Source organism: Echeneis naucrates, chromosome 13 (genome assembly GCF_900963305.1).
Source record: "Echeneis naucrates chromosome 13, fEcheNa1.1, whole genome shotgun sequence".
Taxonomy (NCBI): domain Eukaryota; kingdom Metazoa; phylum Chordata; class Actinopteri; order Carangiformes; family Echeneidae; genus Echeneis; species Echeneis naucrates.
Genome location: NC_042523.1, coordinates 23,827,286 through 23,967,625, shown reverse-complemented (window position 1 = coordinate 23,967,625; position 140,340 = coordinate 23,827,286). Strand labels below are relative to the sequence as shown.

The 140,340-nt window shown below is 44.5% G+C and overlaps 8 protein-coding genes across 16 annotated transcripts; 4 read left to right on the top strand and 4 right to left on the bottom strand.

The window, feature by feature from the left end:
- Positions 1-28,287: 28,287 nt before the first annotated feature.
- On the bottom strand, positions 28,288-78,371 carry sorl1 (sortilin-related receptor, L(DLR class) A repeats containing). 3 transcript variants are annotated; one of them, XM_029516994.1, is made up of 48 exons: positions 78,027-78,371; positions 65,739-65,855; positions 64,464-64,598; positions 63,598-63,759; positions 63,201-63,268; positions 59,250-59,430; positions 49,149-49,250; positions 48,819-48,988; positions 46,674-46,866; positions 46,398-46,515; positions 44,791-44,864; positions 43,385-43,473; positions 42,772-42,950; positions 42,448-42,634; positions 41,597-41,725; positions 41,337-41,422; positions 40,815-40,987; positions 40,595-40,726; positions 40,204-40,295; positions 39,487-39,733; positions 38,974-39,112; positions 38,720-38,893; positions 38,493-38,606; positions 38,263-38,385; positions 37,902-38,021; positions 37,673-37,798; positions 37,481-37,591; positions 37,209-37,340; positions 36,773-36,904; positions 36,533-36,667; positions 36,194-36,346; positions 35,816-35,992; positions 35,092-35,220; positions 34,856-34,982; positions 34,603-34,772; positions 34,377-34,489; positions 34,187-34,291; positions 33,811-33,877; positions 33,054-33,136; positions 32,883-32,973; positions 32,313-32,500; positions 32,120-32,239; positions 31,156-31,320; positions 30,315-30,489; positions 29,990-30,096; positions 29,594-29,786; positions 29,299-29,511; positions 28,288-28,917 (listed from the first exon to the last, which is right to left on the bottom strand). In XM_029516994.1, exons 1-48 carry the CDS (start codon positions 78,345-78,347, stop codon positions 28,850-28,852), a joined length of 6,705 nt encoding a protein of 2,234 aa, XP_029372854.1. In that variant the 5' UTR covers positions 78,348-78,371; the 3' UTR covers positions 28,288-28,849. The 3 variants fall into 3 exon arrangements, with proteins under 3 accessions (XP_029372854.1, XP_029372855.1, XP_029372856.1); XM_029516995.1 differs by having other exon boundaries at positions 36,533-36,664; XM_029516996.1 differs by having other exon boundaries at positions 37,481-37,588.
- A 2,219-nt stretch (positions 78,372-80,590) lies between these two features.
- tex12 (testis expressed 12) lies at positions 80,591-82,255 on the top strand. Its single transcript, XM_029516685.1, has 4 exons — positions 80,591-80,695; positions 80,920-81,028; positions 81,444-81,495; positions 81,996-82,255. The coding sequence occupies exons 1-4, from the start codon at positions 80,591-80,593 to the stop codon at positions 82,138-82,140; spliced, it is 411 nt and encodes a 136-aa protein (XP_029372545.1). The 3' UTR covers positions 82,141-82,255.
- On the bottom strand, positions 81,662-86,074 carry bco2b (beta-carotene oxygenase 2b). Its single transcript, XM_029517574.1, has 12 exons — positions 85,969-86,074; positions 85,619-85,847; positions 85,427-85,540; positions 85,219-85,321; positions 84,949-85,077; positions 84,599-84,759; positions 84,345-84,512; positions 84,110-84,244; positions 83,266-83,448; positions 83,065-83,175; positions 82,762-82,895; positions 81,662-82,074 (listed from the first exon to the last, which is right to left on the bottom strand). The coding sequence occupies exons 2-11, from the start codon at positions 85,823-85,825 to the stop codon at positions 82,779-82,781; spliced, it is 1,428 nt and encodes a 475-aa protein (XP_029373434.1). The 5' UTR covers positions 85,826-85,847; positions 85,969-86,074; the 3' UTR covers positions 81,662-82,074; positions 82,762-82,778.
- Positions 86,075-91,933: 5,859 nt separating this feature from the next.
- Positions 91,934-94,389, top strand: LOC115053439 (uncharacterized). Of its 3 annotated transcripts, none has more exons than XM_029518151.1 (6): positions 91,934-92,076; positions 93,064-93,139; positions 93,228-93,239; positions 93,356-93,496; positions 93,703-93,845; positions 94,089-94,389. In XM_029518151.1, the coding sequence occupies exons 2-6, from the start codon at positions 93,073-93,075 to the stop codon at positions 94,305-94,307; spliced, it is 582 nt and encodes a 193-aa protein (XP_029374011.1). In that variant the 5' UTR covers positions 91,934-92,076; positions 93,064-93,072; the 3' UTR covers positions 94,308-94,389. The 3 variants fall into 3 exon arrangements, with proteins under 3 accessions (XP_029374011.1, XP_029374013.1, XP_029374010.1); XM_029518153.1 differs by having other exon boundaries at positions 93,061-93,139; XM_029518150.1 differs by lacking the exon at positions 91,934-92,076 and having other exon boundaries at positions 92,178-93,139.
- Positions 94,390-94,695: 306 nt separating this feature from the next.
- Positions 94,696-99,976, bottom strand: sdhdb (succinate dehydrogenase complex, subunit D, integral membrane protein b). 2 transcript variants are annotated; one of them, XM_029518476.1, is made up of 4 exons: positions 99,879-99,976; positions 97,879-97,989; positions 96,759-96,909; positions 94,696-95,814 (listed from the first exon to the last, which is right to left on the bottom strand). In XM_029518476.1, the coding sequence occupies exons 1-4, from the start codon at positions 99,925-99,927 to the stop codon at positions 95,649-95,651; spliced, it is 477 nt and encodes a 158-aa protein (XP_029374336.1). In that variant the 5' UTR covers positions 99,928-99,976; the 3' UTR covers positions 94,696-95,648. The 2 variants fall into 2 exon arrangements, with proteins under 2 accessions (XP_029374336.1, XP_029374337.1); XM_029518477.1 differs by having other exon boundaries at positions 96,759-96,906.
- A 670-nt stretch (positions 99,977-100,646) lies between these two features.
- timm8b (translocase of inner mitochondrial membrane 8 homolog B (yeast)) lies at positions 100,647-102,122 on the top strand. The gene is made up of 2 exons (XM_029517329.1): positions 100,647-100,875; positions 101,680-102,122. Exons 1-2 carry the CDS (start codon positions 100,774-100,776, stop codon positions 101,845-101,847), a joined length of 270 nt encoding a protein of 89 aa, XP_029373189.1. The 5' UTR covers positions 100,647-100,773; the 3' UTR covers positions 101,848-102,122.
- Positions 102,005-106,492, bottom strand: il4i1 (interleukin 4 induced 1). 2 transcript variants are annotated; one of them, XM_029517328.1, is made up of 8 exons: positions 106,439-106,492; positions 105,674-105,776; positions 104,724-104,938; positions 104,439-104,551; positions 103,927-104,128; positions 103,776-103,844; positions 103,550-103,686; positions 102,005-103,351 (listed from the first exon to the last, which is right to left on the bottom strand). In XM_029517328.1, the coding sequence occupies exons 2-8, from the start codon at positions 105,702-105,704 to the stop codon at positions 102,583-102,585; spliced, it is 1,536 nt and encodes a 511-aa protein (XP_029373188.1). In that variant the 5' UTR covers positions 105,705-105,776; positions 106,439-106,492; the 3' UTR covers positions 102,005-102,582. The 2 variants fall into 2 exon arrangements, with proteins under 2 accessions (XP_029373188.1, XP_029373187.1); XM_029517327.1 differs by lacking the exon at positions 106,439-106,492 and adding an exon at positions 105,967-106,128.
- A 2,670-nt stretch (positions 106,493-109,162) lies between these two features.
- Positions 109,163-137,364, top strand: snx19b (sorting nexin 19b). 3 transcript variants are annotated; one of them, XM_029518227.1, is made up of 14 exons: positions 109,163-109,231; positions 110,299-110,572; positions 111,114-111,308; positions 111,773-112,999; positions 113,424-113,622; positions 113,767-113,867; positions 113,963-114,082; positions 114,167-114,291; positions 114,585-114,678; positions 115,095-115,254; positions 116,894-117,053; positions 133,413-133,597; positions 133,718-133,805; positions 135,169-137,364. In XM_029518227.1, exons 2-14 carry the CDS (start codon positions 110,369-110,371, stop codon positions 135,290-135,292), a joined length of 2,982 nt encoding a protein of 993 aa, XP_029374087.1. In that variant the 5' UTR covers positions 109,163-109,231; positions 110,299-110,368; the 3' UTR covers positions 135,293-137,364. The 3 variants fall into 3 exon arrangements, 2 of the variants coding, with proteins under 2 accessions (XP_029374087.1, XP_029374088.1); XM_029518228.1 differs by lacking the exon at positions 109,163-109,231 and adding an exon at positions 109,906-110,002; XR_003841447.1 differs by lacking the exon at positions 109,163-109,231 and having other exon boundaries at positions 110,369-110,572; positions 135,169-135,424; positions 137,050-137,364.
- The last annotated feature ends 2,976 nt before the right edge of the window (positions 137,365-140,340 follow it).

The window sequence follows — 140,340 nt, the reverse complement described above, 5'->3', positions numbered from 1 at the left end:
TCCTTATCGGACAGCTGAGCCGGCTCGTCTTCGGGCTCCCTCTGGACGGCAGAGCTCCCCGCCGTATCTCTACGGCCGAGCCCGGTCACCCCGTGGAGGAAACATCCGCAATATCGTTCTTTCATCCGGTAAAAAGAAGACCTTCGCCTGATCTCCTTCTCTTGGGGCAACAGCTCACCCCCCAAACCCAGAAGGAGCCAAACGGAGTCAAAACGCGCTGTTGAAACTATAAATGAGCTCTTTATCTGAATCACAGCAGTAATTTCATGTTTCGGCGTCGATGGTCCATTAGATCCTTCGCCATCCCTTCACACAGCCCTGCGAAGAAAAACGAAGACCTTTTAAACACAGTATGTGTGAAATATATCGCATCACTCCCTTATGAGCCTGGGCAGCATGGCGACATCGTGGTGCTGGTTCGATTCCCGGCCTGGGGCCTCCAAAGACATCCTGTTTGGGTTCATCGGTGACTCTAAACTGTCCGTAGGTCTGTCTGTCTCTGTGATGGGCTGGAGACCTGTCCATGAAACAGATCAGAGGAAGAAGACGGATAAATGGAGGAATGAATTTGTGAGCGTTGGTGATGCTCCTAAAAAAAACCCCTCAGCTAAAGTAGAAGCAGAATTTTGTGCCGTTGGTAACGACAGCCGTCATGTTGACCTCCAGCTGATGAATGCTTCAACGGCAGCAGAGTTTCCTGACTTAACTTGATTCCTTCGCTATCAAACCCAGAAATCTCATTAGCCTCGAGATCCAGTGGCACGGCGATTCAGTATCTGCAGTCCCGGAGAAGGAGCGGCGAGGACTTTAACAAGCAGACGTTCCACAGGTACGCAGGACGGAACATATGGTGTCTCCGAAGGTGTGAGGCCACTGTTAGCTCGTCTCCACATCTGATGGCTGCCGGTGCAGGTGGGGAAGAGTGCGAGGCATTACTCCACATTAAAACCCCCGTTTACACTTATCCAAAGCCTTTTATTTAAAGTGTTGATTTCCATGAGAGGGTACATTTATGGCTTTAAGAATAAAACTATTTTTTCTGATAAAATGATGTCGCAGATTTCAGGTGAAGGCTGAGAAACCAAATCTGGCGAGGTTGGAGGTTTCAGTGAAGACTTGAAACTACGAAAACGTTTACTGAGCTAATAAATCAACAGGAACTTTGGTTGAATGGACCGAAGCAGTCGGAGAAAAGGTGGCGCTGATTATTAAGGTGGATCTGAGAAGATCAAAAAGAAAAGTCCTCCCAGAAGAAAGAAGTGCTGCAGACTTCGTTTGGAAGATGTTTTATCTGATTTTATTGAGAACTTTTGTCCCCCAAAATGAATTGCGTTATGAAATGGGAGTGTGTGTGTGTGTGTGTGTGTGTGTGTGTGTGTGTGTGTGTGTGTGTGTGTGCTCACCCATTGAATAAAGTACAGTATTTGTACAGTAAAGTACAAAAGAAATAACTTCCCTACAGCAGCACAGTCGAGGGAAACTGTAATTATGCTACAATATCTTCAGCATTATGAAGGTTATCTGACTTATGGAGGCTGGAAATGAAGGAAAGGTGTGTGTGTGTGTGTGTGTGTGTGTGTGTGTGTGTGTGTGTCTGTGTGTGATAATCGGCCTCCTTTGATCTTGCGCTCTCTCTCTCTCTCTCTCTCTCTCTCTCTCTCTCTCTCTCGTCCCATTTCAAAAGAATCCATTAAGAAAAATGTGTGTGCTGGAGGGGAAGGAAAAAAGGAAGGTAGGAAGAAGAAGAGGAGGATGAGGAGGGAGGGAAGGAGGGAAGGAGGGACGGGGGGGCACTGAAGTGTGAAGAGTGTGGAACTTCCTCCTTCTGTCTTTCATTGCGCTCTCAGTCTAAGACTATTATGTCTGTGGAAAGTGGCAGACTGAGCAGGCGTTTGGGCTCGCTCTCTCTCTCTCTCTCTGTTTCTCTGTGTCTCTCTCTCCCTCCTCAGTTTCCTCATAAAGGAAGCTGGTTCCCACAGGCTGAACAATGCGTTAGCCAAGTGGAGCAGCATTGTTTGAGGGGCGGATTTGGTGGAACTGAAACTATATGAGCATACAGCAGCTCTGTATGGCTGCAGGGGCTGATGGGAGCTCTGTAGAACAGAGAAAGGCATTCTCAGACGAGCTTACGTTAAAGCTAACAACCATTATTTATTGAAAAATGATGAACCTCTTTCCAGGACGTTAACCTTGAAGCTGACACTGAACTACAAGTTCTAAACTTATTAGATAAAAATGTTCGGCTGTATATGAGTCAGATTCGGAGCATTTCACTTTTTATTAAAGTGGATGTGAACTCTGGATCCGTAGCCTTAAACCTGCGTTATATCTAATGACGGTCAGAGATGTTAAAGGACGGGAACTCAGAAAGTAGCTGAGCTAGCACAAAGATGCATTTTTCCAAACTGTAAAAATGAAACGACCAGATCTCGTCGCCGTGGTCGGGATGCACGACAGAAAGGGGCTTTTCGTTCAGGGTGCTCCAGAGATCATCGTTACCGCCGTGTTTTACGGCACCTCGTGTTGCTGGCGGAATCGGGATTGTCAGCAAAAGTGCTCTCCGAGGGACCGACACGGTAGCACACATGATAAAATGCCCTCAGAGGCGACGGCACGAAGGAGAAAACATACTAAAGTTGTCTAATGTCGGTCTGTGCCGTGGGTAAATCAGAACGGAGCGCCCTTAAGAGCTCCTCTACGTGTAACAATCTGGAATGAAGTGCCCTCGTGGGCGTCCTTTCATTGGAGCACATGTGACGGCGGCCTGTGAATTACAGCCATATGCAAGGAGACATGATAAAGTCTCATTAAAGCGAAGACGCTGAAACACCAGGCCAGATGTGTGGACAGACAGGAAGTTCAGCGGGATCCATGTTATTCTATTAAATCTGGTCCTAAAGGTCCTCCGTGTCCTCTTTGAGTAGAAGTCAGCTCTACTGTAGGTTTTGTGTTAATTCAGTTAAAGTATGCGACGATGCAGCTTTTCTGCAGACGCAGCGTTTTTGCCATTTTTTGTTCCAGTTGGAAATTGTGTTGCGTCGTCCTGTCTGCTCGTCGTTGGCAGTAAATTACGGAGGAGATAAAAGAGAACTCAGATGGCCGACGGAGTCGATGGTGATGATGGTGAAGCTGCTGGTGTGCTTGTGATTCTCAAAGTGGGAGGTCTTACAGGGAAAGGTGAAAGTTGCATTTCTCTTTCTGCAGCTGGACGACGGCCGATACACGCAGAGGAACAGAGAAGGAGGAAATTACAGATGCTATCAACCAAGTTCAAGAACGTGCCCCCCCTCGTTCCTGCGATTCTTTTTCCCACCTCTTTCTTCTTCTTCAGGCTGCTGCACAAACAGCAGTCAGCAAGGTATGCCACTGTCCATTCACAGCAGCCGGCGGGGGGCCCCTCACCTCAAATCTGCCCCGCCGTCCCTCCGATTTAAACCCCACCCCCGCCTTCCTTTTTAGCTCGCCGCCTCAGACTCAGACCCGCCCACTCGCTGCACACTGCCATGACTTAAAAGTTTTCAGGCCTCACACCTTCGGCCCCCAAGCCAATCACATTTTGGGGGGTTATTCTGTTGATTAGAATTTAGATGGATAAAAGGTTAAAGGTCCAGACGTTCAGAATAAACCAAGAGGATTATTTACCATCAACGTCTTCTCCGACATCTCCACATCCTCTCGCTCTCAGGGGGCCGCCATTGTTGTTTGATTCAGTATGCAAATGATGGCATCAAGCATTCTGGGAAATTTTCACTGGCCCTTCCTTAGGAAGTCGGCATCTGAAAACCCTCAATCTGAAGGGCTAGATCCATAGCCCCTACCCGTACAGGAAAAAACGAATTGGGACACCACTACTCTCACGGGAACGCTCAAAATGTAGGAGTAGGGGGCTCCGTCCTCAGAGAAACGCTCACAGTCCGGCTTCAGAAACTGAACCTCAAAACCAGCCGCCGGGACTTCTGGGACTTTGTGATGTCACAACGAAGCAGTCCCAGCTCCTGAATCAGTATGAACTAAGATGGCTCATCTTGTCAGTCCATCACCTTCTGAGGGAAAGTGACAGTGAGCGAAGTTCCATCCTTCTGTTGTGTGAATCCATTATTAGGTAACGGCCCCCGGCAGGGCGAAGCTGGCACGCCTTCTTATTTCCTTAAACTTCTGGATTTATTGTTTTCTTCTCTAAAACAGGATTTAGAGAAAGATAACTAACAAGCTAATTCTCCAAAATCCTTTTTTGATTTTGAAATAAGTCCTTAAAAAGTGAGAAAAACGGCCTTCCTGGGTTTTTGTTCATCCTTTTATCTCTGCAGGTACATTGAGTCCTTGTAGGTGTAGAAACACAATTGCACACACACAGACACACACACACCGTTCTCTCTTTCATCCAGTTTTTGTTGCCTCCTCTTTTTTCTTCTTGCGGAGGAGGGGGGTTGGCTCTCCTGTGGTCCTGCAGCTGCATTTTGGGCTTCCTCGCTGGTTCTCAAGGGGCAAATAAAACCCCATTATATCTTTGAGGGAGGGCTGCATTCAGGCTGTCATGCAGACGCTCAGATGAAACGCGGTGCAGCCGCACAATCGCAGTCTGCTGAGGTATGAATGAACAGTAAATCCCAGCCTCTCCAAAAGGGTTTTTTTTTTTTGGGAGGGGGGGTCTACGTATCTGCAAATGAACAGAAGTAGTCACGTTTTTAGAGGAAAGCTCAGGGTCATCCGTGTCGAGGCATCAGGCTAATTATCCTCCTGGCATCGCTGCTTCATCATCGTGCTTTAAGAATTAGCTTGGATTTTTTTTTTTATTATTCATGACTAACGACCATATTACTCTCTGTGACATCATAATTATTCATCAGGAAATATGCTGAATGTCTGTAATGCAGACTCAATCTGCTGCTAGCGAACACGCCAGGTTTCTTCAAAAAGCAATTACCCAGCGCTGCAGTGTTTTTCCAAATTAAATCTCTTAGATAATTATTTATTAAGGTTGCATTAAAAACATCAAATTTTCTTTTCCGCCACACGTGAAGGACGTCGTACTAACAAGGTGATGATGAGGGTTTTCTGTAAAAAAATATTTTTAAATGTGATGTTTGTTGGGCAACCATATGACTTTACTTTGAAAGTACAGCAGTCTGACTTCCTCTCAGAACATCATCCACCTGATGATTCAACTGCTGGTCGCAATCTTTGTTATATTTTATAGCGAGAAGTACATTTTCCCATAGACTTCAATGGTCAGCAGGTAGAGCGGTTTAAGGCTCCTGATGGCTGTAAACAAACAGCAAACCCCAACGAAAGTCTTTGAAATGAGAAAGTTTCCGTCCTCGTGCTGCTCCTCCTCCGTCTGTGTGGACTGCAGCCGGCTGCGTTCTGTTTTTCTTCCAGAGAGGTGACGGGGTCGTTTAATGCTCGGATGAACCGCGCCGCCTGATGCAATCACTGCTGTGTGTGTGTGTCATGCTACAACACACCACCACAACCAAACCATAGGAGGCCTTATATTACAAACTATTTATATCCAATTGCGTGGAACTACATAAACAGCCGTTGCCCCAAGTGTTTTGTTGCCCTTTTTTGTTTTTGTTTTTTTTTTTTATCTCGCCCGCACAACTAAATGTGCCCGTCTGACCTGCCCACACCGAGATAAGCTCCATCACAGCGTTCTTATCAGTCAGTACAGACACGGAGGAAACCCGCAGAGATTTTATCCAAACAGCCACTTGTCTACCACGCTCCTGCTGCATCTGCTGCTGCGGGCAATTTCTGATGTTTTCATCCCCACAAATTAAGACAACTCGTACATAAAGTCGTTTGTGTTTCTTTCATTAGATTTATTCCTCATTAGGAGAATAAATAGCAGCCCTGTGACTTTTACTGAGACTTCAAAAAGGCTCTGTTCAACTCACAAATATATCGGCCTAAAGCAAAACACAGCTCATATGATCATCAGTAAATAGACTAAAGCATTTTAAAAGCAGTGAAAGTGTGCCGTAATAACAGTTTACCTACAGCTTCATTAATGCAGGGAGAAAAAGGCAGCAAAGAAGAATTGATTTCCTATAAAGAGTAAGATGGATGAATAAAAATATTAACGGTTGGGCAGCACGGCAGCGGATTGGTCAGCTCTGTTGGCCCACAACAAGAAGGTGGTGGGTTCGATTCCCTTCCTGTGTGGAGTCTCCATGTTTCCTCCGTCCAAAGACATCATGTTTGGGTCCTGCCATTAAAAAGGAAACATTTACAGTAGGCAAGGTTTTAATTTGAAGGAGTGAGGGCAACTAGAACAGGAAGTGTTGCCAGGCAACAACAGCAACCATTTCCCATAAATGGTTTATAGTTGGCAGGAAGAAGCTGAAAAAAAAAGAAACAGAAAAGAAAACGCAGCATGTCCTGATATTGAGATGCAGATATGCAGGAAGTGGAGTGTCATCGCGGTCGCCGTCCTCTCCAGAGATATTTCAGACAAGGTTAAACTCCACGTCCCGCCGCCCCTCCACGCCTCTTCAAACGAGCCATTTAAAGACGCGCCGCTGCTCGTCCTAACCTTGGCTGAGAGACGGAGCGGTCCGGTCAACGTGATGATTACAGAGAATTTCCAACGACACCGTAAGTAAGACAATAAAAGGAAATCATGTGTGAAGGTCAAGGGTGTGTGGTCGCGTCTTTAAACGGACTCCTTTCTTCGTCATGGTTTTTGATTTATTCTCAAAGTCTTCACGAACAGAGCGAGTGAGCAGTAAACTGATTCGTACGATGAAGTTCAAATTCTCCACTTTGTCTTCTACAGTGCAAAAGCATTCTCAGTTCATATCCGGCCTTTCAGCTCACAACAGCTCAGTTATTGGCTGAGCCTCCAACTGTAGCGCTTCACTCTTCCCATTCACAGACTTCCTCCTCCTCCTCATTTCTTTATTTGCACTCATCTCATCTCTTTCTCCGAATGCGTCGGCTGCCACGCTGAGCCGAGCCGAGCCGCCGTTACCTCCCTTTTCTGATATGAAGGGGCCCAACGCTGTGCAGATTAGTCAGCCTGGGCCAGATTCAGGACTTACCGGGGAAAGTTAAATCCCTGACAAGTCCCAGAGGAGCATCGAGTCGAGCGTCACTGTGTCTCAAACATGATCCTCCATCTGCGGTGAATGTAAAAAAAAAAAAACGAAACTAAAACTGAACGTCATTATCAAACATGGAGGATGAAAATCCAGTCGAGGAAATCTGAACTTCATTCATGAGCATACAAGCTGAAGTTTCACGTGTGGACATGAACCAAAGAGGAGAAAGACGGCTCAAAGCACGACCTGATTTCTGGAGGAAACCACGTTCAGCAGCGTGTTTTAAAGAAGCAAGCACACCAGATGATTTCAGTGAGCAGCTCATCCAGCCAAAGTCGACTTCTTCTACCAACAACAGTGTTCAAATCAAATCAGATTCATTTATAAAGCGCCAAGTCAGAGCAAAGTCACATCAAGGCACTTCGCACACAGAGCAGGTCCAGACCAAGTTTTAATTTTTTTTAGTTTAGTTTTAAGTTTTACCCCAGAACTCAATCTGAATGTTCTCCGTCTTTTTTTTTTTTTTTTTTTGGTTTTGACAAATAAATAACATAAAAAAACATTGATAACGTTGGTGTGAACACGTCACTTCACGAGAAGACAATAAAAAAAAAAATCTGTTGCGTTTGCATGATCCCAGCTCATCAAATGATAACAGTGACACACACACAAGAACACACAGCTTGACAAACACACACACAAACGGGGGGAGCTTAGTGGAGTGAATGTGGCCAGTTGTGCCAGCCAGCAATACTTTAGGAATGATTATGTTATCTATTCAGACAGATCTCCTGGGGGAAATATTTGAGGCCATAAAACTGCAAGTCCACCCCCCAATGTGTGTGTGTGTGTGTGTGTTGGGTGACATTGCTGAGTGCATTGAGCCGATGGTATCTGAAGGCTATTAGCATGGGGAGAATACATTCCGGAACTGGCTGGCCAATACAAACATTTGGCTCGCCATAATGAGGTGTGACCAGACCGCTCCGTTACCATGGAGACCCTCAACAAGCCAGTGCGTCTCTTCCTCGCTCTCCCTCCCTCCCTCCCCCTCCATCTTATTACTTCCTAACACCCATTTGGCTGAATCTCATTTGCAGGCTTAAATAATGACGGCGCTTCAGTAGTGAAATGAAGGAAGTGGCCTTTATTTTCTCAGATCTCCTCCGTCATCTTGTGTTTTTATCGTTGTCGACGCAGGACAAATTGGGAAAGAGAACATTTTCCTGACAGTGTTAAACAGAGAGAGATGTGCAGTATTGATCGACTGTCCCACCCAATCAGGTTAGAGTCGCATCAGGCCTTCAGTCCTCCTCAGCTCCTCCTTCTCGTTCTCGTTTCAGAAACCAAGATGGCTGACAGACAACTTACAAACTGGATGCTACTCAGGGTTGTAACGAATCTGGCGGCTTGTGTCTGGTTCATAAGTTTAAGTTTAAAGGGGTGACCTTCGTGAAGCTAAGGTCAGCAGACGTTAGAATATGTGATAAAATAACGGTCTGTATTTACGGATCCAACACAATAAGAGCTGGTTTAGATGGAAAAAAAAAAACAAACTCAATTGGTCATTATGATTTATGATGCGCTCAGACGTACCTCGGTGACCTTTCGGAGACACATCAGACCAACCGCGGCCAGATCAGGCCGGGCCAGCGGAGGTTTAACACAGTCAGGTACATTCCAGCCTCTTGGCCGGTCTTGTGTTTATTTCCAAGGAGGGCTCTCTTTCCCAGGTCTCTCTTGGCCTCGGAGCGAAGGCTCTTGGCTGAGGTCCACGCTGCACAAAGAGCCCGGGCATTCCAGCTGTCTGCCTTTAATCCAGTGTGTCAGCTCATGTTAATGTTGCAGCGTGAAATCTGAGGGTGCAAAGCGGCGTGGAATATCTACAAGAAAAAAAAACACCCTAAGAATTCCTCTGGAAAAGGCCACCGAGCGTCGAGCCGGCCGGACTGTCACCAGTGCTGACGTTAATGAATGTTGCATGTAGAGGATGATTTTTATTGGGTTTTCTTGTGTGTCTGTGTTTGTCCTGAGCACGCCAAGCTGGCCAGGCAGGTGGTAGGAAAGAAACATTGGGGAGGTATTTTTAACATCCGAGGAGGATGCTGGAGTAATCAAAAGGAAAAGCGAGGAGAAAGAGGACCCCGTGGACTTAATGTGAGACTAAATCAGCATTTCCGCTGCCCCTCAGGACCCCCACAGTCCGCCCGAAACACAATGGAGGAATGACACGCTTCTGTGGACGGTTAATTATCTCAGACACACACACTCAGCACACGTGCATGAATGTCACAACGCGCATGCACGAAGTCTGTGCATCTGCGCACACATGAAATAAAAAATCCTTTCTGAGCACCCGTCTCGCCGCTCTGTTTTACCAAATCTGGCTTCATTGTCCCACATTCGCTCTCAACTCCACCTCACACTGACACTCTGCAGACGGCTGTGTATTTATATAGAGTACAGCTCTTTTTAAGCTTACTCTATTCCAGAAGGGACAGAAGTTTCCCTCGTGTCATCCAACCCCCCCACCCACAACAGGAAGGTGCCACCCAAGACGTCCTGACGCTCTGCCAACCTGTGCTCATCCCTGCCATCGGGGCTTTACACAGATTTGGATTTCATCACTTCATAAAGCAGCTTTCCAGAGTGCTGCCATCAGTCGAACACAGACTCTGCTCTGCATTGTTTGTGCGTTCGGGGATTTGTTGTTGCTTTTGTTTGTTTTTGTTTTTTTCCTGTTACACATGAAGCGTGCCAAAATGTAAAAAGGGGGCAATATTACTCAAGTCGAGTCTTATCCAATTACTCTTCCACAAATACTCTTCCTGTCTAAATTGATTTTCATTGTCACTCTCTCTTCAGTGCTTTTCCATCTGCGGCTCAAAAGAGCTCCGAACAGATCCAGTTTTTTTCTCTGCATATTAAAATAATCTCATAATAGCTATTAAACATGCCAAGGGTCAAGATCTAACAATGCTACAGGAGAAAAATGAGCAAGGGTGCAATTAGTCACACTAATAAATAGGTATTGTGTTGCCAGAATATTATCTTCATATACCCTTTTAAGGCCTTTGGGTTTTTTCCAGCCCTTTGTGTTCTTCCTTGGAGTCATTTTTTTTTTAATGTCTCCCAGTCTCCACATATTCAGAATCATCTGAACCACAGCTAATTATGTACGAGACTCTATTCACTGTAACGAGGCAGAAAGCTCACGCTGAATTTTTCCTTATTTCCTAACGGGAGTTGCTGAAATAAAGAAATGGAGGAGCTGCGCTTTTTCTGAAAACAGACCAATGACCACGAACGACACAGAAAACACAGGCAGCCGGCAGCTCAAACAACCTCCATATAAAAGCTCCCATCAGGATGATTAGCCCCAGCTGGGGGCAAATCTCCTGATTCCCAGAGATCTGCCCTGATCCCTCTGATAAGAAACAGGTAACGGCTCAGCTACCTCCACTTCTGCTCACAGACGCTGATGGTGATCAAATTTTCCAGCAAAGGAAATCTTCAGATTGATGATCGGTCGTGACGAACATGACTAAATTTCCTTTTCAGTGAGAGTTCCTGCAGGGCTGGACTCCGAAGACGTAAACGGCGGTGAGTGAAAACAACAACAGAGTGGGACTGGAGGTGTGCTGTGCACTTTAAAGTCATCATCATCATCATCATCCGACCAGCATCGTCCCAAATCCCAAAAGCTTTGGCCTCTCTTCAAACCAGTCAGGTCAGCCGGGGGTTTTGTTATTTCTCCTGAGAAACTTCAGTTATCCCCAAATTAGATTGGTCGAACTAATCACCAGTTTAGGCCTCAATATTATCCAGAATCTGCGTGAGCCTCTGAAAGGTAACTGCTGCTCAGACAGAACACAGCTATTTAATCATTAACCGTCTTCCTAACCAAACCTACACTGCTTTGATTAAAAGGCAGCTCAGGTGACCATCTGCTGATAGACATCCTGCAAGGAAGCCTGCGGTGAGACGGATCCTTCAAGGTGAATATCAGTAGAAAAGAAAGTAAAAATAAAAGTAAAATCTGAGCAGGAGCTCAGCAGCTCTCAGGTTTCAAAGGTCGTCCGTTTTAGACACTACAGCAAGAATCGGAGCGAGACAGACGCAGCGCGGTTTAGACCGAGAAGAGGAGGAAGTTAAGCCAATTGTGACAACGTGGAGCTGAGCTGACAAATCTGAAATGTGCTAAAACGGTCCCAGCACAGATTACAAACAGACCCCTTTAATTTGGGTCAGCGTCAGACTGCTGCTGATGTTATTGTACCGCCGCAGAGGTGAAGGTGAAGATCTGCTATGAACCAGCTGGGCGTCGAATCATTCATTCAGATTTTATTTTACTTTTTATTTCATCCTTCTTCTTTGTCTCCTTAGTCTTCAGTCTGTGTTTTACTGTTAGATCTGGATGAATTATCGTGATCGTTACCTGGCGAACGAAAAACCAGCATGTATGAAATTTTTTTGTTACTTTAATTCAGATTTGTATCGATGAAATTGATGCATTTGGAGGAGGAGGGACATTTTCCCATAGAATTCAACACTATCTCAGCATCACCTTACAGACCAATTTTCCAGACCAGTTAGGGTTTAGCTGGTTCTGTCCTGTTTCACGTTCGGAGCACAGATGATGGAGAGGAAAAATGCTGCTGCTGAGAGCCGGGACAGTTTTTCCCACTTTGGTCGTCTTCTGCAGGAACCACAGGGCGAGGTTCTCATTATCACATCAGCGTCACCCCCCCAGGGACAGACTGAGGACTCCGGCTCACAGCCCGAGCTCAGACGGGCCCTTTGTTTGTTTGTGTGTGCGGTTCAGGTGTTGTCGGAGCAGGTGTCGTGCTCTGTGTAATGAACACTTCCTGTCGTTTTTTTTAAACCGGTTCAGCAGGTTGAGTGGCCGCCGCAGCAGAAGGGTTGCATTTCACCACACAATTGTTTTATTTGAAATGTAACCGTGACCTCATTCCAGACCCCTGAATCACCCGCCCACTTTTTAAACCCGGTCCAGTGATTCAGAGGTTTGCTGCCGTCGCCCTCGTCAGCCACTCGTCTGCGGGCTGGACAAACGGCTGAGCCAATGAGAGCGGCCGGAGGAGGGACCGACGTCTGATGTTATCAGGTGTTGTCAAGCAGAACCAGAGAACCGAGTCCGCCTCAGACACACAGTGTTTTATTCCTCTCATCTAAATTCAGTTTGGATTCTGATCGGCTCTTTGCAGTTATTCCTTTTGTTGTTGATTTTACTTTATTGGGATTTGCTGATGGCAGCATTTGATCCTCACGTTTCATTTGAAAAGCGTCGGCCTCTGTAATCCAGATGCACTCTTTCCATCTTTCCCCATTTCTTGTCTCTGTACATCAAACAACAAAGATAAATTAGTCAAAAAGTATCTGAGAAGAAGAGCTGTAGGGGTTGAAGGATTGTTGTTGGCTCACTGATGCTGATGAGATTCATTCATTTGGGTGTCAAAACTCGTGACTGAATGATGAGGCACCTTTTCATTTGTGTAATATTCAAACTTTAGCAGCTGCTTCCTTTTTTTTTTTTTTTTTTTAAATAAAGGTAAAATGCATCCCAATCATACTTGGACAACAAAGATCTATATTTTTATTTATTCATTTGGACATATTTGATCCTCAGCTCAAAGTGAGCTGTTATCCCCAAACATTTACCCCGATGAAGGTTTACAGGATTATAATCCTGGACACAATCTCTGCTATCAATCCCAGATTATGCTAAATAGCAGCATTTGTCAGTGAGGTAAAGATCTGCACGGCTATCTGCCGTCACCGAGCTGAATCAGAAACTTTTTCTTATCACACCTTTCCCCCAAAGGCGGTGCAGAAGTTCAGCTTGATGCTTCTGTCTGTTTTCTGCTGTGACGGACGGTGACGTGGGAGAGTCTGGATATTTTATTAAGGAAGAAAGAAGAGACGGAGCAAACTGCAGACAAAAAGCTGTTGTCAGCCTGAATGATGGAGTGGTAACTGAATGGCCATTTCGCCCGATTATCAGGCTAATGCAACCAATTAAGTTTGTCATGGCGAAGTGCCAGAGCTTCCGAGGTCTCCGTAACCATGACAGCGAAAGGCTTCCTCGTGCCCAAATGTGCTTTTTACAATTGTATTCAGATTTCCTTCAGCGCTCAGCTGTCTCCCCAAGTCGGACACTTTCACCTGCAGCGCAGTTTGTAACAAGAACTAACCTTTTCAGGGACGGCGAAAGGATGAAAATATTCTAGTCTAATATTCGAGTCTAAAGAGAGCGAGAAAGTCATCATCGTGACACAAAAACGTCGTGCTTTCATTTCTTTTCATGCCACCCTCCACCTCTCTCTGCAAAGCTCCAACCCAGCCTCAGACCCACTGCTATCTGGGCCTCGCATCTACACCAGAAATCCCGAACCCGATGCAAGCCGACCTGCTCCAAACAAAAAAAATAAAAAGGAGGAGGGAATGGGAGGGAGAGAAAAAGAGCCAGATAGGACAAAGCTGGGAGTGGGGAGAAACTGAACACAGTGTCTGTTGTGTGTATGAAGGAAAGGACTTGGCACAAACACTGGCCGGTCTGTAAGAGTATCCTGTGCTGCTCCCTGCTCCATGCCTGTCTCCTCAATACGGTCTTTGTCCTCCCGCCGTGCACAGTGACACTGAGAATCCACACACAGCAACACCTGCAACACGGGACACAGCGGGACAATGTCCCACAACGCAGCACCGCACAGGACGGGACAGATACAGTAAAAAGTGGAACATTGTGCAGAAGAAGCCTTTTATTAAGGTCCGCTGACACGGGAACCGCCAGCCGCTCAAATTTATTGTATTAATAAAATGTAAAGTTGAGTTATGGATCAGCCTCCCGTCGTTAAAAATTCTCAAGGCATTAAAGATCGAATAAAACCTCCATTTCTTCCCCAAATCACTCAAACGAAATGTGATATTACTGTCACTATAACTCTGAAGAGAAAATTAAAAATGGACATGACCACGAATGCACAGAAGAGTTAGAAGCTGGACCAGAGTCACGTCTCCACATCGGGCGTTCCTATTGGCTCCGGTGGGTGATGTCACAGCCAATCAGAGTCTCTGGATCAGTCCTGTATGTTTCTGAGTTTATTGTGCTGACAGAATAAAGACAATCAGATATTTGGAGCTGATTTTTCATCTTTAATGAGCAGAACTGCTGATCAGATAAAGATAAAAACGACCCAAACACATGAGAGGAACTTTTCTGTGGAGAAGGAAACATTCAGAGTGTTTTTAGTTTTTACAGTGAACAGTCTGTACTGAGTCACATATATATTTAGCTGAGGTTTAGTTGATTCTGAATATGTGGAGCTTTTGTGGTGACGGCATTAAAACTGACAACTTCATGAGGAAAAACACAAAGGAATAAAAAAAAAGAAAGAAGAAACATAATGAGACTCAGTGTGGCTCTGGAAGGTTTGGCAGCCATGTTGTGTGAATTTCCAGAGTGGAAGAACAGAAGGACTTTAACTGAACGGGACAGAAACAGGTTTGTGCCACCACGACAGAGACGGAGAGGGTGGCGGTCTGAGGAGCGGAGGGAAAGGAGGGCAGCAGCAGAGAGAGGGGGGGGGGTGGGGGGGCAGTTTAACAGGCGGTGTTTTTCTTTTAGCAACCCGATCTGAGCCGGGAGCAGAGCAGGACGAGATAAAAGCAGAAAGAAGCGTTGTCCGAGGCCAGCTACAGGAAAAGGACGATTAGAACAGAGCCGGGTATCAGGTATGCAGGCCAGCAGGCCCAGCCAATCACAGGGCGGGACATTAGGCCAGACGGCAGCCTGACTCCAAACAACCGACCGACCCCCCCAGCCCTTTTTATCACACTGCTCGATAACGTGACGCTTCTGAACGAATCAAACTGAAGTTCCGTCTGTCTGTGTTTGTTACCTGAGTAAACGGCCAGCAGTCTGCTGACAGGCCGCCATGGCAGCTTCTCCAGCCGGTGTTTTGGCCACAGCTGCCCCCAAGTGGACAGATTTTACACCTCTGTGTTCTTTTTATTCCAGAAATAAATAAATAAACTGCAGCTTTAGAAAGCAGAAACTGTCTCCTGTGTCAGGCTTCAACAACAGGCCAGTCGGCCAATCAGAGGAGAGCATCAGATCCTCTCCTTCCTTTTCTCCCTTATGGCTGAGGGCGGAGTCACTGAGTGACATCACAAAGACCCGGAAATCTGGAATCCAGGCTCTGAGCATTTCTCTGCAGAGCTTTAACCTCCACCTTCAGACCTGATGGAGCTTTAACCTCCACCTTCAGACCTGATGGACCAAGAACACCCACCTTCAGACCTGATGGACCTCTAACCTCCACCTTCAGACCTGATGGACCATGAACCTCCACCTTCAGACCTGATGGACCTCTAACCTCCACCTTCAGACCTGATGGACCTCTAACCTCCACCTTCAGACCTGATGGACCATGAACCTCCACCTTCAGACCTGATGGAGCTTTAACCTCCACCTTCAGACCTGATGGACCTCTAACCTCCACCTTTAGACCTGATGGAGCTTTAACCTCCCCCTTCAGACCTGATGGACCTCTAACCTCCACCTTCAGACCTGATGGACCTCTAACCTCCACCTTCAGACCTGATGGACCTCTAACCTCCACCTTCAGACCTGATGGAGCTTTGAGTACCAGTATATTTCTCCAACCCTCTCCCTCCTCTTCCTCAGGTATATGACTTCCTGCCCGACCCTGAAAACTGGTCCTGGACTGTAAATGTGAGTTTTGGGGACAGTGAGCTGCTCGTTCTGTCGGTCAGACGCACACATTCGTGCACGCAGCTCGTCTGGAGTGTGATTGTTTGTCTTCTCTCCACAGTTGTGACATTTCAGTTCTAATTGGAGGCACAATAAAAATGTTTCCTGACAACAAAGAGACTGACAGAACATGGAGGCCACCCAAGGACAAGCCTCCCGCTGCACAGCTGTGCTCACACAAACATCGCTTCAATTTTCTCACGTTCAAATCACAAAAAGCTTCGAAGGTTTGAAACAAATACTGAACTAATAACTTATCCATATGGAGGGCGTTCGTCCGCTCTGCCATCAGACTCTCTGGACTGATGGTCATTATTTTTATCATGATCTGGTATTTTGGCTGAAATAAATTCCTCCTCAACATCAGATGATCGTCAGTTCAACCTCCCGTCCAGGTTCTACAAGCAGCCGTTTTTATTTGATGTAAGAATGAAAATGAATGATTGACCTTCGAAGCAGAAGTCTGATTCACCTTGAACTGACGCAGCCGAAATAAAATCCTGTTCTTTTATATTATTTACCTTCTAATGTGCAGCAGTCACTCGCCGTGCAGAGTTCAAGCCTCTCAGCGTGTGCTGTAATTAACACAAAATTATTTAACGTATCTCTGAACCTTTCAGCCGCATTATTTCACCGTGTCCTTCTGAACAGATGGAATTCGGGACCTTCCCATTCATGCTGGTTAAAAAGTTCAGAGTGAAAGTTCACTCTTGATCTCAGAGACAGTAATTGAAAAAATATTTTTTCATCACCTGAGTTTTTCCAAGAGGAAGAACTTACGACTTCAGCTTTTCAAGTCGGAGTGAAGTGGAGGTTTGTTGGCTAAACTGCGTCTCCGTCCGAACTGGAAGGAAAACGCCTAAAGAGGTCAAAACTCCAGCAGCAGGACTTTATCGGGCACCACGCACATCGAGTGGCTCCTTTTAAATAGAAGTGTGAAAATCAAACAGTCAATTTCATCCTCATCTCATCTCTACTGAAGATTCCCAACCTGAAGTCATAAGACCGGCGTTCCGACCAACGTGGATGAGAATTTGTTGAAGTGCTCATCAAATGGAAAATTTAAATCAACTGACGGAGAAAATGAAGACAGCTGGCTTCTAAAAAAACAAACAACAACAACAACCGAAAAGTGTGAATTATTTTATATTCTCTGATCAGTTTGTCACCGTTAAAGAAACACAGGAAGCTGTGTGTCTGCCTGCCTGTCTGATTGTGTTGTGTTGTGTTGTGTTGTGTTCCAGTAATGACATCGGAAGCTGGCGGGGCTTCGGCTGCATTCAGACACCGAACTGAAAAACAAAACAAAACAAGAGAAAGAAGAAGGAAGTAAAGGAGAGATAGCTGAGAGGCAGAGGACGGAGGCCGATGGTGGGGGCAGAAATTGATAAGAAACTGCAGAGATGGGGCACCAAGAAATATGTGGTTGGAGGTGCACAAATTGGTGACAAATTGTAGCCTGGGTGGGGGGGGGCAGGGGAATGGAGGCTGAAGATCAGCGGGGAAGATGGAAGGAGCCCAGAGGAGGATACTTGGCTGACTTTCAGGTATGTGGAGGGCCGGGGGTCTGACAGGGGGCCATTGTAAGTGAGGTAAAGGGGAGACAGGGAGGCGGGGGGGTGGGGGGGGGGGCAGTTGGAGCAGGACTACATTTGGCTGGTATGGAGATGATGGGGAGCCTGCCCAGACGAGCTGAACAGTCTGTTATGTTTTCATTAACCACATGAGATTGTCAGTGGGGGGGGGTGTTGGGCGGAGGAGGGGTAAGTGGGGGGGCAAAGAGAGGCTAAAATGAAATGGATGAGGGTTCATCACTGGGGAGAACACAGACAGCAGACACAATGAGAGCTCACAGGGATGGATCCATTGTTCTGGAGGTCACTCTGCCGAATGAACGTTCCCACTGAGAACAATCCGTTAAAGGCTTCAGATGGCTCCGCCCACTCAGAGCGGGATTCCTGTGAGGTGACGTCAGGAACTGACCAATCAGAGCCGGCGCCATTTCTGCCACATCTGAGTCAAACTTCACGTGAAGTATATAAAAATGGACGCAGATTCTGTCCACACAAACATTTAGATGTCAGCTTTGTCAGCCTGAATGGAAATAAGTCGACGGCATAATGGTTAGGGTTCGATTCCCTTTCTGTGTGGAGTCTCCAAACACGTCACGTTTGGGTTCACTGGTGACTCTAAATGATCCGTAAGTCCGAGTGGTTGTTGGTCTCTGTTTGTCTTTGTGTGTTGGCCCTGTGATGGAGGTCGACTGCACATTAAATGACCCCCCTCCATTCACTTTAAATTCAGCTCAACACTTTTTGTGTAAACTTTTGTGTAAACAGTGTAAATAAACACACACTGTGCTATAATACTGAATATTTCCACTTCATTGCCCACTCACACTGTTTTTTATTTTTATTTTATTTTTGATTCTTTTTATTTTTGAATTTCATATTTTATATTTCTCTTTTTTACGCCCCATCTATATTATAACGGCACGTATTTCTCATTCTCGTTCTATTTCTGTTTTATTGGAGCACCTGTAACAAATCAAATTTCCCCTGAGGATTAATAAAGTGTTTCAGATTGTGATTGTAATCTGCAGATGAGAAGAAACACACTTCAGCAGTCACTGAGGAAGCAGCAGTGAGCTCAATACGCTGAAGCATTCAATCAGAACTGCCTGAAAAATATCAAAGCCCAAAAATTAATCAGGAAATGTTTGAAGAGACGTGGAAAAAGATGATATTCTTAATATGTGACAAGAGAATAAATTCCCTCCATTCAATAAAAAAAGCAGACAATTGAAGAATTAAGTGTCTCTCATTTGGAAAGCAAACTCTAATCAATGAGGACGTGATGAGAAAACCGCATTTTTCTTTTAGCACCAAAGTCACCAATTACATTGTTCAAATTATTATCAAGTAATCAAAGAAATTACCAAAATAATTGCATCAGAAGCGTTTATCACAAGTCAGCAGTCACTTTCAAATGGAGGTACTAATTGAAGTATGTAAGGTTGAAGTCAAGCAGAGCGAAGAAGCTCCTTTAAAAATTGAAAAGCTGGATTTCTTGCACTCATCTTGACTGAAAACTAATTTCTGCTCGGAGACGTATATAGAAGTCGAGTTCTCAGAATGTACGTGAACATCTGTCTGGTCTGAGACTCGGCTTCACGATTCATTCGGTATTTTCAGTCACTCATAATTCAAACAGAAATAAAAGCCCTCACAATCGATCCAAGGATCAAGTGGCAGCTCACACGTCGCTGGTTTGAAGCCTCCAGTCGGCCATTTAGTGTTTTGGAAAATGTATTTGGAGGACAACGTGCAGCCGAGGAGCCCCCCCCCCCCCAAACGGAGCATCATTTAAAAAATGAACATCAAGTTGTATTTCAGACTGAGACCATCAACTCATCAGAGAGGAGGAGGGACATTTTCCCATAGACTTCAACACACTCTGACTTGTTAGAACCCGTGGAGTCGCCCCCTGATGGTCCGTAGATGGAACGAAGGTTTCAGGCTTCATTTCCTGATTTCACGTCAGCCTCCTGAACATTCACCTGGATCTTCTGCTTATTTTCTCCTGTGGGTTTAATGTTTCTCCTCCACAGAACCTGCAGTCTTCTTACATTTCCACCAGCCTTAATCATCCCACAGCGTGAAATAATTTATGGATTACAGGAAGAAGGTGCGGACCCACCACGTCCACCCAGCTCATATTCATCCCCCGTCTAAATCACGCCGCTTCCTCTCGGCCTTTTGTTTGTCCGATGCCGTCTGTGACATCCATCCCACACGGCAACAACATCGGACTGATCAATCAACAGGCTGCTTCATACTGCTGTCATTGTCAGAGTCAACGAACGCACACTGACAACCTCTGTTTGCATCCTTTCTCCGCTCGCTCTGGGCCTCGGCCGGCCCGTATAGGCCCCCCTTTGTCCTCCCCGCCCGTATTGATGGAATCTGAAAGTAAGCAGATTTGCAACGGATATTAACAGTAGGCCCGCAGAACAATGGCACAAGGTTGAGAACAAATGTGCCCTTTATGTCCAGCGGGGGCCTTGTTCCAAGAATGGGGGGGGGTGTATTCTCACACTGCAGATGGAAATGTCTTCTCCCTCACACACACACACAGTTTAGACTTCAGCTCGGCGTTCTGAAACGCACAAACACAAATCAAACATATTCTGCAGCTCCAAACAAGCAGCTGGGGAGTCTGTGCGGCTCTACGACCCCCCCACCACCTTCACTGCGTCTTCCTCCCCCTTTAATGGCTCCATCCTTCCACCCCTTTGACAACATCATGGGGAGTCTTATTGGTTGAAGCAGCAGGGAGTCTCCTCAGACACACAACTCGGCCTCTGGCCTGCAGTAACGCAACACCTCCGTGGGGTCAGAGAAAAGTTGCGCTGGCGATTATTCATGTCTTTCTTCGGCGCGTCGTTAAGCACGCTGCGTGACGCGCTCAGGCCGCTCTGGGGAAAAATTTCTTCCTGAAGTTTGTTGGCAACTTTGGCATCTCCGTCTTCGATGTGTTTGGATTTTGCTGGGGCATGATGATAGTTTGTTCTTTTGTGTTGTTGTAGTTTGTTAGCTCATCCACTCAGTATCAGAAGAGGATCATGTTTAAATTTCATTCTTGCACCGTTCTTTTTGTTACAAAAATATCAGTCTGCTGAAGATCAGCAGTGAATATGTAATAATTCATTACAGAATTGACCCTTTGTGAAGAAAACACCGTCTGAAAGCAACAACGTCGAGAAAATCATCTTTGTATGTAAAATAAAGGCAGGATGTGAATTTTAGTTTCCTCTTCCTTTTCATGAATCCAGGTTTGTAATTGATGGAATAAAAAATAAAACCTGACAAAAGAAGCAAATAAAGGAGCGCTGGAGTTGTTCATTGACTGCATCTGTTCTTTAAAACTGCGTATCACTTATTTTAGCTCTCTTGTGGATGTGGATCATATAAAGAGCTGTCATTTCTACTGACATTTATTTTATTGTCCTAAAATAACACGTCAACACATTTCACTGTTCAGTTCACGTCGTCTGTCTTTAAATGGTCAAAACTTGTTTATTTTCATTCCCTTAAGGGAGAAAAGTGATGGAAAATAATGCCATACTATAAATAATTCATTTCGTATAGAGCTGATATCACATCAGCACCGAGTTCCCCCTCAAATAACAACTGAGGTCAAGCAAACTCACAATATTTGGTCAAGCAATTTTGTCCTTGAACGTCGGCTGTTGAGATGAAAATGGTGCATCCGTTTGTTAAGAGCCCTCTCCTGAAGATTCACCGCCATCGTACAACACTTCGAGTAGGATTTTACAAAACAGCTGAGGGACGGCGAGAGTGAACAAACAACACATGCAGGAGAGCGGCGGGAAAATAAATCACAACTGTTGTGTTAAAGAGGCCGCGGTGTAAACCAGAGCCGACTGGCAGATTAGATATAATGGACTCTTCAGTGAAACCAATGCACACTTCAAACCTTAGCCGCACTGTAAGTGTGTGTGTGTGTGTGTGTGTCAGGTTGTAGTCACGGTTTTTAAATCTTAAGTAGAGCCTCCAGTTTGTGTATTTTTGTGTTGGTCATCTTGTTTTGCTTTTGAGGAACCTGAGCTTCATTTAAAAAATGAACATCATGTTGTGTTGAAGACTGAGACCGTAAACTGATCAGGGAAACGTTTACCGAGCTGATAAATCAGGGCCGGTTAGCGAGCCGCCACACAGGAAGTGAGTTTTGTTACTGCGACACCTCCGAGGTCTTCCATCAGACGTAGACGGCATCATTATGTCTGCTCTCACAGAGAAATTACTGTTTTAACATGTTCACACGTGTGTGTGTTCATCAGGCAGAGAGGACGTGGACACAAACTACTTTATAAACAGACGGCAGACCTCCGCCGAGGCCGGCGTCGAACAGCAAACATCAAAAATCTGAGAAACTAAACTCAGATCTGCTTCGTCTCTGGCCGACGTCCCCCAAAGCCACAAATAAACAAAGAATGCGGTGAAGAGGAACCTGAGCTGGTCTAACCCTGACTCTTCGTGCCACCTCTGGGCGCTGACGTTGGCTTGTGTCCCGAAGAACAAGCTCGGTGCGGTCGTTGGAGACGGATGCTGCAGCTCGCAGAGTGGAAAAGGTGGGTTTGGTTCAGCTTCGATCAGGACCGGCGGTCCAGCAACGTTTGTAAATGTCATGACAGCAGAAACGAAGACAACGAGAAGGTTCAGCTCTGAAAACAGATCAGCGCACGTGATGTTCATCGTTCATCTGACTCCATCTTAACGTAAAGAAATGATGAAGACTAAAAATAACTACTTTCACGTACTTGGTGTTGATCTCTGGGGGGAGATCTGCTGCAATACCCATCAAACTCCAGAAACTTTTAAGTCTACTAAATCTTGCTAAAGGGCAAAAAGGCAAACTCTCAGATACCTGAGAGGCTTCAGGGAGGAAGGAATAATCATTTCTCTTCGGCTCTCTCCGCCTCACGCTTCTGTCTGGGCGTCTGACAAGGTCAGAGCAATGATTCCTCCAGCAGACGGGGGAGTCTGAAGTCGGCCCAAAGCACCACCCCAGCTGTGATGCTGTCAGAGGCGTAAAGCACCAATATTAAACAATGCCAACGGCCCCCACCGCCGCCGAGGCACAGAGCGAATGATGCAATGAAAGACGGAGTGAGAATGACTCCGCCATCACAGAAAACATAAATCACTCCGTGTTGTAGCTGCGTTAATCTGCCGGGAGGCTTTCAGTCAAATCCAACTATCTCCAGTTCTGACGTCTGCGTTAACGACAGAGAGAACAAAACACGTCACATCGCAGCAAGAAGCAGTAAATCTGAACGAGCCGGACGATTCAATGACGTCGTCTTTTTCATTTCCCTTTCAGATAATTCACTTCTCCTCTGATTTTAGAACTTCACTTTAACTCGTTCAGACGCTGAAGAAGCATGAACCGTCATCCTATCGATGTCCACCAGGGGGAGCGACTCCACTGGTTGGAAAAAGATGTCAGGTTATATTGAAGTCTATAGGAAAAGGCCCCTCTTTTCCTGATGAGTTTATGGTCTCAGTCTGAAATACAACCTGATGTTCATTTTTTAAATGAAGCTCCATTAGGAGGGGAGGGGCTGGGGGCGGGGCTGCTGTGTGACTGACAGCTGGGACGGGTAACAGAGCAGGTGAGATCCACCTTCTCCTCCAAATACGGTTCATTCTGGTTAAAAAAAACAACAAGCAGGAAGCAGATAGTTTGGTTTACTTCAGCTTCAGTTCATAACAGAGCACGCCGTCCTGTCGGGCAGTTAATCAGCTTAACACACATTTCTTCAGGAGTGAGCAACATATGAAGTTTGAAACAACAATAAAGAAGTTTACAGGTTTTGTTTTACCTGTTGCAGGCCGACGGGGTTCGTCTGAACTCTCTCTGCACTTTGTGTTGTTGTGGATTCATCCATGATTCCAGCTGCCTGTTTCCTGAAACCGTCCAGGGCACCAGCTGACGCACCATCTCCCCCCTGTGGCAGCCGAGCTCATCTGAAGAAGAAGAAGTTGATGTCAGCCGTCTGCTCAGAATACACAACAGTAACAACACGTTTATTACACATCAAGATGCTGTTTGTCGATGTCAAGCACAGATACTTTAAAGGTTTGTGTTTCTGAAGCATCAAAATTAAAAATAACATCATCACAGCACGAACCAAGGACCCAGATTGATTATTTTTTTCTGGTGTGTTTGTTGAACATGTTGGTGTGTCGTTGTGACTCCATCTTCACACATTTTGTTAAGTGCTGCAAACCTGTTTTTATTTATTTGTCATGTTTTTTCTTAACTGATGAAGTTTGTTGTTTCAATCAAGCATCGCTTTGTGGTGATCTTTTTAAGCTTCTTCTCACACGATTCCCTCCTGGACGTTGTTGAACGCACCCAGAGAGCTGAGTAAGAGAATCCTGTGTGACACCTACACATTCATAAGTGCTGAGATTTGGTTAAATAATGTCATTTAATGAAAGATTGATTGAATTAATTAAAGCCTTTTGATAGCCTTAATTAAACCAGCTTAAATCTTGCTAGCTCAGTTTTACAACGAGACATTAGTCTGGAACGTCCGCTGAGAATCTGTTTAACTGAGGCAGCGAGAAGCTGTCGGTGTCAGCAGAGCTGATAGTAATGACAGAAAGCGGCAGCGCCACATAAAACCTGATCCCGCCTGCAAAGTCATTTTAATCTGGGCCCGGGGGAGGCGGTCCTGTCTGCGGCGCCTCGGCCTGCTGGAAACACTGCGGCTGTCAGAAGACGTGTGGAGGCGGCGAAATAAAAAGAGAATTATTCACACAAATAAATGTTTCCACTCTTTGTGTCGCTTGTTTTAGTGAGTGTCCTCACTGATCAGGTCAGATTCAGAACCTTCATGGACCACGAGACGTTCTGGTCTACGGTCACCAGCTGTGGAGAGCCTCCATGATCTCCCCCATTTCATTTTTCCTTTTCTGGTTTCCTGTTTTTTTCCTGATTGGGTGGTGCAGTCTGCCAGCCACACAGTGGCGTCTCTAATTCCCTCTAATTTAAAGAACGAACATCATGTTGTGTTGAAGACTGAGACCATAAACTCATCAGAGTGGAGGAGGGACATTTTCCCATAGACTTCAATATAAGGGAGCAGGAAGGACATTTTCCCAATACATCCCAACTCCTCTTTTGAAATGTTTCCCAATCGGGATCCATGAGTGAATAATTCTTGACTTGATTTGGATTTGTCAGAATGAAAAAGCGAACTTTGCAGTTAAATCTTCCTGCTGTCCGTTCCAACACGTATTTATGGATCTGATTCATTTCATTATTCTCTTTATCATCAATGAAAAAAAAGAAAAATGGAATCAGTTTCACCGACTGTCTATTCTCGACGCTGCGCCGTCCACTGCCGGTCTGTTGACCTTTGACCTCAGCCAATTAAAAGTGGTCAGGGAGCTCTTGATCACCTCTTGACCTGCGGAGACAGAGAAGTGGTTTGTTTTTGTCGTGTCTGTGTGAATAGTCTGACCTGTCCTGACCTTCCAGTCGTGGCTACATTAGAAAGCATAAAGCGGTGTGTGTCCCAAACGTGGGACATTTATTTTCTCCTTCTCAGCCCAAAACACAGAAACTTGATTACATTTGTCAGGAATGCGTTGTGATTCCCTGAACGCTCTCGTTTCCTGTCTTACTTTGAAATTACTTTCTTCATTTGCTTCTTTTTAATAGATGAAGACTCATTTGGTCATTTGGGAGTGAAGACAACATGATGTTTGTTTTTTAAATGATGGTCCAAAATAGAACATAAATCAGGGGATGGGTTGGGGGGCGGGGCTACTGTGTGACTGACAGACTGGGTCCAGATCAGGTCACCTGCTGCTCCAAATGATACTAAAGCTAAGTTAAAGTCAAACGTAGAAATAAAGAGCAGCTGGTGGACACGTCATGATGGAGATCGTTGGGAGATCAGATGTGGTCCTGCCCCCTGGTGGTGGCCTCTGAACCCGTCTGGACTTCACTCAGAACTCTGTGTGGGCCCAGCAGGACGGAGCAGGACTGTCCCCCGACCTCCACTGCTGATGAAGGAACGTCCTCCATCATCAACCAACAGACGGCGCCCTGCTGTGATCAGGTCCCACCAGTGGTGGACTCGGAACCGGACCGGTTCTGCTCATCCATCCTTTTGGTGGTGATTACTTCACTCGTGTCGGATCTGCTGTTCTATCAAATGTTCGGGACTCTCAGCTTTTTAACTTCAAGTCCTCAAATTTTATTCCAAACCAAAATCGAGATTCTGGAGAGGTGGATGGTTCGGTTCTGGAGAAGTTGGTGCCATGCCAGCATCAGCTTTCTGTCCCACAGCTGAGGGGAACAACTCTCTGAGCTGACTGGTTTTAGAGCCCACAACTTTTCTTTGTTTGGACCCGACACAGCTGGTGAGAAAGCTGAAGAAAACAGAAAACAACGTTTAGGAGCTGAAGGGACAGAAATTTAACTTCAGAGCTGGTGGACACCAAAAAGAAAAGTAAATATCAGAATAAATGTTAGACGAGGTCATTAGATTCCCCTCAAAAATGTTAAAGTCACTCTGAGCAATGAATGTTTTCTTTATGAATGAACTAAACATTAATTCCCTTTTTGAAAATAGCGTCGTTCATTTAAAAAAATCCATTAACTTGCTAATTTCTTAGAAAAATTTCTTTTAATTGAATGAATTTGCTGTTTTTTTTTTTTATTAATCTTAATCAAATACCATTAATAGATGTGATTATTCTGTCACTGCATAAGAATCTTTTTTGATGGACCTTTGAGTCATAAAACTGTAAAATGATCACACCAGACGGACTGTGACTGAATTCATTTCATTTCTTTTAGTGGAGCTGAAAACCTCCTTCCTTCGCTGCACAAAACATTTGGACAACAGTTCAATTCTTAGCGACTTTATTTCAGTTTCAGTGGTTTTTAAAACACCTCACTGTTTCTCCAAACATCTCATTTTTCTCGCAACCTCTGAGATAAGCAAGCAAGACATTAACATCTTCAAACATGGCCAAGTCTGCCGTGATTAAACTCTGTGCCAAACGACATTTTGAAGCAAACTAGTTGACAAGAGTCGACATTAAGACGAGAGGGGAGCAAAACGATCACATAATGACCGATAATTATATTCTGTACATGAATAAAACCTGACAAAAGACAGACGCAGAAAGGAGCAGTGATCTGACAAACCAAATGCCTGAACAGCCTCATGTGTGGGTCAAATGTGTGTGTGTGTGTGTACACATGCATGTGCACTTGTGTTCTATCATACAAACAGTACCATCACAGAGAAACCACGTGTGTTCTGATAAGGCATTATGTGGCACAACACAAAATCAGAAACTCCACGGAGCAAAAAGAACAGCATCTGTTTTTAAGGCCAAGAAACAGAATAAAGTCAAGAAGTCCTCAGGAGCCTTTAAAGGTTCGGACTGAGTGTTGGGAGGGGGCAGGTGAAGGATGGGGCTTTATCCCGACAAAGAAAAGGTGTGTTGTTGTTGTTGTTGTTGTTGTTGTTGGGAGGGGGCAGGTGAAGGATGGGGCTTTATCCCGACAAAGAAAAGGTGTGTTGTTGTTGTTGTTGTTGTTGTTGTTGGGAGGGGGCAGGTGAAGGATGGCGCTTTATCCCGACAAAGAAAAGGTGTGTTGTTGTCGTTGTTGTTGTTGTTGTTGTTGTTGGGAGGGGGCAGGTGAAGGATGGGGCTTTATCCCGACAAAGAAAAGGTGTGTTGTTGTTGTTGTTGTTGTTGGGAGGGGGCAGGTGAAGGATGGGGCTTTATCCCGACAAAGAAAAGGTGTGTTGTTGTTGTTGTTGTTGTTGTTGTTGCTCTGGAGCAGCTGACAGAGAAACAACAGAAACCGGAGCAGAACGAGTAGAAAATACATTCATGAAGACATCTCGACAAACAAAACGACGTTAAGAAGAGCAGAACACCGTCAGTTCAAACGGCTCAAGCTGAGGCAACAAAAACACACAAAAACACACAAGACCAGTTAATGGACTACAGTGCAGTCAGCTGGGGGATCTGGATCTCATGAATGAATGAATGAATGAATGAACAAACGAATCAACTGTAGCCCTAAAATCCGCCTGTTTAAAAATATTATTCTTATTAATGACACAGTGTTGTCATCGGACTGCCGTCATAATTTGTTGGTAAAGTTTGTTAAAAACATTAAATGAACAGAAGAAGGTAAAACATCGTTGTGTTTGCGTCGTCTCAGTGTAAAACGTTAGCACACCTCATTTTAATCGGACTGTTTCTAAAAGGAGGGGAGATTAAATGATATATTTAATCATTTATTATTTAATCAGATATTATAAAATGCTGTTATGAACACAAGCTAGCCTGTTTGTTTAGCAGTAAACATCCAGTGACACACTTCCTGTTGGCACCATTTCCTTTCATTGTTTTTTTATTTTGCCCCATCCTAGTTTCTCCGTCACTCAGAGCTCCACCTGATGGAGGACAGAACTCTGAAACTGGGCCGGAATAGATGCTGTAAGTCCAGATCCCGTTCAGTATCTCTGTTTTTATTCATATATATTTTTGCATGAGTTAGCCCGAACCTGACTCGTCCCACCACAGCCGGACCCGAACCTCCTCACGGGCTGCCGTACTTTTGGACAGTCGGTGACGTTCCCTGAGAGCCCCAAATACATTTCTCTACGACGATCACGTGTGGTCCTGAATGACGAAGGTCAGGAAAAAATACACAACCTACAGGATGATGAAGAGAACAAAGCCGATATTTACAAACTGTTCCGGGGATATTCTGGTGTCGGGTCGCTGTGTGCTGCTGGTGGAAATGATCGAATCAAAGAATCTACGGGACGCAACGAGGACCAATCAGTCACTGATCAGTTTGGTTGAGCTGACTTTTTTTTTTTTTTTTTTTTTACTTTTTTTAAAAAACAAAAACAAACAAAGAACGAAAATCAAGTTCCCAAAACTGGTGACCACAATAGAGATTGTGTGAATGATGAAAACAGTCGTCACACACACACACTGCTCCCACAGTTCCTATTGTTACGGGTTTGTATACAGTGTTGATCTAAATATTTAGTTTCTGTGATCCTTTTTTGTTTTGCTTTTTTTGCATTCTATGTTTCAGTCTCTGGATGCTGATTTTGGCTTTAAGCGATGAACCGCTCCTATGGATGGTGAGTTTGCATTACGAACTGGGTCTCTCTTTCCACAAACTCAAATCCTTCACAGTTTGTTTCAGCGTCCACCTTCGTCCTTTTTTGACCCCAAACATATATATATAGATTTATATTTAGTATTATAAAAAATAAGTTATTGCGCATCCAAAAAAAAGTGCATTGTATATTTGAAAAATATCTTTCTCTCTTTTCTCTTTTCTGCTTTTCTTCATTTTTTTCTGTGAATTGGGGGGAAGGGGGCGTGGTTTGCAGTGATGGGGGGGGGCGACGCTACGCGATGACCATCGGGACGTCGTCGGAGAATCCGCTGATCATCGGAGCATCTTCATCATCATCACCTGGAGAGGAAACAGGAATGAGGAAATTTTATTCATGTATTATACGTTTTTTTGTTGAAATAAAATTATAATTACTGTAGTTTATGTTTCAGGGCTGCTTTTTTTTGCAGCACATAATTATACTGACAAACTGAATGTGTTTGATGATTTTTTTTGTATAAATATTACAATGAATTCATTTAAAATTTTGAATTGTTGGTTTTCTGGTTGACTGAATCATTTTTACATTTCATTTGTTTTTTACAGCGTCTGATAAATCCAAACAGGTTCATCTCTGAGTGAAGGGAAACTCTCCATCAGAGACTTCACCTTTGACCCCAGGCGACTCTCTGGAGTCCCAGAAACACAGCCTGCTGGTCTCTGCAGAGACCGTTTCCTCACCCAGCTCGTCCCCGGAGGAGAAGATGGCAGAGCCCAGGCGGGAGTTGTAGTGGGAGTTGGCGAAGGCGGTGAAGTTGTTCTGGAGTCGTCGGTGTCGGAGGTAGAGTGCAACCAAACTGCCGCACACTCCGAGCAGCAGCAGGAAGAGCACGGGCACCACCACTGCCGCCATGTCCCCCGAGTGGCCCTCGCCGCGGGAGGCGTCGCTGGCCCCTGGACCGGAATAAAATGAAGATCACGTTCAGGACGTAAACTTTGATTTCCCAGAGCAGAGCGGTCTGAGTCGCTGCCCTACCTGCTGTCAGCTGGTTGTAGAGCAGCAGAGCGGGTTCTCCACACAGCTGGCCGCTCAGCAGGCAGCGCGCCTGCACCGAGAAGGTGTAGTTATGCCCCGCCAGCAGGCTGCTGATGCGGAAGTAGGTCTCTGTGGTGTTCCCCAGGTAGGACGTCTGGTTGGTCACGCTGTCGTGCACGTGCACCTCGTAGCCCTGCGGAGGGCGATGGGAACACAAAGCCACAGGATATATCAGGAAAACCACAAGAGAAGCTCTCATCAACACAATCAACGGATTTTTATGTATTAAATGGAGACGGACTTAAAATCCAATTACACAAATACACCATGAATCTAAAATGTTCTGGTCGAACCCCAGACTTTGTCGAGGTGTTTTGGGGGGGACTGCAGTCTCACCCTGCTCTCGTTGAAACCTTTCTCTCTGACAGCCAGACTCTTCCAGAACAGGAAGACGTGATCTTTCTCCGTCAGAATCTTCAGAGCCTCCGGAGCCTGAAGAGGAACTGCAGGAAATAAAAGATTTAAAGTCACAGCACAGAGAACACAGTTTGTTTTATAGACTTTATTTCTCTGTATTAACACGTACAGTGAACAGCTGATTGCTCATTTTCAATATCAGAGAGATGATAAAAAAATTAGAAAAACACAATCTGACTGTTTTGGAGATTTGAACATAATCCAGCTAAAACTGGAGATAAACAGCTGACTGTGTGTGTGTCACCTGTGCTCAGGGTGAAGCTGGCCTCTTTGCTCATGTTTCGCAGCCGGACCGAGACGCTGTATCGTCCTCCGGGCTCAAGGCCTTTCAGCTGATACTCCACCGTGTTGTTCTGGGTCGTCAACTTGTAGTCCAGCTCCACCTTACGGATCACATCCCGCACGTGGATCACATAAGTCTACACGCACACGCACACACACACACACAGGTTTGAATGTTAAACTCTGGCCACCATGAATCCACCAGCTGCAGGATTAGAGCCAGTGATGGACAGTAAAGTTTCTGAGTCTCTGTACTTGTGTACGTTGGATATTATTTTTGGGAGATACATTTGAAGGACAAATATTGTCCTTTGTCCTCCTCTACATTTCTACTGATGCTCTCGTTACGCTCGACTTCTGCACTTACATCAGCTGAGAAAATAAACTTTCTGCTGATTCACGTATGGTTTGTCTCAGCCGTGTTGCCGTACGTGTGGATGAGATAAAGAATGGACAAAACTGATTCGCTTCAGTTCAAATGTTTAAAAAGAACGTCGCATGGTTTTGTCACCTCAGTGGGTGATTCCTTCTGTTGTCCTGGTCCACAGAGGGGTCTTTCTGCCGCATGTTCTCTGTGTAAAAAAGGTACTTTCCTTTCCTGTATTTCCTGAGGTATTTTTTTTAATACTCAAGTTTTTTTTAGCAAATACTTTTGTACTGTTTACTGAAGTAGTATTTTGACTAAGCTAATTTTACTTGTAATATTTGACGAGGAGTATCTGTACTCTGTCCACCTCTGATTAGGGGGAGTTGAGATGACCTTTTGACCCCCCGGTTGTCACAGTGACACCACCCCGTCTCACCAGAGGCGTGTTGGGGGTGTCGTATGGCGGCTGCCACTTCAGCGTGGCCTGTGTTTTGTCAACCCGCACACGGTGGAGGTTCCTCGGCGGCAGCCTCTCGTTGGGGATCATCTTCACTACAGAGTACTCGGAGGGAGGACCGAGGAAGGGCGACACCACCCGGACCTGAAGACAGAGGACAGGACGGTTGATACGGGTCCAGCTGGTCCGGCTGACCCCGATCAGATCTGTCTATACTCAGTGTTATCCATAAATGGCCTGTAGATTATTACATAAGGAAAAACAGCGGACTCACTCCAACATGATGCACTCAATCAGTTACACACACATTTCCATATTAACATCAACAGGCGGAAATAAACATGTTTTAAAATATAATGTTGCTAAATCAAATTTAATGCAGAAGCTCTGAAAGCTGACAGGCCTGAAAATGGAGAGTAAAAAAGCGGGAAATGAATAAATGAGGATCAACAATAATAAACAGATAATTAGCACACATCCTCCGTAGTAGTTCAACAGCTTGACTGTTATGTGGATTATTCTGATGTCAGACTGTTTCTAAATGAAAACTGTTAAAGAAACTAAAGTTAAACTCTCAGCTGTTCCCTTTCCCGCTCACACCACAGAGCTGGTTCCCGTTTGCACCTGAATTTGTGAAACTTAACACAGAATAATTTATCACTTCTGTTCAGAGTCTATTTCCATTTTAGATAAAAAGACAATTCCTCTGTGTCATCTTGAAAACAAACTTTGCCTTCTCTGATGCAGCCGGCGTTCTGGGACCAGCAGTCCGGGACCGGCAGTCTGGGTTTGGGGCTTTTGGGAGCTCACACATGCGCCGACGCGTCTTCAGAGTTGACACTTCTCACATTTGAGCGCCACAAAACGCAAATGTAGTGTCGCTTTGTTCGCTGTCAGCTGAACGTATTTGTTTCCGACAGAAGAGCGAAGATTTCGGACTCACCAGGAACAGGTACTGCTCATCACTGTCCACTGTGACCGTGAGGCTGAAGGCCGAGGTCCGGACCAGGTGAGGACTCCGGTACAGATCCAGGAAGGACGTGGCGTAATACACACCAAAGATCTACACACAAAAAGAAGCAGAGTGAAGGCCTGCCGATCACAGGGTCAGCACACAGACCTGGACTGTGTCCTACCTGTGCAGATCCATTCAGGATCCAGCTGCAGTCCACCACGGTCTGGTTGAGGGCCCTGAGTTTGAGGAGCGGCCTCTCCGGCTGGGTGCCGGCGGTCTGATGGTGGGACAGAGCGGTGGGACTGTCTCCGATGCTGGTGTGGACCCACACGGCCACTTCGTAGACCATCCCTGCCGTCAGGTTGGTAGCTGGAGACAAACAGGACGCTCTGAGGGGCTGGACCAGGACTCAGTGAAGACCCTTAAACCTAAATTCTATCTAATTCTCTCTAACGGCGGCGACGCCACAGGCCGGAAAATAAGTCAGTTGCATTTAAGTCTATGGGAAAATGTCCCAGAAACTCCAATTTAAAAATTTGAATTATTGTTGGGATACAAGAGAGATGAAACATTTAAGTGGCTGGAATCAGCAAATCTTCTTGACCAATCAGTTCCTGACTCCGCCCCTAGCACCCAGCTGATCCTAACATGACCAAAGATTTGGGGTCACCTCTGGTCTAAAAAAAACAACATGGCCGACTGCGAAACTACAAACTGACGGTTTGACAACGTCTGCTTCAGACACACAAACCTTTGAGGATTCCCTCTCTGACCGTGTAGTTCCTGCTCTCTTTGACGTGTTTGTCAAACTGCCAGGACAGAATCACGATGTACTGCTTCACCTAAAGGAGACAACAGGACGGCCAGCGGTCAGGTCCACACACTAGGACAGACACACACAGACACACAACCTTCTCCTTACCTCGTACTGGGAGTTCAGGCTGAAGGACAGACTCATGGAGTCGGCGGTGATGCTGTCGGCGATCACAGAGGGAGGAGGCAGAGCTGCAGAGCAGAGCAGCAGGTTTGATTTAAGTGCCATTCGGTCGTTTCTTCTAAATGACAACTTTATTTTCTCCCCATTTAGAGCTCCCTCTGGGCATTTCACAATAAAAGCCTTCGACGAGCTCAGAGTGATGACGACAACACGCCTGTGCAGTTATACTGATGGATTCATGCAGTGAAAACGCACATTATTGTTATTTCTGTCTCCTCTCCTGCTCAACGGCTTCATTTACAGAATTTATACTCCAACATCTGCTGCTTCGTTTTTTTTCATACTTAAATTAGTAAATTTTAGTGCCTCAGTGTTTACTGTCAGCATCAAGGACGTTATGTGGAGAAAAATGTCTTTAAATACTTATTACCACAGAAACCCAGAGGTACATTTTGCTATAACGGATCAATCAAATTTCACCTGCAAAGCAACTAATTCTGTTTCATTTAGGCCAGAACCAGTTTTTAGAACATGAGATATTTGAATGTGTGTGCATTTTGAATTAAGCCACAAAAAAGCCAACTGAAAGAACCGTGTCATGTGCTGCAGTAATTTGTTTTGAGTGGAAGATGGTGGTTTTCTTTTTTTTCCTCCTGAGAAACACTTTGCAGCCTGACAGACGTTTCACATAATCGCAGGAACAACCTGCTCAACACCAGCAGGGGGCAGCATTCAGTCTCACCTTTCTTTGGAGTGATGGATTTCACCGCCGTCCAGTTCCCGACACCTCGACTGGTCACCGCCGCCACCTGGGAACATCATCGACACGAAGACACGAGACCCGACATGACATGGAAACACCGCACAGTCAGGACATTGCAGTAAAAAAATCCGTTTTTCACTCCTTTAAACAACGATAATAATAAACACGTTCTTTATATGGCACTTGCTTTGACACAAATCAGACAGAATTGAGGTGCAGTGAAGTAAAGAAGACAAAAAAAAAAGTACAAGGAGCAGATACGACACATAAACACAATAAAAGTGTAGTATTGTGATGATTCCAATCATTACAGAAAAAATGGAAATATAAATAATAATAATAGTTGGTGTCTCACCCTGAACCTGTACAGAGTGTCCGGCTGCAGCTCCTTCACCTCTGTGCTGGTCGTTGTGCATCTTTGTGACGTCCACTCCAGACCTCCTCGCTCGCTGTACTCAACCTGTCTCACACACACACACACAATCAGTTTGAGGAAAATACGCCGACCGCCAATGTGACACAGTTTTGGAGCTGATAAGACGTACGATGTATTCCCTGATGAGGCCGTGGCCTTTGTCAGGAGGACTCCAGGAGACCTGAACCGTCCCGTCCTCAGCGTTATCACTCGTCAGCTGCAGGTTCCTGGGAGGGTCCGGCACTACACACACACACACACACACACAGTTGTGTTTTCTCAGACAGGAAGTGGAAGCTCTGAGGTTAAAGAACAGCAGCAGTGACGTAAAAACGAGCCGGTCACGTGACACCCACCTCCCTCTGGCGTCCTGACCGTGATCACCTCGTTGGTCTTGTGCAGCTTGCTGAGACACTGAGTGAGCACCTTGACGTGGTAGGTGGTGTCCGGTTTGAGCACCGTCAGCTTGTAGCTGGTCTTGTTGCTGTGGGTGTCCATGATGGTCCACTGTTGGACGCCCACCAGTCTGAGGACCAGAACACAAAGTGAGTGACGGGCGCCAAGCTCAACGCGGCGCAAAGATCTGACTGTTGACAGACAGGAAGTCACCTGTAGTACACCAGGAAGTAGCAGGAGTCCACAGGAAGGTTCTTAGGACGGGACCAGGTCAGAGTGATGGCACCCAAAATGTCCGGGGTCCACTGGAGGTTCTGGATTTTGTAGGCCAGCGTGTCCACTGAGACAGAGAGAGGGGGATGTAACTTACAGCACGAATATTCAACAACAACCAGCAGGTGGCAGCGTCTCTCTGCTGCTGAAGCTCAGGCGTTCAGGCGTGGACCTACGGGTGCAGTTGTCCTCGTCACTGTGGTCAGAGCAGTCCAAGAAGCCGTCGCAACGCTCGCTGTCCAGCACGCAGGCTTCGCCGTCAGAGCAGCGAGTCCCGTTCACACAGAACAGAGGTCCTCGGGTGGCTGAAACACACACGGAGGACCTGATTCATCACAACTGCAACAAAACATGTGAATGATTTTTTTCACCTAAATAAGACAAACAGCGTTCTGCAGATCGATAACACAAACGGCTGTTTTAAACCTTTACAGACAATTCAGGAAGAAGTCTGGACTGACAGTTTCAGCCTCAGGACGTCTGGACTTAGTCCTCCTCTACTGGATTCAGGTCTGGGCTCCGACTGGGTGGGTTTTCTTTCTAAACTGAATTTACTCTGATGTTCAGGATCAGCAGCAGCTTCTCTTGGAGCCACCTGAACTATCCAGGAAGAGAGCTGGTCTGGTTTCACTGGACTCCAGTTAGCTTAAGTTCACACACCTTTTCTTCTCACTTTCTATTTGTCATGAATTAAAGTTTGAATTCTTTCTAAAAAGTTCACCTCCTTTTTCTTGCCACTGTAATTTAACGTCTAAGCCACATGGTCAATAAAACTGAAGCAAAACAAACTGTCTGTTCAGTTCAGATGAATGAAACCTGCTGACTCATAGATGACGTCAGCGAAATGAATTTTTCCCACGGTGCAGACGGCGTGTCTGTATTTCTGTGTCGGTGACTCACGGCACTGAGCTTCATCGGAGCCGTCCTTGCAGTGACGCTGTCCGTCGCAGCGCTGCCAGTCAGGGATGCAGTGGGGGGGCCGGCGACAGAGGAACTGACCCCGGCTGCAGCGGCCAGGGGAGGGCGGGGCGGGAGGAGCCTGGGTGGGTACGGGAGCCGGCGTTACAGAGTCGTTCACTGTTGGAGGAAAAACAGGACGGTTGGAATTAGTTTTACTCATTTAAAAATATGAATAAATGACCTGGATTATAACATTATCAGCTCTGTGTTTCAGTTTATGTTTGAGGTTCACGTATTGAAATTTTAATTGGATCATTTTCTGTTATAATTTAAAATACAAGCCGCTGCTTCCTCAACCAATCAGACGGCGGCGGGTACCTGTGGGACACCCGAGCTCATCGCTGCCGTCCAGACAGTCGGCGTAGCCGTCGCACACCCAGGTGTTGATGATACAAGCTCCGGAGCCACAGTGGAAGCGGTTGGGGGCGCAGGTGGAGGGGCTGGGGGCCACAGTGTGAGAAATGACGCCACCTACAGGACAGAGGTTCAAAGTTAACAAGTGGAATTTAGTGTCTGAAAACAGGCCGAGGCAGCACTTCGGTCGGTCCGCGTGTCAAACACAAATGAAGGACTTGAAGTTTGATCGGTAGAATAAGCAGCTGAGGGTGTGCACAGAACCTTACAAACACAAGCGTTCTGGTGACCTTTGACCCTTACCTGTGCACTGGGCCTCGTCGGACCAGTCCCCGCAGTCGTTCTCCCCGTCACACTTCCACCACGTGGGGATACAGCGTCCGTTCTTGCACTCGTACTGGAAGTATCTGGAGCAGCCGGGAACCTCCGTGGGAGCTGCTGCAACACAAAGCGACACACAACAACACAAAGCGTCACTGCACAACAGGATGATTCACGTCCTCTGTTGTTGGATCTGATACTGAGCTGATATCTGGGCCTCACCACAGTTGGCCTCGTCAGAGTAATCCCCGCAGTCGTCCATGCCGTCGCACTTCCACTCCAGGCTCACACACACTCCGTTGGCGCACTGGAAGGTGTAGGCGTCGCACACTTTGCCAAATTCAGACGGTGTGGCTGAAAAACAAAACAAAACAACAACACACAAACATAATTAGATCATTTTCACTCAAGTGATGAAACGCTGTTTAAATATTGGAGTCATATTGTGGTTTTGATTAAATGTTGACTGATTGTGCGGCACTTTTCTTAAACGTTATACAAGACAAAGAAAATCAATCAAAAACATCAAATTTCAATGGAAACATGACGCGATGAGCTGATTCTGTATTGGTGACTTATTGAGTCACTGTTGAAGCGCACAGGTGTGTGTGAGTCCGGAGCGTTGCTGCTGATCTTATCATGTTTGAGGAGACCTCACCACATCCGGCGTACTCGCCGTCCTCGTCAGATCCGTCCTCGCAGTGCTTGATTCCATCACACACCAGAGACTGGAACAGACACTGGGCCCGGTTCTTACAGACAAACTCCATGTAGCGTGTGCACAGGGGATCTGAGGGCGGACGAAACAAGCCAACATAGAAAAAACAGAATTGATTTCCTGTTATTGTTTTTCATTTGGACATTTTATAGCTTTGAAACAGGACAGTGAGACAGGAAGGCTGGCCCCCTTCGCCGTGTCGGACCACTCACCACAGTTCTGCTCATCAGCGCCGTCCGGACACTCCTGGATGCCGTTGCAGTGGACGGTGGCAGGCAGGCAGGTGTCATTGGAGCAGAGGAAGCCTTTACACCGAGTCCCTTCTGTGAGCACACGATGAAATAAAACATTACCGGTAACGAGGAAGCTGTCACTGATTGATGTCGAGTTTTATGTGAACTCACCACAGTACCGAGGATCTTCATCCGAGTCGTCCTGACAGTCGTCATCGCCGTCACACATCCAACGCTGCGGTATACAGTGCCCCGTGTGACACTGGAAGCTGCTGGCCTCACAGGTATGGTGGCCCACTAGGGACACACAAAGAGGCATAAAGGGGTCAGAGGTGACGATAAAAAAAGAAAAAAAGATCAGTACAGTGGAGTTTCCACTGGAACATCATGCTGTTGCCACCTGTGCAGTTGGCCTCATCCGACCAGTCCCTGCAGTCGTTGTCTCCATCGCAGCGCCACGCCTCGCGGATACAAACACCTCGAGCACACGTGAACTCCCCCAGGCCGCACTGGTGAGACTCTGAGAGATGAACCAAATTAAAACAAAACAAAGAGGGAAGTTCATCCACCACCACCTGATTATTTCTCATCCAGATCACACAGCTGAATCTTTCTAAAGATTTCATGACGCTCTGAAGACGACATGACGTTTGGCAGCTTCTAAACTTCTGCGGGATGAACGAAGTAACGGCAGTTTGCTCTTATTTCAGTTCTTCTTACAGTTCGCGGTCTTTCGGGGTATTTACAGCCTTCTGTCTTACCACAGTGCTCTTCATCACTGTTGTCTCCACAGTCGTCCTCGTGGTCACATTTGAAGGCCAGCGGGATGCAGGAGCCTGAAGCTATGCAGCGAAACTGGTTGGATGGGTCGCAGGTTGTCGTGGCTAAAAGTGAACAAGACACAGATGGACAGAGAGAGAAAGACCAATTAATACAAGTCCGTCTTCTTTGTGTCCACACCGAGGGAGGAAGGACGCTGCCGAACACTCACGACACTCCTGCTCATCGCTCATGTCTCCGCAGTCGTTGTCGCTGTCGCACTTCCAGATGCTGCTGATGCAGCGGCCGTTGGAGCAGCGGTACTGGTTGGGCAAGCAGCTGTGCTCTGATTGGAGGAGACAAAGCATCACAAGCAACCGCTAATTAATCAGCCGATCCCCGCCATGCTCCACAGAGACGAGGTCGTGTCTCATCCCAGAGCGTGTTCGTTTGTCTCACCCGTCCTGACGCAGGTGCTGTTCTGGAGCTGGTAACCCGTCGGGCACTGACACTGCAGCTCGCCGCTCGGCATGGTGACAGTCGGGGCGCCGTCGGGGCAGACGCAGGTGTGTCGGTGGCCGGGCTGAGGCAGACAAAGCAGGCTGCAGGGCTGGTCGGCACACGCATTATGGCCTGGTGGAGCGGCAGGACAGCGTCAGCTCAGCTTATGCAACCCATTACCTATCTGAGTCCTCTTAATCCTGATGCTTTACCTCGATTCTTCCCTTTGTAGAAGATCTTCAGGTCCATGACTCCGGTCAGGCGGCCAACAATCAGCTCATTGTTCGGGGAACCAGCTTTTGGAGCTTTGAAGATTCCCATTCTAGACCAGTCATCCCAGTACAGGTCATTCTGAAAGCAACAACGATAAAAAGATGTTCATCAACTTTCACAAAATCAAAATGTGGTGTTTGGTGACCAAGAGACCTGTTTATGTTTCATTAAGTCTTAAAAACGATGAATGAATCCAGCCGTTTTGAGTGACGGGTGACTGTATGCTTTCCACAGCTCCATAGAGGCCCCGCCTCTTTGTCCATTTTTGGATAAACTGGGATTTAAGGGGCGGAGCCAAGGACAGCCCACAGTGAGTTTAATCTAATAATCTAAAATAATTGATTAGTCTGTTAAATTCCATGAATATGACCTCTGGTGATCAGCACACAGAATACAGGTTTATTCCAACAAACCCAGAGTCCAGGTCCAGACCGCCTCTGGTCATGTCTCACCTTGAAGACGGCGATGGCGTACGGGTGGGGCAGCCCCTCCATGAGGACGCTCCGCTGGCCCCCCATGAAGTCGGCCCTTTCGATGCGGTCACTGTAGGCCTCGGTCCAATACAGCCAGTGGTCGTCGGCAGTGATTCCGTTGGGCCAGCGGACGCCATCCGACACGATGCAGGACACATTGGTGCCGTCCATGTAGCTCCGGTAAACGCCGGCTGCTCGGTCTCCCCAGTCGGTCCAGAACATCAGACTGTTGGTGCAGAATTTAATGTCATGGTTTTTCTGGACTGGAAGCGATTTCGGGGATGCAACAATAAATGATGTGATGTAGTTTAAAAAAAAAAAAAAGACCAGCTGAGTAAATGAAAGCAGAAATGTTTTTTTGAGGAAGTGGAATCTAATTTTTTGTGGCTGGACAGTCCGAGTCCGTTTCATCAGACAGATGTCGGGGGTCACTGTCGGGCACCGACGTGGACAACACACTTTCATTTACTGTGAAAAGACGAGATCAGCCATAACGTTATGACTGACAGCTGATGTGAAGAACAGTGATTACCTGGTTACCATGGACACCTGTCAGTGGGAGGGCTATGTGGGCGGTCATAACGTTATGGCTGGTTGGCGTCTCGCTCGGTTGGCGACCGCTGGTTGTACACGACCTATTATAATGCATTGTGGGATACCATTACAGTGTGTGTGTGTGTGTGTGTGTGTGTTCACCTCTCTCCAGGAAGCAGAACCAGAGCACGAGGATGTTCCAGGATGGAGGAGTTCAGCAGGGTGTGTCTCAGGTCTCCGTCTGGGTTCGAAACCTTCAACAGTGACACGGTTTCTGATCATCGTCTCGCTTTCAGCTGCCAGATGGCTCATCAGTCACATCAGTCCACGTAAACATTAGCTCAAACACACACAAGACCACAGAAACAAAACACAAACCCGCACTGGTGCAGGTCTGCCACCGCTGGCATGTTAGAGCACACAGCGACAGAAACCTTTCCTTTTTCAGGCTTTCCATAAGAACATGCATTTATTTAAAATATATGAAAGTTAAAAAAAAGACACTTTGGGTCCTTTACACTTTCTTTCTTTGAACAATTCTGTTTGTCTCTACCTCAATCTTCTGAGCTCCAGCATCAACCCAGTAGAGCAGTCTGCTGATGGGGTCAAAGGTCAGGGCCTCCACGTTCTGCAGGTCTTTCCTCACGACGACCTCCTGACCTGTGCTGCCGTTCAGACACAGACGCTGCAGGAGACAGAAGAGACAACCGGTGATAAAGGTCCCGACGGCGACTCGACGGGGCGCCAACAGTCTCCATCAGCTGCTCGCTCACCTGGATGGTGTCCAGCGAGATGTCGGCCCAGTACAGGCAGTTCTTGTCGTAGTCGAAGTCCAGAGCTACGGCCTCCCTGAGTCCGGCCAGAGGCAGCGCCTGGTCCGTGCCGGTGGCCAGGTCGTACCGATGGATGGAGTTCCTCACCGCGTACAGGATGAACTCGTTGCTCTCTGCAGGAAGACGAGACACGTCATCACAAATCTGAGCTACGCAACAGTCACATCTACAATTCCAGTTTAGATCGGCGACGTTTTCTGGTCATGGAAACTGTGAACTGGCTGACGGACTGATGATGACCTTAGTGATTAAAGATTATTCTGAGAGAGAGACAGAGAAGGAGGATCTCTGATGTGTGAAACATCAACATGGAGCTTCAGAAGCAGCAGCTAACAAACATGTATTGGGTACTGCGGACAGCAAAGGTGGGAGTGATCTGAACAGGATTCATATTTTTACTGACTTGGTGGCTGATTCATAAGAATAAAATGGACACGTGACTCTTAATGTTTGCAGGTTTACCTCCGACGGGACACGGCAGCATCTCTCCGTCCAGCCTGGACTCCACGTCTCCTCCGCTGCAGCTGTCTCCGGGAACCTTCCTGTAGCTGCAGCAGCAATGTGTCCAGTTGGTCACATGGTGGTGCTCTCACCAAACACATCCAATCACAGCATCACATCAGCAATAAACCAAACTGATTGCTCGCTTTGAAGATGATTGTGTGGACATTATGCAACCAGAGCACACACTCTTCTTCTGTGGTTAGTTTGCTGCAGCTTACCCTTTGCTGCGGCGGTAGGTGGTGCCGACGGGGCAGGGGACTGGGGGGGCATAGAGGTCACCCAGGAACTCAGGGTCGGGCACACAGACCTGCAGAGACAGGTCTTCGCTCAGCTTGAAGCCGTAGTCACTGGGAGGAGGAAGATAAACAGCTGGTTAAAGTCTGACTTCTTATGAGCGTGACAGGAACTAGAATCGGAGAGGAGGCTCAGACTGAAGTATTTCAGGTGTATCCACCTGTGAGATGACAGAAGCTCCGCCCACACTGAAGCTAATTCACAAAGATTTCAACTTTTAACTGCAACAAAATCAGAAGATAAAAAAACAACCTGCTTTTACATTTCGCAGTCAAACAAAACTCATGTAATCTAATAGAGCATCTCAGGCTCGCAGGGCTTCATCACTTCACAGTGAACTTTGACGGCGCTCAGCTGAAAATCTCCTTCAGACTGTACTTGGGGAACTTTCTGTGGGTCGCGTGCTGCACTGGATTGTGGAGGCTACATCTCTGGGTAGCACCAGTGAAGGTGCCCCGCTGCCTCGGGGCGTGAAGGTGCCTTTGATGGCGGCCGAAGCTTTTGGTCCCAGGTTTGACGTTTTTTTCTAATCTTGAGATAAAAACCTCTCCTTTTATCTCGGCTTATTTTTTTGTCTCTGGGTTCAGCTGATCTGCTGCAAATTCATGACTGACAGAGAATGAAAAGTTATGACTCTGACTTCTGTTCCATGAAGAAAGGGAACACCGCCACAAGCTGAGCTCCGTCTGACGCCGCCTTCACAATGAGACGGCGGCAGAAAGGGCTACATGTCCGTCCGTTTTCAGCCACGTATACCACACAGGATATCGCTCACCATTCGTAGTCCTGGCGCGTGCAGGAGCAGTTGGAGATGGTGATGGGACGGTCGAAGTCCTCTCCGTTGAAACACGTGGCGTGAGGAGCTCGTCTCTTGAACATTATCTCTCTGCCCAGCAGACACTCATTACCGTGCTCGTCTGACGGAGACCAGCGCTTGTAGTCGGCATCTGAACAGGGCACACCTGCAGAGAAAAGAGCAAGACAAGGAAAGCCTGAAGCTAAACATCCACTTGTTAAGATCTTAGGTGATTTATTCATCAACAGGTGTGGCTGCTTTGGGGTCAGAATGAAAATGAGAAATCTCATCCCTCCCACCTACCCAGGACGTCGGAGGCGTTGACCTGCAGGATGAGCCAGCTGTGTCTCTGGTTGGCGTAAGAACCAAAGATGGTGAAGATGGTGCTCTTCTCCCCCGGCTCCGTCAGCAGCTGGTAGACGTACACCTCCCTGTCTGAGAACTGAAAGTCGGTCCACGTCTCGCCCTCGTTGGTGCTGAACCTGACGGAGACGCAGCGTGGCAGTAAAAACGGTAATTCAGCCCAGCTGTGATTCAAACTGCGTCCATCAGAGTACCATCAGTTTACTGACCAACAAGGATCTGTGTCAGCTTTGAGGTCAGCTGCTGTTTTCTCATTAGCATCACCTGCACGTCTCTCCCGCAGAGCTGCTGCCGCCGTGTAGATGTTTAATTACACCTGTGTTTACTGAGCGAAGCTTTATTTGCTCTTCCTCCACAACAAGCTGCTTCAAACCTGTTCCTGCTGATTAACGAGCACCTCCATCACAGCGGCCGGGCCTGTTTATATTCTTAACCCCCCAATTCCTTCGGTTTGTTTGGGAATCTCCCGGGGGCAGCAAGATTCTGGGTTTTTGTGTGTAAACATCTGAATGAGCAGACTTTCCCTTTCCCTGAAAAGGCTGACTGGACTTACTTGAGGTGCGTGGTGGGGCCGCCTTGTGTGATCGCCATCATGATGCCACCGTGGTCGCCCCATGTGTAGAAGTGGGGGCCTGCCAGCGCCTGGAAGGACAGAATATACTCTCCGTTCATTATAGGCCATAAAGGCTTCAATTTCAATTTATTTTATGTCTGCAAGGTGATCCAACTGCTGCTGAAACAGGAAGTCAGAGCAGGACAGCACAGAGGTGAGCTTCACTCCAGACTCAGAGAACACTGTGTTTTATCGAGAGCTGCAGGAGATCTTTGGTTCAGCAGAGACTCTGTCACAGAGCAAACAGAGGCCCAGTCTGAACAAGACTTTTACAACTGCATTCAATCCAATGACCATTAGGGACCGCTAGCTGACAAAAGAGGAAAGACTGGATTGAAGTCTGAGGGAAACCCGCACCACTTCTTCTGCTAGCTCAGTAAACTTTACTGTGCAGCAGCTACATCTGATAGAACGAGTAGATAGAACCTGTAATTATCCTAATAATCATCATGAGAAGCTGGTGGTGAGTCCTCTCTGACCATCACAGCCAGCGTGCCTCTTTTATTCACAATGATGCTGATGGTGGAGCCGTGATGTGCTTTTTTCACTAAATATCAAATGAGCAGTTCTCATCGGTGTAAATTATCCTACTGGGGGAAAAAAAAAAAACCCAAACCTGACATATATCATAAGTCATAGTCAATTAGATCATAAAATCTATTTAAAGTTTATTTTCTGTAAAAAAAAAAAAAAAAAATCCCATCAGCTGTTGGACCAGAAACCATAGTGATGCTAACTTCAGTCTGGTCCAACAAAAACACATCACGCCTGCAGCTCTTTATTAGATGAGACGGCCCAAAGGGCAGCGTTTCAAAACAAGAGTTTATTCCTTAGTAAAAGTTAATGTTCCCTTCTCACAGCTTCACTTTTTACCAGGAAAACATGATGACACCTTTCATCAGGAAAAAATCATCGACGGCTGGTTTTCAAAAAGAAGTTTGACAATTTAAAACTGCTTCAGTCAACATTTCTATTCTACTCAATGCGTCATAATGTTTGTTTCTAATGGAGATGCCAGTGAGCTGGAAGCCTGGACGGGCACCAAGTGAGCTTTATAAGGTGATAATGTGCCAGATGTTTCGTTTACAGCTTGTTCCACACGGAGCCCAAATTATCCAGCGAATGCTTTACAAAGCAACATTTTGGAGAGTAAAAAGAAAATGCTGAAACTCAGGTGAAGACTGTGTCCTTCAGAAAATTCCAAATATTAAATTCATCAATTAATTATTCAAGAATGTGAGGCAAAGTGCTCCTCCGTGTTTCCAGCCACTGGAATCTGATTCCCTGCAGCGTTTTAAACCCCTTGGACTGTTTTTCTTGTCATGTGTGTCAGGTTTTCGACTGACCTCCCTCCATCGGGCTCCAGCGCTGCTTGATACATACACATTAGGTTTGCTGGCCAAGTTCTTCCCCACAGATCCTGCAATCGGAGGACAAATAGGCATTTTAGGTCCTCTCACACACACACACACACACACACGCACATACTCTCTACAGGGGTTTCCCCTGAATATTACAGACTCGATGTGGCTGCTGTTGTTGCTCTCACATATGGAAAATGTGTAACTCTAGACGTCAAAGCACAGCATTCTGAATCTTTCCTCTGACAGTGTGTTATTTCATCAGGCAACAATCACCAGGAAAGACCAGCACAAGAGGAACACAAGAAAATTAAACACAAAGAGGTGGAAAATTATCTTTCTGATTTATTTCTTTTTTGCCTCCAGTCATGGCCATCGCCGCTTTAAAATAAAATTCAATGAGACTCTTAACATTACCGCTGGAGAAAACGGTACTGCCCGTCACTGTCCTCGTTAAATCAGATAACAGAAGCTCACAAAGCAGCAGCAGGTACAAAGATTTGTTAAAAAGCTGAAATAGAGCTCTGGGAAGAAGAGACAGCCTTACATTATAAATCCAAAGAGCTTCAGAACCAAAGCTCTTCTTATTGGTTATAAACCAGCTAATCTTTCTAGAAACCGGACTGCTATCAGATGTAGAGCTTTAGACCTTCATTCTGTCTAATGACCATCAGGAGGTGGCACTACTGGTTGCAAAAGACCGTCAGGTTGTGTTGAAGTCTATGGGAAAATGTTCTCACTTGATCAGTGCAGAAGCTCAAAGTGACTGAAAACAGTTTCAAAAATCTGTCGAACATTACAAACCTGTCGAGTTTCATTTGGGCTTTCTGCAGATGAAGTCCGGCTTCAGTTTAAAAAATATGAAGCCCTGGTGTTTATATGAGCGTTCTGCCCAGTGTTCTGCCCCGTTAAAGTTGTGTAGCTAAACATGATCCTGCAGTTTGTGTGTCTGTCTGTGTTGGAGTGCCCGCTGGGCGCTGCAGCAGTAATTAGCCCATCTGTTTGAGAGTGATAATAAAACCAATGGCACCAGCCACTGCCTGTCCTCCCTCCCTCACTATCTCTCTCTTCCTCTTCCTCTCTGCCCATTATCTGTTAAGAATTTAATTAGAAGGACCGTCTGAGTGCAGGAAAATCAGCCACCCAGACACCGGAGAGCATCTACGAATCAACGTGCTCCGCCAAGAGGCGAGACTCGTCCGTCCACTCAGATCAGATTCATCTGTCATCACCGCCGACACACCAAACAGGACGTTTCTAGGTCCGGCTTCACGCGGTGCCAAACCACATTTCTTGTGTTCAAGAAAGTGGACAGAGATGCTGCTGGAGCAGCACAGAGGATGAAGCGTGGGTTTGCACCAGCTTTGTTTTCTGTGCAGAACACATTCATCTCCAATCAGAACAAGAGGAAGTTGCTGAGTGACACATCAGCGAAAGTTTCTTCATCTGCCTCCAATTACAGATACTCAGAACAAAGTTCATTCACATTTCATGGATTGTTTTTTTTATTACTGCTCCTGTGTGTTTTATTTAATAAACAATATTTATTTTGTATTTGGCGTTGTTGGATTTCTGTCTGTTGCTCCTGATACCTGTGGCGACGATGACTCCGGGTGCAGAGTCCTTCGATAAAATGGGCATCCTCCTCAGCTGGATGTTGAACAGCTGGCTCCAGCGCTGGGCCAGGTGAAGAGAGCAACCTTTACTGAGCTGAAGGACATAAGAGACAGCTGGTTGGACTGCCAGTTTGATCGGGCTGACCAATATTTAAACCGCCTTCACTGTGGCGTCATCCATCAGCAGAGGAAGTTCATTAACACTGAAGAAAGACTAAAAAAGGAGATATGTGCCAAAGAGATTTGACGTACCTGACAGTCCACGGTTCCTCCCAGACTGTCGGCAGCTGGCGGCTGAAGAAGCTCCCACGTCCCTCCCTTGTCGAAGGTGATGACGGATCGCATGTTGTCCTCGCTGACTGAGCCATTGATGAGCGTGGCGATGAAGACGCCCCGCAGCCCCTCGACACGGTGCAGATCTGCAAAAGGCTCGTTGGCAAAGTACCTGAAACACAACAGATAAATGTTCAATTCAGAATTTTCTCAGATCTTGTGGTTTATTCTTACTTCTGGTTGCGTAACTGTGGCACAAAAACACAATGAGGACAGATAAGGTTGAGCTCCATGCATCAGCATTTTGAAATTTCCGGCTGCAGTCGGCGACTTTAAATGCAGAAGAGAGCAGTAAACAGGAAACCAGAAATGATGGAATCTAAGTGATGTTTCCCAAAAACAACCACGCAAGGACTCACAGAGGGAACAAACAGTTGATTTCATTAGCTGAGGACAGTGGCGCACAAACAGGGACGCACTCATGTGCACAGCGAGCCAAGCTGGTGAACAAACTTGACAGAGACTGTGTCGATTGTATGCAACAACAATAACAACAAAGGTAATGATCACAGGGACACTAATAACAATAATGGAAGGATGATTGTGCAAAATGTTGTCATGATGATGATGAAAATAGCTGAATGTTGCATGAAAAGGCCAGTGAACAGGCTTAATAACAAAGATGATGGTAAATATAACGTAACATTATGTAATAATGATAATTGTATTTCCGGATCTCTCTGAACATCCTCCTCTGTTGTTGGGGTCATTCCTTCATCTGGACGCCATCAACGAAGGGTCACCGTGTCCATTTGGCCTCAAGCCAAACACAACCAAAGGCTAACAGAAGAAAATTGATTCCACATCCTCCTCCGATCAAACTGTTAGCTGTTATCATCCAAATGAAAACAACCTATTCCCAAACAGCCAACGTCACATCAACAGGCTGTGGCAGCTTCTCAGTGTTTAGTTTTAGAGCCGAACATGATCACTGCAAATATTGACTTTTAATTTTTCTTCAGTGACAACAGGCGTCGCCAAACTCACTTCCATTTACAGGCTCTTAAAAAAAATGCCATCCGACAAACTCACACTAAAGAGGCAGTGTTTTGTTGTTGCCCCGGCCTGACGAGGCATCTGCAGAGCCGGAGGAGGGCTTTGAAACCGGAGCAGCAGCTCAGTGTTGCTTCTTTGCACTGATAAGAAGACGACTGTGGCCGTTATCAGACATCAGATTAGGCAATCTGCTGGATGCCTCCCTGTGAGCGTGTTCCAGTGGCACGCTGCTTCAAGCCGAGCAGGAAAACACAGACGGATGGCACAACAGGGCTGGATTCTAACTTCCCCCAACATTTAAACTGTCTGAAAGATTTCAGTCTTAAAATAATGTGCACCTCAAGATATATATAGAAAAAATGGATGCCAAAGTTGTTATGGATTTGCATTGTTGACCAAATATCCAGTCTGACATCTTTTGCATTCACTTTAATTATTAAGTGTATAAAAGTGAATTAAGTAAATGTAGAGGTGGAAACATCACATTTATATATTACACTGAGACAAAAAGGTGGCTGATCAGTGTCCCACAAGGAGTTTGTTTTTTTCCCCAAAGAGGGTTAAATACTTTCAGTGACATTTTATTTTGAACATCTTCAACAGGCCTAACAGGTTTTTGACTTATGTAAGATCCTCTCTGTGTGCCGTTTAAAATGTGACAAAGGAAGAACCAACAAAAGACTGATGGCATTTTTTTAAGACCTTTAAATGTTTTAGATCCAAATGAAAGATTTTCTGGTTTTCCCAACCTCAGTTGATTCTATCTGTGATTCAATAAAGACTCCCATCACTGCAACAAAAATAATAATAATAATAAAACCACACACTCTGAATGTTTCCTTCTTCTCCACAGAAAACTTCCTCTCATGTGTTTGGGTTTCTATCTTTATCTGATCAGGGTTAGGGTTAGATCCAGATCTGATCAGCTGATTCTGTTTAAGGAGGAAAAACAGGAAGAGGCTCTAAACACAGCGAGGCTTTTGGATGAGCAGCTTAATAAGGTTGGTCACGTTGACCACGCGTTTGTGGTGTTTGTGGTCAAACTGAGCGTCCTCTCAGAGACCGTACCTGATCAGGGTGTTGCTCCCGGAGCCTTCAGGACTGTAATACAGGACGTTCTCCAGCGACAGAGAGAAGGACAAGCCCTGAGTGTCGGAGATGTAAAGGTGTGTGACGTTGTTCAGGTGGTTCACACACACAAACACCTGGTCTTCGGACGCATCAGCTATGTAGTACTCCTGTTGGGACACAGTGAGAGCAGAGTCTGGATATCAGTGTGCAGGGAGGCGGCGAATCTGAGCCTCACCCAGCCCCGCCCCCCGGGACTGACCACCTGCGTCTGCAGCAAAACATCCTGAAGGTTTGTCTCCAGTCCCACTTCGTTAAAAGGAGACTCACCGTGATTGGATGGCGCGTCATGAACTGGGCAGCTTTCATCGGCTGGCGGTTGTAGGAAACCCAGAGCTGAACGGACGAAGGTTCGTGGCTGCCAAACAGTTTCTGCACACAGAGAGAGCACAGATCATCCAAACTGAGCAGTGAATGTTTGTCCTGAGTCTGCACAAATCAAATGTGAGCGGATTTTATTCACATATCTAATCATGCTTTATTTTCAGGAAGATGGCGAGGAGCCGAGGCCAGCGTTGATGAGAGCCAGATCAGAAGAGACTTCTGTCATCTGAAGCCTCCTGATGATGTTTTAATATCAGCGGGTCTGCGCTCAACAACGGGCAAGACATTAAATGTCTCCACTGGAGAAGGCTCCCAGGGGGGTACAGAAATGTGTGTGTGTGTGTCTGTCTGTCTGTGTGTATGGGTATGTGTGTGTGTGTGTGTGTGTGTGTGTGTGTGTGTGTGTCTGTGTGTGTGTGTGTCTGTGTGTGTGTCTGTGTGTGTGTGTGTGTGTGTGGGTATGTGTGTGTGTGTCTGTCTGTCTGTGTGTATGGGTATGTGTGTGTGTGTGTGTGTGTGTGTGTGTCTGTCTGTCTGTGTGTATGGGTGTGTGTGTGTGTGTGTGTGTGTGTGTGTGTGTGTGTCTGTGTGTGTGTGTGTGTGTGTGTGTGTGTGGGTATGTGTGTGTGTGTGTGTGTGTGTGTGTCTGTCTGTCTGTGTGTATGGGTATGTGTGTGTGTGTGTGTGTGTGTGTGTGTGTGTGTGTGTGTGTGTGTCTGTCTGTCTGTGTGTGTGTATGGGTATGTGTGTGTGTGTGTGTGTGTGTGTGTGTGTGTGTGTGTCTGTGTGTGTGTGTGTGTGTGTGTGTGTGTCTGTGTGTGTGTTGTGTGTGTGTGTGTGTGTGTGTGTCTTTGTGTGTCTGTATGTGTCTGTGTCTGTGTGTATGTGCGTCTGTGTGTGTGTGTGTGTGTGTATGTGTGTGTGTGTCTGAGTGTGTCTGTCTGTCTGTGTGTATGTGTGTGTATGTGTGTGTCTGTCTGTCTGTGTGTGTGTGTCTCTGTGTGTGTCTGTGTGTGTCTGTATGTGTCTGTGTCTGTCTGTATGTGTGTGGCTTTGTGTGTGTCTGTGTGTGTCTGTGTGTGTGTGGCTTTGTGTCTGTGTGTCTGTGTGTGTCTGTGTGGCTTTGTGTCTGTGTGTCTGTCTGTATGTGTGTGTCTGTGTGGCTTTGTGTCTGTGTGTGTCTGTATGTGTGTGGGGCTTTGTGTCTGTGTGTCTGTCTGTATGTGTGTGTCTCTGTGTGTTTGTGTCTGTGTGTATGTCTGTATGTGTGTGTCTGTGTGGCTTTGTGTCTGTGTGTGTCTGTATGTGTGTGTGGCTTTGTGTCTGTGTGTATGTGTGTGTGTGTGTGTCTGTGTTCATTTGAACTACCCTGAGCTGACGGATGCTCTGCAGTGATGTAACATGGTGCTGCGAACTCACAACCTGGACCTGAACCGTAAAGTGAAGCCAAAGCTGAAATAAAAATGATGATCACGGGGCAACTCAAGTCAGACTGTGTTGAAGTCTATGGGAAAATGTCCCCCCTCCTCTCTGATGAGTTTATGATACTCCATTTGGAAGGAAAGGGGAGGGGTTAGGGGGCGGGGCTACTGTGTGACTGACAGGTCAGCTCCACCTCTCACTCCTCCTCGGGCTCCACATCCTCCTCCAAATGTAGTTTTAAAAAAATCAAGATGGCTTACGGACAAAAAACAAACTGGGGGTTTGAAAACGGGGGACGAGGGACATGATGAATCTAAACGGTTTCCTCTCGGCTGGTCGGTAAAAAGCTGGATTCATTCACCATAAGAATCCCTCCATTAGATCATATTAAAAACAGTAGAATAAAACAACACCAGTTCAGCAGATTAAAGGCCTTTTCTGACTACATGAATTTCATTTCATCTGTTTATGTTTCCTCATTTATTTGCTTATTGTTTTTATTGGCACTCTTAACTTCAGAAGAAAAAACTTATATAGCTTGTATCTGAAGTTTTTAATTTCTTCAAATCTAGTGAGAAAAGAACTATTACAAAAGTAATTTAGTCTCATATTGAGGCTTCAACACAATCCAACAGCTTAGTGGAGCGCGTCTTAAACAAGCTCAGGTGTTAGTTCTCAGTATGCAAACAAACAGGGACAGAAAGTTTGGTTGGTTTTTCCATTAAAAATTCATTAAAATGAAGAGAAGGTCTGAAATAAAACTTACTTTGTCGAATGATTTCTTTAAAACCCTTTTCATGACTTCCTCCGCTCTGTTTCTCTTCTTTCCCGTGTCTTTCAAATTAAATGGCATTTTATCTGCACTTTTTCTTCTGATCTATGTTCCTAGCAGGAGAATAAAAGGTGTCTGCTCTCCTCGGTGAAGCCTTGAGCTCCATTCTTGTTCTCCTATTTACATTGTCTCCAGTTTTCTCCACTTTTTCCATCTGCATCTTAAATCCTCGCTCCCTCAGCTGTGAATGCTTTCTGCGATTGGGCTCCGTTCAAACTTGCACGGAGCCGAGTAGCTTCATTGTTTTACTTTGAATTAGTCGGGACCAGCCTGTTTGACAGTGAAAGGAGACGGAGACAGAAAACAGCCATCATGGCGCTAACAAGAGTAAGATCAGCAGACAGAGAGGAGAGAGCGGGAGGGTTCAGCTTTTCAAAGCTATAAATTGTTTTTTAACCAAGAAGACAGACTGGAATCCAGAGAGCTGAGCCACAAACCCACTTCTCATACAAGAACTAGATAAATGTAGCAGTCAGAGGAATATAAATGATCAATTCAAGACATCCATTAATAATCACCCATCAGCCGTTCAGTTTCGGTGCCTGCTTCTGGATTTATAGCATGTTACCAAACCCACATCCGTTATCTAATTTGATTTAGCTTTAAGATTTCCAAGAAACCTGATTTACAGTTTTTATCAGTTATCATCCGTTTAGCGGCAGAAAAGACGGAAATGCTAAAACATTTGCACAGCCTGATACCTGCAGCTGAAAATAATGTGAACGTCGACGCAAAAAGGCAGAAAAAGATCAAGTTTGACAGATCAGTTCTACTCACATGTATATTAACTGTTGAGCTACAACAAGGAGATGCTAAGGTTAGCTTAGCATTAAGACTGTAAGCAGAGGGAAACTGCTAGCCTGGCTAAGCTAATGGACTCCTGTTCAGTGTAGAGAGAGAATCTTTTTGTTTCAACTTATTTTCTAAATGATTCAGCAAACCGTCGACGGTAGAAAAATCCCTGACATGCCGACCTGATGTCAGGGATGGTCGTGATTTCAAATAATAACCTTAATGTTAGAAGAAGAAACCCTTTTAGCAGAATACAGATCAACACAGCAGTTTCATGTAATTATTATTGTGGAGAATGTTTTCAGAGGAAACGCTTTTATACTTCTTTGTTCTGATGAAACCACAAATGTGAAGAAGTTGTGAAATCTATTTTTTTTTTTTTTCCCCTTCAACTTCTGTTTTCGGGAGAAAAATGCACCACATTAAGTTACAGAGAGTCACAATATGACAGAACACTGTGATAACACTGAGGATGATGTTTTAAGACGAGTAGAGAGAGTCCAAATTTTAGTGCATGTGTGTGTCTGTGTGTGCGCTCCTTGGAAGGATTTGTGACCATCCTTGAGTGTCTGAGCATCCCCAGTCTCCAGCAGAGCATGTCAGCCTTTTCCATTCAGTCTATTGATTTATCTGGTGTGGAGCCCACATCGGCTCTGCGCTGTGATGTGAAAGCAAAGCAGCAACTAAAGTGAGACAAAGAGGAGGAGGAGGAGGATGTGTGGAGGTGGAGAACTGACTAATGAGTCCAGGAAATGATTCTAGGAGCGAACGACCAGGTTCATACGCGTATAAAATGCTCCAAACTCTAAGCAGGTATGTGTTTTTCCGTTTGAGATGAAGCAGAAGTTATTTCTGCTGCGTGTTGTTGTACTGTGTATTTAAGTCAGTCGAGGTTTTCAGGTCAGTTTACTTTGTGAGTCAAGAGGGAAAGTTGGACAGGAGAATGTCTGCGATGTGTTTTCACATGTAAGTGATGGTGATGATATATTTTTCCACTGAAGCCACAGATTGAGCTGCAGAGCTGCACTGCGCTCAAGAAACTGATCCGGCCTGAAGTCTAAATCAAGACCATCAACTCAGCAGCACGAGTTGGCAAACAGACACAATTAGAACCACTCTGAACGGGAAGACGGACAGAAATGCAGAGCAGAACGTTTATTAGCCAAAAGCCAAAACGCAGCAGGATTGACAGGAAAAGCCAAACAGCATCTTTCTTCAGCTGAACCAGCTGCAGGTACACAAAGGGATCTTTGTGGATACCTGTTGAGGAGGTCGGGTACAGCACTCAGTCTTCTCATGAACGATCACTCAAAAGACAAAGCCCTAAAAGTCAAAACACAACAGCCAACATTTCACAAAAACCAAGAATCAGCTGTTCTCAGATAAAAGAAAAGGTGGGATCTAAAATCCAGGTAATGGCGGTCCAATGTCACTTTGTGTTTCTATCGCTTACCATGAAAACTTTAAAGTAAAAAAAAAAAAGAAAAAAGATGCAGATCATGTCATTCCTGCTCTGCAGAGAGGAAGAAGCAGGAAAGTGAACGATTCAAAGAACTGTTCGAAACACCTTCAGGTTTCCAACCTCACAGGCTGCATGTTTCAGATCAGTAGTTTCTGCAGATGAGTCAGTTTAAGCTGCTGTATATTCACTGTATGTTAAAGTCAAACACCATAAAGCAAACTCCTCTTACGGCGCGAGGAAACCACCGGCACAGCTGAAGTGTTTCAGTGGTAAATTCCACATTTTCCAAGGTTCATAGAAACCTTTCTCCTTCATTAATATTTCTCTGTAAGCTGCACAGCCACAGACAGAAAGCTCCGCCCCCCCTCGACTGACCCAGAGGAAGGGCAGGCGTTCGCTGACATTCTATCAAAACAACCTGGAGACGTCACAACTTAAATGATGTAGGATGAATCCTGTCAGACCTTTAAGTCAGCCCTTATCTCGGGGATCAGCTGTTACATATTCATGAGCCGCCGGCCAACGCGCCTCAGACGGCCTCAGTATTTAAGCCTTTCACACGTAGAAGATTTCATTAACTTTTTTTTGTCCTTTTTCTCCATAAAATTAAACGTCCCATATTTCCTCTTGCCCCTGTGTTTCATTTTTACGTGCTGATACGCAGAAGGAGATATATTTAAGATTCTAAGAGGAGCCACAAACTGCAGCGGCTCCATATGGGCCTTTAATCTACACGGGACCTTCTGACGCTGGATGTTTGGTGTATTTTTGCTTCTGATGTTGGAGGGAGTTACCTAACGCTCAGAAGCCGGAAAGGTACTTGCAGCAGCTGGCACAGTTCATATCCAGGCTCAGATATTTCTGTACCTCCCAAGGGTGAAGATTTGAGATCACAAGTGGGAAGACATCTGAAGTCAGGACTTCTTCAAACAAGTAGGAGAAAAATGGTGGAGTGTGTTTCCATCTCATACATTCACGGTTACACTGAGGCAGCAGAGAGTGATAACTTTGGTTAGTGTTTACTAAAACAGTGAAGCACTAAAGCTCTTCTAATCAAAGTAGTTTATATTGACAATAAACAAAATGACTATTCTGTAGAATATGAGAGGAGACTTGATTTCAACACATCGGCTGTAACACCAGATCGTCATACAGCTCACTGTTTTGGTTTATTTCAATTTGATTTATCAGCTCAGTAAACATTTTCCTGATGACTTGGCTATGGTTTCAGTCTCTAGTTTCATATATTCGAGGAAACTTGGGGGGTGGGGCTACCGTGTGATTGATAGACCATGTCATCCAATCAGAATTGAGAACAGATCCACCTTCTCACTCTTCCTCATGTGGAATTAGATTTTTACTTGAATACTGTTCACTCACCAAAAATAGATTACTGAATGAAACCAAATAGACCCTCCTTCACTGATTGCTTATTGATTCATCAATACAGTCTTTTTATCGTTTCTGCAGATCAGAGTGGGAAAGGTCAAGACCCTGTATGTGACCTGACGGGATGGGGGGAGGGAACGAAGAAGGTTTTAAGGCTTTTATTGTTCGGACTGAAATGGGAAACAAATAATACGACGTACTTCTCTGCAGCTCTGTCGCTGCACTCAGAGGTCGGACTCATTCATTACATTTTTCTGAGGAGCTGCAAATCATCACAAGCTTCAGAAGCCATGACAAAGCAAGATGCACTTCGATCACTCGTTCAGTCTCCTATTCCTGTTTTTGCACCGCTTCTCAGAGACTCTGGGATCTAAAAGAGCAGGAATAACTGCTCATCATCCCAATTACATCTGCTAAGCCAGTAATCTTCCCTCTGCCTCATCGATAGGCCCGGAGGCCGGAGTCTGATTAGGGCTCTATTCCTCAGGATCCCTATTGTGAGGTAAAATTCTCCATTTCATGGCTCTTTAATTATCTTCAGCAGCTCGGCGCTGGCACAAACTGCCGTCATATTCCATTATTCTGATCCTGTTAGAGTAGGATTACGACTTCACATCTCTTCTCTGTCACCATCGACCTGATGATGCCAAGTGACGCAGCTCCTGTTAATCCCACCAACAAAACACAACTGAAATTGCCGCCAACAGGTACGACAACAAAATAACGGCAATAGAGGGTCTATTAAAAGGCTGGTAAACCATCTTAGATCGGTTTTTAACTTCCCCATCCAAGCTCAGGCTTTGAGCTCTTCCTAAAAAACTTCCTACAGCAGTCGAGCACGGGAGTTTTTATATAACTGAGCCAGAGAATCTCTCACATTTGTTGGAGACGTTTTCAGACGTTTTCAGCTGCAGAACATTTTGAATAGAAATACGGGGCCTGAAAAGTACACAGGAAATAAATGAATAAAGAGAAATAAATTAGTCCTAGAAGGAAACCGTTTATTTAATTATTAATTCTGAATTCATTTCTTCGTGTAATTGGATTATTTATTCATTTCATAAGTGACTGTCTACATTTGGCAGGCATGTGGCTTCATGAATGAAGCTGTTTATCATGAAACTTATACGGTATCAAATACGGTATCTTTATATCAGTCAGTCAGTTGGCTCAGGTATGAAATACATAAAACAGCTCCTCTACTCATTTTTCTTATTTGCCTAAAGTGAAATGTATTTGTGTCTAACCCTAACCTAACTTTTGGGACCCCAGTCAGGAAAAAGTCTGTGGGGGAAGTGCAGTGAAGATTCATGTTGTGAAGCTGAAACCTGACAAAAGATAAAAATGTTGCCTCAGAAAACCGGAAGATTGTTCTGGTTATGAAACAGCTAACATACTTCTTCTTTTACTGCGCAGCACCTTCATGTGCATGAACCTGCGTTTTAATTGTGATTGCTGCGCGTTGTGTACCTGAGACGGAGACAACGATGTGCGTCTTCTCTGACAGTTAAAGCTCCAGACACCAGATTTGGTTTCAGTAAAACTGACTTCCTGCTCACGACGGAGCGATCGGGAAGATTTCAAAGTGTGAAGTGAAACCTTAAACCTGAATTCTATCTCATGTCCACTTTGTATTGACGCTTATGGGAAAATGTCCCAACTTCTCCTGCATGCTAACATCTGGAAGTTAGTTAGCATGCAGGAGGAGGATTCTGACTCATCTTTGTAAAGAAATTTTGTGCATAAAAAGAACAGACATTTCTCTGATCCTAATAGCTGCTGCCTCATTTGACACTAACACACGCCGTGAATCATTTCAGCTACGAGAAAAAAGCCAAGAAACTGGCAAGATGGACCCCAGCTGCCTCACAAGGTCACAGACATAACTCCAAGTGAATGCTAATGCTGCTGCTTGTCTGCTGTATGTGTAAATAGGCGGCTGCCATCATGTTCACCATATCAGCTTGATAAATTCTGTTTATACCCCTTTGTGCCTCCGCCCACTGTGCAAAAAATCAATTACTGCAAGTTTAATGCTGTAATAAAGAGAACGCTCTCCTTCGCTGATTGATAACTGATCAATTTTACTGGCTTTTTATGAGAATAGTTGAAGCTGGATCTGCAGAGCTCCAAGGCGGGTTAACTGGTATAACTGAGAGATGAATCCAGAGTAATTAATATCTACTTCAGAAGAAAACTCTCCATTGTTTAAGCAACACACTCATCTGTCTGCTGCAAAATCTAAAGCTCATAACTAACATTTAAAGGGGATTTACGGACCCTGGTAGCATTTCTCTTGCTAAGCAGTTTCCTATTGTAGGTTTGGTTAACTCACCAAACAAATGCTGATTCATAATTCAGAAATAAATGGGTGGAGGACGGCTGCGGTAACGTGGTGGTGTTGTTGTTTTATGTGAAATTGTTGTGTGGCTCAACCCCAGCTTTCCCAGCATCGTACTCCACAATATGAGCAGTAAACAAAACCACACGAGGCTCCGTGAGGTTAAACTGCGTCTTATTCGTTCAACATTAGTGGCTGGGAATGAGCCGCTGCAGCCGCTGGCAATTATTAAGGCTGCTCTACGTCGCAGGATCTATAGAGCCGCAGCTGCCTGCCTGTTGTGCACGCTGCAAATTGCACCATATGGATCACACATCATCTGCACGAACAGTCAACAAGCACATTTACATATTGAATCGGATCAGTTTCTTTCTCCATCAATGTCACTTGCAAGCAGCAGAGCAGATAGTTACAAAGCTACAGCAACTGCGTTCATTCAGTGTAGTAGGGAAATCAATTTTCAGCTAAGGAGGAGAGAAATCTGTGACTGGAAGAGTCTAAGCTCGACACAAACAGTCGGATCAGCCGGAGCTCGAGCAACTACTTGGTTTCCTTGCTGACACGAGGTACAGCAGCTCAACTCCACCAAACATCTGATGCTAATTATCAGCTCAGACAAATCCTTCACAGCTGACCTCTCTTTACCATCAAACCGGCAGCGAGCTGATGACAAGAGTGTCCGAGGAAGCCTGTGAAACAACGGAGGAGGTGAGATCCAGATCATCTGCGCAATCTGCTTGGCTTTCTGTTTGTCTGAACAAGGATCCTGCTGCACAAACACACAACGCTTCACCTTACTGCCAACCAAATATTGATCTAACACAGGAAGTGGCCGCTCACTACATTGCCTAACTTTGCTCTAACACGGTGTGGACACACAGCAGGAACAGCAGATCTAAAACTGCAGAGAACTCCACCTCACCAACCTGCACTTTCCACTTGGCTTGTTTTTATTTAGAAGCTTCGACATTCAAGGACTTGCTTGAAGAAGTTCCAGCAATAACATTAAAGCTCCTGTTGAAGTGCAGCAACTGTTCCCAAAACTGATTTATTTACTAAAGATGAAACTAAATAATAGTTTTTATCCCACGCTTTTCCAGCAGATCCATAATTCATGATAAGAAATTAAACTTACAGGTGTGGACACACATACGTAGGAAAACACACTCAATGCCACTCTCATGTCTTTATGAAACATAACGTCCAGCTGTAGAAATAAAGGAAATCAATAAAAATGTCTCACAATATTTCTTTCAACCAGGATCGACTTTCCACAAAAATAAGGTTGAACTCCAGCTGCATTGTCAAGTCACTGAGGAGGATATTAACAATTACAGCGCTAATAGAAATTTGTCACAATCAGCATTGTTTGTTTGAGTGTTTTAAAATGAGGATGTGTCATGAAACTGTCGGGACTAGTTCATTATACAAAACACTCAACTGGACTTAGAATCAAAAAGTCAACATTTAATCCACAACAAATATCTCAATAATGAACAGCATCGTATTTGTGATATTAGGTGTTTTATTTATTGGTATTATTGTGTTTAATAATACTGTTCAAAGCCATCCTGGTACAATTTGATGAAATATGAGCATTTCATCTCTTTGAGGAGAACCAGGCGGACCAATTGTCCAATTTCTACTTTTTTATCTTCATCTAATTAGACCTCATATTAAAGGCCCAGACGATCAGTGTCAGCTCCACTAAGTGTATTCATGTCTTTTATGAAACAGTTTGGGGCAGAACAAACTGTACAGCTATAACGTTATGTCTATCATTTCTACGGACCGATAACGCCGTCTTACCCATGTGGTGGTGGCGAACATGTACTTGTCTCGGAGCTGGAAGCTGTCCACCTGCTCCAGGATCACTCTGCGGTTCTGCTCGCTCTGGAAGAAGTCGGTGCTGCTGAGGATGGTGGACACTCCCTGGGGCTCGTGTCTCTGGACCAGCACCGTGGTGGGGGGGTCGTATGGCTCCACACCCCTGAGATTGGGGGGAGGGGGAGTAAGAGAAGAGATAAGAAATGCAATTAGTCTCAGGCTGTCTTTGGTTTCACACTGAAATCTGTTGACTTCCTTCTAAACGCAGTATTTTTAGTGGTGACTTAATGGAGCACCAGGAGGCCGACATAAAAATTTCAACACCCCCTCCTACCCCCGTGCCGTGCACTGAAACTAAGAGGGTGGGGGGGGTGTCTTTGTGGGTTCTTAACCAAAATAGATTCTGAGAACAATTTAATCAAGTTAAAACGGGAGTTTTTCTTTTGACTGATACAAAGATAAACTGGGTGGAGCAGTCCTTCGGTCGGTTCATATAGTTGAGTTTTGGATGCATTTCAAATTTATATTAAAGAAGCTTTAATATAACAACACGTTTATCAAGTTTCTTGGCAGCAGGAGAAGTCAGATTGAGTTGAAGTCTACGGGAATGTCCCTCCTCCTCCCTTAAACCAGAGTCAGAAATGAGATGCTTTTCACGTTCATGTTTCGCACTCTGTCCTTTGCTAATGACACAGGAGATGGAACGGATTTGTTCCTGTCGGCGCTCAGAGGAGTTATCTGAGCGAGGTCGTCAGAACAGAGTCGGTCTCTGGAGCTTTTTTCACCTTCGCATCCTCTAATTTTCACTCACATATGCAGCAGAATACTGGCAGAGTTGGCCATCCTTAAGGAGAGCAGCGCTGCAGCCCAAGTTCGGTGGAAACACAGCGGATTTTTAAGACACAGATGTATAAATACTGCCGGTCAGGAAGTCTGTGTGTGAAGCAGACAAATAAAACTGGATGATGGCACAACTAAAAGACCACCAATTCCTCCAAGGCGCAAATTGTTGCTTGGTTAAAATATTTTCTTCATCCCCTCGCACAAATCTACGGATGATATGACGACATCCACCTCGTTCTCACCGTGGACGTGAGTGCTGTTTAACCGCCTACTGATGGAGACTTTTTGCTGCGCGGGAGTCTCGTAGTTTTCCTCGTGGTGTTGAGTTTTCTCTGCACAGCTCGCAGACATGAAGGCAACCTGAAGGCTCGCGGTTGCACACATGTCCCTGTGATGGCCTTTATCCTGTCTGTGTCTTCTTAGAAACAGTTCCAGTGTGCAGAATTACTCAACATCTTAAAAACATGGACTGAATCTGACCACGCCACCAAAAATAACTGAGTGTTTGTGCAGTTTCAGAAGCTTTTCACACTTACAAAGAATCCTTGTCCTGTTTTCTTTTTCTGGCTGAAACTGACATTTTCCAAGATAATACATGTTAGCAGAAAATACAGACGATCAGTATTATCAAACTAGAAATATAACCCAGAGGAGAAAAACACTATTTACGACAGCGCTTGTTCAGAAACTGTGGCAGAAAACGCATGAAGGAGGTTCACTGTTTCTTATCGTCTGCCTTCCAAATCTGAGTGTTTTCCTCTGGAGTCTCAAGAGCCGAACAGAGAGAGCAGTGTTTGGCGAGGCTCCGTCTCTGTGGTGTCTTTTCAAAGGCTCTGTTCAGCTGATGGACGCTGTCTGGACTCGGAGAGCACGGAGGGATATTCGCAGTCTGTCTCCGTCCCTTCCTTTGAATTAATCTCTGCCTGCTTTTAAACAGCCCTCCTCTGCTGTTTGTCATTTAATTAGGCTTCCCCTGAAACGGCTCAGTGGGAAAATAACCTTTAAAAAAGAAAATAAATAAATACTGCATTTCATTTTCTGACCAAACATTTGCAACTATTCATTCACAATATTCTGCCAAATAATACATAACATATGAAGTGAACAACATTTAAGCCACAAATATAAATATTACACAATTAAAATAAAACAACAGTCCTGACGCTAAACAAATTAAATTTAACACGCAATTCATTCAACAGCAAAGAGAAAAATGAGCAAGCTAATTGAACAAGTGGATGTGACGATCTAATAAAACAACAATAATAGACAAGCTGAAATAAGAAGCTAAAGAGACATCAGCTCATAGAACATGTTTAATTAACTGGTTAAAATAAGAAGCTACAGTGACAAGCTAACGAAGGTAAGTTAATTGGAAACAGGACTTATAAACAGCTAACTAATATTTACCAGCTACGGCCCATAAAATAACGTCTCAGTTGCTCTCATAAACATTTAGCATGTTACAGCATCCTCTTTATGCAGCAATTCAGGTGAACCAGCTTTTTATGCCCATATGACAAAGAGAGAACTCTGAATTTGAGTTTTAACCATGAAAACGTTTGGTGATATGTTGTTTCCGAAGGAGGAAGTATTCCTCTCCATCACATATCGACTGCACTGTATCAGAATCACAATCAGGTTCCGTTCAATGCTGCAATGTACTGAAAACGTCAGGGTGAGTTGTGTGTGTGTGTGTTTTCCTGTTATCAGTGACAGGAGGTCGGTCAAACAACAGAAAGTAATTTAGCATCATGGAGGAGCAGCAGTGAGGGCGACCTGCAGCTCCGACAGGGACGAGGAGGCAGCAGAGGCCTTTATTCGCTTGATTTGTCATCCATCAGAACGCCGTCAGAGCCATCTGATGGTGTCGTTCAGAGCTGCGTCCCCGTTTCCCCCCCCGGTCTGAATCGCTGCCTTGTGTCCTGACTGCTTTCATTTAAATTTAAAGTGCCCGACTCAGATTGCAGGAGCTCTTGGCAGGAAAAAGGGGACGTGGTGCAGTCACTGATTTCATTGTCTGACTGTGTGCTGTTGTGCGACTGAAAATGCTGCTTCTGCTCCACACTTTGCTTTTATCAAACAAATCGACAGCAGGCTGTTGATCGCCATGAACTCAACCGTTCTGATTCACAGCAGGGCTCGTTTTAACTCGGAACAGAAATGCCAGTGGTCTCTTTGTGCCGTCAGCAGCTGCAAGGCCACTGTTACCAGATTACACAGCTACACTTTAACTGTCATGTTTCCAGAAGTACCACAGATCCTGCCTGAACTCCCGGAACAACCTGCCAGTGTGAGGAGGAATAAAGGAAATTATTCAGACACCAATAATGCCATTAGGCTCTTCGTTCCTCCTCAGGCTCTCATGAAGACGAAGACACATTTAAAGTCTTTTTGTTTTGTTTTTTCATTTGGGTTGAAGCTCTAACTGGTTTTGACCTCACCGGATGGAAACAATAAAAAAAAATGTGTTCATGGTTTGGAAAATTACAAAACATAAAAAAAAAAAAAAAAAAAAAAAGCCATTAAAGCAACACAGACCGTTAAAGAGAAAAAGATCCATCAGTAAAGATGACGATGAATAATGTTTATAGAGAAGCCGTCACAATTCATTTCCACATAGAAAACTGCGTATAACATTGTCAATTATTGAAACACGTTGCTCCATTCAACAAATAATAAAAGTGTCCCTTCCCCAAAGACGAGCACAGTAAGCAGGATCTAGGTGTCACTTTTGTTAGATTGCTGGTGTGATGCCAAATGTTTAGATCACATGACGCAGGAGACACGAGGGCGTCTGCATTATTCTCCTAATCAAGACTTTCCGTAGCCTCCATTAACAAGCCACGCCCCCAAAGAGTCTCGTATTATCATAAATATCACAACAGGCGTCATGTCAACCATTAATCTCTGTCAAAAGGTCAATATTTGCCATCTGGACTGCAGCTTCGCTTTTGAAACGATGACTATGAAGCATAAAAAACTCTTTTTGGAAGATGGACTCCTTGTCCTCCGAACACATTCTTACTTCATATAGTGACTGTGCAATATTCATTTCCTCTCAGTATCACATCCCAAAGCTTCTCTTACCAAAAGTAGGTCTTCACATGCTCCTGGATCAACACCCATGTCTCCCCAAAGTCGTCTGATTTCCACAGCTACAGAGGGAAGGGGGGGGGGGAGGAGGAGGGCAGAGAGTAGGAGAAGAAGAAGAGGGGGGGGGTGTAAAAATGTAGGTCAGGCTCATTTCTTCGTTTTGGCTTCTACACATGTGACAAGAACAGCAGAGAGCTCCAAACTGAAGACAATGAAGCTCTCATGCCCAAAAAAAAAAAACATCCAAAGAACAATTTAACAGTTTCTTCTTTGTTGCCGTAGAAACGTGTGAAGTACTTAATCCGACAAGTGCTGAAAAATTCAACAGCAACTCAGACGAAATGAAAACGAGCGATAATCCGTGTTCTTCACTTCGCCGGCTCGGCCTCACCTGCTTGCTTGGGTGCGAGCTGTCGTAGCCCAGAACCAGGTTGGATCTCCTGCTGTGCAGAAGCAGGTCTGTGGGTTTGAAGGGCAGAGAGAAGCCCTGGACGCTCTTACAGAAGTCAAAGGTGTTCCACAGATAGTTGTTGGTGGAGTCTACAAAAAGGTACTGAAGAGGTAGAGAAAGAGAAAGACACACTTCAGACTGAAATCCAACACGTGCAAGTCCACATCAAGTCCTGCTTCATTACACACTTCGGTGATGTCACTGTACTGTATTAATCCTTTTTCTTTTAGATGGCTTTAATATGCTGTGTCACTGTATTCCCACTACCATCTCCATCCTGTGTGAGCAGGTACAGTAAAGCATCACAATCAGGAATAAAACAGCAGAAATGAAGAAGGATAAATTACAGACAAAGCTGATTCTTCCATTTTTTTATTCATGAAGAGTTAAAATCTTCGCTGTGGAGGCAAATATGTCCTGATTTTTTTAGTCCTTGATGTAGATGAACCTGCAGAAAAATAGATCTGGACAGATCTGTCTAATAGGACACAGTTAAAGTTATTGATGCTCTGATCCAAACAGATGAACCTGCACAGGAATCTCCAGAACACGCTGGTACAGTAATGACACGATTGTACACAATACAGCTGTGTGTAGAAGTGCTCTGTTAACAGGCTCTGTTGATACTTCTCTAAGCTCCAAGTCACTTTCTTTCACTTTAAAACTGAGAAAAGTCTGAAAGCGTTTGGCTCAGAAATCTCTGCGATGCTACCGAGTGATGGTTCAGGGTTCATTTAACCTTCAGTTCTATCTGCTGTCTGACCTCATAGTCTCCATCTTGTCTCCATAATGTGCCAGTGACTCACCCTCTTGTTGTCTGCGGGGCTGTGGTAGAACTGGGAGATGACCTGCTTGCTGCCCTCCTTAAACTTTGGCCCCAGAAGCTGGAACTTTTCTGAGACGAGCGTGAAAGTGGTCCCGTAATCGTAGGAGACGTAGACCTGGAGGGCAAAGAGGGCAGGAAGTACTCAAAACCGACATGCTGTTTCTCAACCAGCATTTCTCCACCGAAGAATGAGCCAAATTAATCAGATCAGCCAAAACAAAACAAAACAAAACAAAAACAGGAAATGTTAGATTAGATGTCTGAAGCTGCAGAAAACTCTGCAGAAAAAATGGCGGTTGAGTTGAACTTACTCGTGTATTTGAACAAAGTCAAAATGTCTTTGAACACACCAGACTGATCATTTAAAATCCTTTATGATTTACATCGTATGTACGAGATTTAATACTGAAAACAACAGGCCGCGCCAAACCACACAGTATCTTTCACCAAAGTTTAGATCTCACCACGTCCCATTCATTTTAGACCAAAACTGTCATTTTAAGGCGTTTCAATGAGCTGAAGAAGTGAAAGATGTCTCCCTTTGATTTCATCAGTCACTGGACACAGACACGACACACTGCAGCTCTACACAAAACTAATATCACTCAATTAACCAGCAATCTAATTAAAATCAAGTGCAGAAGGTTCCCATCAATCCAATCCATGAGGAAACTTCCATATTTTAAAATGTCTCCTCTGTCTGAACGCTCTGAGGGCGGCTGTGTGAGATAAGCTGTAGCTGAAAGCTCTCTTTTGTTTTATGCCTTTATGGTCTGAGGAGCTTGTAAAAACTGCGACACATTAACCAGCTCATGAGTCGTCTGTTATTTCAGGCTCATATTCAAATCAGACAAGCCCCGTTTTTCATTAGCAATTTATTTTACTGACTCGTGATAATCCAACATTTATGGACCTCTGTAGTAGGAAAACAGGAAGAATTTCAGACGTTCTTATAAATCTGATCAAATCTACAGTTGGGTGAAGTTACTGGAACTACTTTCTGCTGTGGAGGATTACACATTTAACGCAGGCTGTCACTTTTTTATATTTATCATTATATTTTAAGTCTGAGGTGTTTTTTTTTTAGAACAATCAATGTTGTATTTTGGGTTTCAGACTCCAGGTGTCAGTTTAGCTCAGCCCAGATGAGGAAGTGAAAATAAATGGAGCAGGCTCAACGTGGGGCAAAGCCACAGTTACATCTGCTGAGGTTGTGCTGTGTCTCGTCTGTGTGGATGCGTTGTGGTGTCATTACAGAGCTGGTTCGGGGCCCGGTGGCTCCGGCGCTGTCTCGGGCCAAGGCGACGATGACGTTGCTCTTCTCTCCGGCCCAGTGCACCACCATCTGGTTATGGGAGTCGTTCAGGTTAGCCTGCAGGTGGAGAAAAACAGCACATCAGAGAGAAGGATGGAAGAATCCACCTTCAACCCAACGCAACAAGCACCAAACATTATGCAGACTGTGAAATCTGAAAGAGGAAACAAAACAATCTGCAATTAAAGCTTGAAGAAATAAAACACGTTCTCGCTCAGTTGAACGCAGAGATTTCGTGACTGGAGAAAAAAGTTTGAACGGATATTATTTGTGTTCCAGCTCAATGAATTTACAATCAGCATGTTCCCGTTTTTATGAGGAAAGGCTGCTGTTTTTCTCCGCTTCTGTCAACAAATCCACAGAAAACACAGAAACCAGCTAAATGTTTATGTTTGTTGGTGCGTTTAAGCTTCTGGTACAAATCAAATCAAGTTGCTACTGAAGGTCTGAATCTTCAAAATGTAATCAGATTTCAAAACATTGTTTATTCATTTACCTGAGAAATTTTACTTAACCGGGAGAAAACAGAATATTTTCTGTCAATAGATTATTAACATTTATAATTCCAACATTCAGTTTTATGTTTCTCACCATACAGAACCGTATGGTTTTTTATAATACCTAATTAAGTTATTTTATTCTCTGTCTCAAGTGATTTCATACAATATAATCAGGTTGCTGTATTTTGTTTGAGGGTTTTCTCATAACATGCAATTATGTTGTTGTATTTCCTGTTTCAGCTGTTAGCTTTAGGATACATATAATCATGGTGTTGTGTTTTATGGCTGCTTCATGATATATAATTATAGATGTTATTTGTCACATGGTACAAAGCGGAGAAATGAAACTTGAACTCTGCAAGAAAAAAAAAAGGTTATTAAATCTTATTTAGTATTATCAGATAGCATCCTGAGGACATGGTAATAATAAATGCTACCCGGCTGCACAGTGTGGATCAATGCTGGAATAGATTTTGGTCAATGATGAAGATCTATGTCAAAATAAAATAATCCACACAAACAGAACTGGACGGATCGATTCGATGCTGGTTTTCCTTTAAGCACATAAACACCTGACTGCTCAGCTCCATCTGAGTGTGTATACGCACACTGATGCATCCTGGGCACATTTTTCCATGTAGAGTGTGTATGAAGCAATAACGTGCTCCAACACACACAGCCAGCGCCCCTCCCATCGGGCTCATGGATCAGTGAGAAGAAATGGCCTATTTCATCTTTTTAACTGTCACCGCCTCGCCATCCCATCTCCACAATGCTTTCCCTCCCTAATCTTTTATTGATGAGCCTGCGTGGGGTAGGCCTGGCCCCGGCCCCGTTTTTGCCCTTTTCTGGTGGTTCACGCTGTCGAGTAAACAACGAGTCTGCTTGCAGCCCCCCGTCGGCTGAGATCAGGCACAACCCTCGTCCCAGTTCTGCTGAAGAACGTCTACTATCACAACAACGGCGTGGACGGCGGCGCCATGAGAGCACGAGGAAACTGAGCCAAATAAAGTGAGCAGCTGCTGAACCTGTAGTGTGGCAGTCCGTGTTGGGGCCTGCTGGATTTAACCGTGATATTAAAAGGTCCCATATGCCCATTGCTCTTGTGTTTTATTTTGAAGGGATGACAGCCATTAGTTTATGGATCATACCGCTGATACTTTCACTTAATATTCATTTAGAACCTGTAGACCTGATTTACGATGGCTATGTGCGACCTTTAACAGGTGAAGTAAACACCCTCAAAACCAATACAGCAAAAATAAAAATGGTAAGTTTTGGTTAGAGGGGGCTGTTATTCTGGGAGATGTAGGAATATTAAAGCATTTCATCACAAAATAGCTCCAGGAATGCATCAAATATCAGAGAGTGATGTTACAGGAGGTAGTTTTTTTGGGTTTGTTTTGTTTCTTTTTGACAAAGCCACCACGATTTCAGGAACAGACCGTGTGTTTCCAGTAAGATGCAAATTCAACTGTTTTTCTCACACAACTACCAACAAAGGAACGACTGTGAGCGGCTGTCAGGAAGCTGATACACAACTTGCTTTTCAATCTGTGGTTTTTAGTAAATCAGCCCTGCGCTCTGCCGCCTCTCCATTTTCCTCAGCCTGCCTCCCTCAGGGCTGCCTGTCAGGCCAAGGTGTTGCAGCAGTAAATCTCTGCATTTTAGGCTTCATTGGCTGCGGTGCAAAACGGGCCAAAAAGGGACGCCAGCAGCTCTGCAGACCAGCACGGCAGAATGTGGATGGCCATGATGACTGTGGAGATAAGAACTGCTCACCGAGTTAGCCCTGCTGTTCACAGGTAGAGGCTTAAAATGGAAGCAGCGCTGCTGAGCACGGGCCGTGTAAACCGTAATAAGGATCGTTTATGTGCCCTGAAAGTATGCAAAGCAGCATCTGCATTAGGAACTCCATAAACTGGACTGTAAGCCTGCAGAGAGATGGCTTTGTGGTTTGGCTCAGAGCTGATTTGTCTCACAGGCTCCTTCAAGCTTAAATGACCTTTCCATAACCCCCCCCAAACCAGCTTCCTCACACAAGCTTTAAATCACCGTCAGCTTGACCTGCGAGCATTTTTTCAATTTTTTTTTTATGCACAGCAAACGGCACGTCGCAGTCCGCCCAAGTCTGGCACAGACAGTAAGCCCACGAGGTCTGAGAGCCGCTCCACTGTCGTTACGCTCCGGCTCCATTTTCTGCTGAGCCGCCTCATTTCTTTCAAGTGTGAAATTCATTTTTAATGCTGAATGAGAATAATGAGAGTTCAGAAAAAAAAAAAAGAAATGGTGGAAAGTAAGCAGAGAGATGATATAGACCTGACTGGTCTGTGATCACATTCAGCTTTGGATGTGGTTTTTCTTAGTTACTTTTTTTTTTTTTCAGCTAAAAATATAAATTGATGTTCAAAATTAATATTATTGTTGTTGTTGTTGTTGTAGTTGCTCACAGAGAAACGCTCACAGCCTGGATTCATACACTGAACCTTAAAAATAGCCATAAGGAAGTCTGGAACTTTGTGATGTCACAGCCCCAAGTCCCGCCCACTTGGACCCATCATCCAACCTTGCAGGATCTAGTTTCTTTCCCTGAAATCGGCCACTTTTGTTCAATTATTCTCAGTCTGCCAATCAGAGGAGAGCCTCAGATTACCTAATCCAATACCTAATCTCTAAACCTTCATTAAAACTCCAATGCTCAACAATCTTCTTGCCATTGTAGGATTTTGTAATTTTGTTATGATATTGATGATTACAATAACTTAATATCAATACAAATGAAGACATTCTATAAATTCAATTATAAATTTTAGATATAGCTTAAACAGTTAACCAATCAAATTCTTTTAACAAGAAACTACACGACTGCACTAATGTGAGCTGATTGTTCAGAGAATCGGTTTCAATGCTGCTTCACTTTCCCAACAGGGAGGAGCTGTAGCCTAGTAACAGGAGACAACGGGTCCCGGTATCAGGACGCCGTTAGTGGCACGGCCGCAGGCCAATCAGAATCAAGTACCCAGCCTGGTATTTAGATAAAGACATTTTATTCCATCGTCGGTGGGGAAACAGTGGTGGACCAGAGGAGGCTCTATAAGTGGTAGAGAGGTGTTTCCATCCGTCAATCATCGTAACAGCTTTCTGGTCATTGGGAAGTGTGTGTGTGTTGGGGGGTAACTTTAATGTCACGGTTTCTGCCCATCTCTCACAACCGCATGCAAAATGTATACGTCCAATTGAAAAACTTGACAGGCTTCACTGAACCCAGCAGACCAGCGCTAAGGGTCTGGTTTCTCTTCTCTCCTCATGTGATTGGTTCAGACAGTCGGTGATCAGACAAAGGTCTGAAGGTTAAAGGTCCAACAGTCTGACGGTCTAAAGGTCCAACAGTCTGACAGTCTAAAGGTCCAACGGTCTGAAGGTCTAAAGGTCCAACAATCTGACGGTCCAACAGTCTGACGGTCTGAAGGTCCAAAGGTCCAACGGTCTGAAGGTCTAAAGGTCCAACAATCTGACGGTCCAACAGTCTGATGGTCTGAAGGTCTAAAGGTCCAACGGTCTGAAGGTCTAAAGGTCCAAAGGTCCAACAGTCTGACGGTCCAAAGGTCCAACGGTCTGAAGGTCTAAAGGTCCAACAATCTGACGGTCCAACAGTCTGACGGTCTGAAGGTCTAAAGGTCCAACGGTCTGACGGTCTAAAGGTCCAAAGGTCCAACGGTCTGAAGGTCTAAAGGTCCAACGGTCTGAAGGTCCAAAGGTCCAACGGTCTAAAGGTCCAAAGGTCCAACGGTCTGAAGGTCTAAAGGTCCAACGGTCTGACGGTCTAAAGGTCCAAAGGTCTAAAGGTCCAAAGGTCCAACGGTCTGAAGGTCTAAAGGTCCAACGGTCTGAAGGTCTAAAGGTCCAACGATCTGAAGGTCTAAAGGTCCAAAGGTCCAACAGTCTGATGGTCCAAAGGTCCAACGGTCTGAAGGTCTAAAGGTCCAACAATCTGACGGTCCAACAGTCTGACGGTCTGAAGGTCTAAAGGTCCAACGGTCTGATGGTCTAAACGTCCAAAGGTCCAACGGTCTGACGGTCTAAAGGTCCAACGGTCTAAAGGTCCAAAGGTCCAACGGTCTAAAGGTCCAAAGGTCCAACGGTATGAAGGTCTAAAGGTCCAACGGTCTGAAGGTCTAAAGGTCCAACGGTCTGACGGTCTACAGGTCCAAAGGTCCGACGGTCTAAAGGTCCAAAGGTCCGACGGTCTAAAGGTCCAAAGGTCCAACGGTCTAAAGGTCCAAAGGTCCAACGGCCTGAAGGTCTAAAAGTCCAACGGTCTGACGGTCTAAAGGTCCAAAGGTCCAACGGTCTGAAGGTCTAAAGCTCCAACAGTCTGACAGTCTAAAGGTCCAACAGTCTGACGGTCCAACAATCTGAAGTTCTAAGGGTCCAACAGTGTGAAGGTCTAAGGGTCCAACAGTGTGAAGGTCTAAAGGTCCAACAGTGTGAAGGTCTAAAGGTCCAACAGTGTGAAGGTCTAAAGGTCCAACAGTCTGACGGTCTAAAGGTCTGTGCAGTCCAATAAAGCGGCTCTCAGGACTTCTAGGACTTTGTGATGTCACAACAAAGCCAGTAAGAGGAAAATAGGGGGCCTTAAAAGATGCTAGAAGCTCATACTGGATAGTTAAGGAGAGTCTTAGTGTGAATTGCTTCTTGCTTTGGTCGGGTCTTTGATCAACTGTTGCCACTTTGTGAAGATTCGTTCAACAAGAGAGCGAGAGCTTCCATGAAGTCTCTGTTCCACATCATGATCTTCATGTTAACAGACAGTTGGCAAGGAACGATCTGCTGAGAGGCCAAGTGGGATAATCCTGTTTCATGCTCAAAATCTTTGTCTCGCTCGCTCCCACACACCCACTTTCTTTCTTCTTCCCTCTGAAGATATAACCTCCCACCCCGCCTTGCCCCTGTCAGTTATGCCACCAGACAAAGTGATGATGCTCCAAGTGTTCTGAGTTTAGATGGCGGAGGGACGTCTGACACAAAAGCCTCGGCGTCAGACTCTCCCCAGCTGGCGTCACAGCATCTTTCCTGAAAATAATGAATAAATTTAAATGCTGCTAATTCACCTCGATTTTCCTTTTTTCCACTTAATCAAAGCTGCGGCGCAGTTTAACAGTCACCATTCACTGATTTTTTCAGACTCTGAACGCCCTGATGGCAACAAAAAAAATTCATAACTGAATTGTAGGTGAAGACTGGATTGTTTACCTGGAGACAGATGAGACAAAAGATAAAACAGCTGTTGCTGGAGAAGCTTTCCAAAACTGACTGTAAGTGCTGAACTCACCTGATGAGACTTTAAACGCATTAATCTGTTAAATTAACCTGTCACAATCTCACCAGAGTCTGAAACAACACACTCACTTTACACACGAAGGGGGGGGGGTCATTTGGCATGAAAGCACTTTGGACCAATTCCCTGGAGCAACGACGGGAGCCTTCCATGATGCTTCGCTCCTGTTCACCTTAGACATCACTCTTATCAATCACAATCAACGCCGTGTGGTGTGCCTTGACATGTTTATTTGTGTCAGGCTTTTCTTTTCACTAACAAGCAGTTAGATGCAGCAGAAGAAGATAAAAAAAAAAAACTGGCAACATTCCTTATTTGCGCTTGGATGCAAATAGAAAGCGGCTGCAGAGGTTCAGTTTGGCCGAATGTCAACAGCTAAAAAACATCTTCAGCAGTTATGGAGGCCTCGCTAATGTATAGGGTTTATTTAGGATGGGAGCGGTGCCATGCAGAGCCCACTCCGCTGAAATGTTTCCTGCAGCATTCAAGATTCTCAGAGCACATTGAGTAAAACGGTTCTATTACAGCCTGAGTCTTGTAAGATTAGTTGTCCGAGCATCAGTGATGGATGTGACATCTTAATCCGACAAAGTCAAATAAACTTACCACGACACTTAACCCTGTGAGCTCAAGACCTGCTGCCACCCTAAAACTCTTTCTAACAGCCCTCCATCTTTGATAGTGACGTCAAGAGTCACGTCTCTACATCGGATGCTGCTATAGGCTCTGGTGGGTGATGTCACAGCCAATCAGAGTCTCTGTATCAGTCCTGTATGTTTCTCGTTTATTGTGTTGACAGTTGTGTTGTTCTCAAAGCCCAACCCTTCACCATCATCTACAAACTCCTTCCTTAGGTAAGTGCAGGCACATGCACATGCCCCGTTACTTCCCATCATCCCACTGGAGGAGCCGCTCAAGTTACTGCAGTTTGATCCTTTCAAGTTTCCGTCAACAGGCAGAATAAAAAAGAAAAATCGCAGTCAGACAGGCCGTCTTGTTTCAGAGCTGCCTGGAAACAAGAATGTTGGAATGAGAAACAGAACATATGCTGGAACGAAGCCACATCAGGGAAATGACACTTCATTTGAATCGAAGATGACTTTTTTTGCAGCTCAGACTTTACTGCAGATAAGAAAACCACTTTATCGTTATCTGGTGCATTCCTCTCCTTCCTTCCCACCCATCGGTGCTGTGGGGGAGTCGGACTCGGCGTTTGTTACTCACCAAAGCATGGTGTGGGATTTAACCAAAGAGAACCTCCCTCTGAACAACCACTTCCTCTTCTTTAATGCAAATCAAGAGGCATGAGGGCCAGTTGGACCCCCCACTGAGCGGAAACCACTCTCCTTAAAGGTGCGTGTAGAGTCTGGGTCCCCATGACCAGCTGCAGCCCAAGATGGCCAACTTACAGCCCAGACAGGAGGCAGGAGGTGTGATGAGGCTTAACGAGGCAGGGCGACTTGAACGGATGTTCCACATGCAAAAAGAGGAAATTGGGTGTGACTGGATTTGTAAACATCCAAACGAACCATCGAAGAGCCAGAAAAGTGTGAATCACACCTTCAAGTCAGGTTTTCAGAAAAAAAGAAAAGAATGCAGATTGTGTGTGATTCTAAACAAACAGCTTATTGTGCGATCTTTTGGCCGTGATAGTCACGGCTGACGAGCACCTGACCCCAAACCCCGTCCTCCTCCTTCCTGCCTGGAGAAACCAACAGAGGAAAGCTGTCAGGTCACCCAACTAGTCATCATACATCCACCTGCCAGTCGGACCAAAACTTGAGGACAAACCATAAAGTCGTCATGCTGATGATGATTAATATTCCCTAAAATTTATAGCTGAGCTAATTTCTCACAATGGAACTGAGCAGCAATCAGCTTCAGCAGTTCCCCCTCCGCTCCTCTCTCCACCCTCCCCTTTCCTCAGCTCTTCATTATTCAAAGGGGTGTGGGGGATGGTGATGGTGGTGTGATGGTGGTGGGGGCATCACGGCTAGTAGAGCATCGGCAGGCATAGCCAGTCTCAAACAATGACATCATCTCTGCAGGACTGGCAGGCAATGAAGGCTGGCTGCACTCTCACCAGGAGCTGCCGAGCACAGCCTGCACGTTGTGGATGTCGTGTTAGCAGCTACAGGGGGAACGGAGGACCGACTGTCAGCGCTGGGAGACCGCAGAGTCACGTTCTGTCCACGGAAAAACAAGAGACGGGGGTGGGGGGGCCACTCTGAGGGGACAAACTGAGACTGGGGTGAGACAGAAGCACCAGGGGGAAAATCAACAAAATTCTATTCAAGTTCAAATTCTAATCTACGTTCTCACACACACACACACACACACACACACACACACACACACACGGACACACACACACACACTGAACCTCCAGTCAAGAGTGCAGGTTCTGGGAGTTACACACTGCTGCTTCTCTGGCTGATTTGATGTAATTCAGCAGAAACTTGTGTTTAGTTGAACTTCAATCTGGATTTTCTGCCCACAAAGCAGCCAAAATCAAAATGATCACATCACATCACTGATTCAACAGCTGACTCACTTTTCTCAGCATCTTTCAGCTCGTCCTTCTCTTCCTTTCCTGTTCAGTCTCTCATCAGCATCGTTTCCAGTGCTGAAGCAGTTTTGGTGCCACCTTCACTGTTCATGGGGTTAATTTTACAAAATTCACCTCTTTTCATTTTAATGAAAGCTTCAGGTTCATGAAGACTTTCTGCCCGTTAAACTCTTTGCCCCTTTTTCGACAAGCTGACTGATTGGTTGGGCTGTTAAATTGAGAATTGATTAACGGCTCAAACCATAAATAGTTTATTTTATTACAGCTCTCCGTGAATTTGTGGCTTTAAGTGGCTAATTAGTGCTGATATCACATGCCATCAACATCATGTCAATTTTAGTGTTTTATGTTTCAGCCACTAAAAAGCAGCTCAGCACTTCATTAATCACAGTCCAAAAAACTATTTAACAAAGCTCTTTTTTAACACTCCCATAACAAACATTAGAATAAACACTAGGCTGAATCGTTCTACTATTTATGAAACCAAAGAAACACCACTTTTCACAATCAAAGATGAATCAGACACCAACTATTCCAAAACATGTTGACTGATTCTGTGTGACAGCGAATAAACTAATGAGGGCTCTGAGTTTGCTGGTTTCTTCGTGCTCCTGGAAAGAAAACTAATGATGATGGTAAAAAGTGTTGTTAACGCGACTTCATGTGGCTTCTTAGTGTTTATTTACTCCCCACACCAGAGCAACCACGTGATGATTCACATCAGGAAACCGGAAATAACAGCGAGAGTCTGTGAGCAACAGCAGCAGCAGGTGAAGAAACAACAGAAATGAAGATTTAAAGTGTGTGTGTGTGGCTTTTCACTGCAACACTCATCTACACAGCAAATGAATTCAACATAACCAAAAGTGTTGTGTTCTAGCCAACTATCTTCCACATAATTCTACAATTGTGTAATATCTTCCTCCTCTGTAAATGACAGTTTGTGATGTCTTTCCTGTCACAGTTGCAAGAAAAAAATGAATTAAAGATGATCAGAAATTTTATCTCAGTTACAATAATTAACAAATGTTTGTGTTGTTCTTGTCCACACTGAAAAGATCATTCAGTCATAAACACTTCAGCTGATGGAAACGACCTAAAAGCAAAGTCTGATCCAACTGAAAGGTCCTCAAACCTGAAGACCAGAACCAAACACACATTTTAAGATGTACACAAGAAGCTTCTGGTGATGTGAACCAGGCCTCAAGAAGCAGACAGATGATGAAGAACTGCTGATTGGCTCGAAGCTGAAATACTTAAAGAGTCCAGATCTTCATCAATCCGCCGACAGACAAACTGTAACTGGAGACCAGAAATCAGACTGAATCTGTCGTCAACGTGGCAAAAAGATGTTTATTGAAATATTTTGTTGTATGATGTCAGCAGAAGGGGCGGCAGCATAAAACTATGTGTTGCTGTTATCGCAGCAGATACTGTGATTGTGATACCATTTAAGTTTGAATGGTGGCTTTTGTGTTTTTTATTTTGATGAAGACATTCTTAAAAATTATAATGCACTTGTTCAGTTTCCATTCCTTTTCAACTAAAATGTGCAGCCTGAGCCCAGACCACCTCAGACCAGGCTTTAAGGCCACAGTGGAGCTGGTTCTGAGCTCATGACCACGTGGAGACTTCCTGGACTGATGACATGAAGGCTGAACAGGCTGAACAACATGGACCATGAAAAGATTCTCCCCCAGGTCCACACCAGGATCTGAGGCTTCGCTCGCTGGACCTGGACTGAATTCCCATGTTCTCCTACAGGGTATCGCCCCCTTCTGGAGGGGATCCAGGAGAACCCAGAACCTGAATCCAGCAGAGGTTCTCTTGCCGGATGTGCCCGAAGAACACGTCTGAGCTGAAGCAGCTCAATGGGGAAGTCCAGATTTCCTACGTGAGGAGCTGGCTTCAGGTTAATGGAGCCAAAAGAGGTTGGACCAGTTCTGTAATCCAGGATTCAGCGCTGCGAATGTTTAACGGGTGTGTTCAAAAACTAACACAGGCTGTTTGTTTTAGCGCCGCTAACTTTAGCACACCTTCTGTTTGAGTTAATTAACTAGTCACTATTAAAGTGAAGCGATGTATTTCTATGGAAAAATGTCCCTAGTCAGTATGTAGTTTCCAGTCTTCAGTACAACATGATGTTCATTTTTTAAATTTAGCTCCATTTAGAGGGAAAGGGGAGGGGTTAGGGGGCGGGGCTACTGGGTGACTGACAGACGGTCTGACCAAATCAGGACAGAGTACGGAGCAGGTCAGATCCACCTTCTCTTCAAAATACGGTTTATTCTGTTTGGTTTGGGGTTTGTTTTTGTTTTTTTAAAAGATTGCCGACAGACAAATTACGAACTAGAGGCTTCAAAATGGCAGCTCACAAAGCAGCAGGTTGCCTGCAACAAACTGACTGATGGGGCATTTTATAGAAAACAGCGCATTTCAGTTCCCACAATTCACTGTGCCTCTGAAAGCAGAAACCAAAGCACAGAGCCCAAAGACTATCTGCAGACTCTGCTGTGGTCAAACTGGTTCACTTTACAAACAACCAGGACAAGTCGGAGCTGGAGAGGCGACCTCACATCTGCACAGAGACCTGAACATGGCTGAATTCACAGTCACAACTAATCATTTTGAGAAAGCTAAATCAACAAAAACTGGCAAAAATAGAATCTACTGAATAATAAGCTAAAGGGAATCCATTGCAGTTTAATAAAAACCTAATATCCTGAACACAATGTACTCAGAATGGCTTTATTTTAATTATAGTATAATTCTTAAGAAAAGTCACTGTAGCAGTCACTTTTTGTTTACCATCTGTAAACAATAATGACCATTTAGCTCCTTCAGCCTCGACCTCCTGTTGTCGTTCACGTTGCTTCACCGCTGTGACTCGCCAACACACTCAAAAGGAACAAAGCCATCAGTAACAAAGTGACACCTGCAGCCCGTCAGGTTAAAACAAAAGTTAAATATTTCCCGTCCAAGCTTCCCAAACACCACGAGGATTTACTGATTTGGCTGCAGGACAAGCTGCCGCGAGGACGTCACCACGAGCCCTTGGATTCATTTAGCCAATTTATAGACTAAGAAAAAAAAGGATGCATTAAACAAATATTCATCAGACTGATCGATTTTCTTCACAGCTCGCAGTAAATTTGGATCGCTTTTGCTCAGAAGCATGAAGTAAAAATGTCCCTCTCTTACATGAAGACCTACAACATGACAAAGAGGATTAATGGAATGAACTTTAATTTGCATTTGAGCAGCACTTCCTCTTTAGACTGCAGATGACGGAACTTGGAGCCATTTGTTTGTCACCTCACCTCAACATCCCCCCACCGCTCAGAACAACAACCACACTGTTATGTACATACACACCGTGTGACACACACTTCACACATAATGTGCACACACTCATTGTCCAGGTGACTGTTTTGCAAACATTTAAAGAATGTAGGTGCACACTTTTTTGTATATGTGTGTGTGTCTGTGTGTGTGTGTGTGTATGTGTATGTGTGTGTGTGTGCACTTCACTGCCTCAACAACACAGGTTCACATTAACACACGTTCATTTAAACACATGTGTAGTGAAGCTGCACGAAAAGCCTCGCTGTTTGTTTGTCTGTTTGTGTGTCTGTTTCTTGCATCTTTGTGCACAAAATGCCAAAAAAATGATGTGACTTGGAAAACAACAACGCTTTGCGTAATTTTCCTCCAGGACAGCTCTCCCCCCTCCCGGGCTGCAGCCAGCGTCAGGTGATGCACCGTGTTTGTGTTTGTGTCGTTTTTGTGTGTGTTAAATGAAAACAGCATCACTACGTTACCTGCCCGTACACCTTCGGCATGGCCGCCTCACCGCTGCTCCGGCGCCGTCGATGCAGCGGGGAGGTGCCGGAGTCCGACCCGCCGTCGGAGGCGCCGCGGCCGGCCGGAGGCAGCGCCGGAGCCGCGGCGCCTCCTCCGGCTCCGCCGGGGAAATCCTGCTTCGCCTCCACCGTGAGAAAGCCTCCGTTCCGGGGCAGCGCATCTCCCCGCTGCGGGGGGAACCGGAGAGAAGACGGATTTGTCCCGGAGATCCCGAAGACTAATAAATACAAGACGCACCGAAGAGACGACTGCATCCTGCACGCTCCTCTCATCGCCATGTTTGTGTACGGTCGGTCCGGATCCGGTGACCGAACAGCACCGTCTACCGGCCGGCCGCCGCGCCGCCTTCAGGGCCGGGGGGAACCTCCGGAGCTCCCAGCTGAGGGACAAAATAATGAATACAAAATTATTGTTAAAAATTAAATAATACACGCACTGTGGCAGGAAAGCTTATTGTGATTCTGATTCTGGATGTCAGCAAGAAAAATAGAAGATATACACATTGACATACATAAACATATCTGCATGGATAATTAGAGGAAATCCATTATCATTATCAACAACTATAATTTGGCCAAACACATATATATCTTATATATAGAGAGAGAGGTGTATATTATTATTTCATGCAACAGTTGTTGATTTATTTTATTGTATTTTATTTTTGTCTATGTGTGTTTCACATATTTTATTTTCACTGATTATTTTATTTGTATATGTAATTTGTGAACAATAATGAGCGGAATGGCAATACCCTTTTAAAACACATTTTGAATCTTAATCCCGTTTCTGTTTCTTTTGGAAGACAAATGAAATATACACATCAACAAGTAAAGGCAGCATGAATAATGAATCCAAATGAACTTTGAAATGAACAAACCGAAGTTGAAAAATGAAAATTACTTATTTGAATAAGTGACACATAAGCTTTTTCTGCTTTACTCCCAGTGTACTTAACCTTCCTATAATAAAAAATGATCCCATTGATTTCATCCAGAGGGATGAGATGATGGAGTATTCTCCATTTTGTCCATAAATAAACAACTGTGTGTGCCACTCTTAGACCAGGCCAGCAAAAGGTGACTGTACTTTCATTAAAAGTTTCTTCTAAATGGAGCTTTTCTATTTTTCATTCTTTCCACCTTATGTCATTTTGAAGAAGTCTTATGACCAACAGCTTTCAAAGATTAGACACACATTTAACTACCAAATAATAAAACTCCAGACAGATAGATTATACATACATAATTAGATCGATTGATTGATTGATTGAAGTCACTTTGTGAGCAGAACTCCCGGGTTAACGAGAGGGCCCTGAACGCATCACCCCCCATCGACCGGCTGCTGATTTAACTTTAACTTTGAAAAAAATAAATACTAAAACTCGATAAAGCACCGACTAACCGGGGAAGTCGAACCGACATAGCCATGAATTAACGGATAATTCGTCAGGTGAATGATTTTCTGACACATTTAACCGGGTAAGTGGAAGTTAGCCAAAGGGCGAGCTAACAGCTAGCCAATTAACGGTTGGCTAACGGCTAGCTAACTGAGACGACGTTAGCTCGCATTCTGATTTCAACTCTAGCTTTTTATTTTTACTGGCTCTTTGACACCCACATGTATGAAGACATATCGGTGCCTTTCACTGTCTGTGCGGGTTAAAGCTGGTTTTATAACGTAATATTTATATTCTTAACGATAACACACCACTAGTTACATCAAAGGCTACTGCTAATCAAGCTAGCTTCCACGGCTTCATGGTCTCCTCCAGAATGACAAACGGAGACATCAGAGTGTCTTTTTCACGTTTATTAAGTCAAACTTTTATCCATTTAGGTGGAATTGTTGCATTAAATAACAACATTAGTGCAGGTGAACAGGAGTTCCTCGTTCTGCTGTCCAGCTGGGTCCTCCCGGGCAGTCGGTAAAAAGGCCCGGTCATCAGAAAAAACGGAATTCGGTTCGATTCCCGGTGGACTCACCTGAACGTGTCTAGGTTCAATGATGTGACTGTACCTGTTGACCTGAGCAGCAGGTGGCGCTGTCTAAGTTAATTGGTTAATTGATGACGTAATGGACCGGGCTACAGCAAGGAGCAGCAACCGCCAGGACCGGACCTGGAAAAAACTGGGGGGGACGAATATGGGAAAAAATAAAACTGATTTTATAGGGCTATAGGTGAAAACCAAAATGAGTCCAAATCTTTGCCAAATCTCAGACAGACAGCCTGAGGATGTGTTTTATTTTATTTATTTATTTATTTTTTATTGATTTTGGGACATTTTAAATCGATTCTGAATTGCAGTAAATGAAAATTACGATTCATATATGAATCGATCTTTTTATTTATTTATTTTTTATTTAATTAATTTTTTATTTTTTTTGGCACATCCCTATTTATTTCACATAGTGAAACTGTGTAGCTTCTTACTGCTGGAGGAACGTTTCTGTGCAGACTCAGATGTTTGTGATAAAGAGGCAATTTACAGTCTTATATCATTTTCAGAGAAATATCACAATGAACGGAGCACCTGTGGAAGGAAAAGTGAATCTACCAGCAGTGAAAAAGAGGACAGTCAACAACAACGTCAACAAAAGCCCAGAAAAGCCAACAAGCCGAGAGGTCAGAGCAGCTGTGTGTGGAAAATGAAAGAAGTGAAGGTTTTCTTGATTTGCTGTTATTTCTTCTGGTGGTCACTGCATGATTGTTGTTTTTCCTTAAATGTCAAAAGAACACCAAAGTTGTGTTTGTGCTGGAGATACTTGTGTCGAAGATTGAGATGTTTCCTCGATGTAGATTCACATCACTGAGGCTTTAGTGCAATCAGTCTTTCCTCATTGCAACAGATTGAATGTACACCTGCAAATCAAGACAGATCTCCACCTAAGAAGAGAAAGCTGCCCAACGAACCATCCACTTTGGAGTCAGGGGATTTATTTGAGGCTACAGCAGCAGGTATGTGTAAGTTACACAAATTATTGTTGCATTAGATTATGACAATTTTAGCCCACACAGAAGACAGTTGTGTTCATGCATATCTTTTCAGAATTGTCTGTGATTTTTCACAACCAAACAAGTGAGAGAATCAACACGCTGTTAAAAACTAATTACAGGAAGTCAGAAGCAGGTCAGCTGTACAGTGTGAGATAAACAGGATGTGTCTTAAATGTGCTCATATCGTTAACACGTTCAGAAAAATGAACAAACTGTCAGTGGTTGTTGTTGTTTGAAGTATTCTTTGTCCTGGTTCTGGACGTTTGAATTGGTGTGCAGCCAGTGAACTCAAATTAGAATTAGAATTATATTGATTATCAAACTCGGGTGAGGGTTTGGTTTCCACTGCTGAAATGTGACATGGCTCCTGTTACAGGTGCCACCAGAGAGGTCAACATGCTGCTTTCAAAATTTGCCAAAGTGTTAAGGTATGTTTTATTTAAACAGCTAGACTCACTCAATGTACTTTATATTTAAAGAGATGGAAAATATGCTAAAAGGAATGTAAGAAAAGATGTTTGTGTGTATTGCGGTGATGATTTGTGGAGCTGAATTGAGAAAAACAATCCTCCAGTTAAAATAGATCACCACAATAATAGTCCAATACCAATTCAGTATTTTGAAATCCGTTTTAATGTCTTTTACTGTCACCTGTGGAAATGTGACGCAGTCTGATGAGACTCACCTGCACTCTGACATTAGTGAGCGCAAACGTTTGCAGATGATCGAGATGTGAGATCATAAATGTTGGAATTTTTGTTTAGTGTCCAAACTTTCCCGTTCACACTTAATCAGTAAAACCACCTGGCAGCTCTCTTAAGAACAATCCTCAGCTTTTCCACAGAAACCCGTGAGCACTTGGGGATCGAACCTTCTCCACACAAGAAGCACCAGTTTGTTTTTAGCTGGCACATTGTGTTTGTTTCAGTGAGAGAGCTGCAGCCGATGCTGCACAGATGAAAGAGTTGGAGGGAGTTTTGACAGAAGCTCGAAACCTGGAATCCTTCCTGAAAGACAAGAAAAACCACCTGAGGCAAACGTTAGCCCTCATTTCCGATAAGCTGCAGGGCTGAACACGGACGTCACCAGCAAGATGAAACGTGTCGCTGTTGATTTTAACGGAGAAATCTTTTCCTGCTGTCAGCAGCCGTGTAAACGTTTGGTCTCTGTCACATTAACTAATAAATAGCTTCACTCCATAAAATAAACTTGGGTGTTTACAGGTGGAAGTCTGAGTTGTGGGTTTGTCTTTTGTTTGTCCACAAATCTCAATGCAAATGATCAAAACAACTTTTTTGAAATTAAGTAAATCATTATTTCTTAGAGATACTTAAAGGATGTTCAGTATGCGTATGAAGGACGGAAGCTGCACAAATCTGCAGTTTTTTATTTGCGCTTTAGTGTTTTACTGCCACCTGTCTTGTGCTCCAAATGTGTTCCTATTCAGCAGAGGGTGCTGTCCTACAGTCAAAGCTGGCAGCCTTTTGTTGAGCTGAGTTCACAAAAATAGATGTTTGGAAAAAGAAAATGAACACACACTGAAGTGAGGGATTTACAATAAAAAAGTTATTCAATCATTGTATTAACATTAACTCAGAGGGCCAAAGTGAGTTTACTCATCACTTCCTTTTTTTTTCCTTCAAATTTTTTCTTCTCAATTTTTAAACGTATGCAAATTTAAATTGTGCGCATACCCATGTTGCCATTGTGTCTACGCAGTGGCATTGAATGTTCCATGGAAGCCGTAGGGGATGTTGACAGGCACCGCAGCCCGACCCACTTCCTCAAACGTCTTGGCGTCTAAAACCAGAAGGAATGTGCCCTTATCCTGAAGAGAATAACGACAAAGAATTAAAGGATTCAGAATTCAGGCACCAAAATGAGCTTCTTCCTTCCTCGTTGCCTTCCTCTCCCATTTCACCGCTACAGTTTTAAAAATTGAACAAAACAATCCTTTCCTTTCTTTCTCCAAAACCTTTTATCTGAATTCAACTGACCTTATGTGGAGTGATGACGACAGACAAGATGACGCCATCGTCCTCCTCCGTGGCGTTGGGGGCGGGTACGAAGACGGGCTCAGAGGGATAAAGACCAGGATGTTCCCACACCTGTGAGAGGGCGGTGCTTCATTAGTCTTCCGCAGGTGTTCTTCGTGTCATTCAAACAATCGGAAGGGGCTGGAAGGATCTCGGACTCACCTTCATGCGTTTCCCCTTCAGGTCCATCTTGATCAGGGTGTCTCCTACGAGGTGTCTGAAGCCACAGCCGTAGAAGTAGCGGTAGGGACGGGTGTTGTACTTGCCGTAGTTGATCTGAGGGAACTCCAGACCGCCATATTGGTGAAGATCCTCCCCGTGGAGGTCTTCATGAGTACAGAAGACCTGAACCAAGAGAGAGAACAGCAACCTGGGTGATGAGACCTGGGAATGGTGGCAGCCATGACACCAAGAAAGGCACAATAACACCGCAAACGTGCTTCTTTTCATATAGAAATGACCTTTTCTGAAACATTCAGTGAAAGGTTTTCCGTCTGCCTGAGCTATAAATTCCCTGACAGTGTCTAGAGAGCCAGCAGTCTGATAAAATCGTGCTGATTTCTTCGAATCCCTGGTGTGAAAAACAAATTGACTCTGTGGTGGGAACAATTAAATCTGTATTGATGATTATGTTGAATGTAAATATGTAGAAGAGCTACTGAAAAACAGGCTGAGCTTAACGGGTAGAAATCCAATTAAACTCAGAGAGTTCAGGAGGACGGGGGCTTTATTTTCTGTGGGATTATAAAGTTTATACATTTTCATTACAGTTAATATCATTAATTACTACTAAAGTCAGTGTGAGTTGTGAATTGTGTTTGTGCAGTACTAAAACAGCATGAGGTGAGAACAGATTAAATCGGTAATCTGTTTATACTGGGCTGGTTCTGTTTTATCAGTGTTCGCTCTGCTATCAGCAGGAGCTGCCATCTTCTCTTTTACAACACCAGCTTTGTTTCCTGCGTGTTACCTGTGTCCTGCGTGTTCGTTCGTGTCGGCTTCTTACTTTGTGTTGTGAAATTCTCATGGCGGTGGCTGAGCTCCCAGGCTGGTTCAGGTTCTGGCTGTAGGGTGTGTCGTCGTCCACGTTGAGAGGAAGAACGAAACGCCGTGGGAACACTCTGCACAAGGTGTTATATACCTGAAGGAAACAGGAAGCTGCTCATCGAACCAACAGATGGTCGACAGAAGCCAAAACAGCTGAACATCCACCAGAAGGGAGAACGTCCCGTGGGCCTCACCTCATCGAGAGCTTCTCCAGACTTGCGCAGGTTCTGGATGTTGTAGTTGGCGATGGCCTGGCCGTCATCTGAGGCGCACATGTCTACGATCAAGAAGCCGTCCTCCTCGTATGCGTTGATCTGATGGAAGGTTGACATCGGCTTGGCCACATACTTGATGGAGCTGACCTGAAGCACAAGATCGACCAGACGAATGAGAACAGCCCACCTTTGTTTTGCACACCTCATAGACCTGGTTCTGAGGAGAACCTCACCGTCCCCGTCTGCTTGTGAATCAGGTGGAAGACGGTGTTGAGTTTTGGATCCCATGAAAAGCCGGCGCTGATGCTCTTCCCTCTCAGCTTTCCTGTCACGATCTTCAACAGGTCCATCTTGATGGGCTGCTCGATGAACACCACGTAGTTCTTCGACATTGCTATGATGGAGTGAGAAGATCATATTAGCTTTTAGATATCTGACTATTTTCATGGTCTCATCATTGTGTAGGATCATTTTAAGTAACGTAATCAATCAGCAGCTCAACAGAAAAATCCTTTTTGATTATCAATTCAGTCATTTGTTCAGGCTTTAGAGAGGTGAAACGGTTTGAGAACTTCTGACTCACCAAAGCTGTGGTAGTAGGAGGGTTTAGTCTTGTCCGCTGAGGGAATCGAACACAGCACCGTGGCTCCCTCCAGAGTTTCGTCCTCTGTGCTCTTGGTCGGCGGCACTCGGATGATGTTGTAATAAGCTCCTGTCAAAAAACAGAACACCATCAGGACATTTTGCTCCTTTACCTTTTAAACTCTATTCGTCCAGAACTTCTAACTGTTGTGTGTCTGAAGGACGGGGAAGCTGAATTTTACTCTACAGGTTCCTGATGCTTCTGAACTACCTTTGCCACTGTAGGAGTTTCCCATGTTGTAGGACGTCCCATCAGGCTCAGTGTGGGGGTGTGCAGTCGCTCCATTAACAGCAATGAATTTGCTCCAGTCCACCTACCAGGAACAAACGAGTGGAAAAACCTTTTGTTCTGACGAATAAAATGAATAAGATTCTCATTTATTCTCAGAAATGATCAGCCACATTTCACACCACCTCACCTTCTTGGTTGTCTCCAGAGTCTCGGGGTCCACCTTGTGCATGATGTTGGTTTCTGTGCTGACGTAATAATCCCCTTTGTAGGTCACAAAGCTCACGTTGGCGTTGTCTGTGGGCTCTAGAGGAGGAAGACGCTGCCACAGTTAAAAAACGTTCACACATTTCACTCAGCTGAAGATTTCTGGGAAGTCAACTGTGACCTGAAACTCACTCGGTATTTCAAATCTTGACAGGAAGCGCTGGAAGAAGTTTTTGCAGGGGTCCGGCATGGTGACGGTCCCAAACTCGGACACGGCGATGCGGTTGTGCTCGCTGTTGGCTTGGTAGCTGTCACTGGACAGGAAGCGGCTCTTGTAGGTCACCTGACCGTTGCAGATCTTGAACTGGTGCAGCAGGGCCATGCCGTCGAACCAGTGGTTGAACCTGGTGAGAGTGGAGAGAGCCTCAAGTCAAAGCTGTTTAACCAACATGAACCAACATGAAAAGTGAAACCATCAGCCAACGCTCTTCGAGGAGTTTCAGGGCTGACAGTGATTGAACTCACCTCTGATTCCCGATCTCAAACTTTCCGGGCCCGTTTCTGAGGAAGCTCCCGTTGATCCACTTTGGGATCCTGCCGGTCACGTCGGTGTTGATGGGTTCGGGATTGTCGTCCACTGAGCTCACGATCTTCTCGATGCAGGGCAGACCCTGCACGCCTGTGAAGTGCTTCACCTGCTTTTTGGACTTGGATTTTTTGAATCCTGCAGGAAACAAAGTTTAGCAAATTTTACACAAAATTCCTCCACAATGCAGGACAAACAGGTGTCATCTGATACGAAGTCAGATGGTGCATAAATGCTCACCTGAGGTCTTCTGCTGACGTGTGTTGGTTTCCATGTCTGCAGCTCAGTTGTGTTGTAGTGCTGCAGTTTCTCCTCAGACTTTATATCTTGCTCGTCTTCGTCACACCCCTCTGAAACGCTCAGATGAAGCCAGACACTGACACACTTTCACGCTTATGTAAGTTTGTGCTAAACAGAAGTACTCTGTGACCAGATAAAGGGAACTTATTCAGAGATAATCACTTGATTTTACTGACAATTATCAAAATCACCATGATCAATAATTTCTGAAAGTAGCTCTTTATTTCTGCATAGTCACCGCTTTATGTTCTTAAGTGTGCACAAAGATGTGCTCTGAAATAGAAACTGGAGGAAGTTCTATCTGCCTGTTTGTTGTTTTATAATTTCGGTGTATGGAAACATTCAAACATTTTGAAAGTTTCTATTTATTTCTAGTTTATATGGAGCAGAACGAACCAAGTGAATATATGTCAGCAACAGGGGTGAACAGAAACAAAGTAAATTTACTGGAGTACTGCGCTTCAGTACAGTTTTTCAGGATCTGTACAGTATCTGTATTTTACTGGAGGATTATTTTTGGGGGGTACTTTTACTTTCACTTCAGGACAAATACTGTACTTTTTACTCCACTACATTTCTACTGATGATCTCATTACTCACTCCTTTTGTCTAACATTAGCTGTTAACTGTTTTTGTAACACACCTCTGTGTGTGTTACAGGTGTAATCCTGAATAATCCTACCTGGATTATTCCTCCACAACGAGGCCGTATTATTACCTGAACAGCTTGTAGCCACAGTTTGGATGTCTTCTGTGGACATCACTACAACACGGTCCAACTGCTCATCAGTCACAGCTGAATTCTTTTCCTCTCTGATCACCGGACAGATAAAATAAATTCATGAAGCACTGCAACAAGACCAAATAACATGAAATAATTAATTAATTAGTGAAATAATTTGATATATTTTACATTTAATGAACTGGTATGTTAAATTCTGTCCCTTTTCCTCCATAAATACAGTGAGTCATCTCAGTGGTCTTCCTGGTCCATATTCTCTGGTCTGGTCCTGGGGGGTCCTGATCACCAGTTCAGATCAGATATCAGATTACTGCACTCTGTGTTTCCTCACAGAGCCGTTACAGTGGTGGTGGTTATTACTCAACCAAGAAGTCTGAAGTTCACCCGGGCATTTTTTAAATTCACAGTGGAAAAATAAAACACGTACATTTGAAATATTTCCATTTTGGTTATTTGCATTCAGTTTTGTTGTTTGTTTTATTTATCGTTTCAACAACTCAACAAAATGAGTTCAGTTCGACATTTTCTCTCCATGTTTCATCTGAATGTATCTTCGTTGTCAAAAACAACAACAGTCAGTTCCTCTACTGACTGAGTAAAGGAAAGACAGTAGCAGCAAAATAAAACACTCAGTTTATTTAATAGGACATTATATCTTCCAGGCTGGAAGCTTCGACATCAGAATTTATCAGCCCCACTTTGTAATCTTTATGGACCAATGACCGTTGTTTATCATGCACAATAAAGGTGAAACAAAGGGCAGGACTTTGTCAAGCAGCACACCTGATTGGGCCATTAACTCCATTATATCATCATTTTTTCAAAATATTATAAAAAAAAACCAAAAGAGACCAAATATTAGTCAGTTCCCATTTTAGCTGAAGTATTTAAAGGACTGAACCTTTCCTAAGCAATATGTGAACTTTACTTTCCTGCACAGTTTAAAAACACAGCAGTTCGACTGCATTCGTTTTTATGAATCACAGAGATCACCTTCAAGTTCAGGTGATTTTGATTTGCTTAAATGGGGAACGTTTGAAGGAGAAAGCAAAACCTGGAGACCTAAGACCACCAGGTTTTAGCCTCTCTTTTAGATAAATGTCCAACTTTTCCTTCAATGGCGCATTTATGGGTTTTATTCAATCTGATATCGGACCTGATGAAGTGAGAGGTGAAGGATTATTAATGTTTGTTGGAAAAGTTTGAAAAATGAAAAAGGAAAAGATAAAATCAGTGACACAGCAGTTTGTCAGTTTCAGATCCTGAAACTTTTATATAAATAATTATTTATCTTCACCAACTGCTTTAGGGAAACTCCCACCACAACAACTTGTGCCCTGCGGTCGTCAGCGCCGAGATTTAACAGTCAAGAGAAGCAAATTTCACTCCTCTGTGGAATTTCCAGATTCCAAGTGACAGAAATTCACCACAATGAAGTTGCATATATTTCTGCTTAAACAAGAAGAATGAGGAAATGTGGATGTAGTATTAGAAGAACTGAATCAGAACAGATTCAGCCGAGTTAGTGAGTGAATTTAGTGTTTCTGCATGATTATATTACAACAATCATAATAATCTCTGTTTTCAAAAAGCACATATAACAACATACTAAACTTAACATAACATAAAAAAGAAGCTATTTTCTGTCCTCTTTAACACATTTAGGACATTATGATCCCCAAAAATATCCAGTGTGGCTTTAAGGGGGAACAAAGAGGAGCTTGTTGAGCTGAGGAACAACAGCTGAGGAAAAAGTATCTGAAACCAACAACCAGCTTGTTGTTGGCCAACCAAAAACCTCAAATCTATTTATGTTGACCAGCATGAGAGTTCGCTCTGATGTCTGTGTACATTCATTTCATTTTCATAAATGGATTTATTAAAGCACATATTTGAAAGCCTGGACATGAAAACCTTCAGGTTTTCTTCCAGCTCAGATGAATGTATGTATTCTGATATTACAGACATATATGACATAAATAACTATTCCAAAAGAGTGAGAACACAAAATTATCTATATGTTTAATTAGAGATAATAATCAATAATATACATTCATTTTATGTTGTTTTAATAAATTTACATATATAAATTAAACATGTATAAATCACATATATAGTTTTAATTGTTGGTCCTGAAGCTAAGAGACAGGAACTTCTTTAAACCAGGAGCGTTTGTAAAGAACCTGCATCATTTTTGATTTTATCCCTCACATTGAAAATATAGAAAAATTGGCTTTCATTATTGTAAAAACAAATCCAGTCCGTCCCGTCTGTCTCTCAGTCTAACCAGGAAGTGCTGGTTCCCTTCTTTCGAATTCAGCCGTGTGTGCTGACGAAGACCAACAGTCAGTCTCACATCACTACGGCTCCCCGTGCGCTTCAGGATTGATTTTAAGGATCTCTTATTTGATTTGAAAGGCTTTAACGGTCTTGGGCCTTCTTACCTAGCTGAACTTCTTTGACCTTATGACCTCTCCTGGACCCGGAGGTCCTCCAGCACCGCCCTTTAATCTTTCCAAGTGTGAGATCAAAAACCCACGCTGAGCCAATCCAATACATTTTATTTACAAAACACCCCAGTTGACCAAAGTTCTTTACGCAGACATAGAAATAAGTAAATTTATAAGAACACCAGTTAAAAGAGGAAAAGAACATAAACGCTTGTTTATGGTTAGTTAATGATGTCATAATTTTTACGTTAAGGATTTTACTGTTTTCAGCTTTAGCTTTTAGCTCCAGTGTTTTCCTCAAGGGGGGGGGTCAAGTCTGGTCTGCCTGCTGGGGTGTCATCTGGGGGGGTTCTGGCTTCACGGCTGTGGTGTGGGCACAAACGTGATGGAATTAGTTGGTCACCTTCCAGAAAATATGAAACATGCCATGATTTCTGATATATTTGCCACTCTGAGTGCGACATGTTAAAATATAACACAGCTCTATCTGAATTAATGTGAATCTGATTAAATTAAAGATGAGACTGAGTTCTGTATTACGTTCCTTCATTTTATTTCCTGATGCTCCAAGCGTCTGTGTTTCATGCTAAGGTTGTGAAGCTCAAGCAGATTCGTGATGGTTCAGAAATTAGTAAAAAAACATTTTGGGATCTTACATGCTGCTTCACGGAGAGTTAATTCATCATTTAGAAAAGCTTTGTTAGTTATTGGCACAGGAAGGAGCAGCAGAAAATCAAGGCCTCCAGAAACAGCCACTCTGTCAGGGAGTGCTCCGGGCAAAGTGCCTAAAAAAGATCTACTGAATGGGCCACAGGAAGACATTTGGCTCCCCAGACCACAACTTCTGCTGAAATCCTGCAGAGAAACCTGCCGAACAGATTCCTAATGATTCAGCAGATTTACGCTGCCACCGTGAAACAGAACACAGATCAGATTAGATAATAATGATTCAAAATTAGTAAAAATAAAAAGAAGGACATGTCAGGGTCTGAAAATCTTCCAGCTAAAGATGTGTAATCTGAAGTTTTTGTGAGGTTGATGCTTTGTTGGGAGAGCTCATGGCCACAATTTGATCTTTACAGGAATATCTAAAATACAGCGAGTGCTGGTGATGTTGAAATGGAATCGACTGACTTCATGAAGCAGCAGTCTGATACCTAACATCGACCGTAACCTAGAATAAAAGTAGAAAGTTCAAAAGGGAACTGGTTTATGAGTTAAGTTTTGTGGATTTATGATGTGCAGCATCAACATAGGAAGTGTAACTCAGTGTGGAGTCACGGCCTGCAGGTGACTTCTCAGTGACCGGGTTTATGAGCTCATATTACAGCCTTTTCTGATAACGTCTTGTCACTGAACTTTTGTTGGTGCTATTATCTGCTGGGTTAGAGTAAGTCACAGAGTTCAGGTCATCGTTTCCAGCCTGGGGTCGATCCCGACACCCTGGAGACTCATCTGAGCCAGAAATCCCAGATTAAGGACCAGATGAATCCAGTTCCAGTTATTTTCAGACACTAAATGTTCCACGACTTTGGAGTTCATGTTTTTGATAACACACAACAACAAAGAGCAAAAACATCACATTGTCAGTGAAATGTTTATTTGATGGGCATGAAGCAAGCAGGCAGCTGATGCAGAGAGCATGAAAAGTTTATAAAAAAGAAAATGACCAGTTTGTCGTGCTGGTCATGTTTAAACTCACAATAACTGATCATTTATGACCACTTGGGGGCAGAAAAAAGCTGTAACACAAAGCTGCAACATCAGCCTTCATTAAGAGTCATATATCTGGACATCTGTAAAATATAATACCAAATGTTCATTTCATTTATCTAGTTTATTATTATTCTGGTTTGATGAGAGAAATTATTGACTACTCACTACATATTCCACTGTGTTTACCGGGCAGTTGTTAACTAAGTTGTTAACATTGTGTGTCTGCAGTTTGGCAGTTTGTGTGTACTGGGAGCTGCTGAACGATGACAGTAAAGCTAAATAATGAAAGAACTCTGAGAGACTGAAATCACATTAGATCTGGTCAATAACTTATACGAGATACTTTAATGAAATGATGACTGAAGTTAGCTAAACAAATAAAAAATAAACCAGCAAACAAAGCTGTCTCCGTGATTTAAAGTGTTTTTATTGAATTATATGATATCATGTGTTCATGCAGACAGCTGCCTGCAGGTGGCGCCACTGACACACATGGATGCTTTGTTTCACTTTGTTTTATTGTAATTTAGCTCTTCTTTTATTTTTATCTCATAATATTTTCTCACTGAAATAGTTCATCAATCATTGTATCATCAACAGGAACAGAAAAAGCAGAGCCCTTTTTTTTTTTTTTTTTACTTCCGCCTTGCGTCACAGCGGAAAGTGTCAGTGTGATTTCAGCTTCACGCACAAAAACGTGAGTACGAGGCTGCACGCGCCAGAGAAGCTCGAGCTGCCCGTCGGTGTCCGTTAACGGGGGAGAGCCGGTGTGACAGTCCGGAGAGGGGAAGAAGAAAACAGCAACAAACAAACACACAAACCGGCCGCACCTTCCAAAGGTAAGTGAACTTTGACCCGACCACACCTGAGCTCACCTGTGGCTGCACACACACACACACACACACACACACACACACACACACACACACACAACATCAAGCAGACAAATAATGTGAAGCCGGTAGAAAGGGAAAAATAAAAACAAAGAAAGAAACTACTAAAAGGAATGAGAAGGGAAAAGAAAGAATAACATTAAAATCCCTGATGTTCAGGCAGAAATGCTGCTTGGATGAAAACAGCAGCGCTCCAATAAAGTCACAGCGTGAACAGCTGACCTCCAGGTATTTGATTCAGGAGTCACTGCGGCTCAGAGGAAGTCTGGGATGTTTCACAGTGGAGCCCAGCTCAGACATTATTCTCCCCACAGAATCATCCGCTGTGTGTGCAGGCTGAATGGAAAGGTTGATTTATCTGTCAGACGTGTGGAGTTGTTTACACAGATGTTAGAAACTGTCTGTCCTGGGGAATGTTCCTCTTTTTCATTTACGCAAGCGGTTTTCTGGTTTTTATTCTGCAGCTCAGGTCGCTGTGAGTGAACCTGTTAACGTATTATTTTCTGTGACTAACTCCTTTTACCATTATTAGAAAAATCCCATCAGAAGCTCCAACTCTCCTAAATCAGACTTCTTTCACTTTTTGTTTGAATCATCATCTTTTTCTTTTTCTTTTTTTTTAATCCAGTTTGTGACAAGTTTATCACAAAGGTGGCGCTGACCTGAGCTTCATTTAAAAAATGAACATCGTGTTGTGTTTCAGACTGAGACCAGGAGACTTCAAAACACTTACACTGTAGCTAGAAACCGTATTTCATTTCTTCCTTAATGAGCCGCAATCAGCAAATAAACCAATGATGCCTTCAGTAAATGAGATCCCGCCCTCCAGCCTCCTCGGCTCCGCCTTCTCCTCTGATTGATATAAATATGATGCGGGTTGATCGCCGTCATGTTTCCATTTCAGTGACCAGTAACAGGTTTGTTTCTCAGCAGACCTACCTGATGGCTGACCGTGACTGCTCCACTCTTTCTTTTGTGTCTGTCCTGCATGACGCCTTCTACTTCACAGGTAACGTTTCTTCATGAGAACAACTAACCTGTTATGTTATGTTGCATATCCCAAATCTAATCTGGTGTTTCTTCCTCTCTCCTTAAAGTGGGCGACTCAGGTAAGGAAAATCCAAATTCACGTATTTATTTATTGTAAACAAACAATCCTTGGTAAATGTGTTGCCTCATTATTTTGCATTATTTGCTGCACGTTGACTTTCTCTCAAAAATACAGATTTGGAAGAAGACGCTTACAAAGTTTCTCAGCGTTGCATCATAAGAAGGCTCCATAGCAATGACGACAAAATCCTGCTGTTAAGCGATGACGGGAAATTTGAAGCACTTCAGCTAACGAAGGAGGAGCAGGAAAAGAACGGTAATATACTTTTTTAATGCACATGTCCTGTTCGGTGTCCTGTGTTCACTGGTTCTGAACATTTTCAGCTAATTTCAAACCACCTCAGAAATGTTTCCACAAATTATTTAAGATTTTTTGTAATCACCAAGCTGGTATTGTTTTTGTATAATACTTCATTATTTATTATTTAGTCTTATGCAACTTGTCCTGTGTTTCCTTTACAGAATGCAAATTCAACATCCAATTTTGTGACAAGAGTTTCAACGACTTGAAGAAGGGGAGGCCAGTCATCGTCTTTGTTAAAGACGACAACAGGAAGAAGCTGGCGTGCTGCAAGGAGAAGAATGAAGTCTATCCCAAAGCGATGGTGAGAATAAAAATGACGATGCACACGCTGCCGTCACGTAGCTAGAACATGCAGTCCTGAGAGAGAACAGCTGTGAAGCGCTGCTAAAAAACTCCACAGTGGCCGTACAGTTTTTGGCAGAAAACACACATTCATTCAAATTTTGGCTTCTCACTTTGGGAAAGAATAAATGAAACCACAGCAGGATTGTGGATGTTGATGGGAAGGAATACTCAGGCTGCTTCCTGTCGTGTGTCTCCGTAGGAGATTCCAGAGGAAATCGACAGTATGGATCTGAACGTCTTGTTCTACTTGACCCAACTCCAAGGAACAAAGAAGTACATGTTCGAGTCCCTTGCTTTTAAAGGTAAATTCCTGGGATTCGAGCCTGTTTCAAATTCTGACCACATGTCCAAATTGGTCTTGGTTTCCAAAGCTTACGACGTACCGGATGACGCCTGCGAGTTTAGCCTAACTTCTTAAAAAAAAAAAAAAAATCTTGTACGTTTGTGTAAATATGATTGCATTGACTTATTTTGATTTAAACATAACATATACATCTTGGTTTTATGTCAAATTGTACTGTATCCTTTATCCTCTTGTGTCATCATTAAATTCAAAAACACAATCACACCAGTGTGTTTCTTTCTGGAGAATCAGAGTCTGAATCAGTCCTGAATGTTTCTGAGTTTAATGTGTTAACAGAATGAAGGCGATCATTATGGAGCTGATTTTTCACTTTTCTTTGGTTCTGCTTCAGGAAAAGAAGGAACTATTCAGTGTTTAGTTTTAGTTTCTTCCCCCTTCCCATTTCCAACACAAAAGATTTAGTCTGCAAGTTAACATGAGAAAAACTGCCAAAGATTCAAAATAAGTGTAGATTTTTAATGTTTTCAGATTGTGTCTTTTTTTTTCCATATTCATTTTGCCAACATACACAGTGGCAGCACTTTATACACAAAGTACAACACAACTCAATGTTACATTCACATCACTGTTGACTCTTGAGCAGCGTTTCCGGGCAGAGGACGGCATTGTTAGCTGTTGATGTCACACCTTCGTGTAGCTCCGCCCCTCTGGCAGACGCTCGGGGGTTAAAACATGAAACTAACTCTCTGCGGGCTCAGCCGACTGAAGGTGGAGGATTTATGTTTCCTCTGGTCAGAGAACACAGTGATGAGGATGGAACAACAAAACGCACAAGAAGCAGCTTTTCTGAGTCAGTGTGAAGTTGTGGAGGGTGTGAACGGGTTTCTGTCGTGCTGTACTTTTCACCCTGATGGGTCAAAGAGCAAAAATGATAGTAAAAAAAAACAAACATGACTGAAATAAAACAGATTGAAGATATCAGCCACAAACGGGACACGAACATGAAAAAGATCCTTTAAGACAGAAATGAAGTGAAAATAACGAAGGTCCCTGCTGAATCAACAGTTCAATCAGGATACCAGATTTCTCTTGTTTGTAAAATTAGTTGTGACATGTTTAATAATCGGGTGTTGCTTAGATTGAAAACAAAAGGAAACAAAGCTTAAATTTTGTCCACACTGAACACAAACAGAAGCTAATCTCCCACGATGCTTTGCAGGTCCCCAATAATCAGGAGCAAGAACTTCATATGAGGATGGAGCCTGAACAGATCAACATTTAATTTGGCTACAGGTTTGAATTAAAATTGTCAACATGAGATATTTATAAGAATACACAAAGAACACCTTAAATTTCTTTCTTTTTTTTCTTTTTTTACAATCAGCCAGAACCGGACTGCTCCTGTCCAAGTTTCTGGGTCCTCCCAAGCTGCCCCTCACCGGTCCACAGTTCTGTTCATTTGCTCCAGAGCAGAGCGATGGCTTTGCAGATGCCAACATCATTGTAGTTGAAGTAGCAGAGCCCGGCGAAGGTGACCGTGGACAGCAGGAAGAGGCCTGCGTTGGCCATCTTGATCTTTGTCTCCCCGTGAACGTAGTCTGTCAGCACCTGGCCGATCCCCCTACCAGACAGAAGGACGAAACACACAGGATGAGCTGGGAAACGAGTCTGCAGGAAGCCAGAGCTGCTGTTAAAGACATACACTCTGACCCAGACTCCAAAACTGACACGGTTCGAGCGCTAGATTACAAAATCATCTGAATTCTACGATGTGTGATTGGAGACTTTGCACCTAATGCAGTTTAGAACACGTTAAAAACTAAAAAACAACAGCAGCAACTACTTCAGTCTGACCTGCCGAGTCAACGGGAAGAGAAACGACGCTCAAGGTTAAGGAAGGAAGATAATTCACCTGCGACAGTGAGACTCAACGGCTCGACCCCCCCATCCTTTAACACTTTGACCTATGTCTGGAAAGGGTGAGTGAAAAAGCTAGATCTTGGTGCTCCGCCGGGACGAGTTCAAAGAATTTTAATTGACCCCTTCAATCAGCACCCGTCGGTGTTAAGACCACCATGGTGAGGGGGGGTAGGTCAAATTAGGCCCTGTGCACTGAACTACAAGTGCCTAATGACCTCATGTGATAAAGGAATTTACCGCCCACCCTGTTTGTGTTTTCCCAGGATTGGTGAAGTCCATGTGTCAGATTTATTGGTCATTTTGCATCATGTCAGATCTGACTGTTTCTAACACAAATACATAAAAACAACTTGAACCAGCAACACTCTAAAAACAGATTCAACAGAAGTCGAACATTAAAACCTTAAAACCCTCATTGAGGTTGGATGCCCTTTAAAGGCAGGTTAGTCTGTCCAACTGTGTGGCTTTGCTGCAGTCACAGATCTGTCAAGTAAACAGGAAGTGAAACTACATCTAGAAATACATTTTGAGGTGACTGAACATATTAAAAACAGTAAGAGGACAAATAAGGCACCAACATAAAACCATTTCAAGTCCACATAACCAAAGCTGCCGTTTTTAGGACTGGGCGTTGGCTCATCTTACCAGTGGCCATGCAGCGTCAGGGCAGCAGCCAGGGAATAGTCCATGACGGGGCCGGGGTTAAAGTAGGCCACGGGTCCCATGGCCAGCAGCAGGACACTCAGCGCTCGCTCGGCCGTCCAATGCAGAGACGCTGCTTTGGAGCCACTTCCTGCTGCAGAAGAAGAGAAACGGCAGATTGTCAGCAAAAAGAGAGAGGCACAATATTAATTATTATTTACTAATTTTATTAAAGTTTTTCCTGTGCTGGTGACGACATGCTGCTCTTACAGATATAAAATCAGACTGAATGTTTGGACATTTTCAGTTTCTTCTTATTAACGACAGGCTCAGAAAATCAGAGGATAAGGATGCTGTAGACGTTCAGTCTGAGCTGAAGAGACAATATCAACGTCTGTCTTTGTGTTCATCTGTACTTATGACTAAGATGACACACTTTCTGATCTAATGCAGGAAATAATTTCATTCAAAAGGAAGACGTATATCCTAAAAACTAAAACAAGACAAAGTTAAGTAAATGTTTGGGAGGCAATGATCCATAATTGAGACGAACAATATCCCCAAATGACAGCAGCATTTAGTATTTGAAACACCAATTTGGCCTCCACCATCCTAACCTCCACGAGCTGATGCGTGGTTAACAGATGCTCAAATGTCAAACCTCAAACTGACAGATCATGATCAAAAAGGAGCAAAATCAAACCAGACTGGCAGATTTAGCTGCTCTTTTCTGTTGACTTTGGCGACCCAACTGCAGCAGACTGAAGTTTGACCAACTAAGGTGAAGACGGGAAAAGTGAAGCTTTTGTTTTTCCAAAGCTGTTGATGTAAATAAGACAGCAATTTTTTTCCATTTATTTTTTTTTACTATTGATATATCTGCTGGCTGTTTTAAGCAGGACAAGAAAGCAGACAAGTGAAAACACCAATCTCGGCTTCCTGAGATTGGGCTGTTGTTATTCTCTTTGTTTTTCTGATGGTGATTTTTGCTTCTCGTGATTAATCGATCATTAGGATGGTTTCATTTTTGTTAAATTAGCCAACGCCTTGCTGCCCTGTGAGGCTGAGTGCTGCACACTCCATATTTACGTGGTGTTGTCCCTCCAACCTTGTCGATACTCACCGTACAGCGCCTGTGAAGCATGAATCCTGGCTGTCAGCAGGTATGGCTGCTCTTGGTTTTTGTGAGGTACGACCAGCGGCCGGGACAACAGAGTGCTTTGGTACCACAGAGCTGAAGAGAAAAGACAAAAGGTCACATTTTACAGTTGGAGTACATTCTTATTTACCAACACAGCCACCATCATCTGCTGCCTGTTGGTTTGAAGTAAATGTAAACAAAATCATGTGACTTCTAACTGCATGAAATAGAACTTAGGTCTGACAGAGTCAAAATATTGCACTTTGTTTTTATTTCATATAAAGTGAATATTAATTGCCCCCCCCCGGCTTGCAGGGGTAGCAACTGAAGCAGGGAGAAACTTTCTTTTCCCCGGCCACATCCACTAGCTCTAACTGATCCTGAGGCGTTCCCGTGCCAAAGTGGAGATATAATCTCTCCACCTGGTCTTCGGTCTGCCCCGGGGCCTCCACCTCAAATGGCTCCTCTCAATGCAAAGGAGCAGCAGCTGTACTCTGAGCTCCTCACCCTCTAAGGGAGAAGCTCATTTCGGTGGCTTGTAGCCGTGATCTGGTTCTTTCTGTCATGATCCAGTTCTCGTGACCATAGGTGAGGGTAGGAACGAAGACTGACCTGAAGATCAAGAGCTTTGCCTTCCCCAAGGTACCAGCAAAGACTCATTCCCAACCTGGAGTAGACAGTCCATCGGTTTCCTGCTGAGAACCATGACCTCTGATTTGGAGGTGCTGATCCTCATCCCAGCCGCCTCACACTCAGTGTGAGATGATGGTCACAGACCGATGCGATTCTGAGCCCCCCGAACTGAAACCCCTCTCCTCCTCGGCTGCTCCTAGAAATCCCGTCCATGAAAAATCACAAACAGGGTCGGCGACATGGCGCACCAACCCTCACTTGGAACAAGTCTGACTTACTGCCGAACACCCAAACACAGCTCTCGCTTTGGGCACCACCACCCCAGTCTGCCGCTCCGTCGGCACTACGGCACTACCCCGACCCCCACCCAATGTTGAAGAGGCGTGTCATCCATGACAGCCCCTCAACACAAAGAGCCTTCAACATTTCAGGACGGATCTTGTCAATCCCTGGAGTTCTTTGACTACCTCAGTGACTTCCCTCAGGGAAACTACCGATGACCCCCTTCATCCTCCAGCCCTGTCAGTTTCAGAGGGCGGGTGGGTTCAGCAGTTCCTCAAAGCGTTCCTTCCACCACCCGACTATCTCCTCATTTGAGACCAGAGAAGTCCCACCCTTGCTGTACACAGCTCGGATGGTTCCCTGCTTTTCCTGTCGGAGGTGCCGGACAGTCTTCCAGAACAGCATAGGTGCCGACCCGTGTCCTCTGCGAGCCTCCCCCACGCCCTCCGCTTTGCCTCAGCAGTGTGACCTCCGGAGTCCCCCAGGTCACCACACCGCGGAGGGCCTCCTTCCTCGGTCGGACAGCACCCAGGGCCTTGAGGCCACAGCTCTCCGCTGCAGCTTTGGCCATGGAGGTAAAGCTCTGCCTCTTTTATTATTTTATATATCTAAGACTAACCCTGACCCTTTACAACGGAGAGGAAGCCGAGTGTAGTTCCACCGTTTATAAAGGAATGACAACAAAGGAAACTATACAAAATAAAGACGGTTAATCTAAACCGACAGAAACAAATGTGTTGGTTTGTCACTTCACCGTTGTGACGTCAGGGTGGGACAATCTGACGTCATGGTGTGTATCACTTGAAAATGTCGAAGAGGAGGCACATCTGCGTTGTTAACTTCAGTAATATTAAACATTAACTGACATTAATGGTGACTGTAAGAAAACACGTGGCGATTAAAAAAAACCAAAACAAAACTTCAGTCGGCAACTTGACATTATCTCGTTCGACGTCTCTTACGTCAGGACGTGCCGTTTTCTGTGACGTCAAAGGCAGGAAACGGTGTTTTCCACGAAACAAACAAATAAACAAGCGAAGCGGAGAGAAAAGTGACGAAGAACTCACGTTTGACTCCTCTGCGGCACACCGAGCTCAGCCTGACGACGGCCGCCATGATGATCGTCCAATCAAGGTCACCACGGCGACCCGGATGTAGTTTTCGATGTCGTCATCGAAACAAAGATGTCGGATGTCGGAGAAGAGAAGTCACTCCAGTTTTCGTTTTTTTGGGGGGGGGCTCGAAACGACAAAAACATGGAGAAATAAAGATTAATTTAGGATGAATTTACAGTCTCAGACGTAAATTATTTTTATTTATGTAGCTTAGGAGATTTATTTATTTGTGTTTTATGCATTTTTTCAATACTGTGTTTAAAATAAAAAGATTTGAACATTGACTCCAAGTCCTGTTATAGGTGGTTCTCGTTGTCTGCAGGCAATACGTGATCTAATTCTATATTAAGAATATCACTTGTTTAATTTTTGAATGGTCGATGAATGTCTAAATATATTATCAAAACTTTGATATGGGTCATGAAGTTATTAAGGACTTAATGAGAGTATAGCAGGTTAACATAAGAGGGGGAATAGCAAGAGCATAAAAATACTATAATGTAAACAATACAATTTTATAACGTTGTATATGTTTTGTTTTTTGTGTTTTTTTTGTGTCCACGAACGTTTATTAAATTTTGTGTCTTTGACAAAGAATAACAAACGCTAAAGAATAAAAAAAAAGTATAAAAGAATCATTAAAAAATAATAAAGAAGGCAGCTGCAGACTGGAGACTCTTCTTCGCGAACACGGAAGTGGAAAAAGCGGAAGCAGGAAGTTGAAAGCTGGCTGCGGCTCCATGTGACCGGTGTCCCCTCTGCTCAGTGTCCCGGTGCTCGGTTTCCCGGTCGTCAGTGTCCCGGTGCACCGAAGGTCACCTGTCCGGTAACGGCCTGTTTTCCCGCCATGGACAGTTTCGACAGTTTGAGCGTGTCAGAAAAGGCGGAAGCGACCGAGCTGCAGCGGCTGATCGCCGTGGAGCAGCAGAAGGCGCAGTTCCAGGCCCAGGTCGGTGTCTGTCTGTCTGTCTGTCTGTCTGTCTGTCTGTCCGTCCCTCCCTCCCAGGTCGGTGTCTGTCCGTCCGTCCCTCCCTCCCAGGTCGGTGTCTGTCTGTCTGTCTGTCTGTCCGTCCGTCCGTCCGTCCGTCCGTCCCAAGTTGGTGTGTGTGTGTGTGTGTGTGTGTCTGTCTGTCTGTCTGTCTGTCCCAAGTTGGTGTGTGTGTCTGTCTGTCTGTCTGTCTGTCCGTCCCTCCCTCCCAGGTCGGTGTCTGTCCGTCCGTCCGTCCGTCCCAAGTTGGTGTGTGTGTCTGTCTGTCTGTCTGTCTGTCTGTCTGTCTGTCTGTCTGTCTGTCCGTCCGTCCGTCCCAAGTTGGTGTGTGTGTGTGTGTGTGTGTCTGTCTGTCTGTCTGTCTGTCCCAAGTTGGTGTGTGTGTCTGTCTGTCTGTCCGTCCCTCCGTCCCTCCCTCCCAGGTCGGTGTCTGTCTGTCTGTCTGTCTGTCCCAAGTTGGTGTGTGTGTCTGTCTGTCTGTCTGTCCATTGTCAGTGTCTCTGTCCTTCTATGTTAATGTGACAAATGAACGGTGATTAAAGAAAATTAAATATGATGATGAAGAGTAACAATCAGGAAATAGATGGTGTGCATCAAAAAACATTAAAAATGAATATTAAACTTTGTGAGACAGCTCAAACAGCTGAAGGACAAAAACCAGCTGATCTTCTCAAAAGTCCACCATCATCATCATCATCATCATCATCATCATTAATCCCATCTCTGGATCAGCCATCTGTTGTTCAGCCTGTCTGTTGATTTCAGGTGCACAATTTCACCGACATCTGCTGGGACAAGTGTGTGGACAGTCCGGGCTCGAAGCTGGACTACCGGACGGAGACGTGTCTGGTGAGCTGCGTGGAGCGCTTCATCGACACCACCCTGGCCATCACCAACCGCTTCACACAGATGGTGCAGAAAGGAGCCCACTGAGGTGGAAGACAGGTGCTGTGAATTCCTGACATGAAGGACGTTCTAGTTCAAAACCTTTTTTTGCTTTGGACCCGTTCAGGGGAAGTCCTGTGGTGTAACTTTAGTTCCTGACGGATCAGAACAGAAACCGTCATGGAATTAAGAAAATACATAAAGATGAAGCAATAACAGTTTTATTAAATGAACACTATCCAGAATATACAACAATCACAGGTTAACAGTGTTTTCATGTTTTATTCTGTTCTGACGAACTAAATAAAATGGAGGGAACCGTCTGAATGTTTTCTGAATTAATTGGTTATAAGTCGGTAAAATTGTCTGGACCTGATTTACAGACGACTATCAGTCCTGCTTAGCTCAGATACCTTCAACTCCAAACCCAGAACACTGCTGCGGTGAAAATGAAATTTGGAGGAGCAGAAATGGAGGACTTGGAGTGAGCTCATCATCTTTTCTTCTCATTGCTTCTAACAGAAAACAAAAGTGATTTTTTTTTTTTTACACAGATTGATATATCCATCTATTCTCCCCATTTTCTGAAACTTCAAAAACCAAACAACTGGTTAGTTTCTGAGCAAGCATAGCTTGTTAACAGCTACAGTTCTTTATAAGTGTTAGAATGAATTAACTGTGAAGGCTGCAGACTGTCATCGATCCAGATGTTCCCAGATCAATACAAAAATATGGATCATATCAGACACACAGTATGCTGCTAAACGTTTCATCGGGATGGACCTAGACTGTCAGGCTGTTGATGTTTTTAGCTGCTCTGATGGCAGACTTCATGGCCGTTTCGATCCAGCCGTGAGGCGTCGCCGTGTGTTCCCCTGCGAAGTGGACCCGCCCGTCGCTCTGAAACAGCTCGGTGGCGTAGTGTCCCTGCTGGTAGGGTGTGAACAGGGCGAAGGCGCCGAGGCTGTAGGGATCCAGGCCCCACTTCTTCACCAGCCCACCTGTGCACAAATCCCTGATCCCCTCCCCGTGGATCTGGATCAAGTCCTCCAGGACCACCGCCATCAGCTCCTCCTCGCTCATCCCTTGAAAGAGGGTGGAGTCGTCGGAGCAGGTGTAAGATGCCAGCAGGGCCCCTGCCGCCGTCCCGGGGAAGGTGTGGCTGGGGTAGTAGATGAAGCGGGAGGGGCGGTCTGTGATGCTCTTGCCTCCCCTGATGCCCTCCTGCTCCCAAAAGCGCTCCTTGAAGCTGAGCACCACCTTGGTGGAGCTGGCGTAATGAACGGAGCGCAGGGCCTCCATCTTGTTCACAGACAGAGGGGGCTGGAAGTTGATGAAGACGGTGGCCTTGGCCGTGGCGGTCACCAGGGCGTAGTCCGCCGTCAGGTTGGTCAGGGAGCCGGACTTACGCCAGTCCTGGTACGAGATGGTGACGCTGCTGCTTCCTGTTTGGTTGATCAGCTTCACCTTGGAGTTGAGAAGGATGGTGGCGTTCAACAGCTGGTAGAAAGCTAAGGGCAGGTGATCAAAACCGTCCGCCACCTCAAAGTACCTGAAAGAAGAAACACACCAGGTCACGAGGAAGCCATCGAGAACCATCATGCCACTCTTCTATCGTCCAGCTCTGCAGATTTTAACAAACATGGGCTTTTACTGCCTGATCCCAGAGGATTTGGATGACTTCTGCCTCCACAGACGCTCTTACCGGCTGTCAAACCTCCCACAGTCAGATAAAGCAAACATTTCTCACTCAGTGTTGTCGTTGATGTCTGACTGTATGTACAGCATCTCTATCAGGGACGTGTAGAAGAGGCTGTTTTCATTCAGGATGTCCCCGATCATCCTCAGGGCGCCACGGCTCAGGTTTCCTTCCTTCACCAGATATTCCTGTTAGCCATCAAAGGCAAAATGTAAAATGAATGAAGTTTGCCATTTAAACTTTAAACAGTGACTTCACTGACTTCATGCTACATTACCTTCACCGTGTATGAATCGTATTTATCCAGCATGGTTCTGCAGCCGAGGGCCTTCAGGTCGTCTCTTACCTGCGCACAGTTTCCAAAATGACGCCTCAATCTATTTATATTATTGTGGATGGAAATAGTAATGAGTGTAATGTGGACAAACCTTCCACAGGGCCTGACTGAAGAGCTGAGCAGCTGATTTCCCCTTTTCTCTGTCATTCAAGTTATAGTTGAGAACTCCAGGGTTGTTTTCGACGGCGTAGGTTTTTTGCAGCACGTTGTTAACGTAATAGTAGGTGTTGATGTCGTCTTCGATGAAGCGGTTTAGGGAAAGATGCAGTTTGGCGGCAAATGAAAGCAGAATCCTGTGGAATATATTGAGTATGATAAGATTTCAGTACAGCCATTTTCCCATCGACTTCAATACAATCTGGTTCAAGTGGAGTCAGCCCCTGAAGGTCATTAGATAGAAAGCAGATTTAAGGCCCTTCACCACCACCGGCCTTCATAAGAAGTTATGAAAGCTTCAGTATTCCACCGTAAAAACAGCCAGTTACAAAGAAAAGATCTGCTCTACCGAAACACAAGAAGTAAGATTAGCTGCAGATTGTGAAGAAAGTATTTATCATTAAACTGTAAGTAAAAAGAAAAACACAGCTCGGCCCTCACACTCACTTATGAAAGCTGGGGATCCTCATGGCGCCCACTTCTGCGTACCAGCCTTCTTTCCGGTTCCTGAACGTCTCCACACGACCTCCAATGCGGTTGCTCGCCTCTATAATGGTCACCTCGTCGTTCAGGGAGACACATAATCTTGTTAATCACGCGTCCACAAAGATAAACAGGTGAATTCCTACTTCTTTTGGAGATAATGAGAAGATGGAGAAATGATTTCTTTCCTTCTGTGTCTGTCTCACCTGTCTGTTTTTACATCTATCTATCTCTTTATTCATATCTTACCTTGTGACCGGCATCTTCTAGAAACTTAGCAGCTGTCAGTCCAGCGATGCCCCCGCCGATGATGGCCACGTGGCGAGGTGTCTTGGTGGCAGGGAGACCTTTGTCCACGATGTCCAGGAGCTCACTGTAGTCTGTGTCTTGTAGACATTCGTAGAGGGGGTCTCCAATGATCCCGCTCACAGCGACCACCACGACCCCGACCAGAACCAGAGGAACTGAAGGAGGCAGAGCACGAAGCTGAAGAACTTTTCTCATTCTAACTTCAGACTTTCAGCAGTTATATGTCCCTCAGTGATCACTGACAAACTGACACCTTCCACTTCTATTTATCTGCAGCAGAAAAACACCCAAAACACAAAGCAGAACTTGGTGTGTCGAGCTGAGAAGTGTGTGTACTTTACCTGAGTATCATTATGTGTTGGAAATTTACACCCCACTACATTTCAAAGATGGGTATTATTGTTATGTTCAATTTCTGTGAAGTCATCCTCACACTGAGCTTTTAGTCATGGGAATATTTTTTCTGTCTAATGAAGGTCCATCGTTAAAGAGAAGAAAAAAGATCCGTTAATTTCTAATATTTATTTTATCATTTATTCATTTATTTTATCAGGACGTAAACCTCATCAATGCCTCGGAAAATAAATCTTAAAAAAGGCTTATAACCTGCAGACATTTTATTTCACGGTTTAATTTCATTCAGTAGTTTGTTATCCACAGTAGTATTTTAAAACCAACTTTTCTAAATTTTGGAAGCAGTTTTGAAACTACTTTGGTTTGTTTTAGAGTCATATTTGATCAGAACTACTCAACAATTTGTGTAATCAACATCTCTGTAAAAAGTACACTCTATTTTTACACTACTAGCTTTCCCTTCCACAGGACAGATTTTATCAATTTACCATTAAACCACAACAAACTTTCCACTGCCTTAGTCGTGAAATACTCACAGAATTTGCACAGCGCCATTTGAGGGATCATCTTGAGGATGTAACTCCACGGTCTGAGTTTCCTTCTGCTGCTGATATTGACACTATGAGGGGAGAAGGAAACCTACAAGAACGAGTAAATGTGGTAAACGTTACCATGAACAAATAAAACTTTATAATAATATTTCACTCAAATGAACCTGCATTTTTGTAAACTTTCCAAAAAATAAGGAAACCATGGAAAACACACATTACTCTAAGGAAAAGCTAATTAATGCATAAATGAGATGACACTGTGGCTGAATTCCACTCACCTTTATCAAAGGCAGTGTCTCATAATTCATCACAACCTCCTGCATGACTGAGGAGCAATGACAAAGCCTGCTGATACACCTAAACCTTTAACGCTCTCTCTCTCTCTCTCTCTCTCTCTCTCTCTCCCTCATGAAGGGAACCTGGAAAACCTGGAAGCGTGGTATGTGTGAAATTGCACACAACGTAATTTTAATGAGGGACTGTGTGGCTCCTCATGTCTTCTAGAAATATTTTCCCACACTGGCTCGAGAGTCAACCACACTGAACAAATTAGATTAGGGAGGTTATACTAGTCATCTGCATACCTCATTTCCTCCATCTTCATTCATTTCAATATCTGACCTGAAAATGCTCATTCAGCCTAATTCAGACTTAAAGCTGCATTATATACTTCACAAAACACAGTGCACTAAAGTTTCTTTTATTTTTTTAAAGGTCTATACTGCTAATATACACAACAGCCGCACTTACCCATCTCCTTCTGTGTCCAACAGATGAATTAGATGGCCATCTCTTATTGGAAGTAATGGAAACCAAAAGTGGGAGGATAAAAAAAAATAATAAAAAAGGCTAAGTTTCATTTTCCTGACTGCATCAGCAGCTGTACTGTACGCTTTCTGTTTGACTCTGAATACTGACTGGGCACTTATTTTGGTGGAAACTGGAAGTGGTCAAGGAGCGACTGGGGAAAAGAAACTGAACTTATAAGGAAAAGTAAAAGAAACATACCTGTCAATAAAAACTGAAGGAGTTTGACCTGTCTGTGTTCTCACTCCCCTGAGTTGGACTTCAACAGTCTGCTGCTGTCTCAAAGTGGGACAGGTTTACCTGACGTCCCCTCTGCAGCTCAGGTAAGACTCTGCATGACAGGTTACAAAACTATCCAGCAATATGAAAATGGAATTCAGCTGAACATGGTGTTGTTGGAGGGCAAGGTGCAGGTTTTATTCTGCATTTTTGTCTGTGTATGAGAAAACAGAGAGGTCAATGAACTAATGAGGCTTTGGGAGTTAAATCAGCCATGTTAATGTATAATGTGTATAAGCACAACGTCTCAGCTGTCATTTAAAGCTGGCTGGTTTCCTGCCAGCTGTGGAAAACCCCCACAGGCCGGGAAAGAACACAGGAAACACCCCTTCAGGCTTTTCACACTCTCTTATGATGCAAATACAAAAGATTGAATCTAAAAAATTTTCCTTCATCAACGAACACAGACACACATACTTCCTGATGTCTACAACATAAAGAGACACACAAGTTTATAAAAAAACTTGTCATAATGTCCAATTCCAAGTGCTTTTTTATCTCTCCACAATATTTAATGCATTTTGAATTTCTCTTTCATGTATTGTTGGTCATCTTGACTCTCACCTGTAATGTATTAGGGGAGGGCCGGTAACACAGTAACACAACGGGACAAATGTAACATGGCGATTTACTCACAATCGGCTGAATATAGATGTGCCAAATTACGTCACCACGGTCAGCAAGCCACACTCCTCAAACCAGAGAAAAGTCCCCTGAATATGTTACACTTCCACAAAGTTATTCCCAGAAAACTGTTTCTGAGACCGATAATTTTCGATTTGTGCCATGTTTGTAATGATATGATTCATCATATGATTCATCACATCATTACAAGTCATCAAGTCACTGCCCCCCCCACGCAGCAAGAATCCCTTATTTTCCCAACAGAAAATGCCAATTGTTAGGAGGAGAACAACACAGAGGGGTGTTGTTCCAACCCTAACCCTGGTTAATGTGGAAGTCATTGCGAAATGTAATCATATACAAACAAAATGATTCTACAATCATGTTGAATTCGCAAATCAATAGCAACACTGACTGATACCTCTGTAAAGGCTGTTCTGGAGGAGGAGGGTCAGCAGAGGAACCAGAAGAAGGCCGACATCTGAAGGCCAAAAGAAAGGGCTTTACAGTGAACACGCTGAAGATTGTATTTGCATATTTAGTTTTATGTTGTGAAAAAAGAATAAAGGAATAAACATATTATAAGACTCTTTTCTGTTGTAATTTCATTAAAAAGAGAACTAATGAGAATTTTTTTGTATTTTTCACAGCAGCAGCTGCAGACCTGGATTTACTGACAAATGAGATAATTCAAGCTTATACTTTTGACATATTTGGAGGAAAAATAAAATTATGAAAGTGGGTTGTATATTTGTAACTGCTAATTAGTGAGTAAACTGTCCGATGTTTGAAAAACATAAAAGAGTCAGTGTTGTCTATAATTTAAATTAGCTCACATCAGTCTTCACTCTCTGCACATGTATGTTTTTAATTCATATATTAATATTCAGAAAATATGTCCCATGAGTTTTAGGGGCCAGCAAAACATCATGGGAGCTCTCCTGTTTTATATGATTATATCAGAGGTCTCCAAACCCATCCAGGACCAGAGCTGGACACCTCTGGACTGGACCAAACCCTCCAGGACCAAGGCTGGACACCTGGTTTATGTGTATGGTTTCTGGACTGGACCAAACCCATCCAGGACCGGAGCTGGACACCTCTGGACAGGACCAAACCCATCCAGGACCAGAGCTGGACACCTCTGGACTGGACCAAACCCTCCAGGACCGGAGCTGGACACCTCTGGTTTATGTGTATGGTTTCTGGACAGGACCAAATCCATCCAGGACCGGAGCTGGACACCTCTGGTTTATGTGTATGGTTTCTGGACTGGACCAAACCCATCCAGGACCAGAGCTGGACACCTCTGGACTGGACCAAACCCATCCAGAACCGGAGCTGGACACCTCTGGTTTATGTGTATGGTTTCTGGACTGGACCAAACCCATCCAGGACCGGAGCTGGACACCTCTGGTTTATGTGTATGGTTTCTGGACAGGACCAAACCCATCCAGGACCAGAGCTGGACACCTCTGGACTGGACCAAACCCATCCAGAACCGGAGCTGGACACCTCTGGTTTATGTGTATGGTTTCTGGACTGGACCAAACCCATCCAGGACCGGAGCTGGACACCTCTGGTTTATGTGTATGGTTTCTGGACTGGACCAAACCCTCCAGGACCGGAGCTGGACACCTCTGGACAGGACCAAACCCATCCAGGACCGGAGCTGGACACCTGGTTTATGTGTATGGTTTAAAATGGAAAATAGAGCCACGGGGAGACTTCCGCATTCGGACTTACGTCACGATACAGGAAGTAAACAGACCAAGGGAAAGTGGTCATCCAGACGTTTACGACACCTCAAACTGAGACGACAGATTTCTGCAGGTTAAATATTTTCCCTTTTATTGTCCCCACTTGGTGACACTTGTCAACTTTAACAACACGTTAGCTTCATCTGCTAATCGTGTACAACACTAATTAGCTACTGGTGCTTGTTAGCATTTACTGCTAGCCTAACGCTAAACGAACCAACAGCTAAAAAGTTACGATTTAAGATTGGTTCACTTTTTTGACAAACAACGTCAAAGCACTGGAAGATATTTCAGTACTTAAACAGAAACTAAAGGGCCTTGGCTTCAATTCGGGATATGTCTAGCATGGAAGGAAACTATTTTGCCACAAATTTCCGTATTTTAACTCTCCAACTCCGGCTGCGACATCTGGTCTTCCGCTGCTACTGAACCGCGGAGAAGGAGGCGAATAGACATCGTCAGCATAATCAGTATTTAATGTGTTGTTGCTCCATGTCGACTGATATTTATGCCAAACACGAGCTGTTGCACGAAACACAATCATAAACCTATAAAAACGTGTTTGCTTAACGTCGGGGTGTTGTGCACAAAATGAGCCGTGAGTTGTCCAATTTCTCAGCGGAGTTTGGTGCAAACAGCTGGTGGAGGTTATTGAAAAGATAAATACAGACAGATATCAGTGAGACCGAACAGTGGCACGGCTGATAGTCAGTGGAGCAAATACACTGTACAACCACTAATTAATGAATGGTTGATGATCATTATCTGTTGATTGGCTTTAAATTTGTGGATTGGAAAATTGAATCAGCAACGTCAACAGCTGTTTGAACATCTGATATAATCTGTGAGTAGTTTAGCAGCTTTGTTTTACATGTTTACATTTTTATTTTGATTGTTCTGTTTTTTATTCTATATATATGTGGCATTCACTGTTGACAGCAAAAAAGAATTTCATTGTCCAGAGACATATGACAATAAACACCATCTTGAATCTTGACTGCACATATCAGCCATGAGTTAGATTTTCACCTACCAGGTTCAGACTCAGGTCTGGACCGGTCTTATCCTGATTCTCAGATGAAAATGGTTTTTCCTTACAATTTTAAATCTGACCTTTATTCTACTTTGTTGTGTTTAAAGCTGTGATGTAGGTCTGTGTGACCTCCCCATCTGTCCCTGAGGGTGTCGGTCCAGAGTCGCCTCCGGTGCCATGACTGAGGTGTTGGGACAGAGGAGCCTATTGGGCTTCGGGGTGCTGTTAGCATGGCTGGTGTTGTTCCACCTCCTGGTCAACATCTGGATGCTCTGCATGTTCACCAGCCTGCTGGTGGTGCTGGGCGGCTGGCTTGGCTCGCAGGCTGTCCTGGACTCCAACAGTGTGATTCACCTGGAGAGGTTCATCATACTGCAGCAGGTAAGTGTGGCGTTTGCTGTAGTTGGCATATGTTTTTAGTTTATCGTTTTATTTGTTGACAGGTGTGAGGGAAATCTGGGCCAAATGACCTAAATTGATTATTTTGAGTTGTTAAAACTTGTCCTGTCCTGCCAGAGGCTTGGGGTCTTAATGGTTTGACCACCATTCAATATCCTCCTCAGTATACTGTCAGGTCAGTCAGATATCTCATGATCTCAGTGATCTCAGCACAGGAGAGAAGAGTTCAGACCTCCAGGAGACGATTAGCAGAAGACTCAGGTGATTCCTCAACCAACACAGATTTACGTGTGTAAACTGAGCTCAGTTCAACTGTGAGACTCAGGGGAAAGAACCCTGTCCTCACTCAGCTGACCAGTATTGTTACTGTTTGATGTAACTGTACTATGTTTTTTTTAAAGGTTTTTATGTAGTAAAACTTTCAAGCTTGGCCGAGTTGAATCTGTTTAATCTCGTACCAAGAAATTTCCACCACAACATGGTTATGATATAACGCTTTCATTTTGTCATTGCAAAATTTTAGGTTCAACAATCAGTGGAGGATGATCATCTCTTGGACCGGGAGATCCACAACACAGTGAGGAAAATCATAAGGGACTTTGTCACTTCCTGGTATTCCACTGTGTCCTCTGAGAAGGGTTTTGAGACCAAAGTTCAAGAGGCCATGATCTCAATGGCATTGGAACTGAAGCTACGTGCAAAACAGGTTGACAGGAAGGTACGTGGGAGTATGTTTGTATAAATTTAAACCGGGTTACAGTTGATGGTCGGCTGCAGCCTGTTTTTGTAAATGTCACTTAAAAAAAAACACACCTGTGCTTCTAGTTTATATAAATGGTTAAAAAAAATGAAACTGTCATGAAATTAGACCACAGGCCCAAGTTTGACAAGATATTTGCCTTTACATGTTTTATTAAATAATAATATCAATACAGCCATTATGACAAATATCAAACAAACTTTTCCAAATTTACTAAAGAGAAAACTCATACAGAAGAATTCAAACCCTGAATTAAGCACTTCACAGATCTTTGACAGTAACACAACCATTTTTTCATCATGTGTTATTGAGTGTAGTGTATCTGGATGTATTTTCATCCTTGGAGGAGGTGGATTGGCTCAGACGTCCTGTAGAAAAACAAAATTTACATTCAAATGTTGAAAATGGCAAATTCCCTGCAGGAGCTGACCAAGAGGGTCCTGGATCTGTTTGGATGCCACCTGCAGGACTACATCCGAGCCAAGGAGCTGGACACCAAGCAAAAGACGTCAAATGTGATGTCGAAGTGGGGGAGGGACAGCAAACAGTTGTGGGAGGCGTATTCCAGCATTACCACCCCTCATCCCGCTGTGACCAATGACGCGATGGAGCTCAACTACACCCGAGCAGTTGTAGATTTGTTGCTGCATGTTTTGGTGCAGTCGCCGCACTTGGAGACCCGAACAGGACGGTTTGTTGTCGGAGAGCTCATCACCTGCAATGTCATTCTGCCTCTCATTGACAAACTGTCTGACCCTGATTGGTTAAACGTCCTTATGATTGAGATTTTCCGCCAATCCTGCAAACCCCAGGAGCTGACCACAACAGAGCCCCCGACTTCATCCCCACCTGTACCGCTGACACCCCCTGCTGACTCAGAGCTCGCTCCACTACGAGAGGCAACACTAGCACCTCAGAGGTTTCCTGAAGCTCCTCTGGCGAAACCCGAGGTTGAGAGCACCCGTGAGACCGAGACGCCTGAGCTTGCTGCCTATGACATGTTTGACTCAGAGCAGGTGGACTGTCCTCAGAACAATCATGAAGAAGAGGAAACTGCTCGACCTTTTCTGGAGCGTTTCATGAGAGGAGGCAAGCCAAACCCATTTTACCAGGAAAACGACTCTGACCTGGATTCTCCTTTGGCTGACTTCAAACAGAGCTCCACTGATTCCCTGGTCATGATTGGACATGAGGAGGCTCTGTATGGCAGACAAAGGGAATGTCCCACATCTGTGGACAACAGCAACGGTGTACACCTGGAGGATGTCTGTCCCGGTCCAGTGGATGGCTCCTGCACAAACCTCCTTGTAGATTCAGAGCATGCCAATGGCTTCAGCCCCTCATCAGTTAGGTTAGCAGAGGGGACTCCCAGTACCAGGAACCTGCAGGAACTGGAGAGGGAAGGCGGTTCCCCCTCAGTGAACCCAACCAGAGAGCTCCTTCTGGGTGTGGAACAGAGCGGGTTGGGGAGCGAGTTGAGTTTAGCCAGTCCGTTGCATGGTTCGTCCCCCATGCCGTCCTTCAGCTTTGAGCCTCTCAGCAGCCCAGATGGACCAGTCATCATCCAGAACCTGCGAATCACTGGAACCATCACAGCTAAGGAGCACAGAGGCACCGGCTCGCACCCCTACACGCTGTACACCATCAAGGTAAGGAAATTACATCATCTGTCCGTTTCCTTTAGTTCTCCAGGTGTGAAATGTTTGCATTATCATTTATGAAATCCACAAATATCATACATATAAAAAAGAAGGTTACATATTTGATCTTCTCCAGTATTCTGTTCGATGTGCGCTTTGTTGTGACATCACAAAGTTCCAGAAGTCCTGACTGGCTGGTATTAAGGTTCAAATTCTGAATACGAGCTGTGAGAATTTCTCTGTGGACTGAGACCTTTGAAGCTTTCCCCATTAATAAAGAACATAATCAATGTCTCTTTTATAATCAAAGAAGACATAGAGCTTTGTCTTCAGACTTTATGGGACAGTTAACTGTAACTCCAGATGATGTAAATGATCTCAGGGAATCAACATTACAAAGTGAAGCCTCACAGGTGGTTGTGTTGGGTTTCAGTATGAGACGGCGATGGGCAGTGAGAACCTCGGAGGCGTCCTGCAGGGACCCGAGGACGCTGACACTCTCCAAACGAGCTGCGAGAGTCCATCTCGGATTCAGCCGGTGGCCTATCACATGGTCAACAGACGATACAGCGAGTTCCTCAACCTGCAAACACGGCTGGAAGAAAAAACAGAGCTGAAGAAACTTGTCAAAGGTAAAATAGTTGAACTCCCGATCAGCTGATTTTTGACTGTCGTTGTTCGGAGTGCAGAGACCTTTCCAGGGCTTTAAAGTGGGGCAGATGGGGAAATAACAAACATCAAAATCCAGGTTTTAGTATGAACTTATTCTGTCTCAGGTGTGAAAGGTCCAAAGAAAATATTTCCAGACATGCCATTTGGAAACATGGACAGTGACAAGATAGAGGCCCGGAAAGGACTGCTGGAGACCTTTTTAAAGGTCAGTGGATCGATGCTTTATTAAATTAAATTACTATTTGTGTGTACTTGTAAATGATACAAAACTTTAATGCTGCTTTCTTTCCTCTCACTCAGCACCTTTGTGCCATCTCTGAATTAGCCAACAGTGAGGAGATGCAGGAGTTTCTGGCTCTTAACACAGACGCCAGGATCGCCTTCGTCAAGAAACCTTTCATTGTGTCTCGCATTGATAAGGTTTGACTTTAAATATTTCCACATGCTCTCTTGTTGGGTTGCTCTCGTGAAGCACCATCACATCATCTGTGTTTTGGGGCGTAGAACCTGATGAATGCCATCGTGGACACGCTGAAAACAGCCTTTCCTCGCTCAGAACCTCAAAGCCCCACGGAGGATAATGAGGCCGAGATGGATGGAGGAAAAATGAGCGGGGACAAGAAGAGCAAGTAGGAATCCACCCGTCCAGACCGACCCTCATCCACACCTGCCACCTCTGTCGCAGGGGCATTTACATTGATGTTTTTGTCTTTCTTAATTTGTCTCAATTACATCATTCTTTGATAAACAATACTACAGCAACAATACTGTATACAACTAAATATGAACTAATATTAACTATTAAAAAACATTAAAGCTTTAATGAAAAACTAATTAAAAACAAGCAAATGCACAAGTTTAGAAAAAATTCTCGTGGGTGTGTTTTTTCAGTGAGTTTTCATGTGTGTTTGTACATTTTCAGGTCTCGTCTGAAGTTGTCCAGTAAAAACATTCCCTCTCTGAATGGCTCAGACATAAGACCAGCGGTTTTGTTCAGCTGTGAGCAAACCAGCACAGTAAGTAACTTAAATACTGCTGATTTATCTTAGCATCTTAAATTTATTCACATTGATAAACTGGGGATGGCAATCTTTGCCCTTCATTGCTTTTTCTTTATCTTTATGTGGTTTTAATTACAGTACTTTTTATTCCTAGTTTGATTCACCTAAATAAATATCCAAAGTTTTAGCATCTTTGTGTGTTTAGTCTTTATCATTCTTTATCGCCTTTGCTGCAGTTTCCAGTCTTCAGTGTTTCTTAAGTGCAAATGCAAACAATGAAATTCAGAGTTATCTCAGTTTCCTGTTGTGGTTTGTGATTTTTATAGTAGTTTGTATTACTTTGGCTCTGTCTGAATGCTTTTTTATGGCTTTTATTCTGTGCCTTTGAGTTATGTTGTAAGTATGAACTGTCCCCCTCTGTCCTCTTAAAGGTGTTGGGCAGGAGGTCTCTGGAAGACCTGCAGGCCTTTATCACTGAACAGGAAAACCTGGCCCTCAGAGCTGAGCCGGAGGGGGAGGACAGTCTGGCAGTTGTAGAGCACAGAGGTGAACTGGATGACGGCTTGAGGGAGAAGCAGATTGAGGACCTTGGTATGTGCAAAACAAGGAGGAGGTATCACAGCTGGTTAATGTCTTGAAGCTGATTTAAGCGCCTCCTAAAGGGTTCTAATGACTAATGACTAATTTTTCTCCGTTATTTTGTAGAGGTAGACAATCACCATTCTTGCCCTTTTACCCAGCCCCAAAGTTCCTTATCTATGCTGTCATCATGTCTGCTCGTCGTGTTTACCCCAGCCTTCTGCATCCCATTTCCGTTTTGTCTGACTAACCACTCATGTCTTCCCCCTTTTCTGTCTGCTTCCTTCAACCACTTTCTCATTCCACCATAATTATTGCTGCATCCTGTGATTGAGACCAGATTGTTCCATGTTTTAGTCATGCATCAGATTCATCGCATCAGGGTCCTATTTTGGCAGCCACTGAAAACTGATAACCTCAGTGCTGGGAGCAGGAGAGACAGCGACATCATGTGGAGGACTGAAAGTTTGACTCACTTCATGTCACCGAGTCCTGGCATTAAGAGGCTACAGCAGTAAATGTTAAATGTGACAATTTCTCTTTCCTTTGAGAGGCCCCAATCTGCCTTTGCTAATTCTTCATTCTCTTAAAAGCTTTGTCTTTTTTTTTTTCATGGCGCAGCTTCTGAAAGTCTTGACTCTGAGCCGTCCACCATTTTTCTCCATCAAAGCAAACTGACGTAGTCAAAATTGATGGTCTGTTTTCATTTTCTCGACACAGGAATAAGACGTTCTCTCTTTAATTCAGTCCAAATTGCGTCTTTCCCTGTTTAGGCATCTGGTTATTGTCTTTTTGAAGAACTGCCTCTCTTTGTTGTTTTTGGGTTCCAGACAGTCAGGGTGACTTCTCAAAAGTCAGTCTAAAGAGAGGGCTGATCACGAAATCTTTTTTTTTTTTTTTTTTGGTAAATTCTGAAAGCTCCTTTGGTTTTCTATTTTAGGCCATATGATCAAAGAGGAAGCTGTAGTGGAAAGCTCAGTAAATACACAGAGGTTCCTGGAAATTTTGTTCTGAAAAGGAAATCTTGTTTCTGGAAAATGAGTTGACTTCAGTTTAGTAAATTCATTCAACATTTCACAAATTATTATTTCTAATGGTTATATCAGTAAGTATATACATTAATGCACGTTTTATTTAGGAAGTCACATTGAGATCATTTACAAGTGAAACAAAAAGAAACATTAATAACAGGGATGTGAAATTTACAGTATTTTAATATTTAAGAATTATTGTTGTAACGAAACAGGTGACCCAGGTTTGAGTGTGAGTCTGAGTGGTTGTTGGTCTCTGTCTGTCTCTGTGATGGGTGAGCCGGGGTTGGCTCCAGAACCCTCTGCGATGCGGGAACAAATAAGCGTTTGAAGATGAATGAAAGAATGAATGAATGTTGTGAGGAAATACAGGAGAAAGAAAATCCCACCCAGCTGCTTCATCAACATCTGGGTCCAACCACATGAGGGCAGTGTTAACAAATGTATGAAGATGTGAGGAAAGGAGTGTTTTTGAAACAGATGAAAGTGTTTAGTTCCACATATTCGTCACCTTCCTGAGCTTTCTGTGTGATTTTCTGCAAAACCATAAAACACCTGAGAGTTTATCTTGAATGTGGAATCTATGCAATTATCTGTCTTTGCCTGTAATTATTCTGCAGCGTGTTGCAGTGAGCCGTGTTCAGGCCCCGCGTCGGAGACGGCGCTGGCTGAGGTGGCTCTGAACATCATCTGCCTGCTGTTGAAGGAGCAGTGGAGCTGGCTGTGCACTGAGAACGTTCAGAAGACCATCAGGCTGCTGTTTGGGACCCTCATCAACAGGTGATGTGCTTTTATTTCACAGCAGAGGGAAGTGTAGCAGGAAACGACACAGTCTTATTTCTTTGGGAAGCAGACCCAAAGTCCACCAGGATCGGTTTCAACATTCAGGCCACCTCCGTAATGCTGCATAGGTTACACTTTTGCCAGCAAAACAACCCTGACTCTGGAGATCAGGACTCCTCTAGACCTCAAACCGAGCTTTGGTATCTGGACCGAAGCAGCAGATCCTTCTGGTTGTGAGGTGGAGCCTCCATGGATCTGGACTTGTTGATGCCCTGAACTGGTTTTTGTTAATCAAAGCTGATCAGCTGTTGCAGTGAGGCAGGGCCAGGGAGTGTTATCTGTCTGACATCAGGGAATATTGTTTCCATGACGACCTGGACTTGGTCTGATCCAGGTTTAGGTCAAGGTAACATCTGCATGAATGAAGGACCCAAAGTTTCCCAGCAGGACATTGTCTAAATCACCACACTTTCTCCATCAGCTCCTCCCATGATGCACCTGGAGTTCTTAATCTGCTCCATAAGACCAGACCAACTTCACTCAGTGCTCCGCGGTCGAGTTCTGATGCTCTCGTGTCCACCGTGGGAGGTTTTTATGGCGGACTGGGATCAGCATGGTCACCCTGACCGGTCTGTGATGCTCTGTGAGTTCTCACAGATTTTGTACAAAAACCAGCAGTAGCTCTTCGGCTGGATCAGACCACACGGTCCAGACTTCACTACCGACTGTACCCATGATCCCCGTCTTTTGTTTCTTTGGTGGTTGTCAGCGAAAAACTAAAGCCCAGCTGTAGATGGTTTCCTGCCGGTCGTGAGTCAATTTGTTGATGCCGTTTCAACGACTGAGAAAAGAGAATTATCATTTCATCAGTGCTGCTGTTAGCTGTAAGGTATGTCTGGACAGGAGCTGGTTGGTGTATGTACTGTCAGTAGACTGTGAAAGGGAGTCCAGGTGCGGCTGTTAAACAGCGAGTACTCACAGAGTCCTGATAGTTTATGTCTGTGATTCAGCAGCACGTCATTTTTATCAGCGCTGCAGCCGTTACTGGTCTGATGTCAGGGCTGTTTTTTGCTTTTAGTGTTTTAGGTCGTTATTAGTTGTTATAACAGACACAGGTTCGCCTGTGCTTGTAAAGTTTTATTTTTTTCCCTTAAAGTTATTTTTCTCAATTGAAATTGTGTGCACCAAAGTGACTTCCCACTGGTCGTGCTGATAGAGGCAGGCAGAATTACGTTTTCTGGTTTAATATCTTCTTGGAATGATCTTACTGTAATTCATCCAGCCATTTTCAGACACTCCTCTGGATCCAGGTTGCAGTTAAAACAAAGTAACTCAGCTTGCAGGACGTTCTGGATGATCCGCTGGTTTTCCTAGGACACAGGTTTAATTCCGCTTGGTCCGTTCTGGGATTTAAACCCAGTTTGACGTCTTCTGAACAATAATGACACCTTTACTGATGTAGGGGAAGAGAGTCATCTGTAATTGTTTTTCAAAGTCAAGCTTATCGACCACAGTTGAGGCTTCAGCCTGTTCAGAGACGCTCATTCAGAGTTCATTCACACAATATTTGATAACCCAAGAGGACCTTTAACTGGCATGGTATTTTTGGAGATTCTCACTGTGACTGTTACCACTCAGTCTCCAGGAAATCTTTTGTCTCTACCCTTGTTATATTTTTGGTGGAGCTGCTGATGAACAACCTGATGATAACGCTGCAGTTACAGTCCTATTAATCCCCCTTTGACTCTGATCTGTCTCTTCAAAGAGCTTCTCTGCCACGAAGAAGTGATGGAAACTTGTGTCTAGTTGGAGGGTGAAGTGTGGGGGGGCAGCTGAGCCTTTGGACTCTGCCAGGTCAGGACACGAAGACACGTGTTTCTGAGTGGAGATTCCACACAGAGGTCTGTTTATGAGCCGAAGTGAGGACTGGCTTGTGTGCAGTCGTTTGTCAAGGGAGTTGATATTTCAGACCGAGTCCGTCTTATAAAAATCAGGAACATTACTCGCCATGTGGTGTGCTTACAAACCACTTAGCAAGAACATAAACAGTAAAGAAATATGCTCTTTATGTGATTAGATAAGCTGCAGATCACTTTGGTTTTTTTGTGTTTTTTTTGCATTGTATGAAATCTTTTCAGCACTGCATGAGTCTCCGTGCACACATGCATGTCTGCTCTGCAAGAATGCCTGACACCAACTCTTCCAGCATCTGTCGCAGTCGGGTATCGCTCCTGCTGCCAGTAAACTGAACATGCAGACAATGTTCTCAGGTTCTAGTGTTTGTGCCGTTAACGCAGTGACCTCACGTTCCCTGGGGTGTCGGCGTCAGAATATCATTGCTCCGTGTTGATACCAAGTCCTCTATTTTAAGAAGTTCTACCAGCCAAGTATGAAAGGCCTTGTACTTTTGTTTAGCCTTATCTATATGTGGCAGGAGTCTGTCAGCACAGCAATGACAGCTCTCTGGGTGGCAGGTATCTCTGCGCAGAGGAGACAAGATGCTGTGATTTGCTGTCGAGAAGAAGCACCACATGTTGTGTTGCTAGGATGGTTCCGGTCATTTTTAGTTTTTCAGCAGATAAACAAATACTGAACAAAAACCAAGCAAAATGACCAGTAAAAGAAATCCAGGCCTGGACCAAAGTGAAAAAGTAAGGCAGTAATAACTTACATAAAAATTTAAATTACATAAAATCCTTATATAAAAGCTGCTCTGCTAAAAGGAAAAAGTGATTAAACTGTGATGACAAGGATGATTCAAATTGTTAGCATATGTCAGGGTGTTTTAAAGCGTCCAGGCCACAACCTTTGGGCTTCAGCCAGTAATTACTGATGGTTACCAGAACCAGGCCTGAGTGTATCTGGATGCACTTCATCTCATTAAAAAATACAAAAGACAAAAGATTTTAGTGTCCATTCTTAGCCAAGCCTCAGATCAAGCTGGTTTTGGTTCTATGGGTGTCAGTGATGGTTGAGTCTGTTGGTTCAGTCTGAGACTTCGATGGGGTTCTATGAAAAACCTGCCAGAGGACAACTCCCTGCTGTCTTTTAACCGACTGTATCTTTAATCCATCAGCAGTAAATTTGTTCTGTAACGCTGCCCTTTGATGGTCATTGGATGGATTGCAGGCTCTTCAGCGTTGGCCTCATTGGCCTCTACAGTATGTCCACTTATATATTCAGTCTGTGCTGAAGACGGCATGCGGGACAGTGAATTCTGGATAAATGGCTGACCAAGAATTCCCATCCAACCACCAGCTCCATCTTCCCCTGCCAGAAAATGTTTGTCTTTTGGAAGAATTCAACAGTTAAACTTTGCTCTAACAATAGAAATGACATTTTGATTTGTAGGAAGAAGGAAGAATTCCATCGCCATAAATCATTACTTTTTCTTGTTTTGTGTTGCCGTGCTGCTGGTCAGTGTGTTTCTTTGGCCATTATTTTCTATGAAGTGGTCTAATGTGTCTTTGTGAAACAGACCACAACCAACCAAAGGTTCAGCCCAAAGCTGTCCTGATATGAACAGTTTGAGATGCTGTGATTAAAAAAAGAAATGGTTTTGGTTCCACCTCATTGTTTTACAGCACAGAGGAGAAACCACGATGGTCTTAACACAAAGCAAATGAGGTGCATTCGAGTAGGGAAGAAACTGGACCCCTTTCTTCAGTTTCTCTCATAAATAAATCCATTTCTGCAGAAAAATCTCAGGGGCAACATTTTTCACTGGGACTGACAAGATATGTGCAGCAAGGAGGAGGTTTTTATATAAGCTGACAGCTGTTGGTGGGAGACAAATAGGAGCTGAAGGCTGCAGAAACCTTATCCATGCCAGTCTACAGCTGTAGCACATGCATACATGTCAGAATTTGATTTGGAATTGCGAGTGGATAGAGAAAGTGTGTGTTTCTGTCTGAGAGATGAAACCAGGACCCGACTGCGGGTCTCCAGATCTGTGTCTGTGTGTGTGTGTGTGTGTGTGTGTGTGTGTGTGTGCGCGTGTGACAGATCTGGCTGGAAGCGCCGGCTCTCTGCTCCTATAAATGGGGTCCAAGGCAAGGCTCTGGTTTGGGAGATGTCTGATTTTTATGGACTGGAAAGTGGGACAGTTTAAGATGAATATAGTCTCTTTCTCTTAGACAGCAGTCTGGATGGAAAATCCAGCTGGAGCCAGATCGTTGTCAGAGTCTCGATGCATCGTAGATGTAGTCGAGTGCAGTCACTTCATGTCAACATCAGGGATACTCAACGTCCTGTCCGTAAACATGATGCACCTCCTTTTTCCAAATAAAAAAAAGGGTTGAAACTCCAACAACTATCGATTCCACCAACCAAAAAAACTTAAGTCAAAGATAAGGTGAGTCAGCGCTGATGGATTTGAGGTGATTTAGCACCAGAACAAAATAAAATGCACTTTAAGACTCCGACAGTCTCTTACATGCTCTTGGACGTTGGCTGAATCGTGTATTGTTGAAGCTGTGCTGGTGATGTGATGAGACAGTATAATGCTTGTAATGAGTCACTGTGCCATTTGGTCCGTGGTCAGTCCAGAGCACACACCATATCTGGTGATACTCTTGTTGGTCTTTCTAATGCCGGGGTTTCAGGCCCTGGCCCTGGAGCTCTGTTGGCACAGACAAACTGTCAACCCTCCATGACATCACCCATCGGTTTGAGAGCTGCTGTTTTGAGCATCTGCTGTATGTATATGCCAGTCGCCCTTGAAAGAAATGTTTTTCACAGTCTTTCGATCACAAGGTAGCCAAGATTTAAAAAAATAACTCTGTGCTGAAGAACAACTAGAGACTGAACCCGGAAACTCATTAGGAAAACAATAACTGAGCCAATAAGTTGAAGTCAGGTGGCCATTTTCATATAGATTTCAATACAATCAGACTTCTTTTGACAACAAGTGGTACCGCCACCTAATGGTCATTAGAAATAATGCAGGTCTGAGGTAGGTTCTGGTCCCAGGCTCGTTCAGATAAAGAATTCAAAGCTGGGATAATTACTGCAGTCCCAGATCAGCTGACAGCGCCGTGCTGGAGGCTAACATTAGCAACCACGCTACTGTTGACAGCCAAACCGATTTCTACTTTTGTTTTCTTTTTTTTTTTTTCACTGCTTATAGCAGATCTGTGTTTAGACCCGCAATTCGAGGAAGAGAGTCTGTTCAGTGTCTCCTGATGTGTGTGATACAACCCTGGTGAGCCGAGCCAGGCCGCCCTGGTTCACAACAAGGTTTATTTCACCAAACCGTCTGTGGCACCTCTGCGCTGCCATTCTTTAGTCGCACCTGTCATACGATGACATCATCCTTTATTTTTACCCGCTTAAAATGGCAAATTAACACTTCCATAAACATTTCACTTCACAGCTCGACGATGGAGGCGAGGATGAAGGGGAGCTCGGAGGCTTAAGGCTTGTCAACAGTTGTCCCAGAGCGCTCTCTCTCTCGCTGTCTGTCTTTCTCTTTCACTCTCTTCGTCTCTGCTTCGGCTACACTCTTAATAAACGCCCAGGCATCTCCGTCTGACATCCAGTGGCCGGTTTGGGTTTCACTGGTGGTGAACAACAAGTTGTTTGGCTTAGGGAAATGTGGTTTCTGTCTCGCTGCCGCGCTGTTTAGACTGTGACCGCATTGTGGTATTTGGAAACAACCTTGAAGTTGTGGTCAGAACTCCAGCATTAACAAAATATACTGACTTTTCTAAGTAGTATATTTTATACTCACCTTGAGTCCATTCAAAAGCTGTTTCGTAATTTGTTTTTCAGTTTTCGGCTTGCTTTTAAATTGTGTCTTCTTCTGTCTGGAGTATGGGCAGGTGGCACTGTGGCGCGCTGCATCCAAGAACAACTGTCCGAAATGGTAATCTTTTCATTACAGTCACTCTTAATTGAGTCGTTTTGACAACCTGCAAACCGCGTTTTTACACAATTTGATGAAAAGATGAAACAACATCAGCTCGATGGTATTTGAGGTCGTACTCTGTGGTTTCTTGTCTGGAGCGTCATTTTAGGCATCATTACCTTAACAAGAACTTGGCGTGCTTACTTCAGTAGAAAATAAGTCATCACACAGAAAAGAGTGGTTCAAGAGTTTTCTTTTTCGGTATTATCAGACACGTCTCCATCTCTCAGTCTTCATCAACGGATCTTGCACTATTGTCGTTGAAAGACCTCCTTCCGCTGACCGGGTCCATCAGATTCCACTTTGGTGGTTGATTGTAAAGCAAAGCAATCTAAATGTCTTTTATCTGAAATTTTGTAGACGCTATTAATGATGGTTTTCAGATGCTAAAAACCATCTCAGGCCCCCCTCTGGACCAGGGCGGTAACTGCTTTGTTGTGACATCACAAACCTTTCCATCCTTTGATAGTTTCACTGTATTGATCCGAGATCTATCTTTAGACCGTATGGACCTTTAACTGCTCCTCACATCTTGCTGCTGCCCTAACCCTAACCCAGACGACAGTGCAGCTTAAAGCCAAATTGTTTTATGATTGGTACATAAAAGGAAAACATTGTTTTGCTGCCAATTAATCCAGTTTCAAGATTGTTATTGAATTAAATGCCTGCTTTTTCTCTGTTGTGAAAACCTTGCCATTGCAAAAGGCCACTACAGCTTCCAGCAAGCATGTTAAAAGGGAAATTTATTGTTGTTTCACTTCCATAGACTGTTATTCATCTCAAGCCCAGAGCACTGATGGCACCGTTCGGGCACGACGGAGCGCTCCAGCTAGCTCCACGCTCTGGTGTCATGTGTTGAGCAGATCCATATGCAGTGATGTTTACCCACCTCAAACGGGTCGTTTGTCTGGTGTTCTGCCGTCTCATGTGCAAATATGTATTAGCAGACATTTAGTTTGAGATATTCCCAGAATAAGAGAATATCCATGTGCGCCTGGCTCCGGAGACCAGATTATTTTTAGCATTGTTGTGACTTCAGTAGCTGTTCTTGTGGACATTGTGTTTCATTTGGTACCTCTGCCTGACTCTACAAGTGTCAGAGTTAATTTTTTCATTACGTCTTAACATAACAGAAGACCTCATGCCTTGTTAATGTTTGAAGGTCTAATGATTCTCAGTGACAGTGATGTGGGGAATCCAGGGACTTCTGGGAGTCTGGACCCAAAGCAGATATCCCTCCTCAGCTCGGGAGGATTTGACACATCTGGGTTTTTTTTCCTTCACAGGGAGGAGGCCATATCAGAGTCTTCTGCTGTTTTTCTGAGCTGCTGCTGTGTCTTTGACATATGGGGGTTGTAGGGGCCGTGTAACAGAAGGCCGAGCTTGGAAGCCCTGAGCTTCTTTTGTCAGCAGGAATTCACTCAGAGGCCCTGAGTCCGCCGGTGGTCGGGTGGGTGGGCCTTGCATGGCAGATATGGCATCGGTGGGGAAGAAGAGGAGGGAGCGTTGGATGGAAAAGAGACTTGTTGCGTAACGCCGCAAGCTATCTTTCAGTCTCAGTAAAGTGGTGGAGGTGTGACATCCCTGAACAGGCTGTTCCTGTGATGAGACAAATTGAGATTCACTCTTCAAAGTGGGATCAGGCTGTCTGAGTGCCTTATATCTCACCCCTGTGTTTCACTTGGAAGTTTTCCCCGTGTCACGTCTCTGTCATGTTACTCAAGGCATCACTCCGCTTTTACATCTGCAGACGTTCCTGAACTATAAATATTGTCTTCTATTACAGGCTAATAGTAGTTGGCAGTGACTTTCATATGCCTGCAGACCTATGTAATCGTCTCAGGGGGACATGAGGGGTCAAATACCCAGGTCGCTTCTTGCGAAGCTTATGAAACACACTTATCCCCTTGTGCTTCTAGCCTCTGTGCCCATTTATCCTTATTTAGTGTTAGAGACTTGCAGCGACATCGAAATCCTCCCCTGGCAGGACATGAAAGATAATATGGGGCATTATTGTCCGCACACTCGATAAAGTTAGATGGAGGACAAGTGCAGCGTGCTGAAACACCGCTGGGATGTTTGCAGAGTGAACATGATAAGGGATAAACACTGGTCTTAAATAAGGACAGTAGCGGGATGAGGTCATGCAGTCGTGACCCTTTGGCCTCCTCCTCACTTCTCCGGTGTCTGTTTGCACCGCTCACCTGAGCCTGGGGTCCGAGATGTGGCTCCAAATTCACGGTTCATCTTCTCCCTCCAGAGACATACTTGTGCAATGACATTGTGTCTGTTGAAAACCGGCCGGAGGCTTATTTTAGCTGAAATGTGACCTGGTTATACTTGTCTGTGTTTACCATAAATGGTAACTAAAATAAATCCCAGCTTGAGTCCAGCGTGGACATAGTTTTAGGCCAGCCTGGGCTGAGTTTGTACGTTTATTTGAATTTTCTTGCGTCACGTGTGATCGATTTTGCTGCCAAGTATTCAAAACATCTGCCCTTTTGTTCAGATTGTTGTCAATGCTGTTGGAGCTGAGCCCCGTAGTTCAGTTAATCAGTTGATTGAAACCCTCGAGTGTTTGTCTTACAGCTCTTCATAAGTTTATTATTGAGGGAAAAAAAAGAACAACACGTCTTTCAGAGGGGTGTAACAGGACATGAATAAAAAGATACTGTGCTAAAGAATAAAGCCGAAATTAAAATCTTTTTTGCTAAGAAGAAAAATGTGAATGATTGGCTCCGTCTGTTTGTTTTAGCTTCTGAGGAAGTGACAGAAAAGTTTCACTGAGGTGAAAAATCAGGTGCAACAAGAACATAACGTAACGCTGCAGACAGACGCAGCAAATAAATCATAACACACACAAAATGAGCGTCATTCAGGCTTGTGCTGCCCATCAGGTACGTTTGATGAGGAGTGTGTCATATTTCTGCCCTTCTACTCACTCGTCTGGTGCAGGTTCTGGTTTTTTGGCAATTTGGTTAAAATTATGGTGCATTTTATTTGAACCTTGATACATCTTTGGACCTGATACATTGCTCTTTTGATTTTCCGTCTGTAATCCTTGAACATCAACATGTATGTTATACAGAGTGAGTATTATACAGATGATTCACCCCTCACTCCTCCTGCAGCTTCAACTTCTCCACCAAATATGGTTTCTTCTGTTTTCAAAAAACAAACCCGATGCTTTGAAATGGCAGCCAGACAGCAGATGCTACAGAGATCCCCTCCGGGCTGTGCAGGAGCTTCCAGTGGGCGCAGAAATAAAACAAAGTAGCGTCCCACGGGGAGCAGCGCCCACTTTAACCCTCAGATGTCAATTAGCTGCCATGTGAAACAGGCACCCAGAGGCTCAGGCTCAGAGGCAAACAAACCATTTTCAATCAAGCATTAAAGGATTTCCTAAATCTGGTAATTTCGCTGATTGCCACTGAGCCTCGGTCAGTCTGCGTACTGCTGAAAATGTATGGTTTCCTGCAGTTTCCATCCAGCGTGTATGAATAAAGGAAGCGGGCTGATGTGAGATGTGGAGGCACTGCCGGCTGCCTGTGTACCTTTGGAAAGTGAAGTGCAACGCTTGAGGGGATTTTCCTCTTCGGACTATAGTGTGTCACCTGCACTGTAAACGTCTCTTTCCTGGCAGGCCTCGGCAGAGGAGCCAGAGTAATCACTAGCAGAGAGAGTAGCTGGCTCGCTCGCTGTGTTCTTTCGTAAGAGCGGCGTGTTTTTCACCCAGGCGGTCTCGGGTCAGCTGCCGTCATCTACTGCTGAATCCGCCCCTGCTCTGATGTGCTGCATCTGTTTTTCTGTCCTCATCAGCCTCAGTAACGAGGGCATAAAGGTTTTTAAAATTAGCGTGCTGGCAGATGAGACTGGTGACACACATCAGTATCAGGATGGATAGTGGCTTTTGTTTGTTTGAAGCCACATTAAGGCCCCGGGCAGGAACAGGGAGCCTGAAAAACATTTCTGACTGCAGTAACGTAGCTCAGCTCTGTCTGGCTGAAAACACGCAGCTCAGTTTGTGACCTGACCGATCCTGATGTTTATGTCGTGCGCTGCGTGCGTCGGTTTTCTGTTAATGAGACATGAAAGGAACTGCGATGGCGTTAATGTCGAGCTCTGCGTTGCCACACGGGGTTTAACAGTGACTCCCGGCTGTAACGTCACGTCTGCGTCTGTTGGTCCCAATAAAACCAGCTTGACACAGAGAAGCAGAGTTGCTCTCAGACAGTAGGGCTGTAAAATGAATAAAGAAAGATCACCACAGCCTGAGTGGATGTGGAGATGTGATGAGCCTGACGTGTTGGCCTCCCCAGGATGAGACACTCTGACAGCAATCAACCAGAAAATTATGACCACCTTTGAAGCTGAGCTGTGGGATCTGGACCAAGACGTTAGCAGCTGATCCCTGAAGTCCGGAAGCTGTAAGGTGGCGCCTCCATGGACCTGGACTTGTTTGGTCCAGCTCATCCCACAGATGCTTTAGAGCCAAGTGAAGACATCGAACTGGTTGTTGCTCCTCAAAACTCCTGATCTGTTGTTGCAGTGAGGATGACACATACATCAGACAATACTGTTTCCATGAAGACCTGGACTTGGTCTGAACCAGGTTTGGGTCGGTGGTTTGTGTCTAAGTAACATCCACAAGAATGTAGCCGCCAAACTTTCCCGTTAGGACATTGTCCAAAGCATCACGCTGTCTCCACCAGCTGGTCTTCTTCCCATCCTGGTGTCATGTCTTCCCCAGGAGAGAGACGCACACACGCCCGTCGTTCCGCATGATGTGAAAGAAAACCAGACCACCTTCCTCCAGTGCTTCTCGGTCCAGTTCTGATGCCCACGTGTCCGCTGTAGGAGGTTTTCTGGTCTAGGCTGCAGCTACACAACAAACTGAGATGGCCTGAAAGGGTGAAAATCTATCAAAGAAATACAATTAACACGTCGGTGTACTACAGCTGAGTGAATCAGAAGAATTCGTTTGGCCGCTGTGATTCTTCATGTGGCTACAACAGGATGACGTCAGTCAATCAAACCACAAATCCAGAAAAATAAGGAATACAACACAAATCAAGTGGAGACATCTGTGTCTTGTTTTGTTTTATTTTGTTTTGCATATATTTCTCTGCTTTGGGCAACATCCATGACTGTTGTGAGTCAGGTTTGGCTGTGAAAGATGAACAATTATCAGGTCTGGCACAGACTTTTACCGGTTTAACGGCTTTTCATGATAATATATAATGATTTATCATCTTTAGCGTTTGTCTGTTTTGGCGTTTTTATGTGACGGCAGAAAGACAAACAAAGTCTGAGATAATGAATTAATCACTGTTTTGCTGATCTGCCACGTTAGGATTCACACTCAGACTTTCCTGTCTGAAGGGTGGGGGGTTGTTTTGGGAGAGATCCTGTAACAGTGACACAACCGTTTGGACCGGAGTTAACGCTGGAAAGCAGAATGGATTATTTTTAATAATGTGTGTGCTGATTAAAGATTTTAATCCTCTTAGGGGCGCATATGTCTTATATTTTCCCCTCTATTTTCGGTATCTTTTACAGCGCCAGATATCTAGTGTTTTTCTGGCGGGTTCGAGTGCCGTCAGAACAGGCGTGGGTCAAGCGATTAAATTTTTTTCCACAGAATATCGTTTGTTACAAACCACAGCTTGTAGTTTGTCATCATGCTGCCAGTCCTGTTGCCCTGAAATGATGAGGAGCGTGGCAAATATATCTCACCCAACTGCCTGGAACACGAGGCGGGAGAGAGATTTGTGTGAGGTCTAACTGGGCCTCCATGATATGACTGATTTTCTTATTTCTTCTTGGAGCTTGAAGGCGATTGAATATTTTCCCGGCACTTAAAAATGCTTTAAGCACAAATAACAGATGTTCGTAAACACATTTGAAAAGTCACTTTCAGCTTAAGTTTTTCACATTTTTTTCTGTCATTTGTGGCAGTTTCAGTTTTAAAACACCTGAAATAGAGACTCGTTTAAACGCTGTTGGACTGGGTTTTATTTTGAAAACCCCCAGGGATGGGCAGAAACTGCTTTGGAAGCATTGACGCAGACCTCCATGGTCGCTCTCTGATCTGATTTTTATCAGCCTGGATTACCGGCAGTGAAACCAACCTGGAGAATGAATCACGACTGTTGCTGACGTTGTTTTGGCTCACAGCTGTTGATAAGTTCTCTATTTTAGTTTGGGCTCTGAAAAAGGAAGTCAGCGCTGAAGAGCCTTTACCGTTCATTCTGTCTACCAACCAAGAAGATTGTATTGAAGTCTATGGGAAAATGTCCCTCCTCCTCTCAGTCTCTAGTTCAACATGATGGACATGTTTAGTGCTGATCAGGAGGACTACGAGTCAAAGGCCCCCTCTCCCCCGACTTCCTGTTTCTTTCTGCTGTCCTTGTCAGAAAAAAGGCCAGAGACAAACTACGAAGTGGAGGTGGGGGACGTGTCTACACTACAGCTGTTGCTACCGCAGAGTAGACAGTCCACTTTTTGTTCGCACTGGCTCGTGCATGTCCAGTGTAACGTGATGTTTTCTCAGGCGTGTTAGTCTGGACGGAGGTGGTTCTAAAAGAAAGTGTATTAGTGTGAACTAAACTGAAACTGAATTAGGAGAAAAGGATGTAAAAAAAAAAAAGAAAAAACAACTTAATAAACACTTGAATATAAAGAATTTGTTTCGCGACATAAACAGTTTGCTGTAGTGATTTTCCAGTTGGATGCCATGACATCACTGCACAAGAACAAGGCGCAGCGAAATGGCATCAGAAAATCAAAGCTGAAACAGAGGAAAATAAACACGGTGGAAAGAATGACATTCGTGTTTACTTTGTGTCTCCTTGTGGCTCTGCAGATCTGATGCTTTCGACGGCTTCCTGGTCATCTGTGTTTTTAATTTTCCACTCAGTGAAAGACACAGTGAAGTCAGAGAGGTTTGTCCCTGTTGATCCTGTTTATCGTCTCAGGTTTCCATGTGTTGAAAAGAGGTCTGATGTTTTTATGAGCAGGAGTGTACTGTACTCATGAGGCTGAACTAAATGTTGGTTATGTAAGAAAACAGACGGGCCTGTCGACGTGAGTGATGATAGAGCTGCTGAGACGGCAACCTCTTAAAATCTGATGTGTTCATTTGCTTGTGTTCGATTCAACATCCTGTCTGTGCTGTTTCAGGCGTCGTGGAGCTCCAGCCTGCAGTGTTGAAGTGTGAACCAGCAAGAGCTGATGCTGTTCAGGACTGTGATGTCTGCGATGTGTCGACCTGTCTGACGTTAATTTGGTAGAAGGAGAAACCGGTTACACTTCACAGCAGCTTTTTGTTTTGATGTATGTTTGGCAAACCTGAAATTCAGAATCAAAACACAACGTCTGTTGCTTCTGCTAACGGAGGTCTCGTGGTGATGTTGGGAAACAGCAGGGAATCTTGGGAGTTGTTGCTGTCAATTTGTATGGTCTGGATCCCCCTCATGTCAGTTTTTTACTGGAAGACTTAAAATCAGGGAGTGAAATGATTAAATAAAATGAGAAGTAGAGCCATTTTCCCATAGAATTCAATACAATCTGACTTGTTTTTAAACAAGCCCCCTTCAGCACTGGCTTGGAAGATGGGACATTTCTCCAGATACTACAGATACAGAACATGATAAACATAAATGTTGACATGATCTGATCTTTTCTTTCTTTTCTTTGGCTGCAACAACACAAAGTTCACTCGCGGTCACAGTTGTGTTACGGCGTTGTCATGTTTAATTTCACTGATAAACAATCTTTGGCCGAGCACAGACAACAGCCGCATTTCATTTTCTCTGTTATGAATTCGTTTTAATTAGCAACAGCCAAAAAAGATTTGATAAGAGAGTTCAGTGGATCTTTATCTGGCTTGGACCTGGATCCAGAACTGGATCTGGTGTTCAGCTGAAGTCTGTCAAATAATGTTTCTCAGATTAATGTTGGTTAGCTGTGAGGGACACAGGTTGGGTTAGTCCAAGTTAAAGTAAGGATCGGAACCAGGACCAGGTCCAGGATCAGGTCCAGGATCAGGTCCAGGACCAGGTCCAGGATCAGGTCCAGGTCCAGGTCCAGGTCCAGGTCCAGGACCAGGATCAGGATCAGGATCAGGTCCAGGTTTAGGATCAGGATCAGGATCAGGTCCAGGATCAGGACCAGGACCAGGATCAGGATCAGGATCAGGTCCAGGTTTAGGATCAGGATCAGGATCAGGACCAGGACCAGTCTCATTCAATGGTGCAAACACCATGACACCATCCTGATATCGGACGGAGCTCCAGAGCTGGTGACGTAGTTTGGAGCCGTGGAGGAGGACGGCCACCCACCCAGATTCTGGTTCTGCTCCAGGTTTTGCCTCTTAAAAGGAAGTTTGGTGCGCCTTGTTGGCTGTCTGTCAGTTATCACAGAAGGAACTGTGGAAAACTTCTGGCCTGCACAATGAAATCAACTTGAACTTGAACCTGACTTGGAGTTGGAGGCATCGAAGTTCCATCAGTGATGGCGGCTGTCAGTCACGACGCTGCTCTCCCATTTTACTGCACCGACTATTTTAAAACCAAACTTATTGAAAAATTGGCCAATTCCATAAAAACGAAGCCACACCAGAGGTGCCGTGTTCCGTGCTTATGGGCAGCTGTTATGCATCTGCATCCTTTAACTTTAAAGCTACTCTACAGATTATCATGATTGTCCCACACTCTCAGCATGCATTTCATCAAACAACAACAAAAAAACATTCTAATCTGTCTCCACAGTGTCAAACCTTCAGTATGTTGAATGGCCCATCTGCATTCAGTGATAATTCAGACTGCAGACCAGACAGCGTTTAGTTAATTTAAACTGAAGTATTTTTACCTCCCGTCTCAATAGTTGAAGATCCTAAAGTGTCACGTATAACCAGACAGAAGGCGATCGTCCTTATTTGTTAGCAATAATACCAGCTGGACAGGACAGTCTGTGTTATTTCGGTGATGTTAATTACTTGTATTTACAGCTGAGGACACAGATTAGTCTTTGCTTGGCATGTGGAAAGCACTGAAGTAAATAAATTAGTGTCTTATATTTGGTAATTGTTGAGGCCACATAGAGCTGACAGGACATGGCGGGGTTTAAGTGTTACTCATGGTGGACGCCACCTGCTGACTTATAAATGGGCCTAAGTTATATTTTGAAAATTTACAAGGCTCGGTGATTAAAAATATAAATGTTGTGATAATAGTTCCTGAGCTGCAGTATTCAGTGTTGTGGTAGAGAAGTGGCACAGCAGCTCTTTGGAGTCCTGAGGAGATATTGGCTGCTCTCTGAATACTCCATGATAAATGTTTATCACAAAAGTTGATTGCATGGCTAAATGACCAACAGAAGAGCACGTCAGGCTCCACTTCCTGTCAGCCAAGGACAGAAAGCCGAGGCCTCACCAACATCAGACAATCTGCAGTTGCTCAACTTGAGGAATCAGAAATAACATCAGTATTAAGGCTTTGGCTTCTATTCTGCTATTATAAAATACCACAGGGTGAAAATATGTAAAATAGTGGAAACTAGAAACGGTGGCTGGCATCACCGGTCCATCCATAACTGAGCAGATGGGAACTGGCCGGAGCGAGCTAATGAAATAACTTCATTAGGGCCCAGCGAACATCAAGCAGAACATTGAGCCCTGAGGGAGCTCCCTGGTTCTCTTTAACACAGCTCTGAGGTTTTAAACAATATTGCATAACAGCATCTGCACGCTGTTAAACGTTTTAGGGTGTCTGCAAGTCATGGAAAACTCTTACAAGATCTGAAAGGATCCCGAGGCCCAACATGGTCCCACACCGTTTCCGTATTGAATTTCTTTCCCGTCATTTAGACGACGACCGACTTCCAAATATCACCTCCATCTTTACAGACTTGACCCGTACGATGCTTGGATGTTTGAGCCACACCGAAGTTGTTTTTAGCTTTTACTTGGCTCTTTAAATAACCTCTTCAGCCAGTCTGGCTGGCGGATGGCTTTGTTTCCACCCCCTCCGAGGGTAAATCTTGGTGGGAAAAAGGTCAGGTCACAGCTTCGGGGTCAAAGTCTCCCAGCTACGAATAATCTGTTGAATTTACTCATCACAAGACCAACGTGGAGGCCTTCAGGGAGGTGGGCTCTGTTTGACATCACTTCCCGTGTGAGACTATGCCAACCTGAATTTGTCCGCTGAGCGCTCAGTTTCAAATCCGTGTGGGAATGCAACAAGGGGGTGCGCTGGATTCAAAAAGGTCGGCCAGTTCCCGCCCCAGGCTCATGCTCAGGCATGACGACAAGGTCACACCTCATTGAACTCACTGGAGGTTTTTGTGGGACCTCAGAGTCAGGAAGTTAAACAACTGTTGCCAAGGTCACAATAACATGAGGCGTTGGTACTAACCTGAAACATCTCTGGTGTGTTTGTGTATTTCAGATGGCTGGACGTGAGCGTGGCCAACCTGATGTGCAAAAGGTACTGGGTGGTGTATCTGCAGGTCATCCAGGAGGCCGTGTGGCCGGGCGGCGTTCTGCCAACGTCACCTCAGCTTGAGCGCAGCCAGCAGCAGAAGGACAGCAGCAGGCAGGAAGCCTTACACTGCCTGATGAGACTCCTGCCAGGTATCGATCTGTTGTCCAACCATCTCCTGATCTGAAAACAAATGTATAAAATGGCGATGTTTAGCTTCAGCTCCGGTGACACAGCGGTGTGTGATTCTCCATATGTTTGTGTTTCTCCAGATGTGGTCTCAGATATGTTGGGCTCAGACAAGTACCAACTCAGCTGGCAGACTGTCCTGGACTCGGTACAGGATCCCCACATTAACAGGTTAATACACTGACCGGGCTCTGTGCTTCTCACGGTGGTGGAAACGGGTCATTTGTTTAAAGCTCCCATGTTTTACACGTTTCCAGCTTTTTATTTTGAGGTGTTGATCAATAAGAAGATGAATTTACGTTTTTCTGAACCAAAAATCGTCTCTGTAGTTTTACATCTCCTGTCTTGGACTCCTCGGAGCTCCTCATGGGATCCAAATCCTCCAAGGTTGGGCAGTCAGTTCAGGTGGGCGGGACTTGTGGAGCTGACTACTTCATTGTGACATCACAAACATCACAAACTTCCAGAAATCCTTATGGTTCATTTTAAGACTCTAAATCCACCTTTAGACCATATGGACCTTTAACCTCCACCTTAGATCAGACAGACCTTTAACCTCCACCTTTAGATCAGACAGACCTTTAACCTCCACCTTTAGATCAGACGGACCTTTAACCTCCACCTTTAGATCAGACAGACCTTTAACCTCCACCTTTAGATCAGACGGACCTTTAACCTCCACCTTTAGATCAGACGGACCTTTAACCTCCACCTTAGATCAGACAGACCTTTAACCTCCACCTTTAGATCAGACAGACCTTTAACCTCCACCTTTAGACCATATGGACCTTTAACCTCCACCTTAGATCAGACAGACCTTTAACCTCCACCTTTAGATCAGACGGACCTTTAACCTCCACCTTTAGATCAGACAGACCTTTAACCTCCACCTTTAGATCAGACAGACCTTTAACCTCCACCTTTAGACCAGACGGACCTTTAACCTCCACCTTTAGATCAGACGGACCTTTAACCTCCACCTTTACACCTGATGGAGCTTTAAGGTGTCAGGACAACGCTCCTGTGTTACTTGATGGTTTGAAAATCCTGACTGGGACACTTTTAGTGACGTAGCGACACACCTTGGCCCCCGTTCCTCACAGATCAGGTCCGCTCTGATGTTTGCAGTTCACCTCCTGATCCTCCTGAGTCAGACGGACTCCTCCACTAATTAACAGGCTGTTGACTAAACAACAGCTCAACTGTTTACAGATGTCGGAAACAAAACGTGGTTGGAATCACTCACTTCTACTTAATGTAGAAACAACTTATTCTAACAAGCGTGTCGGGTGGGTGTTCTGCACAAACAAACAACAAAAGAATTGTTTCATGGATGAAATTTGCTGGTTACTGAATGTGTCCCACAAAATGCTCCAGAGAAACTCTAACTGAATTCAGATCGTGACGTCCGTGTGGCTTTGAGCTGTTGTGTTAGATTAGATTGTGCGTGCCGGTTCAGGTGCTCAGTGCTAATTGGATTTGATCAGCTCCATTCGATCTCACTGAAGAACGTGTTCTGCTCCTGTTCTCTCAGACACCTGGTCTACTGTATATTTGACCTTTTGTTGGAGTTCCTGGTCCCTGAAATACCTGAGGAGGACTTCCAGAGGAGCCTGCTGCAGACCCTCTCAAAGAACGCAGAGAAGATCGTGGTGTGAGGAGACACCAGGAGGTCCAGCCTCAGTGTCTCGTGGTCATCGTTGGTTCAATTCAGCGCCACGTGGAGGCCGCTCCTTGTCCTGTTCCTGGAGAGACTGAACGTTCTCGGCCCCCACCTTAAAGTCCCAGAGGTCAGTTCTGCGTCTAATCATGCGGTGATGTGTTGATGTCCGAGGCGGGGGAACGTGGCGTCCTGTTTACACACATTTCGACACCGAGCGGCTTTAATCACGCCACAGCACCTGGTTTGTGTTCAATCTCATGTGTCAGATCTAAACATGTGGCAAAGCTTCATCCAGCCGCTTCCTGCCTGCTAAACTTCCCGGCTTTGACTAAACTCGCTTCAGATGGTTTTCACACTCAGCCCCTCGCTTCAGACCTCACACCTATCGCTCTAATCTGGAGAAGCAGGATTTGCTCATTTCCCCCCAGTTTAAATCTCACAGCACATGATGGGGATTTAGCGTCACTGTTATTATTCTGAGTTGACTCATTTTTTAGGACCATGTGGCTCTGACATCATGTGAGCTATACTTCCTGAATCTGAGCCTTTCTGCGGTCCCACAGCGTCTTTGTGTGACATCACTGCTTACATCATCTGCTCACAGTCAAAATTTTCATTTCGATTAATGTAAGGGTTGACTTTATTCACGCAGATTTAATGTGCTGGTGTCACGTGTGACCGTCACTACACGAGCTCCTTCAGCCTAATTTCAGCTCGCTGGTCATTACTGATTCAGGCCACGCCCACTTATCTGCATCTTTGTTTTAAAATGAGCTCCTACCGTACGAGTGTTTTTAGCTTCATTTAGAAACAGTCTGAATCCACTAAACTCATACATGACCGTTGAACCCAGTCAGGGAGCCGCCATTTTGCCTGAGTTTTCAAAATAAAACGGACCCAGCAGTCTTTACAGACCCAGAATTTATGTTTATAGACCGTCTCGAGATTAAAATAGATTAAAATGCAGAATTTAGCAGCACGACAGCTGTTGGCGTTCCTTTCCTGGCGTGGGAGTCGAGGCTGGTAAGACCCAATCAGGAAGAGAGCCCGGGGATCGACATCATCATTTACAAAAAGTTATCAGTTTCTATTTCTGCCCGTCCAGACCGCAGCACAACCCTGGAGCTTTCAAAGTAAAAGTGTTTCTGTTTGAAGAAACATCAAAAAGAAAAAGCAGCATTTTGGACGCAGCCTCACTCTCCCCACATTTCCTGTTTCCCCCGCCACTGATCCTCGCTTCCTCCTCTGAGCAGATAGAAGACGTAATCGATCGATCAACCGATCCTTTCTGAGCTGAATCAATGTATAATTATGTTCCATGAAGGTTTCCTTCTTTGGTAATTTCTCCATCCTCATACTTGTTGGACCAGCACACTACTAACTCAGCCCTTGACCTCTGACCCCCAACCCCCCACGATGTGAACCGTATGAAGGGAGTGTCGCAGTTTACTGTCGTCGTCGTTGAAGGTTTTTGTGCTTTTTGAAGTTTGCCTTGGACTCTTCTCGCCTTATTGAACAGAACGTGTTAATTGTTATATTAAATATCAATGAAGTTATATGTTTTCTCTGATGCACATTCAGTGTTAGAGAAATGTTACACTCTGTATTGTAAATGAAATTTAATGTTAATGTGTTTTTCGTTCACGCTGGTTCAGCTGGCTCATCGTTTGTCTTAAATTCCTTTTTTTTTTTTTCATTTCATGTGTTCATGTGTCTATTTATTGACTTATTTATTGATTGATTTGCTTTCAGCACAAAGCCGTCATTCCAACCAAATTAAAATATTCATGTGAAGAAACAACGAATTGTTCCTGTTACAACAGAAACTGTGCAAGCGAAGTGATATTTGTCACGTGGCAGCGTTACATCGCTGTTACATCTGCCATAAACAACAACAATGAAACGTGACACTGTACACGTCACGATAATTCACTCAGTCTGCTGGTTCTGTGCTCGTGTCATGCATGTTAATGCTGTGAATCTGTCTCCATCTTTTAATCATTTGCTGGTTGTTTCCCGAGCATAAGAAAATAAAACTAATAAATAAATAAAAACCCACACAATGAAGTTACCAAACATGATTTATTAAATCTTCAACTGTTGTTCGCACTCATTATTTTCTTGGCCTGAGGACATTCATACATTTTACAAGAAGCTGGTGAATTACTTGGTTGTTATTTTTTTTATTTTTTTTATTTTTTTTTTTTATTTTATGAGATTTAACATTAAATTTATCCCAGGCCTTCGTGGAAATGTGGAAATGGGGAAACGTCTGCAGCTTCAAGAGTGTCCTCTCCTTCTTTAAGGTCACCGTTGCCTTCTAAATTGTCATTTTTGTACTTTGTGTTGACATTTTACATTTGCTTCGCTCCGTCAGCTCGCCGCTAATTTGCTGTAGCCTGCAGACTCGTGACTCACGTCCAGCAACAACAGAAAGTGTGTGGATGAAAACCTTTAAATACCCCATAATAAAGATCAGACCCCTTTCTTGGAACAGTTTCTGTTCAGCTCCACTTCTCTCACAGCAAAGGAGGGATTTTTTTTTTGGTTTTTTTTGCAGGAAGGATTGGGGGGTATTGAAGGGCAACTTTGCTTTGCCAAGAAATCCTCATAAATCGGATTTACAGATAAAACTGTAAGCGACACTATGGATTAGTCGTGTGCTGAGGGACACAACTGAATAAACGTGGTCTTGATAGTGTTTTTGTTCAAATGCACGTTGAATAAATTTGATTTCTTCCAGTCCTCATCTCACCTCCCTAACCCTCCAGCCTCAGTCCTCCACGAAGTTGTTTACAGTTTGTTTTGTTGTGTGTGTTTTTTGTCTTTTTTAACTGTAATTCACTTAAATTAGATTTAACTTTATTTGATGCTCCGAGTGGATCAGATGCTAACAGTTAGTCTACATCTGTCGAGCGCACACAACTCAAATGATATCGTGGAATTAAAAGAATAACTGCAATGACTGCTTTCATGTGATTGTGGTTGAGGCGCCTCATGAGTGACATCAGGACTGACTCCGCCCCCTCAGGGCCGGAGGAGGAAGAGGAGGCGGCTGGAGGCCCCTCCACTGAGAGCCCTTTGTGTCTTCAGGGGCCGGGGGCCACATGACCAGACGCGCTCACGGTGTCGCTCTAACAACTGCCCCCTGGGAGGCGGTGATCTTTTACCGCCGTGGCCCGGAGGGGTCACAGGTTGCTATGGTGACGAGTCCAGAAAAATTCAGCATCTTTATTTAATTTAGCTTCACTTTAACACGGAGGGATTCTCTCATTTCATCCGATGAGACAATTACAGATTTATGTGTGTTGTTGAGCGGATGTCGACCGGCGTCCTGTCGAATGACCATCAGGGTGCGACTCCACTGACTGTCGTGGAATCAGATTGTGTTGAAGTCTATGGGAAAATGTCCCTCCTCCTCCCGGATTTATTAGCTCAGTAAAGTTTTATGTTCAAATTTATCACAAGCAAAACTTTCCAGATATCAGATGAGGATGCGATGAAAAGCGTCCGTCACCTACAAACTCAGATTATTCTGTTCATACTTGAAATAAAAACTTCTCAGAGTCTCAGATCAGCGTTGGCCTCCATCTTGTTCCAGACCATGGAGCCAATCAGCTGTTTGGCTGAGGTGAGGTCCTCCTGCCACTAAATGAACCGAAAGTGTTGTTTGACATCAGCCCGCAGCAGCCAGCAGGTTTACATGCCAACCACATGTTCTCCGTCCTGCACGGCTTATGCAACCTCCCCTTGTCCTCCGTCCGTCGTCTGGACAGAGCCTCCACCTTTCCCTCCACCTTCTTCTCTTCCTTACATAATAAAACACAGAGCAGCTCTGCATGAGCACATATATGTTTGAGCCGGCTGCCCTTTAATGGACAAAAAACCCAGAGCAGCCTTTTTTTCATCAGATGTTTGGATGTTCCTTTGAGAACCTCGTGGTGGTTCTGACAGGAGTATCTCAGGACAGTGTGGCTCAGCTGAGTGTGGTCTGCTCTTCACGATCCATCTGTCCAAAAACAGTCTGCAAATACCAGAGAGGTTACCGGTTGGAGAAGAAAAACAAGAACCTTTTGAGCTTTTTCATTGAATGCTTTTCTCCACCGAGAAGATTCAAATGCTTCTTAGAACCACGTGTTCAAAAATGTCCCCAAGTCACCTCATATTCAAAATCAGCTCACTTTGAGGGGTCAGCAGCTCAGAAACTTTGAATGTTTCCTCTCGTGTGTTTGGGTCGTTTGTCTTTATCTGCTCAGCAATGATGAAAAATCAGATCTTTATTCTGTCAACTCAAAAAACTCAGAAACACACAGGACTGATCCACAGACTCTGACAGCTCGGCCTCCGAAGGAGAGTCTGTGTTTTAAATTTAGGTTATTTGGTTAATTAAAGGTGGAGTCCTGTCTCCTCCAACCATTCTGCAATGCAGCGCCCCTCGGTGGCTGTGGGAGGAATTCAAATACAGGACCATTCAAAAGAAAAAAGCCCTGGAACTATGATGAAGCTTGACCCGTATTTCTCTCTTCGTTGTTATTATTAAATGTAAAGTCTGATTTATTCCTTTATGTTCATTTATCGTAGATAAATAACGGACAAAGGGGGAGAGTCACACGGAGTCAGAAGGGAAATCAGAAATAAAACTAACAGTCCATCAGGATCTGAGTCCAGACAATAAAACCCAGAACTTTGACTTCACAGCAGCTGGATCTTCCCAAGAAGCACTCTGTTCCCAGAATCAACTCAGTCCGCCTGCAGATGGAGACCAAACCTCAGTCGTGTCTCTGTGTCAGTTTCTAAAGAGTCCACAGGGAGGCGCTGTATGATCAGATAACACTGATGCACCTGTTACAGTGAAGGGGGGGCCGGATGAGGCAGAGGCCTCCTGATCTTCATCATCTCACTGACATCAGTCTCCAAAAGCGCCAGCGTGTCCTGATCTTCCCTCATCAGTTTGAATCGTGAGAATGTCGTTGTCCCTGTTTGTTTGTTTGTGTCTTTCCTGCAGAAGAGTCGTGAGCTGGCGGCAGGAAGTTCGAGAAATAA

Excerpts from the sequence above, each read along its gene's own strand:
- sorl1 (XM_029516994.1), bottom strand. The coding sequence starts at position 78,347 with ATGGCGATGAGAGGAGCGTGCAGGATGCAGTCGTCTCTTCGGTGCGTC. Across the intron at positions 34,292-34,376 it reads GCCTCATCAGGGAATACATC|GTTGAGTACAGCGAGCGAGG; the intron begins GTACGTCTTATC and ends TGTGTGAGACAG. Across the intron at positions 29,787-29,989 it reads AAGGTTTCAACGAGAGCAGG|GGCTACGAGGTGCACGTGCA; the intron begins GTGAGACTGCAG and ends CGCCCTCCGCAG.
- tex12 (XM_029516685.1), top strand. The coding sequence starts at position 80,591 with ATGAACGGAGCACCTGTGGAAGGAAAAGTGAATCTACCAGCAGTGAAA. Across the intron at positions 80,696-80,919 it reads AAAAGCCAACAAGCCGAGAG|ATTGAATGTACACCTGCAAA; the intron begins GTCAGAGCAGCT and ends TCATTGCAACAG. Across the intron at positions 81,029-81,443 it reads ATTTGAGGCTACAGCAGCAG|GTGCCACCAGAGAGGTCAAC; the intron begins GTATGTGTAAGT and ends CTCCTGTTACAG.
- bco2b (XM_029517574.1), bottom strand. The coding sequence starts at position 85,825 with ATGGCCCTGCTGCACCAGTTCAAGATCTGCAACGGTCAGGTGACCTAC. Across the intron at positions 85,078-85,218 it reads AAACTCCTACAGTGGCAAAG|GAGCTTATTACAACATCATC; the intron begins GTAGTTCAGAAG and ends GTTTTTTGACAG. Across the intron at positions 84,513-84,598 it reads TTCACAAGCAGACGGGGACG|GTCAGCTCCATCAAGTATGT; the intron begins GTGAGGTTCTCC and ends CTTGTGCTTCAG.
- LOC115053439 (XM_029518150.1), top strand. The coding sequence starts at position 92,941 with ATGAGATCCCGCCCTCCAGCCTCCTCGGCTCCGCCTTCTCCTCTGATT. Across the intron at positions 93,497-93,702 it reads GGAGGAGCAGGAAAAGAACG|AATGCAAATTCAACATCCAA; the intron begins GTAATATACTTT and ends TTTCCTTTACAG. Across the intron at positions 93,846-94,088 it reads AAGTCTATCCCAAAGCGATG|GAGATTCCAGAGGAAATCGA; the intron begins GTGAGAATAAAA and ends GTGTCTCCGTAG.
- sdhdb (XM_029518476.1), bottom strand. The coding sequence starts at position 99,927 with ATGGCGGCCGTCGTCAGGCTGAGCTCGGTGTGCCGCAGAGGAGTCAAA. Across the intron at positions 96,910-97,878 it reads TGCTTCACAGGCGCTGTACG|CAGGAAGTGGCTCCAAAGCA; the intron begins GTGAGTATCGAC and ends CTTCTTCTGCAG. Across the intron at positions 95,815-96,758 it reads CTGACGCTGCATGGCCACTG|GGGGATCGGCCAGGTGCTGA; the intron begins GTAAGATGAGCC and ends TCTGTCTGGTAG.
- timm8b (XM_029517329.1), top strand. The coding sequence starts at position 100,774 with ATGGACAGTTTCGACAGTTTGAGCGTGTCAGAAAAGGCGGAAGCGACC. Across the intron at positions 100,876-101,679 it reads AGGCGCAGTTCCAGGCCCAG|GTGCACAATTTCACCGACAT; the intron begins GTCGGTGTCTGT and ends TGTTGATTTCAG.
- il4i1 (XM_029517327.1), bottom strand. The coding sequence starts at position 106,011 with ATGCAGGAGGTTGTGATGAATTATGAGACACTGCCTTTGATAAAG. Across the intron at positions 104,939-105,673 it reads AATGGCGCTGTGCAAATTCT|TTCCTCTGGTTCTGGTCGGG; the intron begins GTGAGTATTTCA and ends TGCCTCCTTCAG. Across the intron at positions 103,845-103,926 it reads TCAGTCAGGCCCTGTGGAAG|GTAAGAGACGACCTGAAGGC; the intron begins GTTTGTCCACAT and ends AACTGTGCGCAG.
- snx19b (XM_029518227.1), top strand. The coding sequence starts at position 110,369 with ATGACTGAGGTGTTGGGACAGAGGAGCCTATTGGGCTTCGGGGTGCTG. Across the intron at positions 111,309-111,772 it reads CAAAACAGGTTGACAGGAAG|GAGCTGACCAAGAGGGTCCT; the intron begins GTACGTGGGAGT and ends AATTCCCTGCAG. Across the intron at positions 113,868-113,962 it reads TGCTGGAGACCTTTTTAAAG|CACCTTTGTGCCATCTCTGA; the intron begins GTCAGTGGATCG and ends CCTCTCACTCAG.